The 144,179-nt window shown below is 40.3% G+C and overlaps 1 protein-coding gene across 1 annotated transcript; it reads right to left on the reverse strand.

Moving 5' to 3' along the window:
- Window positions 1-41,110: 41,110 nt before the first annotated feature.
- DUSP10 (dual specificity phosphatase 10) lies at window positions 41,111-78,328 on the reverse strand. The gene is made up of 4 exons (XM_049769516.1): window positions 78,213-78,328; window positions 75,294-76,134; window positions 45,268-45,636; window positions 41,111-41,629 (listed from the first exon to the last, which is right to left on the reverse strand). Exons 2-4 carry the CDS (start codon window positions 76,105-76,107, stop codon window positions 41,364-41,366), a joined length of 1,449 nt encoding a protein of 482 aa, XP_049625473.1. The 5' UTR covers window positions 76,108-76,134; window positions 78,213-78,328; the 3' UTR covers window positions 41,111-41,363.
- Between the last annotated feature and the right edge of the window lie 65,851 nt (window positions 78,329-144,179).

Raw genomic sequence — 144,179 nt, forward strand, 5'->3', positions numbered from 1 at the left:
TTAGAGTGGGCTGGAAATGAATCCCAAACTCACTGCCTGAAGGGGAGGGAGGACTTTCTTTATGACTTCAGTCTCCATCCTCCCAGCCTCAGTGGACCAGAAGTCTGCAAGCCCTCTTAAAGCACCCCATTCGCCCATCCACCTATAACACCAATTGCCTTCTTAGTTCAGCCACCTTGATTCCATCTGTAGATCATAGGATCTCCCCAAACAGGTCAAACAATGTTCAGACTCTCTTTGAAGACATATTCCTGCTGTTGACAGGACTCCTGTCTAGTCAAAAAAATAAGATCTATTATCAACTCTAATAACAACTCTTTTTGAAAAAGCTACTATGCACCCATTTGGTACATCAAGATACCAGATAACAACCCATGTGGATACTGTGGTTTTTGAAGGGCTAAACATTTTCCTCCCTTGTTATTGCTTCTCTGTCCATGCAGGAATGAGCACGATCATTTATTTATTTATTTATTTATTTATTTATTTATTTATTTATTGTTTTTGGGGTCACACATGGTAGCGCTCAGGAGTTACTCCTGGCTCTACACTTAGAAATCGTTCCTAGCAGGCTTGGGGTACCATATGGGATGCTGTGATTTGAACCACTGTCCTTCTGCATGCAAAGCTAACACCCTACCTTCATGCTATCTTTCCAGCCCCAGATCTCTTTTTATAAGAGGTAGATAAGTTGGCCAAAGTATTTCATAATGTGACAGGTTGAAATAAAAGTAATATGTCTTTTATTTTACTCACAATCTTCTAAAGCGTCAATATTAGAATCTCTGAAATAATATGCTATTATTTAGCCGTTACTCTATGAAACAATACTGAACTACTACCTGCCCTATTAGTTATAACTTATAATGCAAAATAAATGTTCTTTGTGTGAACGGTTACCATGATTTGAGTTTTCAGTGGACAATTTCTGCATCCAGATTCTTTAAAACTGACAGCTCCCTGGGTTGGAAGTATAGAAGGTAAGGCATTTTCCATGCACATGGCAGACCTGGGTTTTATCCCCAGTATTTCATATCTGTGCACTACTAGGAGTAATTCCTGGGTACAAAGTCAGAAAAAGCACTGAGCATTACCATATGTGGCCTAAAATATAATAAATAAATAACAATTTAAAAGTTAAATGGATAGTTTCCTATGAGGCACTCATCATCGCATGGCACTAAAGTGGGTTGCTCTAATTATTCTTAGACATGATCCAACAAGAGCTTCAATGTCTACCCTAGCCATAGAGAGCTTGGAAATGCGCTGTTCTAGTCCTTTAAGAGGGTCTAGATTGTTACAATGAGAGTTCCAGGACTATTCTGCCCACCCATCAAGATGTTTATAAAATTGAATTTGGGATTATTTTAGTATTTTTGAGGCCATACCCAGTGGTGTTCAGGTATTACTTCTGGCTCTGTGCTCAAGTAGGGCTTCTCACTGTGCTCAAGATCGGCCATGTGCAAGGCAAGTGCTCTACTCACTGTGTCTTATGGTTCTGAACAGAAATTAACATAAACTAGAACTGTAGAAAATCAAAGGAAAATTGGAAAATATAGAACATGTATGATTTGACTTGAAACCTTTAGTCTACTTTGGAGTGCTGATAAAATTCCACAAAGAAATAATTGAAAAATATCATAGAAGTTTTGGTAAGAACATGACATCAAATTTAGCCAGTAAAAGATGCATAAAAACTTCCAGAATTTTCAGTTCTCTCAGAAAGATCCTGGTTTATTTCTGGAATGGCAGGAATCCAAGACAAGTTTTTCTCTGATTTTAAGGCACTTGTGGTCTATACTCACTTCCCTTAAACTCTATAGAACTCTGAAGGTTACTCACCCTCTGACTTTCTAAGATTTTTCTTCTGAATTTATTGGCATAGTTTAGGTCATGTGATTACAAGAGTGTTTCAACCCTCGAAACTTTATTTAGAGTCAATATTTATGATACTAAGGGCAAACACAGAGGTTAGTAAATGAACAAATGTAAAATTAAACAAAGTTCTAGCCACATAATCTTTAATACATTTAAAAGGAGATTTTCAGTGTGAATTTTTTAACAAGACTGGAACATAAAAATATTATGAATTCCTTTGATAATTCTGTTTATGGGTGATTGCCTTCCCACTGTAATTTCACCTGGTCCTTTCTTTACATCTTTGCCTTCAATAAAATTAAAAAGAAAAAAAGAGAAATATTGTATTTACAAACTAAATGGTCACATACATTTATGCCAACCAGCAAAAATGTTTTAATGTGTCTTCTTTAGCTTATTGAGCTAATTAGCATAGAAAATTATATATGTTAAAAGTGCACATGAATATTTGATACAAGTATACATTTAAAAGTGGTTACTAGAAGTAAAAACACATTTGTGACCTTTTGTTACTTACTTCGTGTGTTCACACATAGAGCATTTAGGCTTTGCTTTTGGAAACCTTTATGTACACAATATCACACTACAGTAAAGATTATGTAAAAATTACAGTGAATATTACATACCCTTTCTTAGGGGAATGTTAAAAAATAACATGAATCCAATGAAACTGGGTACACAGACAAATTAGAGAAAAATTTGCAGGCATGAGCATGGTAGGGCAAGTAGGTAGGTCTAGACTGGAATAGAGGCTATACAGCTCCTTTCTTCTCTCTTTTTCTCTCTCTCTATCTCTCTCTCTGTCTTTTTCTTTCTCTCTCTTTGTCACACACACACACATACACACACACATTTCAGGACTACTTTTTCATTTCTATGGCTGACTTTGCCTCTTCTGTGCATTAATATTGTAATTCTATCAAAAACAACAATAATAAATTTTTTCTAGCATTATTCTTGAATAAAAATATGTTTACAAATTTTAGGCATGCTTTAATTTTTTCAGAGGGATAGACTAACATCAGTAATAACTTTATCAGACACAATGTACAGATGACTCCCAATTCTGCTAATTATCAGTTGTGAGACTTTGTACAAGACCCTAACAAATTATCTCTATTCAGTTGTACAACCTTGTAAGTCAGTGACAAAAATCACTAAAACTTGATTTTCTTAACAATGTCATGGAATACCCTCTTTGACTCATAAAGGCAGTGACATAGTAAATAGAAGATGAAATAAAAAACCCTGTAACATCATAATCACAACAAAGGGGAAATATTATTATCTTTTTTCAGAGTTTCTCTGAGAAACAAAAGAGCATTATATCAAATCGTTTCATTATCTTGTTCCTTTATTTTTATTTTTTATAAAATCTTTATTTAAGCACCATAATTGCAAGTATGATTATAGTTGGGTTTCAGTCACAAACAGAACACCCCCTTTCACCAGCGCAACATTCCCATCACCAATGCCAATCTCCCTCCTTCCCACCAATCTCCCTCTTTCCCCTCCCCTGCCTGTATTTGATACAGGCATTCTACTTCTCTCATTCATTAACATTGTCATTTTATTTTCTATTGACTTTAAATTTTTATGCAAGTCTAAAATATTTTTGAATTAATCACAAAAGAGTCTTAAATACAGTCCCCAAACCATAATAAATTGTGAAGAAAGCAAACATATTAAACAAGCATCAATATTAAGATTGTTTTAAGAACTTCATAAACTTCCATAAGAACAGAAAATGTATTTAGCTAGTTGTTTCAACATAATAGAGTCACCAAAACTTTAACTTATTAAATTGAATTCAGAGTTATTCATCCCCATATCACATGAATTAATCAAATACGTGTATGAGTCAATGATGAATTTTAGGAATATAACTCTATGAGTTTCCTTTTGTTTCATCTCTCTGAATTGGAGCTATCTTCTATGGAGGTACTTGGAGAGCTGAATATGACTAATAGCCAAGAAGATTCAAATATAATTTATTATTTTTATTTTATAGGATGTAGTTACAATTTTTCCACTTTAGACTGTTGAGTCATAACAATGTACTGACCATGCCAGCATTTCCCTACCCTTTCCATCTCTCTACTGAGAATCATTGACATGCAGTGATGTGCTTGCCAATGAATCAAATGTTATCTTGACCCTCTCAAAATGTAGCCTTTTAGAATAACGAATTGGTGCTGCTTTATTCATTTTTGGCTGGATGACATCTTATTCAGTCCGTCTTGAAAGGATCACTGGCAAACTAAAAGGACTCAGTATTCTGCCATATGACAAGCAATTGAAAGAACAAAGTTATTCTGCTTGACTAAAATATATTCAGCATGAGGAGAGGTACTTAATTCTTATCTATCATGATTTGACATTGGCTACACTTGTATGAGAAGAGAAACAATTGTACCCATGACAATTGCTAGATATATTGAGTATATTGAGTTTTATGTTGTGTGTACTCTTCTAAACCACTGGGTTTTATGTCACTCACTCAAATTAATAATTGATGATATACATGTATATTATTAAATTCATTTTATAGAGAAAAAAGTCAAAGTACAATAAATTTTTTGCTCGTGGTTCTACAGAAAGTTGGTGGGAAAAGCACTTAACTCAGAACCTGTGCTCTGTTTGATCCTGCTGAGTGACAAGGCTCAGCATCTGGTGTAAACAACCATTTGATTATTTAAGTAAGAGAATATTGAATCACATAAGAGAAGTAATTTTCGGGGGAATTATGTGAACTAAGTTTGCTGTTTCTCTCTCAGTCTCTCTTCTCTCTGTCTCCTATCTGTCCTCTCTTATCTTTCTTGGCTTCTCTCACGCCCCCCCACATATACACCCCAAACAAGTATGTATGCACGTACACATGTTTTTCTCTGTTAGGCTCCTCTTCCTATAAGGAGAAGTACCAGAATATTTTATTATTAAAAAAAATTTAATTAAACATCATGGTTACAAAGTTGTTTATAATACATATTTTTCATAAAGCTGTTCGTGATTGACTTATAGTCATACAATATTCAACAACCTTCACCAATACAAATTTCCCACAACCAATGTCCCCAGTTTCTCTTTCACCCTTACTAATGCCCTCTTCCCTCCTATCCACCTTCAAGGTGTAAATAAAGGATGTATCATATTTAGCACAAGCTATACCTAAAAGTGAAGGTAGTATGTTCAACAAACAAACAAAATTTCATGGAATGTATCCATAATCTAAAGACAGACAAAACTCACAAGAAGTCACAAATTCAATCAGGGGGAGGGTGGGTTGAAGGGAAGAATGTATCAGGTAGAGTGAGAGAGAAACTATTGACATTGGTAATGGGAAATCTCACTGTTGAAAGTTGTTGTACATTGTGTTGTACATTGTGACTAACTGAATCATGAAAACTTTATCTGTGGGAAAACAAATCTGTATTATGAACAATCTTGTAACCACAGTGTTGAAATAAAAAGAAATGAAAATAAAGAAACCCAGTTGTGAACGACTTTGTAACTGTATCCCACATCGAATAAAAGAAAATATTTGCATATTGAATAAAAGAAAATATTTGCATATTATATTGATATGCAATATCAATAAATTAAAGAAAATATTTGCATATCATCCATATTGAATAAAAGAAAATATTTGCATATCATCTATCTGATATGGCTAATATTTAAGTTCTGAAAACCACTCACAAAATTGACACCTAAAATCTAACAAATATATAAAATAAAAATTGGGGAGGAACTAAACAAATACTTCTTCAGAGAAGAAATACAGGTAACAAAAAAGTATATGAAAAGATATTCATTATCACTGATTATGGAAAAATACACATAGAATAATCATGAGATGTCATCTTGTACCAGAGAGAATGACCTATACCAAGAAGTTTAGAAACCATCAGGACTAACATACTTGCTATGGAGGAGGATCCCTCATTCACTAATTGGGACTGCCAACTGTGTTGCCAAACACCAACCACTGTTGGTGATTTTATTTCTGTGGGAAACATTGTGCATACTGCTCAAAAAATTAAAAATAGAATTATTGTATTGTCCAGAGATTTTATTCCTTGGCATCTCTCCCAAGAATGTAAAATAATTTGGTTGAAAGAATACATATGCATCTATGTTCATTGACACTCTATTTACAATAACCAAGACTTGGAAACCATCCAAATACTAAATGATAGATGAGTGGTTGGAAGCATCTTAGTTTCTGTAGGCAATGGGACAGTACTCAACTATAAGAAAAGATGAATTTGATTCCTTTACAGTAGGTTGGATTGAACAAAAGGAAATCATGTTAAGTAATGTAAGTCAGAGGGAGAAGGATAATTGCCGATGATCTCACTCATGTTGTATGTAAACAAAGCAAAGGAATGAGCAGTATCCAATAAAAACAAATCCTTAGGCTATGACAACATAACGGAAGAGGTTATCAAGTGAATGAAGGGCCCGAGAGGGATCATTTGGACTAGAAGTGGACCAAGGGACAGTGTTGTGGGGGTTTTTGTATTTTGATGGTTGATGGTGGTGCAGAAACTTTGTAAGTCAAAAGCTTAAACATTAACTTTATCTTAAGCCATGTTACTTCAATTAAAAAATATGTTAAGGGCCGGAGAGATAGCATAGCGGTAGGGCATTTGCCTTGCATGCTGAAGGATGGTGGTTCAAATCCTGGCATCCCATATGGTCCCTCGAGCCTGCCGCGGGCGATTTCTGAGCATAGAGCCAGGAGCAGCCCCTGATAGCTGCTGGGTGTGACCCAGAAACAAAAACAAAAAAAAATGTTAAATGAAAATTAAGGTAGAAGAAAAAAATGAAAGCAAATAAACAAATCAATGCAATAAGCCCCAAACTGCCTCTTCTAATTTGACCGAAGTCAAAACTTTCAAGATGAATAGCATACACCCAATAGAGCCCCAATGGATCAGCCTGGAAATTGATGGCTGACTGTGATACCTTCAAATGTCACAAAAAGGCCAGCCAAGTTCTTTAGTTTTTGATTTGCATATTTTCTATCACGTGTCTCTGCCTGTTTGATGTAACTAATCTGTGCATCTTCCTACAAGTATGTCAGTTTCTTCTCAGTGATCTAATTTTTTGACCTATAATTTTCATAGTACTTCCTTAAATGACTTTCATTAGGTAGATAGGAATGTTCCCTCTTAATGGTTTTATTAATATGAATATTTTTATTTTCATATTAGTCTTGCTAAAACATTTTCAATTTTGTGAATTTTTTTTATAAAGTAACAACTTGGGATTTTTTTTTTAGTATCCTCTATTGGTTTCCTATTCTGTATTTATATTTATTCTTGGCACATACTTTCCTTCCTGATTACTTTGATTTTTTTCCTAGTTACTCAAAATGAGGCATTACATCACAATAATTCAATATTTTTTCTTTTTCATGTAAATATTTACAAATATTCCTTGTAAGCATAGCTTTAACTATACCCATACATTTAGATATGTTTTGTATTGTTCTCATTTATTGCTCAGTATCTGTTAGTGTCCCCTACTTACCACCTTGGTAAATGACTTGTTTACTTACACAGTGTTTTGTTTAATTTTCATATGCTTATTGGATGTCAAAGTTTCTTTCTATTATACACATTTAATTTCATACAATGGTGTTTGGAAACACACTTTGTAGATTTCAATAATTTTTAATTCACTGAGACCTTTAAAATATTTTATTATAATACTATGAATTATCTAATTCATAATTATCAAGGGCTTAAAGTCCTTTCAGATATTAAGTGTTCAAACACTAATCTCAGCATGGTATGAAACTGATTTTCAGCTGGACGATGTCCTGCCATAGAGACAGTGGTATATATACTTGAGAGAATGTGAATACTGACAGGTAGAGTACAATATTCTAAGAATGTCTTTTAATATTTAGTTGGCTTGTAGTGTTGCTAAAATCTATTTTCTTATATATGCCTTTCCTAGTTTTTATGATTATTATTATAATCTGAGGCTCACTCTTCAAACACACACCAGAATGGGCTTGATCCCATTCTAGCTTGATCCCAGAAAGGCCACAATATACCATCAAGGCTAATTTCTGAGTAGAGAGCCAGAAGTAACTTCTCAGCACTGCTGGGTAACACACAAAAACAAACCAAAAAATGAATACTACAGTCACTCATAGAAAAATTTGCCTGTTTCCTGAATTTTGCTTTAAAAATACACTTTCAGGGAAAAAAAAAACCCTTGAGCTAGATTGAGCTTTACCTCACCAGGTCCCCCTCCTTTCATGGATAACAATTTCTCACTTCTTATTGTCCAGCCTCTGAACATGTTGTGTTCTTAGCTATTAGTAATCTACTGTCAGTTACTCTATATTGACAGCAAATGGAAGATTGTAGAAAAATAGTCCAATATAAATATTTCATATTTCTGTACACTCAAGCTTTCTGGGAAAATGCAACTGTTCACCTAGATTAAAAGATGATGAGATAGTAAAGCTTCATTATTAATTAGAGACATAAAGTTCTCTGGAAGGATTGAAAATTTATCTCCATAAGAGTAGAGGGGCCAGGAAGGTGGCCCTAGAGTTAAGGTGTCTGCCTTGCAAGCGCTAGCGTAGGACAGACCGTGGTTCGATCCCCTGGTGTCCCACATGGTCCCCCCAAGCCAAGGGCGATTTCTGAGCACATAGCCAGGAGTAACCACTGAGTGTCACTTGGTGTGCCCCCCCCCAAAAGAGTAGAATATCTATATATCTGAACCACAGAATCATTAAGACTAGAAGCATATGATCCAATTCCAACAACCAAACTTTAAAATGTGCCTGTCAAAGAGGCAGGCTGGGGGTGTAGATGTGAGGTGTGAGGGGTCAAGAGGAGGAAAACAGGGAACATGAGAGGAGGCAAGTTGACACTAGTTATAGAATTGCTGTTGGAAGAAATACAACTATGAATAACTTTGTAAATCAATAAGTATTATTTTTAAAGGTACATTACTTTTTTAAAAGAGTAAATTATAAGGAAGTTTTATATTGCAGAATACTCTTCAAAAACATGTAGCTTGATTACTAAATGATGTTCTTTGCATTTAGATCTTTAAATAATGTAAACACTCACCTAGCTAATTATTTCAGTCATTTCAAGTTCCATCTAAGATCAATGATAGTCCTTAACTAATTCCTCTCTATTTATAGTTCCTTAACTATATCTGCTCTATCCCTCTCAGAACATTACAAAAATAAAAATCTTAGGTCGAGGGCTGATGCAATAACACAGCAGGTAGGGCTTTGCATGCAGCTGACTGGGGTTTGATCCCCAGCATTCCTTACTTATAGTGTCCTGAGGCTTCCAGGAGTAATACATGAGTGCAGAGGAGGAGTAACCCCTGAGCACCACTGGGTATGGCCCAAAAACTAAAAGAAAAAAATCTTAGGTCTAATCAAGTGATAGTTATTTTGGATTTCAATGTGGCCAAGTTGATAGTCAAACATATTCTAGGTATTTTTGTAAGAGTAATTTTGGATGAGATGACTATTTAAATGATCTGCCTTTGGGTAAAGCAAGTGGCCCTCACTCAATGCAGATGGACCTCATCCAAGTCACTGACACAGGAATCAATAACAATGGAGATGTGTCAAGTCAGAAAGCATTCTGCCAGGATAATGCTTCAGCCTTAAAACTAGAGTTTCGGGGCCCGGAGAGATAGCACAGCGGCATTTGCCTTGCAAGCAGCTGATCCAGGACCAAAGGTGGTTGGTTCGAATCCTGGTGTCCCATATAGTCCCCCGTGCCTGCCAGGAGCTATTTCTGAGCAGACAGCCAGGAGTAACCCCCAAACACCGCCGGGTGTGGCCCAAAAACCAAAAAAAAAAAAAAAAAAAAAAAAACTAGAGTTTCGGGGCCAGAGAGATAGCATGGAGGCAAGGCATTTGCCTTGCGTGCAGAAGGATGGTGGTTCGAATCCTGGCATCCCATATGGTCCCCTGAGCTTGCCAGGAGCGATTTCTGAGAGTAGAGCCAGGAGTGACCCTTGAGCACTGTCGGGTGTGACCCAAAACCAAAAACCAAAATAAATAAATAAATAAATAACTAGATTTTCATCTCTTCCTTGTCCTCCTGTCCACCAAGCTACCCTGTCAATTTTAGACTTGTATCCCCACAATCACAGAAGTAAGTGGCTTAAAATAAATGCTGCTCCATATTTGCATGCCCACCTCATTTAAACAGGCTCTGTTTATTTGCCTGGACACCTCACTGTGGGCTTTGTTTCCTGGGAGAAGCCTGACTAACACAAAAGGCATGCATTTCTCCCAGAGTTCAGAACCACATTGACATCACCAGATGTTTGGCAAGTCTTATGAAGGACTTTTCTTTCATTTTAGTAGAAGCTGTTGTCACATCTTTGATAACCCATGTTCAAACTCACATGTCACAAATAGATGGTGAAAGATAGACCCACCTCCTGGCTCTCAACCACTTGCAAAGACTCTCTGAGCTATTTCTTCATCCACAAATGATGTGCACATTTTGTGTACCAAAATAATAAGAAAAATTGTGTTTATTGCCCTTATTTATGTGATTATTTTGGTTTCCATTACAGAATGTATAACCAAAGTTACATGTTAAAGACAAGCTTTTCTATTTGACTTAATAATACTGCTATAGATTCTTAGTGCTCACTTGATATAAAAGTATCCTTGAAAATGCTTGAAAACAAGTTTATTTTCATAAAGTTTTAATATTTGAAGATACTTTATCAATATAAAAGGTTGGAGTTTTACATACAAATAACAAGCATAAATATTTTATGACTAGGTTCTCTCTGGTTTCTCTGTTCACAAGCCACTCTCTGACTTTTTATCAATTTATCCAATAATTACATCAGGCTTAAGTAATCAGATAAATAAAGCAAGGTGATATTATTCAGATTAATAACCAGAGATAAATTATTAATTTAATCTTATTTCTTGCTAGAAAAAATGTGCACATCACCCTAAGGCCAATCTTGCATCCTATATGGATAAATATTAGTCATGTGGAAGGACATCCCACACTTAATGGTACTTTCTATGCCAGAACTTAAAAAACAATAATAGATCAATGAACAGTCTAATATCCAACAAAGATCCACATACACTTACCTTACTCAAGAAGATAGACTATACAGAATCTTCATGACTCCAGAAAGACCATCTGCAAAAAGAAATAGACAATATTGTGTTTGTTTGTGAGCTACACTTAGCAGCACTCAGGGATTATTTCTGCCTCTGCTCAAAAATTGCTCCTACCAGGCTTGAGGGACCATATGGAAGCTGAGATTGAACCTGGGTTGGCCACTTGCAAAGCAAACACTCTACCTGCAGTGCTATTAGACAATTGTATTATAAATATTGAGATGAAAAATTGCATGCTATTTCAAAGGGGTATGTTGGGTGGTTTGTCAATAAAGATAATTCAAATAAGTAAAGTTAAAATGAGAGCACAGCAGGCAGGGTGCTTACCTGGGATGTGGTTAAACTATGTTCTATCCCTGGCACCCTAACCGGTCCTTGGAGCCCGCCAGGAGTGGTTCCTGATTTTTGAGCCAGAAATAAACCCTGAGTACAGTCAGCTGTGTCCCCACACACAAAAAAATATATTTTATATATGGAAGTGCTCAAATTCACTTTGTAATTTAGAACTCTATTATTACTTTTCTCTTCCAGGGGACTCTAATTCATCAATCTCTGCTTTTTTCTATCTTCATTTCTTTTCAACAGCCTTATGCAACTGTTAAAAACTACAGGACTTCTCAGAGTGCCTTATGCTGGAGATTCAAACACAGCACATGACAAATTCTGAAATGTAACCAGACCCATCAGGATGTAGATGGAAGGTTATTTGTTTCTTCACCTCCTCTTCTAAAATTTTTTTTAAATTTTGTTGTGGGATTAAAGCTTGTATGAAATATTTTGCCTCTGCCTCTCCAACTTGCACAAAATAAAGGGAGGGATAATAAAAACATCTGAATGAATAAAATGAGAAATAAAAATAAAATCACCAACTATTAAGATATTTTTTGAACTACACTAATTCTCTTTAATTTGAGAGGATTGAGAAGACTAGATTTTGGAAACTTCTTTTTTTTTGGGGGGGGCACACCCGTTTGATGCTCAGGGGTTACTCCTGGCTAAGTGCTCAGAAATTGCCCCTGGCTTGGGGGGACCATATGGGACGCGGGGGGATCAAACCGCGGTCGCAGTCCTTCCTTGGCTAGCGCTTGCAAGGCAGACACCTTACCTCTAGTGCCACCTCACCGGCCCCAGATTTTGGAAACTTCATTCTAACTCTATTGTACACTGTAGAAATCATACAAAAACCTCATTTTTCTTAGATTTTAGTTCAAGCATGGAAAACAGAGGCACTCCTAGGAGAGATGGTGGCAGAGTTAGAGACTGGCTTAAAATTATGCATAAATTTTACAACCAAATATGACCACAAAATAAGAAAACAACAGCACCAGCTCCAAAAACAAATCTCAGAAGCTACATTCAGGCACAGCCTTCTAGAAAATGTCACTGAATTCTGGTCTTTATTTTTTTTTCAATATAGTATATGTAATAGTGGGGATTTAAATAATTCGAATCCTATTCACATAGTCATTTATTTAAGTTTAAGTTTCTTTCTAATGGGGTGTAAATCAATTATAATTCAATTTAGTAGTCACTGCATTCTGCATCTTTATATATCTAGTATATGTGCATATATCTTTCTTTCTATCTATCTATCTATCTATCTATCTATCTATCTATCTATCTATCTATCTATCTATCTATCTGTGTTTTAGAACATGTATCCCAAATATGTTATTTAATTGAATAAGCACTATCAGATGGTGGTTGCCCTAAAGAAGCCAATATTTACTGAACAGTCCAAATAGGACTCAGAACCATTTCTAAACAATCTCTAACTAAGCTGGGGTTGAGGTCATAGGGAGGGTGATATCAGAGAAGTGCATACACTCAACCCAGCTAATCCACAGATTAGGAATTCAAACAGGGTAATTGGCCCCTAAAATTACTTGACTCTTAGAAATAATGAGAGGGCTGAACAGGAAAACTAAGCTACATTATCACCAGTATCTTTATTATTCCAATTATTTCCTTTAATCACATCCCACTCTCCTATTCAAAATATTTTTGAAATATTAAGTTCAGACATGTCAAATATTTATATCATTCATCACTGATATCAAGTCTTTACAGCATCAGCAGCAGCAGAAGCATCATCTCTTCAGAGAGAAACTAAATGAGAACTAAAATATACACATACTTAGGTAAAGTTAGTAATGTTAATGTTATTAGAGTATGATCAGAGAGGATGAAAATACACAATGAATATAGTAAAAAATTAATAATAATTATAATTATTTACATAAACAGTTTGGCATTCACTCAAATTATCATGCATTATAGTGCTTTCTAGGAAAATGTTTAAATGGAATTTTGATTAACGTGTGCTGTTATAAGTGTCTGTGTAAGCTTAGCCTAAGGATGTTTCTTCTTAAGACATTTTGCGGGCAAGTCTAGATGAAACATCTGCTAAGCAGAAAGCTTGCTCATCGGTTGAAGATGAACTCAATGTCATCAAAAAAGCTCATATCCTCAATCTCTACTCCCATCTTTCACTTTTCCATCTTATGATTTCAAATTCTGATTTCAAAAGAAACAGAATCTCAAAACACAGTTTTTTCAAGATGAAAAAATTTCCGCTTAATAGAAATAAGATTGTTTTTTCTCTTTTCACAATTTTGCTCACCGAATAAGTGACTTCTCCTTTAAGATCCAACCCATTTTGTAGGAGGAATGTTTTCAAGTGTAAACTGACATTTAAAGAAAGTTACGCTGTTTGTAGACAGAGTCGGGGAAAAAAAAGAGAGAGAGAGAGAAAATGCCCACAGGACAGTCTCATTTTAAGAATGAAATGTGTGTTGGATGACTTCCCTTGAATAAAGAGTTTATTGAAATGCCACCAGGTCCTCCATCCTAAAGATTCTATGTTTGTAAATGTCATAGTATGTTGCCTCTTTGACATATGTACCTAAGAGGTAGTGATTGATGAAGCTAGAACCCAGAAGCTTTCACTAAGGCAAAATAATTACAGTGCCTATGCTAGGTTGGAAGTCTATTAGCAACTGGCAACAGTGTTGAAAATAAAATATTTCTCAGTCATTCAGTAAATAAGAAAACCATAAGTGGGTTCAGCAAAGAACTAAAAAGGACCGTTGGCTCCTTGCCTTCTTGCTTTCTCCCTTCATTTTCATTCTCCTTTCACAAGAGTGGAGAGGTTTGAGGTGCCTATTAAATAACCAGCAAGTAAAGCCACACCTGGGCCAATAGCAGGTGGCAGGAATGCCAAGTAAGAACTGAAGGGTCTGGAATACAATCTGTGTGAAAGGTGGACAGTCTCTAGTGAGGACAAAGTTATTTCAAAGAGGCAGGACAAGAGCAAGTTAGGTTGTCCCTGGAAAGAGGTGCTTTGAAGTTATTTCAAGGCACTTGACTGATAACACTGCGGGCATTTATTGTTGTGAGAATCAGAAACAGCCTTGTTTTCTAACAACATGCCATATTTTAGTCACACAGCATAGTGACATCTAGATAAAATGACTAAAGACTGTTGTCAGAAGTCAGCCAATACAATATTTTTACTGGAAATAAGTGGTAGTCTATTTTCACAACCCTGTTTAAAGAGCATATATTAGATTTATAATTAAAACTGTGGGTGAGAACAGCCGGCCTGTGAGAGGAGTGACTCATATGTTCTTTTCTTAAAAGACCTCAAACACCTACTAGTCAGGCAATCTTCTCACCACGTAGGAAATGTGATACCTGGCTCCTCGCAGCTTCCTGGGTGGCTGTCAGGGTAAAGTGGCAGAACTTCCAGTCTCTTGTTTCTTCAAGGTCTAAACACCCACTTTGGGTCATCTGTTGTACAGTTACATCTCACCCTCTGTCATCTCTTCAGGCCTATCAACCTTAAATTTTCATGGTCTCAAGTTGACAGAGTACAGTGAGTCTGCTTCTTCTTCACCTTGATTTTTTCCAATGAGGTCACAACTATTAATAGTGATTACCAGCCTGCTCTTTCAGACAACCACAGGCACAGGAAGTGCCTCACAAGGAAGTGAGTGGACATCGTTAAGTCTGAGAAACTATTTCTTACAGGTATAAGTAACAAAAAATGATTCATTTCAGGACAATATAAAGCAATAAAAGGAAAAATTCTATGGTAGGATTTTGAAGCAGTTCAGAAAAGCCAAGAAAAGAGCAAAAAGCTTGTTCTACAAGGAAAAGAATGTTAATCAGTTGAAAAGTCAGAGATATCCAGAAAAATCTCTCCTACCCTTCTCAGTTCAGTTCAATTGGGCTGGTTGTGCTTCAGATTTTCTATCATTCACATGCCATCTCCCAGAATTGCATAGCACATTTCCTTACCCAGAGCAGAACTGACATCTCTTCTTCTGATCCTAAATCTCTTTATGCAATTTGTTTTTTTTTTTTTTTTTTTTTTAATTTTTTTTTTATTTAAACACCTTGATTACATACATGATTGTGTTTGGGTTTCAGTCATAAAAGGAACACCACCCATCACCAGTGCAACATTCCCATCACCCAAGTCCCAAATCACCCTCCTCCCCACCCAACCCCCGCCTGTACCCTAAACAGGCTCTACATTTCCCTCATACATTCTCAATATTAGGACAGTTCAAAATGTAGTTATTTCTCTAACTAAACTCATCACGCTTTGTGGTGAGCTTCCTGAGGTGAGCTGGAACTTCCAGCTCTTTTCTCTTTTGTGTCTGAAAATTATTATTACAAGGGTGTCTTTCATTTTTCTTAAAACCCATAGATGAGTGAGACCATTCTGCGTTTTTCTCTCTCTCTCTGACTTATTTCACTCAGCATAATAGATTCCATGTACATCCATGTATAGGAAAATTTCATGACTTCATCTCTCCTGACAGCTGCATAATATTCCATTGTGTATATGTACCACAGTTTCTTTAGCCATTCGTCTGTTGAAGGGCATCTTGGTTGTTTCCAGAGTCTTGCTATGGTAAATAGAGCTGCAATGAATATAGGTGTAAGAAAGGGGTTTTTGTATTGTATTTTTGTGTTCCTAGGGTATATTCCTAGGAGTGGTATAGCTGGATCGTATGGGAGCTCGATTTCCAGTTTTTGGAGGAATCTCCATATCGCTTTCCATAAAGGTTGAACTAGACAGCATTCCCACCAGCAGTGGATAAGAGTTCCTTTCTCTCCACATCCCCGCCAACACTGTTTATTCTCATTCTTTGTGATGTGTGCCATTCTCTGGGGTGTGAGGTGGTATCTCATCGTTGTTTTGATTTGCATCTCCCTGATGATTAGTGATGTGGAACATTTTTTCATGTGTCTTTTGGCCATGCGTATTTCTTCTTTGTCAAAGTGTCTGTTCATTTCTTCTCCCCATTTTTTGATGGGGTTAGATGTTTTTTTCTTGTAAAGTTCTGTCAGTGCCTTGTATATTTTGGAGATTAGCCCCTTATCTGATGGGTATTGGGTGAATAGTTTCTCCCACTCAGTGGGTGGCTCTTGTATCCTGGGCACTATTTCCTTTGAGGTGCAGAAGCTTCTCAGCTTAATATATTCCCATCTGTTAATCTCTGCTTTCACTTGCTTGGAGAGTGCAGTTTCCTCCTTGAAGATGCCTGTAATGTCCTGTAGTGTTTTGCCTATGTGCTGTTCTATATATCTTATGGTTTTGGGGCTGATATCGAGGTCTTTAATCCATTTGGATTTTACCTTTGTACATGATGTTAGCTGGGGGTCTAAGTTTAATTTTTTGCAAGTGGCTATCCAATTGTGCCAACACCACTTGTTGAAGAGGCTTTCCCTGCTCCATTTAGGATTTCCTGCTCCTTTATCAAAAATTAGATGGTTGTATCTCTGGGGAACATTTTCTGAGTATTCAAGCCTATTCCACTGATCTGAGGACCTATCCTTATTCCAATACCATGCTGTTTTGATAACTGTTGCTTTGTAGTACAGTTTAAAGTTGGGAAAAGTAATTCCTCCCATATTCTTATTCCCAATGATTGCTTTAGATATTCGAGGGTGTTTATTGTTCCAAATGAATTTCAAAAGTGTCTGATCCACTTCTTTGAAGAATGTCATGGGTATCTTTAGAGGGATGGCATTAAATCTGTATAATGCCTTGGGGAGTATTGACATTTTGATGATGTTAATCCTGCCAATCCATGAGCAGGGTATGTGTTTCCATTTCCGTGTGTCCTCTCTTATTTCTTGGAGCAGAGTTTTATAGTTTTCTTTGTATAGGTCCTTCACATATTTAGTCAAGTTGATTCCAAGATATTTGAGTTTGTGTGGTACTATTGTGAATGGGGTTGTTTTCTTAATGTCCATTTCTTCTTTATTACTGTTGGTGTATAGAAAGGCCATTGATTTTTGTGTGTTAATTTTGTAGCCTGCCACCTTGCTATATGAGTCTATTGTTTCTAGAAGCTTTTTGATAGAGTCTTTAGGGTTTTCTAAGTAGAGTATCATGTCATCTGCAAACAGTGAGAGCTTGACTTCTTCCTTTCCTATCTGGATTCCCTTGATATCCTTTTCTTGCCTAATCGCTATAGCAAGTACTTCCAGTGCTATGTTGAATAGGAGTGGTGAGAGAGGACAGCCTTGTCTTGTGCCAGAATTTAGAGGGAAGGCTTTCAGTTTTTCTCCATTGAGGATAATATTTGCCACTGGCTTGTGGTAGATGGCCTTCACTATATTGAGAAAGGTTCCCTCCATTCCCATCTTGCTGAGAGTTTTGATCAAGAATGGGTGTTGGACCTTATCAAATGCTTTCTCTGCATCTATTGATATGATCATGTGGTTTTTATTTTTCTTGTTATTGATGTTGTGTATTATGTTGATAGATTTACGGATGTTAAACCAGCCTTGCATTCCTGGGATGAAACCTACTTGATCGTAGTGGATGATCTTCTTAATGAGGCATTGAATCCTATTTGCCAGGATTTTGTTGAGGATCTTTGCATCTGCATTCATCAGTGATATTGGTCTGTAATTTTCTTTTTTGGTAGCGTCTCTGTCTGGTTTAGGTATCAAGGTGATGTTGGCTTCATAAAAGCTATTTGGGAGTGTTTCTGTTTGTTCAATTTCATGAAAGAGTCTTGCCAAGATTGGCAGTAGTTCCTCTTGGAAAGTTTGATAGAATTCATTAGTGAATCCATCTGGACCTGGGCTTTTGTTTTTCGGCAGACATTTGATTACTGTTTTAATTTCATCAATGGTGATGGGGGTGTTTAGATATGCTACATCCTCTTCCTTCAACCGTGGAAGATTATAAGAGTCCAAGAATTTATCCATTTCTTCCAGGTTCTCATTTTTAGTGGCGTAGAGTTTTTCAAAGTAGTTTCTGATTACCCTTTGAATCTCTGTCATATCAGTAGTGATCTCTCCTTTTTCATTCCTGATACGAGTTATCAAGTTTCTCTCTCTCTCTTTCTTTGTTAGGTTTGCCAGTGGTCTATCAATCTTGTTTATTTTTTCAAAGAACCAACTTCTGCTTTCGTTGATCTTTCGGATTGTTTTTTGAGTTTCCACTTCGTTGATTTCTGCTCTCAGCTTTGTTATTTCCTTCTGTCTTCCTGTTCTTGGGTCCTTTTGTTGAGCATTTTCTAGTTCTATTAGCTGTGTCATTAAGCTACTCAGGTAAGCTCCTTCTTCCTTCCTGATGTGTGCTTGCAAAGCTATAAATTTTCCTCTCAGTACTGCTTTTGCTGTGTCCCATAAGTTCTGAGAGTTTGTGTCTTTATTGTCATTTGTTTCCAGGAACCTTTTGATTTCCTCCTTGATTTCATCTCGGACCCACTGGTTATTGAGCATGAGGCTGTTTAACTTCCAGGTGTTAAAGTGTTTCTTCTGAGTCCCTTTGGAGTTCACAAATAATTTCAGAGCCTTGTGGTCAGCGAAGGTAGTCTGCAAAATTTCTATCCTCTTGATCTTATGGAGGTATGTTTTATGTGCCAGCATGTAGTCTATCCTGGAGAATGTCCCATGTACATTGGAGAAGAATGTGTATCCAGGTTTCTGGGGATGGAGTGTCCTATATATATCCACTAGGCCTCTTTCTTCCATTTCTCTCCTCAGGTCTAGTATATTCTTGTTGGGTTTCAGTCTGGTTGACCTGTCCAGTGTTGACAAAGCCATGTTAAGGTCCCCCACAATTATTGTGTTGTTGTTGATATTATTTTTCAGATTTGTCAACAGTTGTATTAAATATTTTGCTGGCCCCTCATTCGGTGCATATATGTTTAGGAGAGTGAATTCTTCCTGCTCTACGTACCCCTTGATTAATATAAAATGTCCGTCTTTGTCCCTTACAACCTTCCTGAGTATAAAGTTTGCATTATCTGATATTAGTATGGCCACTCCAGCTTTTTTATGGGTGTTGTTTGCTTGGATAACTTTTCTCCAGCCTTTTATTTTGAGTCTATGTTTGTTCTGACTATTCAGGTGCGTTTCTTGTAGGCAGCAGAAGGTTGGATTGAGTTTTTTGATCCATTTAGCCACTCTGTGTCTCTTAACTGGTGCATTTAGTCCATTGACGTTGAGAGAAAGAATTGTCCTGGGATTTAACGCCATCTTTATTTCAAAATTTGGTGTGTCTTTTGGGTCTTTATGCAATTTGAATTCATCTCTTCATCCAATTCTAAATTCCTAGACATACTTATGACTTTAAATATCTCATCTAGCTCCAGAACCTGTTCCCCATCTAGTGAACATGCATGCAAAGTTTCAAAGAGCTACTGGGCTCATAGTATTGAATGGGGATTTGAGAGAGAAAGCTGTGCCCAAAAAAAGTCTATGTGTGTTGTGAGGCACATAGCAAAAGCAGCTAACCAACCCAGTAAGAAACCTCAACTACCTCCAAGCATAAATCGGCTGTAACACAACACAGAAATCTCTGTGAATTAGAATGCAGTCAGAAAGTCACTTATTTTGTTGACCTCAATGAATGTTGTAACCTGAATTTTGAATTAGTGAAGTCCTCATGGACCAATTCTATCTATACAATAATACTACAGAATATTATGTTCTGGGCTTAATCAGGCTACAGAAGGATATGTTGAAAAATAACTAAAAACAAATAATGCTATAAGAATGACTATAGCAAAGAATTTGAGAAATTTTGGAAGCATGCCCCTACCCCACTAAGAGCCCATATAAGCCATCCCAAATAGATGTGTGATATGAGTATAGCTTATCCTTGCTTTGAAAAATCTGCCTCATGTATTCCTGCCATATACTTCCATCCAAATGCCAACACTAAGTCATCCTTATATTTAAATACTAGAGCCCCCTTCTGGGACACATAACTTTATGCAGTCACTTACAAACACAGCCAGATCAAAACCTGTATCCAGACTAAATGAACCACATAAGATTCCATGTCTGGGTACAGCCCCAAGCCCAGTTCCATTAGCATCTGTAGAGGAGAGCACACAGAAAGTTTCAAAAGCAATTCAAAGTAAAACTACTCAGTAAGAGAAACCCTGGTATAGAATAGGCCAGCACGCCATATCTCATACATCTGAGCTCCAAGAATAATGGGAAAATGAAGGAATGCCACCTCAATATCAAAAGATAAAAAAAAGTCCATTAGATCAGCAAACCTTTCTATTTTGCCTGAAAAACACTTTAGGAAAAATTATATTAATGCTTAGTAATCTGAAAAAAAATTTACGAAGTCTGAACACTGAATTAATATGCTTGAATATGTCATTAAAAAATGGAAGAACTGGGGCCGGCAAGGTGGCACTAGAGGTAAGGTCTCTGCCTTGCAAGCGCTAGCCAAGGAAAGACCGAGGTTTGATCCCCCGGCATCCCATATGGTCCCCCCAAGCCAGAGGCAATTTCTGAGCACTTAGCCAGGAGTAACCCCTGAGCATCAAACAGGTGTGGCCTGAAAAAAAAATAGAAGAATTAAATCAAATAGAAGTAAAATTGCTAAAGAACACAATAAGCCTTAGCAGCAGGATGAATGGAGCCAAAAATTGAGTCAATGACCTTGAAGATATGGTGCACAAGAGAAATAAAAACATAAATGAGAATTACAAATGCAAAGAATTTAATAGATATATTATTAATAGTATCCAGAGAAACAACCTGAGACTCATAGAAATTTCAGAAGAAGAAGAAGATATGGAAAGTGAAGACTAGTTTAATTAATACTAGCTTCCCCCATATGAATCTACCATATAAAAATAAAAGTTGGGAGCACTGGTTTAAGAGGCCCCAAATTTAAAAGTCAAAGAAAGTCTGAATAGAGCAATACCAGATCACGAATAATCTAAATGACAAAAACCAAAGACAGAAACAGGCTCTTGAAAGCAGCAAGAGAGAAGAAAACCTCATATACAAATGTATATGTAACCTATAGTATATTTCTCTAATGAAACTCTAAAAGCAACAAGAGAATGGAATGACTTACAGAAAATAGTAAATAATAAAAGATCCTCCAACTAAGAATCCTTTACCTAGCTTAACCTAGCCAGGTTATCACTTAGAGTAAACGGCGAGATTATCACAATGTATCAAACAAACAGAAACTATGAACATTCATAATATGAAGCCAAACTTAATTTAATACCCAAAGCAGACAAACTTATCACTAAAAAGGAAAAATTACAGACCATTATCCTTAATGAACATTGATGCAAGGATCCTTAAAAAACTCTCAGTGAGCTAAATCCAAAAATATATCAAAAAAGCATATGCATCATGGATAAGTGGGAACTCTTCCAAGGAGAAAAAGATGATTTAATATAGGAAAGTCAATTAATGTAATACTCCATATCAACTAAAAACATATCATCATATCAAGAGATGCAGAGAAAACTTTCAACAAGATCAAATAGCCATTTATGGTAAAAAAAAAAATCAATGAAGTATGAATAGATTAAGCATACCTTAAGATAAATAACCATCTACAACTAAATCACAGCCAATATCAGATGCAATGGTAAAAAAAAAAAAAATGAGAGTTTTGGGGCTGGAGAGATAGAACAGTGGTAGGGTGTTTGCCTTGCACGTGGCTGACCCAGGACTGACAATGGTTTTATTCCCAGCATCCCATATAGTCCCCTGAGCCAGCCAGGAGCGATTTCGGAGCCCAGAGCCAGAGTAACCCCTGAGCACAGCCGGATGTGACCCAAAAACAAAACAAAATAAAGTAAAACAAAATAAAACAAAACAAAACAAAACAAATGAGAGCTTTTCCTTTGAGATCAGGCACAAAGCAAAGATGTTCAACAACTCTACTGTTATTCAATCTAGTTTTGGAAGTCCTCATCATAGCAATCAAACAAGAAAATGTCTCTAATATTAGAAAAAAACATTTTCTTTCTAACTTGAATCTCTTTATATGTACATATATATTCAATTGTTAATATGATATGTTTCTATCTATTGCTTCATACATCATTAGATGTTTTGGTATTAATATAGATAGCTTATTATACATATACTTTCTATTACGAGAAGAGAAACTCATTTGATGAACATTAGCCCTCTTCACATCATGCAGAAACATGACTCTGCCTCATGTTTCTATGTCTAGTGGTATCATAGGATATGATTATGATTATAGGATTATAGGATACTATCAGTATCCTATAGGTTCCTATTACTCTTTGGACTAGACTAGTGTGGTTGCGTTTTCTGTATATTCTACTGTGTATTTATTCTTCTTAAAAGTTGGAAGAGCACACAAGCACTGAAAGAATAGATTAGTGCTAATCAATTGATTAACTAGTTAATTCATTAACCAATCACTGTTAGAGGGCTACATCATCTCTATCCCTTCTCTTGTTTAATGTCCAATTTCTCAGTCTCTCTGCAGCTAACCAGTAAATTTGATGCTCCCTATACAAACACTAAATTAAACCAAAAGGGAAAACAAAAGGGGTAAGTTTTTCTTGGGAATATCAAAGCACTTTTTATCATCTTTTCCACAATATTGTCTCATGATCATTTTGGTGAAGGGATTTTTTTATATTTAACTTTTTGCCATGGCTCTATTTTGATCTGGGTTTTTAACTGTGGTTGAAAATATTTTTCTCACTTCCTGTTAGGAATAGGATAACATGCTGTTTTTAAGATAGTTTTCCTGGTACTATAGTCCCTTCTCCTTCTACTCACCGGGAAATCAATGGTATTTTAGAGGTGGATACATGTAATGCATAAAGAAAGAGCTAGATTTACATGCATGGAAAAGATGTTTTGCTTTCAACAAGCTCTCTTAACTTGTCTATCCTAAATTGTAGATCATTGCTCTCTCTCTCTCTCTCTCTCTCTCTCTCTCTCTCTCTCTCTCTCTCTCTCTCTCTCTCTCTCTCTCTCTCTCTCTCTCTCTCTCTCTGTTTAATAAAAGGTGAGTTTGGGGCCAAAGTATAGTTCTGTGGTAGAGCAGACTTTGAGTGTCTAAGGTCCTAAGTTTGATCCTCATCATATTATACACAAACTCAAAAAAAGAACAGTGAGTTTGAGCATCAGTCCTTTGACTTTTTTTGGTAAGAAGTTATTTATCTCCTGGTTTCTGGGGGTTAAAGCCCTTTTGTTGGCAGGATGAGGGTATAAGGGAGTCCAAAGGACTGAAATGACAGCGTCTTTGACTCATTTTTCTTTACAGTTATCATATTTTTTTAAAGAAGTACAACAAGCCCAGCATCCAGCTTGATACCTTGAATGACTCAGCAAATATCTCTCCAGAGACAAAGGCAATTTTGCACTTTTCTTTCTGATGGTTTTATTAACTCCACTTTTGGTCTATAAATGTAAGAGTTCTTTTGAGGACAGTGGGTTCACAGTGCCCCAGAGAACAGAGCTTCAGCCCTTCCCTCTAAGTCACCCCCTGTTATAGATCTACAAGGTCATTCCATCTTCAATTAAAATCTCAGATGTGGCCCGGAGAGATAGCACAGAGGTGTTTGCCTTGCAAGCAGCCGATCCAGGACCAAAGGTGGTTGGTTCGAATCCCGGTGTCCCATATGGTCCCCCGTGCCTGCCAGGAGCTATTTCTGAGCAGACAGCCAGGAGTAACCCCTGAGCAATGCCGGGTGTGGCCCAAAAACCAAAAAGAAAAAAAAAATCTCATATGTGCCATTGCTCTCAAATTTCATATGCTCAAATTAGGATTTCATAGATACTATATGTGAACCTTTTTATGTTTTGCTTTTATGAAAAGATGGAGATAGGGGGAGAAATTAAACATGAGTAGAAGTAATTGAAAACAATAAAATAAAAAGTAGTTTAAGCCAATCACATTCTTCTAAGGTATAGTCTGGTCACTCATACAGAGATTGCTTGGAATGCAGATCTCAGTAAATAAAAATTTGTTAAATAAATGAATAAAATTTCCAATTAATCTAAATTTGAGAGGACAATTTAACTTGGTCATACATTTGATTAAAACTATGGAGAAAAAGCCTGCAGTATAGAAATAAATTTTACCTTCCAAAATACAGGATATGCCATGTGTAAATGTGACTTTTTCATTATTCTGAAGAGATGCATAAAATGGAGGAAGATGCTTTTGGAAATTCAATATTCTTTCAGTACATGTTTACATGTAGGGCTGTTAATTTTTAAATAAAGAAAAAAATAGTCTGATAATAAACTATAAAGGCTAGATTATAACATTATGGAGGGTTGATAGATTAATTATGTTCCTTATTCCAAGGCTCTGAGCCATTGAGGTAGCATTTACACCCACTCTGGGATACAGACCAGTATCTCTCCTTCCTGGAGAAACGTTGATCTAGTGGTCCTGTAGTTCTTTGAGTAAAACAAAACATTGGGTCAACCTTTCACTCTCAGCCACCTTTTTCAGAACTGGAAGATGTGTTAGGGTTATACCATCCCAAAATGCATTGGTCTCTATGGCCAAACCATATATTTTTCCTATACAATTTCAAATAACCTTAACTATTTATACAATTTTTAATCACTCATATGTACTTGGACCAGATTTACTTTTAGTATAGGAATTGCTCTCAAATATTAGCAATCCTTTATTAAAAAGCAAACCTTCTCTGGAACTTTTCAAAGTTTTCTAATTTTCCCTGATATTTCCTATGACACATGCAATTACAATTTTAATGGCTCCTGCTTAATGTTAGAAATTGTTTTTAATTTCCATCTAATATCTCCTTTCAATTACAGAATGCCCACCTGCTGCCTTTGTAAATCATACATGTTGTCATTGTTGCTAGTGTCTCTTCTTGAAATTTCCAGTAGACATTTCTTGGCTTTTTAGTATTTCCTTTAAATTTCTTATTTATTTGATTTTACCAGTAAACTCTAAGTCATTTTTAAATCATAGTAACTTTCAATATTATTTATATTAATCACCAAGTTTACTCTTTGAATCTATGCATTATGTAGTGTTTTAATGATAATATTTTATTTCTGAACATTTTTATTTTCAAATGTGTTTGAAATTCTCAAAGGAGAATTATCAAATTCTCCTTCAGAATTTACTTTTATTTTTTTCTGGAGTTTTTTTTTTCCTTTATATGTGAAGATTGTTTATGTGTTCATTTTAAAGTCCTTTACAGAGTCCAAGAAACTAAATGTTTATCTGACCTGTTTTCTGAATAGTTTCCCACTTTCCCATAGGTGGGGCTATAGCCCTAAAACCATTGCAGGATTGTTTCTGCTAAGGCACTTTTGGCCTCAATAATTTTAAGCCAGTAATATGTTAAAATCTTGTTTTAAAGGGTTGTAGATCTAATCTAAGAATTTCATTTTAAATCAAAACATATGGACTAGGAAGTTTTTATTTAATTTGGGGAGTTTATTTCTATCACCAGCACTCTCTGATAAGTTTGTAGCCTTATCACCAATATAATAATTATAAAATAGGCGGCCAATGGAGCCATTTTGAGCAATAAGTCAATTTCCAATTAGCCAGCACTATTAAATATGTAGATGCATTTAGTTGACTCTTCCCAGGATCAAACCTATTTAAATGTACTTTTTAAACAACCCAATATCCAAGGCTTTTATTAATGCAGGACTTCTTTTACAAAGTGCATGCATATTTTTCTAAAATTCATGAGAAAGGTATGTTTGTGCAAATGTCAAGGTGCAATGACCTTGTTTAGGCCATATTCAAGGAAATAAAAACAGTAAGGTAAACAATGTTTCAGTACTACTTCAAACAATGCTTCAGAGATGCTTCAAATAATGCTTCATTGTTTTTCAGCATGTACCTTAAATTAATATGCCAGATGATCAGGGACCATCAAACCTACTCCCTCTGGGAAATGAATATCTAGAATAGGAAAAGAGTCCATAGGAAAGCCTGGATGGGATTCAGTGCTGAGTGGTCTCAAGTATGCATCTTAAGCGGATCACAAGTGGAAGAATGTCTCCAACAAACCTCTTGTCCTGGATATGCAGCACATATTCAAATGTGTCTTTTCTCCTTCAGAATTTTCTTTTATTTTACATGATAGCATCCTTTCCATTTTCTTGTTTGTTTTTGTTTTGAGCCATACCCAAAGCAGTGCTTGGGGCTTACTCCTGGTTCTGTGCTCAGGGATCACTCTTGGCAAACTCAGGGAATCATATGGGATGCTAGAGACTGAGCCCGGGTCAGCCACATGTAAGATAAGCATCCTACATGCTGTATTCCACCCCTAGCCACTTTAGAATTTTAATAAGAATTCCTGAAAATGAACTTTGTATGTTCCTGAAAATCTTTCCAGGGTATCCTCGATCCAATCACAGTCCAGAGTTTGAGACAAACACACATTTAGGACCCCTGTTGGTCCATATTTTCTAGGACTCTCTTAAAGCATCTTTTGCATGAATTTTGCCCAAATGACCTATCAGTTTATGATCAAATATGTATTCTCAGTGATGAGTCAGAAGAAGAATTAGTAGCAACAACCACAAAACCAACAGAGAAAACGCTATCTTCTAAGTTAGAGCAGTCTAGTCTGATTATTGAATTTATTCGCTGCCTATTTATGGACAGTGTCTTTTATATAGGGAAATGAGGTAAAGACTAGGTAGAACCTTTGACCAAACCTCACATCTTACAATTCACAGGAGGGAAATAGAAGATCTCCAGTTACAATAAAAAGGTGGGGGAGGGAGACTGACCACACCTACTTATTTAGTGTTTAAGAAAACCAAATCTATGTAAAAGTTGGAGACAAGATTTGGGGTGAATAAATTGCAAAAATGATCAGAATCACTGTATTCTAGAACAAGAAGCAGGGGCTCAGTAGGACTCCAGAGAGAGGGGCCTGGAAGACTTTGAGAACTTAATCTTGTAGGAGTCAACAATCACTTAGTCCCTGAAAGTCTGTGGTGATTGGCTGCTTTGATACACATTCTTTAGGTGACTTTGTTTACTTGGAAAAGGATTATTTTTGATTTTCATTAAAATACTTTTCCTTCTTAACACTGAATAACAACTCCAGACAATGAACCATCTTCTTTAAACAAAATATTTTATCCTTTCTAAACTTTGCTTTTGAGATACAAAGAACATCTTGTCATTTATTTTATCCTGAGAAATAAATAAAATTTTAACATAAGGCTATTCTTTTTGAAGGGTGGCCCACACAGTGGTACTCAGGGCTTATTCCTGACTGTGCTTGGAAGACTATATGGAGTGCCAGGAATTGAATCTGTGTCTGATGTGTACCTACTGGACTGTCAATATGGCATGGACACACATGCACATAAATATCTTTAACAGTATCTAGAACTCAGTGACTGCTCAACCAATTTGACTTAGAATCTTGCTCTCCTGTATTCTATTTTCTTTGGACTCTGATAAAGATACAGTGTAAATAGGCAACTGGGATTAATGGGTTTTTCATTTGATGGCAACATCACATTTTGACAACTATATCTCCCATAGAGCCCAGAACATACAAGGGAATATGTGAAGGTTAGGGAGAGAATGGGAAGAAGAAGAGGGGATAAAATAAAAGACAGATCTCCAAATCACTTGAGGAGCCCTTTGCTCTGGGTAGTTTATTCTCTTCTCCCCAAAGAAAGTAGAAATTAGATTAATGTTGAGAATTTCAGGAGTTCACTTCTTACTTGCAGTTGGTTTGGTTGTATTTTCTCTATGTGTGGTCCTTCTGCATGACTAATGACTTACTGTGTCTGATACCATATCCACAGCTTCATCTTATCCATTGCCAAGAGATTCCATGTCTCTAATAAGTAATCCACTATTTCTCAGAACAGTCAAAGAAGAGATCTGTTGTTTTCTCCCAGGTCTATCATTTGCTAACTGTGAGCTCTTGGGAGTGATCCCAAATGGTTATTTACTGAGCCTCTATTATTCCTCTTTTCTTTTCTTTTTTTTTTTTTGTTTATTTTGTTTGTTTGTTTTTGGGTCACACCCGGCAACACTGAGGGGTTACTCCTGGCTCTACACTCAGAAATCGCTCCTGGCAGGTTCACGGGACCATATGGGATGCCAGGATTCGAATCACCGACCTTGTGCATGCAAGGAAAACACCTTACTTCCATACTATCTCTCTGGTTCCATCTACTTCCTCTTTTCACTTGAGGAACTAAAGTTTTGCCATTGCTTTGGGAGTCTCAGCAATAGTTTTCAATCTTTCTCTACCTGAGGACCAGCACCAGTCCATGAAAAGGCAGGTAAAAAGCACTAATATATAGGCTAGGTTGTGTAAAATAAAACATCTTTTGCAAATCACTAAGGTATCAACATATGGAAAACTACATGTAACATAAAATTTTAACTATAAATAAATTAATTAATTAAACAGTCCTACATTTATGTGAAAATATAAATAAGTGATGTTAACTTTTATATGAGTAGAGGGAAGGCTCAACAAGGAGAATGAAAGGAGTCAAATATTCACACGGATGTCAAAGGGCACAAGAGCAAGAGGAGGTTCAGAAAAAGGACATGTTTCAGTACCATCACTTCATCTTTCATTACAATGTAGCATTCCTCATTCTTAGACACCCAACTCAACATCCTTAGATATCGAACCCCTACACTGCTCCTCGCCCTCAATTCCATGCACTCATCCCCAGGAAGGAGGGCCTCCCCTTTCCAAATATGTACAAAACTAACAGACCCAGAGCTGGCAGTGGGCTGGCTGAGCTCAGGGCTATTCTGGGGCAGCCCGTGTGCAGGCTGATAGGGGAGGATTAATGAGACAGTCTGCTCATCCATGGCAATTAGAAACAACACTGGCACTATTCTGGGGCTATTTCTATGCAGGGAACTTGAACTGCTCATCAGCCGTCCCTACTCAGAGACCTGTGGGTAATTAGGGCCATGTTAAATATAGGAGACTCAGCCATGAGCAGCCCCATCTGTGGTGCCTTCGGTGTTGAGGATATGCTGTGCCCTCAGCTACTATTCCAAAAGCAGCAAATAAGGGATTTAGCTTCAACCTGGAGGATTTGGGTGTTGCTTCACTTAAGCTAAAAATGCCCTGGCCTTTTGGGTCCCCGCAGGCTGTCAAACACAAATCAGATGTGAAAAGCACCCTGTGCACCCACAGGAAAGCCTCTTGACATTTCTGGGACCCAAGAAGCCAAACCACAGGGTTGGTACCAGCCAGTTTACAAAGGACAGATCAGTTTAGGATAGAGATGGGGAGGGAGAGCAGTGTTTCTATAAACTGAACAACAAACAACAACTTGAGAAACAAGTGAGCATGCAGAGGTGAGGATGCCATGCATAGCCTTGAAAAGCCATCTCACTGCACAGGGCTGTGTAGACACAGGGTAGTTGAAAGGCAAGTCAGGTTCCTGGTGGAAAGGTCCCCAGGCAGCAGCTAACTGCACTCTGTGTTTGGAAATACTGTGTTTGAAAATTCTTACAGAATTTTCTAATCAGATGGGGGGAGGGTTGCAGAAAAATCATCAATGTAGTTATTTCCAATTCATAGCATTGATTAGAAATTGTGTGGAGAGCAAAGTCAGAGACCAGGAAAATAGGCCTCATGCAGAGTCATCCTGAGCATCTGCATTCCCTATATCTCCAGGGTGTGTAAAAAATGTATCCTTAGAGGCCAGATTCAAGAGTGGCTCTTGGACTAGTTTCTTTGGTGTCATTTATGACAGTCTAGAAACATATCACTTCTGCTTTGTCTTTAACATGGAACCCAAAATAAACCTCTGAGGCTTTCAACCTAAAAAATAAATGCCCTTCTGGAGGGTCACAGCCAAAGTCTTGCAGGGGAGAGGATCAGCTGTCACACTAGCCTAGTAAGTTTAAGGCCTGGAGGTAATGTGTCATTTGTGTGTTTGTCCCATTATTATCCTAGCACCCAATGATCAGAATATTTTAAAACTTCTCAGGTTCCAAGGAACTTAGGTGGGTAAAGGCAGATCATCTGCCAATGAGTCTGGATGCTTCTAATTGTCTACTACTTGATCCCAGGGTATTGCCCCAGGCATGTCTTTTAGATGGGCATTTCTCAATCAGGGGCCACAGATATTCCAAGGGAGCCACAAGTGAAAAATCAAATAAATGGGGCACAGGAAACTAGGGGAGGAACTAATAGGAAGGGGCACAGGAAGAAAAAAGAGCAGAAGTGGACCAGGTTGGAAAAAGTTTGAGAAACACCACATTGATGGGTATGAAGTTGAATTTGGTGGCCAAGTCATGCCTGCCAATGAGGTTTATGAAGGGATAGTAATAAAGTGGTTTTCTGCTGGAAATATTGGGTGGCAAACAGTGTTCATAACTGATTTAAGGTGCCAGTTGTGTTGACTGTGTCATGGAGGTTCATTCTGCAGGCACCTGAAATTCTGAGATTTAGGTTCTGAAGAGCAAGTGGCTGGATGTAGTCCTGTATTCCTTGTTTCCATAGAACCCACTTCCCTCATGGGCCTCTTACATCTTTCCTGGAGAGTCTGTGTGTGTGTGTAGCGGCAGGGAATGCAGCATGCCAAGCTGAGCCACATGTTCCATTCTGGGTGGAAATGTGTCCCAGTAGGAGTCATTGAGAAAGGAAAGGCTTTTCAGGTATGCTGTGGTTTTGAAGGCCAATTTTAGGACTCAAAGAGCTTGAGACCCAAAGCAGGTGTTCATATTAGAAGAGCAGAACTACTGTGTCATGCCGAGTCTCCATAACTGCTCAACAATGTGGGCTAACAGTAAATTCCCGAGTTTTTTTTTCCTATCTCCCAGAATTTAGGCAGACAAAACTCTCTCTTCTCCACTCTAGTAATAGAGTCCCATTTGAGCCAATGCAGAATCTAAATGAAGCTAATGTTTGTTGAATGAACAACTGAATGGATAGGTGTAGGGCACAAGGCTGCCTCCTGATGGGAAAGTATTTGCATAAGAATCCCAGCCTCCTGGAGACAGGAAATGTCTGCCCTGCCCAACAGCCTTTGAGGAAGTAGCATCAATAAGGAAAGAAAGTGGAGAATGAGAGGATGAATACTCCTGCTTCCTTCTCTTCTTTTGGCTTTTGTCCCGGCTTCTAGCTGCTTCATGATTTGGTAGAAGATGAGTCATGTGAAAGATCATCCATGCAATACTTCAGTTATTTAGTGAATCTGAGAAAATGGAATTTAATTTTTCAAGAACTCTCATCTAGGGAATTAACATTTGTCAGTCTCTGATGTGTGATAGTTGTATCTACAGAAATTCTTGGTTTCAGATGCTATGTTCTAAGACTCACAGGCTCCTGCTGAATGCAAAAACAGTCAATAATACTGTTATACTGTTATAGAAATACTTATACTCAGCTCTTCCAACTGTGATAAACTTTGATGGTTAGAATAAGCACAGTAAGAGATTAACAGCAACAAATAGTAAAATATTTACAACTATATGCTACAGCAACCATTTTGTAACTCAGGTCTCTCAATATCTTTCTGTTGAAACATTATTTTTTGTTTTGCTTTTGGGCCACATTCGATGACACTCAGGGGTTACTCCTGGCTATGTGCTCAGAAATAGCTCCCTGGTTTGGGGGATCATATCGAATGCAGGGGGATGGAATCTCAGTCCATGCAAAGCAAAAGCCCTACTTCTTACATCATCGCTCTGACCCCTATATCTTGTTGAAACATTTTAAGTTTAGATATTGGTAGACTTTATTTAACAGAAAAAGAATTAAGTAAAAGCATGCATAAGGGGTGAAACTATTATGTTTATTTTGCCTTTAAATATGCACTTAATCCTCACAATAATGTCAAGTAAGAAACTAAGACTGATTTAGTCAAATTTCAACTCCTAGACCTCAGATTTGTTAGGTTTTTGGTTTGGCTGCTATGGTTGTTATTATTTTAACTACACAAGAGGAATCTTCAGAAAAGACTGTAGTATAATTGATGCTTAATGACACCTGAGTTGGCATTTTCTCTGTCCTAGGAAGAAAATGTTGTGATGGGGGAAAAGATGATTTAGGGAGTCATTTCTCCATTTGAATGTTAGCTTAATCTACTCATAAAATTATTCAAATAATAGATATTGTTTACACACTTCTTCAAGGGTTTACAGAGAGCCCATGTTTGTGGAGAGCTTTGTGGTCTCTTGAGAAAGACCTTGGCCTTATGCTGTACCACACACAACTAACTTTTAGAAAATTCTCTTTAGTCACAGTTCACTTGAGCCATCCCCACAAATATACACCATTCTGAAGAAGCATGTGCAAAATGAAGCAAGTGAACCAGGCCTCTCAAGGGTACAGAATAGCTTATGTGTGATGAAATGAAAGGTATTGACTGGTACAGGGTAATAAAGAAAAATGCAAGATCTATATAGCCTCAGGTCTGATTTTGAATAATCAGTGACTAGATCTTATCTGGAAGTAGACTGAGTAAGTTTAACTCTTATTTTAAAATAATGAGCAATAAAAGACAAGAAGTAAAAGAATGCAGGGTGTGAGTTGAATTGGTTGAATTAGAAAATAAAGTCAATATAAACCAGACAGGAGGCAATAGATCTTCTGGATTTCTACCTGAATGGAGGAAGAAGAGTCCTACTGCTCAGTTATGTCAGGTTTCTCCAGAACTGTGAAGTTGATCAAATGGGCTATGGATCACAAATAATCATTGGTTAGCTCTACCTGCTAAAATGAATTATTCTCACTCTCAAGTGTTCATGCCATGACTCAAATAAATGAATAAATTCTATCTCAATGGATAAATTCCCCAGCACCCATACCCCATGGGATAATGTTGAAATAAGCCTGTTTATCACAGTCATAACTGTTGATCACATATCTCACAGGCTTCTTTACCTACCCTTTCTCAATTTCCTTTCCTTTCCAGTTTTAAAGCTATTGCCACATCAATCTATTCTGGAATTTCTGCCTTCAGGCTTACTTCTGAGTAGACCAGTCTATTTCGAGGACCCCAAAGGAGGCCAATAAGAAGGCAAACACTCTCCACTGGTCACGAATTTGAAAGCTTATGTTGTGTAGAGCCAGATAAGACATTTATTCTCCCAGTGGGAGGCTTAATTCCAAGTTCCAATATCAGGCCAGCATTTGGGTCACTGATTTTATAGACATCATTTGATATAGCACACAGAGATATGATGGATTGCTAGGTTTCTTTTCTTGAGAAACTTTCTGGTTTGTCTATATAATATATCAAACCAAAGGGAGGAAAGGAAGTTCAGAGAATTAGTCATGAGTTATGTAGTATGAAATGCCTCTCAGAATAGTCACTTAAAAAATCTGATCTATTGTAGTTGTCCTGTCTGGATAAAAGAAAAAGATGGGTGGATTGGTTCTGAGAAAATCGACATGCCCACCAGAATAAAAGGATATTCCCATTCCCTATTGTGTGGGCTCTGAGGATGGAAAAGGATAATTATTGGATCAAGAATGATGTTCAAACATTAGGCGAACATTATTTAAGGTAGTTTGTGGAGGGACTAAACACTGTGCTTTTTTCTGTTAATTGCAATACTACTGCTTATTATAAAATAATTTTTCTTATATTGCCTTTATTTTGAAAAGTGAAATGCAGTTGATTGTCTGATCAAAAAAGACTTGTTATTCTTCTCATTGAAAGGTGAATTGTAATACACCCCCTCAATACTTACTGAATTTAGGCTTGGATTATTGAGTCACTTAATGAACAGAATATGGGGTTTCTTAGGCTAGGTAATATAGAAATGTTGCAACATTTTCCTACTTTTCTGGAATATTTGCTTTTGAAAGTAAGCTTACATGTTTTGGAGAAACAAAAGCTTTCTCTGGAAAAGCACCCCAATGAGAGAAACCAAGGTAGGCAGTAAAGAACTCAGGTTGAACTCTTAAGAAATACTTGAGCAAACAAACTTGGAAGTTGATTCTCTAGCCTGAAATGGCATTTTGGATCCTGATGAGAAATTTAGTAAGTTTTCTCTGTTGAACCTGATTGAACTTCACATTGATGAATAAATTATTTTTCATTGTTTTAAGTCACTCTATTTAGAGTGATTTATTTTCAACAATAAGCTATAGGTCAAAATAGTAAGCAAAAAGCAATACAGTGCTCTCAACAGAATTGTGAAAAGTAGTGTCACCAATGGGAACTCAAAAAAAAAGTTAGTATGGAGATTCCTCCAATAGTCCCAGTACTTTCACACAATTGACCAAAGCAGAATGCAGATAAATTTTGAATTATGGTGGGCTTTTCAATATATAAAACAAGAAGTTATACCATTGAAGCTGCTCTTCACAGTTTCCAGTAATAGAATAACTCAATACAACTGATGGTTAGAAAAAAGTAGCATTGATCTGACAGATGATTATTTTCCTGTGTGTTATTAAATGGTCAGATTATAGTCCAACAGTCTAAATTTAGACTCGTTATTTTATTTTATTGGGGGGAGGGGCTTCCAGGTGGTGTTCATGGTAACCAGAGGCCTTTCCTAGCCATACTTATCCATATTATAACTGTTCCAATGCTAGAGTCTGAATCTGCAGGTAGGCTACTCAAACTCTATGGTGCCAAGTCACCATGAGGGTCACCCTGGCAGTGCTCAGGATACCTCCAGAACAAGACCTGGTGATGGTCAGGAGAGCATGTGGTGTGTGAGGCCCATACCAGTGAAAAACATGTTGTACCTCCCTGCCCCAGACTGTTTTAGTTTTAAATTAGAACATATGTACACACACATATATATATATATATATATAACATGTATTTTATATAAATAACTATATATTTCCTCCCTGGCTACCTTTACATGACAACACATGAATCATTATAATGGGCAAGATGCAACATGCAAAACCATTATCTTGGCTATTTACAGTAAGTGTTGGCTGAAGTTTGGTAAAGATCATGTGAGAAAATAAGCTTTCACTGGCAGGATCAGTAATTCTTGTCCACAACCTGAGATATTTAACCTCTATGGCTCCTTGTCTATATGTTCCACAAAAACTGATGTTCTCTTTCTAGTTCAGAGTCTTCATGTAGGGACATTGTGTTCATGATGTCAGGCTGTTTGTTCCTAGATATTGGTACCACTCAAGTGAATTTATTTCTGAGCTCAAAGATTTTTAGGCCAAACTGATACTTAAAAGTTCAGGTTTATTGGACAGATTAAGTAGTGGAGTCCAGGTTCCTTCAACCTCCAGGACTGTTCTTTGACCCATTTATGGCATCATTCATTCTGTCCTCCTTTGGCTGGACCAGAGCTGATGTCCTAATTCTATCCTTATACATACTATCTGTTTTCAATGTGCAGTGGAAGCCTGATCCTCCCACTTTTATTTTCCATGTCTGTGTTTCTGGCAGTTGGAATCTTGTCATCTGTGTCCCCTGATTTGGGTCAGCTGCTCTGTAATCTGTCACTGGGTTTCTCCAGGGCATAATGATCAATTTATATAATTCACCTGGTCCCCGTACATCCACTTGTACAACAAACTGTTGTCAGGAAATTTGTAACTGAAAGTTAGAAATAAAACCTAGAGACTGTGTGGGGCTACCAGTTAAATGTCTATGGAGTTCAGAGATTTGAAACAAGTTAAAAGGTTTTGTGACATAATAAAGGATTTTTTTGTTTTGTTTTTTGGGCCATACCCGGCAATGCTTAGGGGTTACTCCTGGCTCTGTGCTCAGAAATCGCTCCTGGCAAGCTCGGGGGACCATATGGAATGCCGGAAATTGAACCCGGGTCCGTCCTGAGTCAGCCATGTACAAGGCAAACGCTCTACCACTGTGCTCTCTGGCCTCCTAAAGAATAGGTTGCTACTTTCTCTTCTCCCACCAATGAAAAGCAAAGTGTAGAGGGTCATTTTAAATTTCATAGAAAATTTCTTATTGAATGTGCTAGCCCAGTTTATTGCCCAAGTAATGGTTAGACTATTTTTTTGTGAATAAAATCATGGTACTGAAATTTAACTTTATTTCACAGGACACAGAGTTCTTTAAATCCTTATTCTTTATGATAAAGCTCTTCACATATCTTCTGTTATGTTAACACAGGAGCCATATGTTTATTTAGTGTCATACCCAGTGATGCTTAAGAGTTACTCCTTGCTCTCCATTTAGAAGTTACTCTTGGCTGTGCTCTGGGGACCACTGAGGATGCCAGGGAGCAAACCTGGGTCAGCAGCATACAATGCAAACACACTCCCCACTGTCCTATCACTGCAACCCATTGCCATGTGTTTAGAGGGTTGGAAGTTTAAGTTCCATTCTGAATCTGCAAAAAAGGGGAGGTGCTGGAATTGACTTCAATTATTACTGGCTAAATACTTCATCAACCATACTTATTTAATCAAGCTCTCATAAAAAAAATAACAGGGAATTCAAGGAGCTTCTGAGTTGGTGAACAAATGGAGATTTGAGGAGTGTAGTGTACTCAGAGAAGGAATGGAAGCCAATGACCTTTCCTTGTCCTTTGTCTTTTACAGTGCTCTGTCTTGCTATTCTTGAGTCATGTTCTTTGATTAAAAACTGATGTTTCTTAGTTAAAAACTGCATATCTGAATCCTAGAGCTGAACAATTCTAAAACATTAATCAAGGAATATTGTTGGAATACAGGGTAGAATGCAGAGGACACTAGCAAGAATGCAGGGGACAACCTAGCTTGTGACCAACAGCTGAAAGGACACACACAGTTTTGTAGGATTAAGTAATTAATCTCTGGAATATCTCTAATTAGATGGTATCAGCATTGAGTTAAACTCTAAGACTTGTAAGACATGTCTTTGGTGAAGTCTTTGGTGTTAAGAAAACATGCACGTATACACACACACACACACACTGATATTGGGTACAGAAATTTAGATCTGAAACAAAATAAGTTTCTGAAACAGTTCAAGATGTCAGGCATCTGCTCTTACATCGAGATTCAGGGTTCCATAGACCATATGTGTCTGCCTCCACTTTGAGTTGAAAACTAAATATCAACAGATAGGATTCCTGTACAAATTTGTTCATTTCATAGGCAAAGGACAGAATAGTCATTTATAAACAGATAGATTATGACACCTTTTTCAGAAAAAATCCTCAGTAATTTGAAAATAGAAAATGACTCAAGGATCATAAAATACAACCTGAAATGTCTATAGAAGTAAATGTTCTTTGCCTCAAGGTTAATCAAGGTTTAACCTCAAGTTTAAAGAGAGGTTAAGAGCCCTCTATCACTCCATGAAAGAGGAATAAAATAAGGTAAAAGCTTGTTCAAAAATAAATAACTCCAATGCCCATGATCTCTATTCTTGCTTTAATACCTCATGTAACTCATTCTTATACTCTTAAAGAAAGTTTTCTGTGGCCAATTAGAAAAAAAAATCGATGTTTTTCAGTAGAAAGGTTTGCTTGCTGTCCTTGATGTTTGTCATCCACTGGTGAGGTTAACTAATGGCAAATAAATGGGGGCTCTAGTTTCGCCTCCAAATGTCTGTTTCATGCCCATCTCCTATCTTTTCTAACTTCTAGCCCCACTGATCCAGAGATTACAGCACACTGCTGAATAGACACACTCCTATCAATTTATCAGGACCCATAATTAAAAAGTATGGTCAGGATTAGGGTAAAATTTCTAGAATAAGCCCCTCATTCTTTATCGTCCAGTGTTTCTTTACATGTATATTGTAGAAAACACTGGCAAATTTCAGAATAAATTAGGAACTCTGAAAGGTATAAGCATTTAATCTATTTATTCCCAAGTAAAGGAAGACAGGACTGTTAAAGGTAGGACTGAGGGGAGGCCTCCATGTGATTTTCAACATTTCCACCTACCTCTACTTTGCGTTGAAAACTAAACATCAACTTATATTTCCTGGGATTTAATGTTAAAAGTTAGGAAAATAAAATATGCTGTTATGTCATGCTTTGAAAAGCCCACTCACACAGTAGTGGAGGAGTTTTATTAATTTATCTCTAGTTAATTATCTTTCCAAGTTTCTTATCTCCCAGATCTTTTTAGAACAATTTATTTAAATTCTAACTAAGGTCACTGAAGAATGGTTTAGAATTCATGTTCTTTACTCTTGTTAATTTTGACTTTGCCATACATTCCCTTTGTTACTGGTTTCCATCATTTCTTACCCTTTTTGGAGGCCATTTTTTTCCTCACTTATGGCCAATATGCAATGATGTATCAATGTCCCTGCCCCAATTTCTACCCTGTTTGTCCTTCCAAAGTAACTGTCAAACCTTTCATGAAATATGAACTCTAATAATCTACACTCAACATGGAGGTTAATAGTGGAAATTTGTATGTGACTGAAAAAAATATATTAACTGTTGAAATAAATATTGAGGCATTGGAGTTACTTTCTTGGCCACTTATGGTGTCAATGCTTACTGTGTTATTTTAAAATTAATATATTAGAAATGCATTCTAGTAAGTAATTAAATTCACCCAACACTTGCTGGACTCTGAGAACCTGCTTTCTCTGGAAGAAAACAATTTCTAGAGCAACAGCTTACTTAGCTAATTCATTTTATTTTCACTAACTAGCTAACATTCCTCAGGAAGAAAGGAAGAGTGAATCAAAACATATTAACAAAAAGACCTGAGCCTCTTGCAGAATTCTTAGTGTGTTGGTTGGAAGGTGGCCTCTTTGCCCCCCAGAACAGTCTCTAAATATCATTAAATTGAAAAATACAAATCATTACCCTGGAGTTAGAGAGAAACTGGGTTTTCTTCTTTGGATTAAATGAGGATAAAGAAAATATTACTCTTACAAATTCTTACCTTTTCTTAGAAATTTAACATTTTAAATTAGAATACTGAAAATGTCTAACAAATGTATTCTAAATCATCAATTATCAGACTCCTTAAATATGCTCACTCACTGAGTACTCTTAGGTCAGAAGAGTAGAAAACACCATTGGTTCTGTTTAATACTTTTCTATAAACAAAGTCACAAATCTCTTGAATGCAGGCAGGGGATGGGGGAGGAGAAAAATGGGGGCATTGGTGAAGGGAATCTTGCACTGGTGAAGGGGGGTGTTCTTTTTATGACTGAAACCCAACTACAATCATGTTTGTAATCAGTGTTTAAAGATATTTAAAAAAAACCCCACAAATATCTCTTCATTCTGTTCAAGCTAGTCTCTGATTTTCTAATTAAGAGGAATATTTAGGGCCCGGAGAGATAGCACAGCGGCGTTTGCCTTGCAAGCAGCCGATCCAGGACCAAAGGTGGTTGGTTAGAATCCTGGTGTCCCATATGGTCCCCCGTGCCTGCCAAGAGCTATTTCTGAGCAGACAGCCAGGAGTAACCCCTGAGCACCGCCGGGTGTGCCCCCCCCCCCAAAAAAAAAGAAGAGGAACATTTAAAATCTCTAGCAAAAAAACTGTGAAAATGTAAAAAATATTTTTGTGAATACATTTATAAACAAATATTCATAGAAATACTTATGTTGCATGTAAGAGAGACTGGACAGCTCAAATTACTCACCCCAGGCAAATCAGCTTTCTCTGGATCTTCCACTTGGCCCCACTTCTCTAGAAATCTCTTTTCAGTACAAGGCAGGAAATATTTAGATGGTACACTCACCTACCTCATGCCCACTCATCTGTGAATGGGGTTGGAATACCAACTACACATCTGTTGAGCTATGATAGTGAATCTATACAATGGATGGAAGGTGATACAAAGACCCTTAACAGGAATGTTAGCTATTTCTTAACTTGCCAATGGGGAGTTATTCTGAATAGCAAGCTGACTGCCAAGGCTGGTACAGAAGGACTTCATTCCTTTAAGGTGACTTCCTGGGGGTCCTCTCACCTGAGGAAGATCATATTTGCAGAAGTGGTTGATAAGGGGAGTAAGGACCAAGATGATGATGATTGGGCAGAACAATACTACAGCTCTTTGTCTTTCTTGCTAATTCTTTGCTTTTCAGCAAAAACACAAGTTTCCCTCCCTCAATCTTTTATTCCCTCATGTAAAAGCCTCTGTTTATTCCCAATTATGTGGTGTGTTATAAGCCACCAAAGGTAAGAGATGCTTAGACAAGAGTTGAAAGAAAAGATGAGGAAAAAAGACACATCCCAAAGTGAGTTTCATTTATATAATGAAAATAAATTTTTACACAATCAACAGAAACACACCAATTTTTTTGCGAAAAATATTTTTAAATAAATTTTCTTTTTTTACATTCAGATATACATATGTAACAAGGTTTATGGCACTGTAACCAGAATTAAATCCTCCCCCCAAAATTAGTTAAAGGAAAACAGTGGGAAGAAAAATAATTGTATATTTCCTTTCTGCCTTCAAGCTGGCATACTTGCTCTATTTGCCTATTATCCTGTTGCCAGCTCAAACTTTTGTCACACTCAAAACACCATATTATTGCACAAGAAGCCAGTGAAAGCATATGGTAAAATGGTCTGTACCTTGCTATTTCAAAAAAAAAAAAAAATAATCTCTTAAACCCAGAGAGGGAGAAGAAATAATCCAAGTATAAAACACACAAAATCAACAGTATGCTTTGTCTTTAAAGAATGTGGAAGGTTCTTACACCACTTAACTGCCCTGTTCTCCTTGTATTTGGAGAGAGTTGGGTTGGGTTCTGTTTTCAATATGGCCTGCCCAGACAGACTCCAGATCCTCATGATTCAATGTTTCTACATACTTTGGGTTCTTTTTATTGTTTTAAAGTGTATATTCCTTGGTCTATGAACCTGCACAGACTATGTCTCCATAAACTCTAACAATAGCTCAAAAGTAAAAGGGAAAGAAACATGTTTTGCTATGGTTTTATTATTGGCTTAATAATGGCTTCTTTAGCCCCTTCCCTGTTTGATCAGTCCATGGGAGGTAAGTCTCAGTGGCATCAAAAGTTAGCTTCTTCTCACACCTGTTAAAAATAAAACTGGTTTGAAACAAGTTTGTTTCATTCACAAACTTTATCCCCATTAAAAAAAAAAAAAGAAAAAGAAATGAAAAAAAATAACCATCTTCCTTCCTCTTGGTCTAGAAGTCCTTCTAGAACTCGTCACACCACTGTTTCCACGCCCATCAGCTTTGGGGTCAGGATCCGTGGGGTGACACCGTTGTTTAGGTCTTCCTCAAACTCCAGCAACTGCCCCATGAAGTTAAGGTTTGGGGAAATAATTGGTCGTTTGCCTTTGACAAATTTATAAGCATCAGTCATAGTCATCCGTGTGTGCTTCATCAAGTAGGCAATGACGATGGTGGCAGAGCGGGACACGCCAGCCTGGCAATGGATGAGGAGCCCCTTTCCACACTGGTGAGCTTCCTCTGGAAATGAGAGAGGCAAGAGGTGAAGGAAAGGAGAATGAACTGGAAGGAGAGAGAACTGCTCTCCATTTCTAACAAAGCCACTAGGACGAGAGAGAAGCCATGAAAGGGGTTTGAAAGGACTTACTAGCTACATCGGGCTTTTAATGTTTGCTACCTCCAACACCTTGCTCTTGCTATTATGATACTAGCAGGAACAAGAAACTTCTTTACAATTAGAGGGAAGACAGGGTTGAAAGCATCATTCATAGGAAATTCCATTCTGGGTGAGGGCAACTGCTCAAGGTAGAACCTCCACACCATTAACTTTAGTATTGATGGGAAAATATTTAATTACGATTCATACTCAATAAGCTACTGCTTCAGGAGAGCCTTCTGATTAAGGAGGATGTTTATTGCCCTTGTCAGGTTGTGTGACTTTCAACCTTTTTGTACCTGAGGACTGACACTTGTCTGAGTACTAGTTAGAGGGAATAACTGCTGTGGTAGACCAGTATTTGCAACATTTGCAACCCATAGGAGCAATCTGCATAGCAGTGATGGGAACCACTAGGACCTTGACCAAATGAAAATTTCTCTCATCTTCTCTCTCTCTTTCTCTCTTTCTGTCTCTCTCTCTTTCTCTCTCTCTCTGCGTGTGCTTCTCTCTCTGTCTCTCTCTCTGTCTCTTCTCTCAAATTGCTCTACAGAGGAGTATGATGGAAAAAGAGTTACAGCCTGACTCCATTTGGACTGAGAGATGCAACACAACTAGGAAGTAGCCATCACTAGATACCTTAGTAGAAATCCCTATTGTTGCCAAGTTAGCTCATAATCATAACTTGCTCTAGTGAGGTACAATATGCTTTTACATCTTAACCATTCCACACACAGATGCACACACCCCTTCCCCTATGTCTTTCTAGCATGGCTGCAATGCAGACATAAAAGAATTCCAGAACAATTGAAAGCAGAAATACTTGAAATGTATTCAGGTATTTAAAAAGCTCAAAAGAAGAGTCTGTGAGTACTGCTTGAATGGGCGCCTAATGACTCTCAGAGACTAAAAGACATCACAATGATCACACCCTGAAGGAATAGCAATTAGATGAAAAGTCAGTGTGGGGAGTGAGTAAGGATTGTATAGACTGAACTTCTTTCCATTACTTCCACCAGCTACCCACGAAGAGAAGGAACACTGCAAACTTGATCTGAAAACCTAGAGATGAAGCTTCTTCCTCAGAGCTAACTATTTTAAGCAAGCGTCTACTTTTGTGATTTCTCTTCTTCAGCACATGCTACTTATCTACCTCCACACACAAGAGGGCGGGAAATGGTGATTGAAAAGCACTAGCTGGTGCTGCCCACCTGTCCACTCACTACACTCCAGAAGTGATTTCTATGGTTTCTTGGTACTTCCCTCATTCTCTCTGGATCACACTAAGTGAGCATTGAAGTAATAGCAGCTATGTCAAGACCAAGTCAACTGGCACAGGTAAATACTAAACCCAGTCTCAACTTAGTTTATATTAGACTCTCCACAAATGTTATGTCTGTAAAACTTGCTGTGTTTGCCCTAAAACAAGACTCTAAGATTTCAGTTGCTCCAATAATACAACAATTAAAATAACTTTGAGCCTATGCAGCCTTTGATGCTGTGTTGTTTTCAGGTTACAGGGTATTTACAATCTGTTCAATTTTCCTTCTTAAAAAGTAAGTATGCCTGAATAAACTACAAGGAATGTGGGTGCTTTTATTGAAATCCTCTTAGAATAAGTTTGTCTTAAGCTACTCATTAAATGGAAAACAATTTCTTAACTTCCCCAACTAGGATTAAGTCAGATAAACGTGCAGTCATAACATCAAGGATAAAGCAGGAAGTTTCTCCTCAGTATGAAGGCAAATAGTTCTTCCTTGGGGCTCAAGGCATGGGTTAGATTAAAAGAATCTAAAGGCTCTTTACAGATCCACAAGTTGCCAGTCAGGAGTCATAAGAGCAAGACAAGCACTATACTTGTCTAGTGTGTTAGAGAGTTAAGAGTCCCTGGTTCTGGTCCTGTCTCTAACATTACAATTCCTAAGATCTCGGCAAAGTCATCTTTTTTGAAATAAGGAACCATTCCAAATTTCCATGGTCTGATAATGGAGGCACTATAAGCAAGCCAGATAACTGGGCAAAGTGACAAGTACAGCCAATTCAAAGAAAAACCCAACAGACTCAATGACTGCTAAACCCAAGATAGTTACATTTGCTTGTGACAAAGAAGCAATAAATATGAGAATATTTTTCCTGGAACAAGCTAGTCAGAGTCAGTTGCAATAGCTCAGAAAAGTTGAATCAAAATAGCAATGAGTAGGGTACTTGCCTTGCATAAGACTGACCCAGGTTCAATACCTGCCAGCCCCTATATTTCCCCAGGGCCTTCATGAGTGATCACAGAGCCAGGAGTAAGTCCTAAGTACACTGGCTTTTTCAAAAAAAAAAAAAAAAGTTAACAAAAAGTACTGGATCTCTAGATTATCATAATCAAAGCTGGAATCACTTGATAATAAAATTTGTGGAGAGTTGGCTAGATACCAAAATTATCCAAGAAAATTTATACTTCAAGGCAGTAGACATAGTAACATTTTTAAGATTAGGCTGCTAGTTGGTCTCTTCAAGTACATGTATTTTTGCTGGAATTTTCCATTGGGAACCACTTGGGCAACATGACCTGATCCTTCCTACTTGAGTGTAGAGCAAATTCTCTAAAACAATTGAGTTCTTCCTCTGCAGTACTCACATTTATACCCCCCACCCCCATTTTGCCAACCATGGCTTACAATTGGGCAAGTAAGCAGATAGTAAGTCATACCCCTCTACTGACTTGCTGTGGAAAGACATGAATTTTGTTTTGTTTTGTTTTGTTTTTTGTTTTATTTTTGGGCCACATCCGGTGACACTCAGGGGTTACTCCTGGCTATGCACTCAGAAATCGCTCCTGGCTTAATGGACCAGATGGGATGCCTGGCTAGCATGGGCAAGGCAGATGCCTTACTGCTTGTGCTACCACTCCAGCCCCAGACAAGCATTATTTTATTTTCAAAAATAAAAAATTTCTTCAGAAGCCACTCTTTAGCAAAGCCACCTTTGCCATAACATTTCATCAAGAGTCATGCCAACTACAAAATAAATGAACTCAAGACAAAGTAATGAAATGCTGGATAAGACAGTTTGCAATGTAATCAGGAGGTCTGAGAGACTTGAGGATCCAGGGGTCATATTAACTATTTGTATTTCCTGCAATAAGTCGAGGGTGTTAGTAGACCAGCCATCTCTAATCTGAGATTTCTACTTTTCACCCATTCTTCCAAAATGAGCTCTCAGTGGTTAGTTAGTCAATCACTCTCTTTTCCCTTGAGCACTCGAAGCAGGACATTTAGGGAGATGAAGCCCCACCGGAATGAATGACTGATCTTCTTGAAAATCCATTCTGATGGTTTTAAAAAAGCACTGTACCAGATGAACTCACACTTAGGAGGAAATTTTGTGTCAGGAGGCAGAGCCCAGACCACATCTAGAGGCAGCATTTCTGCCACCTTTGCAAAAGCCCTGGTCTGGCTAGCAAAGCCTAAACTGCAAGGGAAAGGAAGGGAGAAGAGTCAGGGGAGATAGTTACCGATGAACTCAAAGGCCTCTTCAAAGTACTGCCGCAGATTCTGCTTATTGCTGTCAGTGGCTGGCAGGCGCTTATAGTTGAAGAGGCCTCTCTCATAGTGGTACAGAGGCAGGTGTGTGGTGACGTTGATGACATAGCCAATGTTCAGTCGCTGCATTGTGTCCACATCCTGAGCATCCTGCTCGTTGCCCAGAAACAGGAAGGGCAAGATGGGGGTCAGCTCTGCGTTCTCGATGTCCGGGGTGGTGGGGATGGACTGAGGTAGCAAGCTGGAGGCTGCAGATGTGCCCCCCGCCTCCCTGCACTCCTGCAGCTGGAGGGAGTTGTCACAGAGGTTTTCATGGTTCTGCTTAAAACTGCTAAGTCCACCTGGAACCAAAGCACAGAGAGTGAGCATGACTATCTCTGGAACTGCAGAGCTGGTAGCAGTGGTCACCCTAGGAAACCAGGGGCCTCATGAAGGAGCAAAGCCATTAGTGCCCCAAATCCAAACACAACTGGCAGGTCCATTTGGAGAATACTCTGGCTATGCATGAAAGGCTGTGACTTCATTTGAGAGACTGGGCAAGTGCTCTTGACATGAACTGGGACAGGTTTCCTGGGAAACAGTTCCAGGCAGCATCCAGCTATTATAGCAACAGCAAATTTGATCTGCCTCACAGAACCCTCTGCGCAGTGACTTATAGACAACCTTGCCTTGGAGGAGCTGAGGAGGTGGGGGGGGGTGGTTTGCCATCCTCTGTGAGAAGTTTCTGCTAGACTCTAGGTACCGCTGACCTGTGTCATGCATCCTCATCAGCTCATCCCATCTGCTCTGACATCTGCTCCCCATCCAGCAAACTGATGATGAACAGAGAGATCTTGGAAAATATAGGGGATCTTGACTATTATACTGGTGACACTGCTTTCTGGATCTGTGGCTTAGGCAAGAGAATGTGTCTCTGTGTGTTTCAGTTTCCCCAGCTGGAAAATGAGGATAACAGCATATACCTCTTAGTGACTTTAGATTGAGACTTTAGAAAGATCACACACATAGGAAGTACCTGGCATCCAGCGTGGCATCCAAAAATCACTCAGCAAGAATGAGGTCTTTTCATTTAGCTTGTTTATGCCATTGGCCATGGGCAAAGAAACAGAGAAGTGTTTTGCTAAGACACAATCCAGACATGATAAGGTAAGATGGCTTCTGATTTCTCCCCAGATAGTTTTATCTGAGGGGCCTCATGTTACCTGTCCTCTCTTCTACTAAACAAAATTTACTTCCTGGAACTCTCTGAAACTGTGAGTTCAAAAACACACCAGGAAGTCTCTAATGGACTCTGAATACATTCCTTTGAATCAAAAGTTCTGTTCTGCCTCCTTCCATTAACAGACTAGTGTAAAAAGCTACAGTGGTGCCAGTTTCCACATCTTAAATGCAAGTCTCCGCTTTCAACAACTGCAGCATTGACCTAAGAAAATGTAGATCAAGAAAATTACTAGCAAAAGATATTTCACTATAACTTGATTTATTGTCTAGAAAAGGCCAAGTCATAAATAAAGCCAAAATGCTCTACGTGAGTAAAGTTGTTCTATCCTCCAGTGGAATACCGGTCGCCGTTAAAAGTAGTGGAAAAAATAAAACAAAAATAGTGCTTTGTGTTAAGTATTAATTGGTTGGTGAAGGTGTGGGCAGATTGTTCAACAAAATCATAAAAGCTATCACAACTGTGATCATAACTTCTCAAATACAATAAGGTAATAAAAATGTATGTTGAATAGAAAATCCACATTAAAAACATTTGCCACATAGGTGGCCAAGAGCTAAAGGATTATGCTAAAAGGGAATTAAGTTGAGATAAAACAGATCCTATAGTATTGTTTCATCATTTTCCTTTTGTACTTTTTAGCTGAATCACCCACAAATAAAGAGGATTCTTATGAGATTCTTATTATACAATATCCATGTAAAAACAACAAAAGCTGAATTGCCGTTATTATCCCCAAATGCTCTCTAACTTTAATCAGTCATCTGCACTGACTCTGGACTGGCCTTTGCAAAGTGAATGGAGGTATCTAAACCCAAAGCCACTAAAACCCAACATGTACCCCCTTGACATGGAAGGCTTTCATCTATCTTGACAGTAATGGGATGCACTGTGGAAACAGGACATGTCTGTACTGGACCAGTACATGGTACATAGAGCTTATATGTCCAAGAGCTCTGAACTTGACATTCTTCCTCCCCATTGCCAGTCTCATCACTGGCAGCCACAGTGGGAAGATTCAGGTTGTGACCTAGACCAGCTCTGCAGTCTGTTCACAGCCTCTGCACACGGAATGAATTGCCTAAACCTGTGAGTCTTGTTTTCCTGCAGCCTCCTCCCCACTTCCCCAATGATCCAAAGAATGTTCAAAAAGTGGGGGAGGGGATGATATCAGTGACTTCTTGAAAGCATCCAAACCTACTTGCTTTTGGAAAAGAAAATTAGACTTCTCATTGATTCCTAAAATGACCCTCTGCCTTTCTTCTGCTATGAAAACATGATAATCACATCGGTCAGGCCCAAGGCAATCATTTTTAAAAGAAATGGAAAGCTGGAAAAACTTCATTAGTAAGTATTTAAAAGAGTTTCTAAATCACCCACTGTTGGCATCACAAACTCCTGAGTTATTTTAGAATCTGATCAGCCTCTATAGGGCCACACTGATTCTATAAAGGGAACCGAATCAACTTGTTTTTTTTGTTTGTCCCCTAAGAAGAAGGTAGTTGTTACACTTTTCCATACAAGCTGGGAGTAAAGAACAACAAAATAAAGTCTCTAAGGAATGAAGGAACAAACAAACAAACAAATAAATACAACCACCCTTTCTCTGTTCTTATTTAGGGTACTCATGCTGTAATTTGTCTTCAAAGCGGCTAGTTATTTAAAAAAAAAAAAGTATGCCAGAAGCAGCCCCCCCCCCAGAAAACAGCTTTTTAAAATTCTGTCTCTACACCTACTTTCCCAGTGACATCAGCGAGAGGCTCCCCACCTGCCCTGTTGCCATAGCAGTCACACAAAGACACACAATGACATCAGTTGGCATGATGTCAGCTCTTTGAGTGCAAACAATACAAGAACCACTTTGTTTAAGACCTTGCTTGCAACTGTGTTCTGGGGATCCAATGACGTAATGCTAACAGGTGGCATGGGCCTTCCATTTGCCTAACAGGGGGGGAAGAAAAACCCATGGGGGTTGGGAGAGAGTCTGAGACAGACCCCAAATGTTCTGACTCATAGGGGGTGCTCCTGTGCAAAATTCTGGGTACATGGTTTGGGGGAAAGCTCGTCTTGTCTGGTGGAATCTTTGTCCAAGGAAAGGTTGAGACAGGGTGATTAGCAAAGGGCATTTCATTTAACCCTGAAAGCAGAGAGAGGAAACCGTCTTGGAAGGGCAAAGGAGAAACAGCCTTTGAAGGCTCAGTGGAGGCCTAAGGGTTTGTGCCTTTATACTTCTTTTACTACAGCCATGGATATCTCTGTGGGGATCCCTGGCCCCAAAATATCAGCAAGTGGTAGAATCGGGGATTCCTAGAGTCATGTCTACAGTAGTAGCTCATGCTACTGGGGGGATATATTCCCTAAATCAGAGCTGGAAGTTGGGGCAGGGAGAAAGAAAGGAGTTGGGGTGTTTGGGGGTATTTTGTTTTCCCTTAACTATCATGTGCCCTGAAGAGTAAGTGCTGGGTCACTGCATATTTGATTATTTCACAATTCTGATTGCTTGCTGAGGACACTATGACAGAGTTTTTAGATCACTAGAGCAGAGCAGGAGGAGAGAAAGGCTGGCTTGTGAGAGAAAAATGTGAGGGGCTTTCAAATGCAATCTATCAACTTTCTGGATGTATCTCAAGGTTAGGAATAGCACAGGTGTCCTTACATGCAGCCCACCCCACTTCAATCCTTGCCACCATATATGGTCCTCTGAGCACTGCTAGCTGGGACCCCCACTCCCTACCATCAATAGTGCTTAACAGTAAGAGTTTCAATGAGAAACTAATTTTCAGAGCTTTGTTTGTTTGATTTGAATTTAGGCTGCACTGGGTTTACGCCTGGCTCTGCACCCAAGAATCACAGCTGGAGGTACTGAGGGGAGCATATGGGATGCCAAAAAATCAAGCCATAGTTGGACAAGCACCTTCAGAGCTTTTAACCTGTCCACATGTTAGGTAAAAATGTAGGAATCAAATGTGAGTCTTCAAATTAAAGAATAAACATTGATCATAAGGAAAATAACAGCCTCTGTGCTTACTAGATCAGTCTGATGGCAGGAGTCTCCCTCATTTCCCCCCCCCCCAAAAAAAAAACTGCCTCCATTCCAACAGCTGGCCTTTCCAGGGGACTGAGCACTTTAAATAAAGATAGAGCAGTGGGTAGGTTGCTTGTCTTGCATGCTGCTGATCTTAGTTCCATCACCACATATAGTTTTCCTGATCCCTGCCAGGAGTGATCCCTGAGTACAGAGCCAGAGCCAGGAGTAAACCCTGAGTACAACCTGGTCTGTCCCCTAAAACAAACAACCAACAATCACTCACACACACACACACACACACACACACACACACACACACACACACACACACACACACACACACACACACCTCTCTTCCTCCTTTGCCCTCCACACACACACACACAGCTCTCTTCCTCCTTTGCCCTCCCCCAGAGTCACACTGACTAATTTTCATCAGAAAGCAACTGCCCAGGACTCCATGCAAATACTTTTCCAGATGAAAGCAACAATGGCAGTGGCAACCCCCCTGAGTATGGTCAGCAGGTTGATTCTGAATGACAACACCCCAGAAGAAAAATAAACAGAAACTACTCCCCATTGTCTTACAGTAGGCAAAGACCATTTTAGGAGACTCTCACAGGGCACCAGATTGAGAGGGAAACCTCTCCCCATGGGGGTGATTTTGTGTATCATCTTTGGCTATTGCTGACCACTGCCAGGGAAGATACCACACTCTAGATGCATCTCCCAGCCAGCATCTTTGTATTTAAAGACAGGCACCACATTTACATGCAAGCTCAGGAGGTTCAGGCTCAGGCAGAAAGTGAGCAGTTTGCAGAAAAGTAAGGAAAATGCTTACAGAAGGTCAGTCAAAGGAAGGAATGGGTAAAAAAGGTGGAGAAGGGACCAAACTGGGCTCCCCACAAGCTAAGTCCAAGAAGACTCAACACACCCCCTCTTTTTTTTTTTTTTTTGCCTGGGTTTTCTTACACAGTGACTCATCTTTGAAAGTAAAATGATACTTTGGAGAACAAGGACTCCAGAGGCAGAGTTTAAAATCCTGGCTCTTAGCTCTCCGCAGCTCCCTTAGCGAGCTAGTTCCTCCAGCTGGAATATGGAGTTAATCTCAGCATTCATCTCCCAGGGCTCTAAGAGGAGATCAAGTGGTACAGTCAGAGCTTATTCTAATAATGGAGCAGTAGTGATTAAAAATGAAGCTCTAATGAAGCTAGGTGGAGGGTCCTGAGGCAACTGCAGCAAGTCAAGGCGAGAGCTCCAAATTCTCTTCACCTAAGCAAAGATCTGATGACTAGTAGCGGATCAGGCTTCTAGAACTGGAAGAGCCCAAATGTGCTTCAAGGCACTTCTTCCTCCTCTGCAGGTCATAAAAGCGCCCACTAGGTTAGGAGAAAGACTTGGGACATGGGCAGAAGCTTCACAGATGACTCCGACCCTTGTTTTCATGAAATAGACTGACTTCCAGTCCAAAAGTACTTTACCTTACTGGGAGGCAGGGGGCTGAGTCATACCTGGTGGTACAAGGTAAATACCTGTTCCACTGTATTAAGTAGAAAAGGCTCCATCTCCCACAAATTGGTGGATTTAACTTCAAAAATAGGTGGTTTGGGGCTGGAGTGAGAGCACAGTGGGAGGGCATTTGCCTTGCATGTGGCTAACCCAGGACAGACCTGGGTCAGGAGCTATTTCTGAGTGCATAGCCAGGAGTGAAAAAAAAAGGTAGCTATGATCCTCTTGTTTCTCAATCCCCCCCCTCGTTTTTGCATTTCTTTTTTAATTATGATCTGGGTTAAAGGTTCTATTAAGGACAATAAAGGTGTCTGCGAGAAAGAGACAGAAAGACATAGAGATAGAAATAGACAGAGAGACAAACAGAGATAGAAACAGACAGTGAGAAAGTGAGAACTAAGAATGAAGGATCCTGGAACAAAGGAGTAGTTTTATTATCCAGAAAGACAGAAATTGTATGGGATAAGGGGGTACCTGAGTTCTGTATACTGAGTTCAGTATAGCACAGTGGCCATTTCATTCTACATGTGAAAAGATAAAAGAACTCAGGAGATAAAGTCAAAAAGCAAAGAGAAAAGAAAACAAACCAATCCTGGGTTTCTTGATTGTTTGGCTCAATATTGTGCCCCAGAAAGCATACATACATATTATATTAATATATAAACATATTACAAATATTTGAATTTGATATCTGTTAGTTTTTTTGCCATGTGCAGTTTTTCCTGTCTGGTTCCCTGGTAGGAGGCACATTATTATAGGTCTATTTTATTTAATTATTTTTGGTTGGGGGAGGGGCAGTCCTGGTGATAAGGGCTTACTCCTAGCTCGGTGCTCAGGGATCACTTATGCAGCGTTGAGGGGGCCATATGTGGCACCAGTGTCATGCAAATCACTCTATCTCTTTGGCCCTATAGATCTTTTTAAAAGCTCATTGTGGAAGGTGGTCTGTAATATAAAAGGCAGCAGGGAGAGAACTTTATATCTTGGATTCCCAATAATGGCCATGCCACACATCTGTCCACTAATGTGATTTAGGGATGACTGGTATCTGTAAGACTTTTCAACCTTGTAGTGACTTGGACCAGACTTGTCCATGGGACAGCAATAAGAGCAAGAGCTCTGAGTTTCTCCAGCAATCTTGAAGGATGGCACAGTTGATTCAGAGATGCAGGGATCATCAGATCTAAAAAAGGGAAAAGATGCAGAAACAGAAGCCCCAGCACTGCCCTTGTTCTCTAGGCCTGGCTTCCCCTCCACAAATGCAGAGAAAGTGGCCAGTATGTCTTAGAAATCTCATTCTACTCAGCTATGTACATCCAAAGGTTTCAACAGAACTAAAGAAATATAGTTTTTAGACTTGTTGAATAGTCAGAACTATATCTCAGCAATTTTTCAAAATATTACCACCTATTTTAGAAACATGAAAAATTATATTGAATATAGACATAATGTATTTTTATCTTAAAAATCAATATGTATATGTAACTTTTCTTTTGAGTTTTAGGTAATGCCCAGCAGTACTGAGAGCTTACTCCTTGCTCTAGCTCTATATTCAGGGCTCACTCTTAGTGGTTCTTGGTGGACCAAATGAGGTAACTAGGAACTGAACCTGGACCAACCTGATGCAAAGTGAGCGCTCTATTTGCTGTACATATGTCTAGGCCAACTTTTCATTATTTTGAATTGTACAATTGAAGTGCTCCAAATTTCTCTCTTAAATTTGAGTTTATGGTAAGTTTCACTGTGGCCTTCCTGTACAATGAAAATGGTGCTATTAATATGAATTAATTTGCTCCTAGTTTCTCCTCTCAACCTATCAATTTTGCTAGATTTTTCTAGCGCTTCAGTTATCAGGAGTTTTACAGAAATCTCTGTAAACAGGATTGAGATGTGAGTCACAGGCAAACAGATGACTTGTTGAGAAGTTTGACACCAAGAAAAGCTATAGAGGAAAGGCATTGAGATAACCAAACCATCTCTTTATGGAAATGATTTTATAGAAATTATGAAATTCTTATAACATTTTTTTTTGTAAAAATGAAAGCAAAACATAAAAGAATCTTTCAGATGTCCACTTTGTGGCAAATAAATAGAAATTACTTCAAGAAATAACCTCACCAAACTATTTTCACAATAGGTTAATGGTGACATACAAAATAGTGATGCATAATATTAATTAATCTAAGTTATAATATTTACTAGGAAAAGAAAATTTCCTAAAATGCCTAAGATAGTTTCCTAAAACACTACAATTTCTTGAATTGGGGTTAATGATATAGTCTTTTTTATCGACTTTTCTCTTGATCAGAAACCATAATTTAGAACTCTGATTCTTATGTAATGGAAATTGGAGGTAAACTCAGCTTAACATCGTATCATAATTCATTGTTTCTCTTCTACCACAAGTTGGTATTTATAAAGTGTAGCATACTAGAAGTAAGGTATACAATAGTTGAAATATTTGACTTTACAATATGCAAAAACCTTAAATACTATTTTTAATAAATGATACTTTATTTTTTTGGTTTTTGGGTCACACTCGGCAGCGCTAAGGGGTTACTCCTGGCTCTATGCTTAGAAATTGCTCCTGGCAGGCTCAGGGGACCATATGAGATGCCTGGATTCCGAACCACCGTCCTTCTGCATGCAAGGCAAACAAACGCATTACCTCCATGCGATCTCTCCAGCCCCAATAAATGATACTTTTTATTAAAAACTGTCCTTTACCACAGAAGTGGTTTCAGTTAACATGCTGGACTATTTCCTACAGTTATTTCCAAATATTAATTTATTTGAGAAAAGTTTATGTGACATATTTTGAAATACATGGTTTCCTTGAGAAAAATCTTTGTACAACCCCTTCTCCACTACCATAGAAGGAATTTTCCTAAATTCCTGTCTTAAAAATTACCCCAGAAAAAAAATGAACTGAGTCAGAGTGACAGGACATAGGAACTAGAGTGACTGAAATGGAAAATAAAATTTTCATTATATGTCTTCTGAGAATCCCAGATCTCAGCATGCGTTTATCTAAGTTTAAAAGGGGACTTTTTAACTTGAGAGGAGGGGGTTCAAACAATAGTACAGCAGAGAGGCACTTGCCTTGCATGTGGCCAACCCAGGTTCAACTGCAAGCATCCCAGATTCCCCCAGCACAGCCAGAAGTGATCCCTGAACACAGAACCAGAATAAGCCCTGAACACCAGCAGTTGTGGCTCCAAAACCTACATAAATAAATTAAAGATCACCATGGAGCCCCATAAGAACCCAGAGTCCTAGTTCAAAAGTTGCCAGGTGTCTCTCCTCTCTACTCTCTTTCCCACCCCACCTTCCTAATTCAAACATTGGCAGGTCTCTGTTTCTCTGTTTCAGTCTCTCTTGGTCTCTCTCTGTGTCTCTCTCTGTCTCTCTGTTTCTGTCTCTGTCTCTGTCTCTCTCTCTCTCACACACACACACACACACACACACACACACACAATAGGCTTTAAGGAGGTTAGGATACCACTGGTTGAATACTGGTGTGCTGGCTAAAACAAGCAGACTGAGACAATCTTCACAAGGAAGTAAATACAGCCTGTTCCTTTAAATCTATTCCCTCCTTTATTTACATTGGAACAGAAAGCACAGCCAGAAGCAACAGCTGAAGACGGGTCGTGTAATTTTCCACAAAGACAACAATTAAACAGCTTTGGGTGCCTTTAAGCTGTAGATGACTTTACACTGAGCAATTCAAAGGGTGAGGCGGGAGTCCCCAACTCCCCTGGGCTACTGTCAAACTGCCCAGTGGAGGAAGAAGGTGCAATTTTTTTGAGTTCTCCTCCCACCTCTGCAGTCTCCAGCCCCTCCCTCTCTTGAGGCCCACTGGAGTCCTACAGGAAAAAGGCTTCTCTTCGCCTGGATTTCCAATTAATCCTCAGAGAACCACAGCATTCTACCCCTCTCCCCATTCTCTCTCTCATAAGTATCCCTGTTACAGGCAGGAAAAGTGGGGGTGAGGGGCTTGGTTATATATATTGGAAAAAACTGCCCAGAAACCTAACCCAGCCAGAAAGACATTAAGTCCTCTGACACGAAAAAACCCATCTCAGGAGCCAGAAAAGCCACTGAGATGCTGAGTTTCAGGCCAGGGGAAAGACCACATCCTGAGGGGGGTGTGTTGGGCTCCCTCCATGGAACAAAGGCCAGGCAGAGGCTATCCAGAAAGACCTGCAACTGTTCCCAGCAATGCCCCTGGCAACCACCCTAGCAACAGGCTGCACAAATTGAGAAACTGTATCAGCTAGCCTGAGAGAAAGAGGGGTACAAGGGCTGCCCTCATCTTCCCTCTTGAAAGATGAACTTTCACACTTGAACCCACACTTCCCTGTTCTGGGGGGAATGACCTCACAGCTTGTTTGGGAGCTACTCAGGCTCTCTCCTTTCTGGAAAAGCCAGAGTTCTCTGAGTTTTCTCTGAGCCTACCTTTCTCCTGCCTACCCTTGATAGTTGACTTCTCTCTGCATTTGCTCCAGAGATTACTTCCTTTGAGGGAACAGGATGGACCAAAAAGCCCGGCTAGCTTTTAGGACTGACTTTCTTTTCCTCAAAGAGCAATTCCTGGCTCCAGCCTGAGTCAATGGCTCCCTAAGAAACTGGATGGTGAGGATCCTTACCCAAGTAAGGCAGAATGAGTGGACATCTGGCACAGATTTATGGCTGCCTCGTGGGACTATTGGGACAAGGATGTCTGCGTAGATTCTCACCAGGCCCAAATTTCCAAGGCTTATCCCCTGGTTGATGGGTGGGGAAAGAGAAAATCACCTCACTATCTCCTCCTTCACATGGGGTTCCCAGAGGGCCATCTTCCTCAGCTGGTGGGAGTGAGTCTAACACCACCACAGAACCACCTGGGAGGTCGATATTGACTGAATTAGCTCTTTCAGGGAAGTGAGAGTCTGAGGCTCCATCTATTCCAGCCATCTCCCAAGAGCCACCTGCCAGAAACCATGTTCAAATAACCACGGGAGTTGAGCAATGCACATCTGAAAGGGAAAGGAACAAAGAGATAGAGGGAAAGAGGAATAGGATCATTATTTACCAAATCACATCATTTGGGGCCAGTGTAATAGTACAGTAGGGAGGGCATTTGCCTTACACACAACCAACCCTGATTTAATTCCAGGCATCCCATGTGGTCCCCCAAACCCAACAGAAGTGATTCCTTTAAGTGCAGAGCAAGGAGTAACCTCTGAGCACTGATGGGTGTGAATAAACAAAACAAAAACTCAAATAACATCATTTATCTAAAGTCTCAAACCTGAGCAGAACACAGCACCTTCCAGAAATGAATTTTGGGGATTTGCTATGGACTGATTTGAGCCTCCACCAAAATGCATGCCAAAAATCTTAGCTTGGTCTTTCACTCCAGATGATGATATTTAGAAATGAGGCCTCTGAGAGACAGTCAGGTTTAGTGAGATCACAAATGGGAAGTCCCTGGCCCTTAAAAAATGTATACCCCAGAATACTTGCCATCTGTCTGTCCCTCAAGTACACAGAAGTATGAAGCCCATCTCCATGCCAGGAGGTACCCTTTTACCAGCATCCAACCACACTGCCACCCTGAGGGTGTCCTGGAAGCTTCTGGAGCTCTGAGAAATGTTTATGGTTGAAACCATCCGATCTGCAGCATCCTTAGGTGATGTGCACATGGCCTGGGAGAAGCCATGGTACCACAGACTTTGAATAGTCATAATTAAAGTCCTCAGAAGAATCATGCCAAATACTGACCTGCCTGGGAGCCTGGCTTCTAGGCACCTAGCCAAGATTCTCTTCTAGAGGGTAGAGTCTCTCCAATGGTGCTTAGAAGACCTGGAGGCCTCAAGAGTCTAGGATGATACCTGTTAATGTTTGGGGCACCTTGTAGAGCCAGATATCAGAGCCATGTCAGAACAGACCTATCATGCACCCAGACTGTGGGAAATCGACTCCCTAAAATCTCAGAATGGGGATAGTGCCCTGAGTAAAGCAGTTTAAGTCTTCTCAAATATATATATATATATATATATATATATATATATAAAGCATGCAACAGTAGTCTAGAATACTTCTGAACCAGACAAATGCCCAGGAGAGAATAGAATAATTTAGAGAGTTTCTGAGATCCAGGAGACAACATAGAATAGGAAATTAGCAACTATTTACTCTGTACTAATGTTGGGCCTACAAACTAGTCCAGCCTCTACTCTTGGTGTACCCATTGAATGCTAAGGTGCTCCCCAACTATCCTCTCATGGGTTGAGAGCCAGGGTGAATGATATTGGATTGAATAAATGGGCAGCCTGGGAGCTCATTCATAGCTGCTTAGCCAACCCAAAAAACTTTGTGTGTTGTCTTAATTGCTGAGTTGGAAGGTGCCAATGGAGTTGATTGTGTTGTAAACTGCCTCACCTGGGTGCCAGGTGATCTCCTGGCAATCCCAAGCAAGTGATGGTTAAAGCCATGGCCTTGCATAGCTCCATCCAAGAAGCAACCAGAATCTCAGTCCCACTAATCAGCCACCAACAGATAAACCCACCCCTTTGCACAAGACATGCCTCATCTTCCTCTTTGTGACCCCCCCCCCCAAAAAAAAAGCTCTCCCCTACTAGATCTGCTGATAATTCGTGCCCTCCCTGAAGTCTCTGAGAATAGAGGGCATTTCTGCCAATGTTTCCTGTGCCTTGGGAAGAAAATCTCTTTTCCTCAACCTTCTAAACTTATGTTTAAAATGTCTGAAATGAGTGCTATCCATCAAGAAAGATTAAAAAAAAGGGGGGGGGGGTGTCCAAGATCAAACTACAAGGTAGTGGCAAGAAGAATGTGGACTGGAGGGAAAGTGGAGTGAAACAAACTTTTCCTATGGATTCAACCTGATACGTCATTATTGTTGTCTCAGATGAGCAGGCAAACATGCTTTGCTGTGCAATGCCGAAGAAGCTGCAATCATGAATCATGGCTAAACAGATCAACAGGAAAGCTCTGAAAAGCTCATAATGGAACAAGTGTACCCTACAAAAGAAAAACACTTAACAATCTAACCTCCCCCTACATTTCTTTTGGAACCCAAATTAAACATATCACAACTTCATGGCAAAAGTATGCTTCCCAATTAAATAAATCTCTAGAAATACCAAAAACAAGCCTCAAGGGAGAACATATTTCTACTGTGAAACATTCTCCTTGGAAATTACATTCACCAAAGGTCATCTAGAAACATCCATGTCAGAAGTGGGAGGCAGGAAAGTAGGCAGACAGCAAGACAAGAGCCTGGGTGTGACCTGTCACTCCAAGGGTCTATTTGATGCCAAATGGTGAATGCAACTCACTGACTTTGAAGAGAGCCTCCGTATCTAAACCAGCAGCCTGTAGAAGTAAGCTGTGTTTTCACATAGCGCTGAGGTCAAAGAGCTGTGTGACTAAGGGAATTTGGGAAGTGGTCAGGAGAGGAGCAAGTGTGCATGTCTTAATTTTCGCTTCACAAAAGTTCTGGCAACCACTTCTCCAAGTCACTGAGCCAAATTCTGCATTGAACACAAATAGGGAGTAATATTGAATGTGAAGGAGCAACTGAGAACACCAGAAGCTCCTTCTAATGCTTGGATCCAGCCAGCCAGCTCTGTCCCACAGGCAGGGACAGACCACTTCAAGGGCTGGCCAGGGTAGGAAGCATCAATCTGAAACTTTCTATGTATGACAGCACTCAGAGACCCATATGCCTCTGAGGAGGAAACAAAGACTTAAGGTGACCCTGAGGCTCAGTGGTCTGTTCAACCCCGGGCATGAGGTGTGAAGACACCCTTTGAGCTCTTCCACAGCAAATACCACCAGGCTTGCCAGCCATAGCCCATGGAAGTTTTGCCAGCCATTGGTCAGAGAAGCAGCAGGACTAAGAGGGAGATAGGCAGATGGAAGGACAGCAGAGACTTGATGACAGCCTCCCTGATGGACATTCCACCCTACCTTGGTGACCTCTGTTGTTATTTGGAGATAGCAGACATGGATCCTCTTTCTGTTCTCCCTGTTATAGTTCTTGCCAAGCCCAACACAACTCCAGCAGATGGGATTTTAATGAGCAGGGATAGGGGTATAGGAGCACCCCTTCCCTACTCTTTTTTTTTTTTACTGGAAACTCTGCCTGGGTCCCTTATGGACCCTTTCCCATCCAGCATCTTTCCTCACCTGCCAATTGTAGCTAAATGCCCTTCCCACCTCTGCTTTGGTTATTTCCCTCCTTCAAAAGAGTGTGAGGTAGTATTCCAAGCATCCATTATGATCTAAAAGGGTGTTTGGTACAGAGTCACACCCAGTGCTGCTCAGGGCTTACTTCTGACTCTGTGTTCAGAGATCATTCCTGGTGGTACTGGAGCACCAAATGCGGAGCCATAAATCAAGTCCAGTTGGAAAATGTGATTACCCCCTAGCTCTTGTGGCAGTGCTTAACATAGTGGGAAATGCTCTGCTGGAACAATGTGGGTGGATGTCAGTAGCCCCAAGTGCAGTTTGGGGTGCTTTCTGTTTGCTTAAAAAGGTTGAATATTAAGGGTCACTAGTGATTTTTTTTCTGGAAAAGTTGCATGGGCCAAATATATGTAGTAAGTTCTTTCTTAGAAGTGGACAAAGTATAATGCATGTGGGACTAAGGGGGGTCAGATGGTCCCTCACTCATCAGCAGTGGCTCCTTGAGCAAAGAGAAAAAAGAGAGAAAAGAAGGAAAAGAAAGCAAGAGAAAAAAGAAAGCAAGAGGGAGGGAGAGAGGAAGACGCCATCTTGGACATTTGGAGAAGCTTCTTTGGCAATAAAATTTTTTGTTGTTTTGTTCAACATTTGAAAATGTTTTCATTTTCATAGCTTTAACTACAGAGTTTAAACATGTCTTTTCTTAGAAATTGTCTTTACAAGGGCCCCACGATGTCCTTAGAAACACATACTTTCTAGGAGCTGGTGACCTAAGCATGCCTGCACAAATAAGTACAGAGAAATGGTTAGCAGGACCACAGGCAAGACAGAATCTATTTTGAGCCAAAAAGGAGAAACCAAACAAATAAAAGAGGGAAAAGGAAGAAAGGAAAACACATGGGATCCTGGGTTACAAAATCCAAACAAAAGCCTTCACAGACCAACTGGTATGAGGAAAACGAGGGACCAACTGATGTGAAAACCAGGCTCATTAAATGAAATAGTCCACAGTCCTGGAAAGCCCAGCTCTAGACAATGCAAACAAGTTTTAAAATAAAGTTCCACAGAAGAGTCCCTATTCACCATCCTCAAGCAGAGCAGCTTCTGATAGGATATGCATCCCTACAACAATATAAGAGTTGAAGGCATTGAAGTACCTATGTCAGCACATAGGTGAGTTAAAGAGTCCTCAAACAACTTTGTCTGGGAAATGATGGAGTCAATGGAATCCTAGAATTTGTCAGCCAGAGGGCCCTGGACATGGTGGTATACAATTTCTGCTTACAAAACCAGTGGATGAAAGCACTGGTCAACAATAAGGCCATTTTCCCAAGTCTATAATGAAGCCAGACATTGTTACCTAGGAGATGAAGCTTGAGACACAAGTTTTGTCACAGTTTTCAGTTTCTTCATCACTATGCCTCTGATACCCACAGCCTTCCTCATATGAAAGAAGATGCTTTCTAGAAAATGGCAGAGGATCAGCTGTGGTTCGAACAATAGAGACTTGGTACCGACTTGACAAATTTAGGCCACAGACACTCACAGACCTGCCCTTCTCTCAGTTGTCAGCCTCATGACCATGAGTTCTCAGGACACCCACACTTCTGACCTAGATGCCAAAATTTCTGAGACTCCATTTTCATGTTTCATAATGCACTAGAATGACTCTCAGAACTCAGGATAAAAGGGCTACCAAATAGTATGGTTTTAATTATAAGGATATAAATCAGGACAAAGAAAAGTATATGGGGTGGAGGCTTAGGGGTTCCTGGAGGAAGCATCCCCATCTGGCACATGACTCTCCTTCACCTCTGCACTTGCTAATTAGCAAGCTCGGTGGAGTTTTTGAGGTCCCCTCTGCAGGCATGACAGATAAAACTGTTGACCATGTGATTGGACTTTGAGCTGTCAGATTCAGCTTTCTGAATGCAAGTGCATTTACATGAAGGCCACACCTTCCAATTGCATGGGTGTCCATAAGAGCAAAAGCAAAGGTGGACTTGAGGTTGTCTTCCAGGAACTAAGGATACAAGCAACAGAAATTCGGCACCAGGCAGCATATCTGTTTGGACACAGAGCACTAGCCCTGAACCAATCATCTCCAATCTTCCCTTTAAGTGGTATGACTCTGAGCCATTTTCTTAGGTGGGACAACAAAATATTACCTTCAATAGAATAACAACTTTGGAGGAGACTGTTATAACTGATCCTATCAAACCACTTTCTTTTAGAGTCAGGAAACAAATACTTTTCCAGGAGGCCAGAGATCACATAGCAGTTAAGGTCATTGCCTTGCATGTGGCAGATGCTTTTTTCATCTTAAACACCATCAGAACTTGCTCCTGAGCATCACTGGGTGAGGCTCAAATCCGCCCCCATCCAACAATAATCTGTCAATGCCAAAGAGAGACAGCACCATTCAATATAAATGCAAAGCAAGGTACTCTATAACAAGATGTTTTTCTAGCTGCTTCATTTAATAGTAAAAACAAATCGGATAAAATTTACATCAGTGATATAATTTACTTTCCATTTCCCAAAATGGTATCATTACAGCATAGAATCAATATTAAAACTATTATTCATGAAAATATTTACAATGCTTTTTTTTTTTTGAGGCAAATCTCTGTAAAATCCAGCATGCATTTTTCCCATATAGTATAGGCCAGTTGGGGGCAGCTTCTGCCGAGCACAGAAGCTCAGCAACCACTGAAGCAGGTGACTGCCACACTAGACAGTCATATCAGAAATGATAACAATTATCTCCTTAAGGGCAATAGAAATAGTACAGCAGGTAAGAAGATCTTGCATGTACCTTGCATGCAACCTACCTGAACCCTGACAGGAGAGATCTTCTGAGTGCAGAGCCAGGAATAAGCCCTGAGAAAAGGGATTAAGCCCTAAATCCTGAGACTGGGTATATTTTAATCTCTCCCAAAGTTTTTATTCTATAAAAGAGGTAGCAGTAGCATCCATATCTCCATGTTAGAAATGTGTACACATGAATCTGTGCACACATACACACACACAGAGGCAGTGATGGATGACTCAGTTTTAAGTGATGGTAAACCTTCAAAACAGCTGCTGTCTGCTCAGGCAGAGAAACTTTGCTCGGAATAGAGACTCTGGGGTCAATGATTGGCCATGTACTCTCTTGTTTCACATCCCCCTCTTCTCAACACAAGTAATATCAAAACTGGAGCTTGCAGTGGGCAAAGGTGACTTAAGAGCATGGAGCAGCCAGATGAGGAGGGACAAAAAGAAGAATTTCAGGAAAGGGTTTTGACTTGTGGGTAAAGGAAGCAGCCCCTCCTCTTTACAAACCACCCCAGAGTCACTGTCCAATGACCAGCTAAATGTGCATTCAATGAAGAGCTTTTTCAGTCATTCCAGGTTGTCTGCTTTATACTTCCACATGAACATCACTTATGGGAGATTGGCCCAGCACATTCCCGTGATCTTCTTCAAAGGAGCAGATACTACGATGAAAGTTTAGGCTCTTTTCCTAGTGGTTCCCATGTGGAGCTGTTCCCAGCTTTGATAAGGGGAGCCACTCACAACCCATTCAACTCATTCATTTCCACTAGAAAAGAACTGGGCTTCCCAATCCCCTCTCAAGGTAGAAAGAAAAAGATTCACCTAATAGAGGCAGACAATGCATTTCTACAGAATATGCAAGGATAATTATAACAAATTCAATCCAATTCACATACTTTATCAAGGAAGACAAGCTAATTATCTGTCCAAGAATTAGCTCCTATTTAAGGGGCATTTTACTTTATTTTGGCAGAATGGACTCATTGGAATTGGCTTTCCACTATCCATGTATTCTTTTGACGGCCTCAGCTTAGGATCTGGAAGCAATGAGAAGTGGCAGGAAAAGACCAGCTTGTAAGAAGATGACAGGGATAGAAAATACAAACACTGCTTACTCAGCATCTCTCAGCATCTAGCTCTGGGTGCTGCTGTGGTCAAAAACAAACAAAAATAAACCCTGTCAAAATATCTTATCAACATGATAGTGAGACTCTCACTAGATCATTCACTTTCACAATGGACTCTGATCTCTTTTGGCATTGAATGGGGCATCCAAGCTCACTTCTTCTATTCCAGGGTAGTAGTCCAAGAACATGACTTACAAACAAGTAAATGTGTGAAATCAAATCACAGACCTGTGATATCAAAGACAAAGACTTCTCTGAAAAAACCACATCTTTGATAAGCCATTGACTTATGTTCTGAAGAGTCCAAAGAAATAAAGAAATAGAAAATGAAGTGGGGCAATAAAAACCAATATGCCTGATGGTCCCCACATGTGATGCAGAGTGGAGAGGATTTCCTCAAGAACTGCCTCTTAAACTATCAAAATCATGTCCATAAAAATCATGTCCGTGTCTGTGAGTGTAACTTCCTTCAAAGGTCACTCTGAGATGTAAGATGATATGCCCAATGATCAGATACCGCAACATCAAAGAAGAAAATCAGTCGTGAGCATACAGGAAGTAAAAGTCCCTGCTATGTAAAGTGAAAATGAATTTCAGTTTCTGTATGAGAAATTAAGCAAGATGTGCACATATATGGTTAAAAATGACAAGAATACGTAAACATGAAAGTAGGAGGATTAGTTTATCTTTCTGAAATTTTCTTAATATTCCACCTTGGGTCTTCGCTACCATTTCATTATATAGGATTTCCTTACACAGAAATGAAATGCTCTCTTCTATGGTGCAATGATTCAGAAGGAAAGTACTGAGGTAGTCATCTAGGCAGCTCACTAGAAATTTGGGCCTTTCCCAACTCGAGATCTGCATTGAGACCTGCCACATGTCAAAGAGCAGACACCCTTACATTGAATCAGTCATAAGATCAATTATTGAACCAAATTTTGTCACTCTATTCATTGGGTATAAGTAGATGATGATCAGTTGTTATTGGAACTCTTGGAGAATAAAATTACTGTCAATTTAAATATGGGAAGTGGGTTAAGCCATTCAAAGCATTCTACACATCTTATCTGATTTAATGTTCTATTAGTTCGCTGATAAAAAGCATCATAGCCTATCCATTTTAAGGGTAAGGACATTGAGGCTTTAAAAGTTAATCTGCTCATGGGCCGGAGTGATGGAGTAAAAGGTAGGGTGTTTGCCTTGCACGCGCTAACCTAGGCCAGACCTCGGTTCGATCCCCTGGTGTCCCATATGGTCCCCCAAGCCAGGAGGGATTTCTGAGCGCATAGCCAGGAGTAACCCCTGAGTGTCACAGGGTGTGGCCAAAATAAACAAAAAAGTTAATGTGTTCAAGCTTATGCTTCTAGTGACTTGCAAATACAGGATTCAAACTCTGCTGTCTGCATCTCACATCTGTGCCAACCTCCATTCTCTACTCCCTCCGCTAGACGATATATTCCCAAGAGGAACAAGTCCAAAATAGTTAGACCAGAGCCTTGAGAAGTCATGGCATAAGCTCATTACAAAGGAAAGGATTTATTTATTTAATAACAACTCTGATAGGGGCCAGAAAGATAATACAGCAGGTAGGGTGTTTGCCTCACACATGGCTGACCTGTGCTTGATCTCTGGCATCTAAGCACTGTGGTCCTCCAAGCACTATCAAAAGTGATTCCTGAATGCAGAGCCATGAGGAACCCCTGTGCATCATCAGGTGATTCAAAAATAAACCAAAAAATTTAATAACATGATACACACCCAAAGATTATATACCCACTGAAATTAGGAAAAGAAAAAAGAACACACCAAACTTGGGAGTTAGGGAGCAAGAATCATTTTCCCAGCTTTGCTACCAGCTACATATATGCTCTGGGTGAACAATCATTTTCCTGTCTGTAAAGTGGGACAGATGGAACCAATGTACATTCATTCTGGAATGAAGGCTACTTCCAATAGGAGGTCTCTCCTGAAACAACATTAAAGAGAAATCCCTTTTCTCTAGGGTTTGTCCTTGCCATAGTTTCAGCATCCCTGAGCTCTCTTTTTCAAGAAGACTGAGTTATACTATTGAAGGGAAGAAGAGAATTCAAGAGAGAAAAAGAGAAAACACATAGTAAATGGCTGGGTTGCCAACTCCACCCACTTAACTCCACTCACTTTTTTCCCATAGATCTAACTTTTGGGAAGGAAGAGTGATGACAACCTATTGATATTTTCTTTACACATTGGAGGGGGGTAAATCCTCAATGAATAGTTAGCACTTAAATGGAAGGGGAATGAATATAAGACATGAACAAACATTGTTGGCACTGGTCTTTAGAACTCAATTATGCAGTACCATCATATATTCCTTTTTATGCAACCATCCAGGTCCCATATTGCTTCTCAGATCTTCTTGCCATTCTAGAAAGTAGGTGAGTGCATCGGCAGTGCAAAAGAAGTAGCTTGCACCTATGGGCACAGTAGTCAGGAAAATTGCTTTGCTAAGGTACTCCACAAGTGAAGATTCTGAGCAGAAATCCAAAAGCCCCAAACCAGAAAACCAGCTGACACTAGTGAAGTGGCCTTGGTAAGCAAATGCCCAGCCTCATGGGTCTTCAGCCACTCTCAACCTGAGCAATCGCAGGTTCTAAGCAACTCAGAGTCGGCCATGGCCGAGACCTGGACATGGGCTCCAACAGATTCTGGATTCTTGATACTCCTTAAACTCCTCTGCCATGTAGAAAGAGAGCACAGGGAAAGATAGGCACAGGTCAGGTGTATGGAGCAGACTACTCTTCTCAGCCTTGGGAGGTCAGTTGGAAGATGAGAGATGGGCAGATGGGGTGCAGAGAGGAGTAGGGATTATCTTTTACTTGGAGAACCTTAGAGATGCAGCCCAGTTACCAAAGAAGAGATGGCATTAAGAGCTGACCTACAAACAGGCAAGGGGTCACTGGCCTGGGTGAAAAGTTTGAGAGCTTAAGATTGGGATTCCGGTTAATAGCAGGGGAGAACATTTGGATGAACTCCGCACCTCCCACCTTATAAAAACTGGGAAGAGAAAATCACTCTCAAGAAGATATACTGAGAACTAAGGAATAAACACAGCAGGTGGAGCACCCAGCACGTGAAAGAATTTTCTTGTTTCAGGGATGATGGGCTAGTCAGGCGGTGAGTAATTCTGTTATTAAATGCAGATTCACTGTCAAAGGAATTTATTGCTTCATGAGAACCAGATCTTTTTGTTTATAAAATCTTATCAGAAAATTCTGCTAATTTAAGAAGATTAGGAATATAGGACCCATGCAAATGTTTCTCCCTCTTCAGGGAAGTCCCTCTTCCAAGTCTGTCAGGCCTAATTACATTTAAGGGGGAAGCAGACACTTAAATGACAGCTTAAATGACAACTCAACCTGGTGAATATGGGACTCCACTGACTATCCTCAGTTTATTCCCCTCTCCTTTTGCTGCCCACTTAAGTTTTTCTTCCCTCTTATTAATAGCAGCAGCTGGTAGTCAACTGTAAAACCATGATTCAAAGAATTTAGGGTAATTCCTAATCTAGAAGGCACCTAGATATCATGGGGGGGGGGGGAGATGAGATTACCAGGCTAGGCAGGGATACCTTCTTCCTTGGCCTTCCAAGATCATACAGATTTTGGAAGAATAGGAGATCAAACAGAAGCCCACGTTCTAACAGGTGGGCAGAGGGGCTGGTCTGCCTCCCCCTCCAGACCATGCAAGTTTTTGTCTTTATTTTAAGAACAGGGTAACAGTGGCTGGCAAGGGAACTTGTGGTGGGAAGATGAAGAAAAGAAAACCCTTTGTTGGGGCACACGGGGAGAACATGCTTTGTTTGATTTTCCAGGAATTTCAGGTCTTAGAGGGCAAAAAAAGAGAAAACCTTCACCAGTCTAAAATATTAAGTCCAAACAGATCCTTTGGTGAATCGTTAAGCCCTTTGCTCCCTTTAGTGAGCTGCCACTCTTCAAAGACTCTTTTTCTGCTATCAGAGTCCCAGTCAGCTCACTCACATCCTTTAGCCTTTAAGTTATATTAAATGTGAGTCTTAAAATGTGGGTCTTCGGACCAGAGAAATAGATTGTATACAGAGGGTATGTCATTTGCCTTGCATTAGATAGTGCATAGAAGGTAGGGCATTGGTCTGGCGTGGCTGATCCGAACACCATATGGTCCCTGAGCACAGCCAGGAGAGATTCCTGAGTGCAGAGCCAGGAGTAGCCCTTGAATATGACCAAGTGTGATCCCTCCTCCAATCCCCCCCCCCAAACAAAACAAAACAAAATAAAAACAAAAACAGTGGCCTGACATGGGGTAATGAAACTTATATTTTTCTATATTCCAAAATCTGTGCTCATATACTTAATTTTGTCTATCTTTCCATTTTTTTGACTTGGTAATATTCTAAAATAATAACTGTATAATGTACTACAACATACAGAGAAATTTTGTCCAAGAGAGACCAGATGAGTTAGAAGTAAGGCAGGTGTTGGAATTCTAGAGATTTGCATATTCAGCACTATTTAAAAAAATTGTACTTGCAAATTTTTTTCTAAGTAGACCAAGACCTTGTCTTTGAAATATTATTTACAATGCTTGTTTGCTTAACATGCCCTATTTTCATAGAGAGCATACAAGAAAAAATAAACACAGGCCTTGTTCCTACCAGCAACATGACCACAGTAGAGGGATTCAAATTACAACGTTCCACTTGAACACACAGAGGAGAACCGTCAGTTTTTAACTTAAGATGCACAAAGAGAAAATATTCCCTTTTCCAGTAAAAACCAAACAACTGCCACAATATATCACATGTGTGGGATCAACAAATTAGAAAGAAATTCTACTGGACCACAAAGAATTTGCTTAGGAAGGTCCAACTTTTTTGAAAGGGAAAAAGAAAAGAAAGAATAGCAAAGCCCAACTTACATGTCCCAGAAGGGCGGCACTTCTGGAGTAGAAACCCAGTCCCCCAACAGACCTGCCTGGTTGAAGGCAATAAAAAATACAAGCAAGTGGCCACTTGCCTTGTACAGGGCTTATCAGGGTTCAATTCTTGGCATCTCAGATGGTATTCTAGCCCTTTAGGAGTGATTCCTAAGTACAGAGCCAGAAATAATGCCCGAGTACCACTGAATGTGGCCCCAAAACAAAACAAAAAATCAAAAAAGTTCCTAATGGTCAGGGTGGAAAAGATTTGAAATATACCCAGGCATTTTCTTCTTCCAACATTTTGGATTACAAACAAAATTGAGCTTGCAGGGCACCCTCTACAGATGAAGGCCTGGTATACAGAGATATCAAAGCATTCATATCTTCTAAGTGGATGGGGAATTTTTTTGACTCTCAAAATTGGACATCCCTGGAGACCAGCCTATCAAAAAGTTTCCCCAAACTAAAATACCTGGGTCCAGAGGTACATCTTATCATTTTCCAACTCTTACTCAAACCAGTAAATAATTTCGGAGCTATGATTCAATCAATATTAATACTTGTCTCTAGTTTTAGAACCCAGTATCAGAAACATGAGTTGCTTGATTTCAAAGATCTTAGATGGTTGCTTATAGTTCTGGACTGAATCTCAAAGTTGACTTTAAAAGGCATCAAGTTCCATAGTGCTTAATAATAATTATATATATATAAATAAATATAACTTATCTTGTATGGGATTGTCATAAATAACACACATTTGATTGACCGGGCAAGATGCACTTGAGCACTCAGGACTAAGATTCTAAGATTAATCATGCAGTTAAACTGGTTTAAGCAATAAACCTGCTCCCCAGCTTCCAGAACTGCAGAAGACAAGCCTGTTTCAATGATCCTCACCCCTTGCTTGAGCTTTTAAAACCTTCTATGTGCAGGTTGTACCCTGGACCACTGTGATCACCACCCCCAGAGGAAGAGACTTAATCCCAATGGCAATTGTTACCAATGAACATCAACCGGGAAGAGGCTATCTCTGAAAAGGGGCACCTCTGAGGCTTTTTCCTAGTATAAACCCTGAGATTCTCAAGTTCCAGAAAGGTGAAGGGACCTTTCCTGGGATATGAATTTCCATCCAACTGTTGTGTATACCTCCTTGAATTGGGGTGTGCCCAAAGGTTGTACCACAATCCCGAGGCAGGGATTGTGGACTGTAGACTGAGATAGGGTCCTTCTTGCAGACACATACTGTGTATCTGGGAGCTATTTAGGGCCTGTGTGCTCCTGGGATACATCAATAGTCCTCATGGGTTTTCCCAGAGATCTGAGGAAAAATATGCACCTGCCTTCTTTGTCACATATGCATTTTTAAACCGAATTAGGCATCTACTTGCTAGGAAATTCCCTTCCCCTACCTATGTTGTTAGTTTGTTCCTAATTGAAAATCTTCAGCCACTAAAACTGATCAGACCTGGTAAAGACAAATGGTTCCTATTAACAACGGTTTCCTTGCAATGACTTTCCACACTTCTCCCCAGTATAATGTTAAATCTTCTGAAAAGAAATCAGGTGTGGGGTTGTGATGGGGATCCAGGAATGTAATTGATGGAGAGGTGCTCCTGCTGGGCCCCTCTTTTCATTACCTTGGATTATTCTGCAAGGTTCAAATCAGCATGCAGCTGAAGCTTCTGGAGGTGATACAGGCACCTGAAACCACTTGTTCAGTGGAAAACTCTGAATTTGAACTGCTTGCTTCCAAACAGAGCAAACCAGCAGCAGCAGCAGATGGAGCCAGAGTGGGAAAGAGGAGTTGACATAGAGCCTCACACTTATATTTTAATTAGGAAGCACTACTGTGTATTCGAAACTCAGAGAAAATATAATTGTAAACCAGTTTGGGAAAAAGGCTCTGGACTCAAAAATAAATAAATAAATAAATAAATAAATAAATAAATAAATAAAACAGACCTTTCACAAAGCATCCAGAACTTCTCAAAATGAGGCACACGCCCCCCCTCCTCCTTCCACCCACCCTTTTATAGTCAGACTGTAATCCGGATTCCAAAAATAAATCAGGCTGATGAGCAGCCAGAAAAAGCCAAGCTTCAGAGTTTTACCCTTGCATGATTGTTATGGGACATTAGCTGGATAGATTTCTCATCACATTTTTACAAATTTCCCTCTAAATAATTTGAGGACACACCCAAATCACTCTGGCCTTGTGACCCAACATGTTTTTGGAATTACGGGGCCCTCCTGCTGTATGCCACTTAAGATAACATTCACAGAGTTATTTTTAGACCACACACACACACACACACACAAAATCACACATAAGAGTCAGAGATACCTAGTTATTAATGCTCCTTTAGAAAAGGAAAAAGAATTGCCTTTCTACTGGTCCTCTCATTTCTGTACAACAATAGTAATAATTATAAGATATATTTATAGTTTTTTGCACTATACTATACACACTCTGTGTGAACAATTCCTTTAATTCCTAAATAAACCCTGAGAAGTACCCACTGTAACTCCAGTAGATCCTTGTAGGGAGCAAATGAGAGGAGTGAAGGAGGAAGCAGTGCATCCAAGAGTTCAAACTTAGTAAGGGAAGTCTGGGGTTCGGATATGTGGGAACTCTCACACCTGACAGTCTGAATCTAAGTTCTCCACTATTTGCTACAGGACATGTGTGAGTGTGGCTCTCACCTGCGGATCCCCAATGTCTTCATCCTGGTCTCACAAAATTCTCAAAATGTCTATCTTTGAGTGTGAGGGGGAGCTGTCCCATTGTTGCCCCGTGAAACACAGATGGAATGTTTGCACCCCAGCCAGCCACACCTCGCCCAGCCCAGCACTGCCTAAAGAGCTGATTTCAAAGTCCTTTCCTGAGGATAGAAAAAGAAAAGATGGGGCACATATTGGTGCATCATGGGACTTACTTCTCATATAAGGTATACAATTCTAATTCATCTTTTGATTGAATCTTCCTTCTCTCCCTGCTCCCCAGTAGATGACACAGAGGCAGGCCCTTCTGGATCAGAACAAAAGCACCAAATTTTTTGATTATCCACAGCAGAGTAGCCTCCTCCAGAGGTGCCTCCTCCTAGAAGCCTTGGCCCCAGCAACCCCTAACACATGCCTGAAGCACCCCAATACAGTTCCCCTAAAGGAATTATTGGGTGTCTGCACAAACCTGAATGGCCCTGGTCACAGAGGAATCCTACATTTGAAAAACTAACCGCAAAGGGCACACAGGATGCAGAGAGTTGCAGTGACTGTGTTCTTTCCTGCAGCACATCCCTTGGCTCTCATTCCCCACAGCACATACAGTGGACTTCAAGCATCATTTGTATCATAAAAGAGCCTCCCAACCAATCTAGGAATATGGGGAAACCACCAAGAAAAATGCCAACAATTCTTTCATCTGGAACAGACAGATATGGGGGACTTGTTACTTTTTTTTTCTCCTTTTAGTTTAGAAAATCTTCATGAGAAAATGTTTAAAGATCCAGAACAGTATTTTTCCCCAAGTAAGCAACACCACCCCCAGAGGGTGCTGTAACAATTGGGTAGCTGTAGTAGCTTTGGATGCATTGGGGAGCACCTACTTTATTTGTTTTAAAGAAGATAAGTTTCCAGAGGACGGGAGACACTGGGTAAGTTTGCTTTTCTGCAAAGGAAATGAGGTCCCAGATAAATTTGGGACCAGAGAAGTTTGGCCTGGATTGTCTTTCAGGAGACAGTAGTAGAAAAGCCTTTCCTTCTTAAGACGAATGATCTCCCTGAATCCGGTCTTGCTGCAAAGGGAACCTTTCAAGTTGTGCGTCCAATATGGCAACCCCGAATGCAGAAGAGCTGGAGTGCCCAGACTGGGGAGGCAGACCCAGGTACACTCACTTTATTCAGTTTGTGGAAACTTTATCAAAACTCAACCTGGAGAAAAAGGAATGGTGATCCCTTGGAAAACTCCTAAGGGATCATTGGACTCAGTCCATTGGGGTCAGAGTTTGTCTGTGTGCTTTTCTTAAGATTAGATTGAGTAGATGCACCAGTCTCAGGAAGATGAGGATGAAAAGTGCCTCCAGACACAGGTCAACATAGTGCGGACTGGATATTAGAGCAGACACTTAATCCCAGGAGCCTGTGGGCCTCCGATGAGCCTCTTCCCGACCTGACACAGCATTACGAAAATGGCAACTGTGCAGCCGGCCAGCCCCACAGCAGTACCAAAAATGGAGACGATGGCATTGAAACAGGGGGGAAGCAAAGTCAGGCCAGGAGGGGACGGTAGCAACCAGTGTTTACAAACAGAAACCAGAGAAGCCCAAGAGGCAGCCAGGAATCACCCAAGATTGGACCAAGATCTCGGAGTCTGTATTCAGGAAGCCTTCAAGTTCCCACCTGGCTCTCTATAGAGCTGCTCACCCCCCCCCCCCCCAACCACCCAAGTTCTGCAAAAAAAAAACATTCCCAAAGGGTCTCAGGACCATTACTGCTGCAGGAAAATATAGCAGCACACTCTGGGAGAGGGTAATCCTAATAAACTCCAGGGCAGTGCTTAGCCCACTGGAGAAGGTCAGAGAAACCACTGGCCAGTCACCCCCAACCCGAGAGATGCGCACCACCTCCCTTATCTCTGGCGCACTGGTCCAAGTATTGGTATGACCCAACGAAAGGAGAACTGGGCTGTTCAGATTCCATGTATTTCTCTCTTCCCCATTTTGTTTCTGACCTGGGGCCATTTCCCGCAAAGAAAAGGGATACTAAGGACGATCCTAAAGAATAAAGTATTATACAAGACCCTTTGCTCCTGAGCTCCCTCTTCTCAATCCCATTCCCAGAGATTTGAAGAAAAAGCCCAAAGGACTACAAAAAAAAAAAAAAATCCAACCTCTATTACCAGCGATCGTCCAAGTCAGCAGCGGCTGCGTCTCACCAACCCTGAGTGAGGAGAGTGCGCAGTGGCCGCCTGGTGAGGTCAGCAGCGTGGCCAGCTCCGCCCCACTGGGGCAATTCTCACTGACACTCTGGAGCAAGCCCAGGCTGCCCGCCTCTCAGCTGCATCCGCTGGAAAGTTGGGGAAGAACCCCACTTTGATCAGAAGCCCTCCTCACCATGAGACTCCTTTTTTCAGTAATTAGTGGATCACCCCCATAGGTAACAATACCCACCACAAACAAAGGGTAGCCCATAGCTCGCTCCAACACCTCCATGTCCAGGGTAGGGACCATCTCCATTGGTTTCCCGATGCCAGCCTCAGATTCTGCACACCATTCCCAACATCTCCTTTGCCCAAGGAGAGAGTGCCGAGAGTGATTGCTCATCAAGACCCTTGGCCATCCCTCTTTTTGCTCTCCCAGATGGGAAATGTGTAGGAGGTCTTTTCTTAGCTAGAAAAAACATTAAGTAGAAATCACCCAAAGTCAACCAGTTGCGAATATGTTGGGTGGAAAAAGAATTGACTGCAGATAAATACAGAGCAAATAACAACATGGTATCCCAAGAAAAAGCAATGATCATGATTAACAAACAAGATGCCTCAACATGGCTGGAATTTATCAGAGGTGCCTCCCTGTCTTTTTCTATCCTCCTTTCATTGCCAGCTGGCTGTACAGAAAGTTGCACCTTTTTAGTAGTGGAGGCCAGTTAGAGCAAACTTGAAGGCAATGGAAGGTGGAGAAGAGAAAAAAGTTATATATATATATGTAAGTATGTGTGTGTATGTATATACATGGACACACATATTTATGCAGCCAAACTTGGTTTTATCCTAGGCATTTTATACAGTCCCTGAATCACTCCACCACTTCAATCCCCCTTATTTCCCAAAGAGACTTAGCAAAAGGCAAAAAATATCATTGGGAAGTCGAGGAAGAGGAGAACAGAGCTGTCTCAATGACAGAACTACCACCTGGCCCACCCAATGGTCTGTTCCAATGTATATGCCCATAGTGTTCATAAAAACACCCTTGGCCCACAGACTGAAGGACAGAGACTATGTTCCTTGGCTCAAAAATAAGAAGTAAAATGACTAATGGTCCCCATCACCAGGTAAATATCCCAGAAGAAGAATGAAGTTGCCCTCAGAACGGTCTCTGAGGGGAGGCATAAATAGCATGGACCTAGATTAGGAGCTCCTGTTATTCTTATGATATAGTCATCCCTGGCCAAGTTCAGCAAAACAGACCTCAGTTACTCAGTTACAATGAGTGTCCTGGAGAAAGTGACCCACTATGCTGGAAGTCTAGGATGTCAACCATTGCCAGGCATAGCCAGAGAGCCCAATGGTTTGGAAGAAGTCCTAAGCACAACCGCATCCCCAGGAAGGGATGAATGTCTGGGGTCAACATCTGCTTTCTGTTGAAGCTTATACTGAGCTTCTCTGTCCCTTTAGATATTCATTGACAAACCACATAAAAACATGCATGGATCAGAGAGGTAAAAGAGGAAGACTTTCCCACATTAAAGAACCAATGTTCATTGATTTACTTGACGTTCACCCTACCTCTGCTGCTGTGTTCATCAACACTGCTTCAAGACTGAATAACAAGCCCTTTCCAGCTATCAGGCTGGATCAGGCAGGACCTGTGATGCCATGAATCAGGCAAGACCTGTGATACCGTAGTTGGTTTAGAAGCCCCTTTTAGAAAGATGAAGAAGGAAACAGTTGCAAAAAGCAAAATAACTCCTCAAACAGCTACTAGAAGTGGAATCAAGAAGTCAACCCCAGTTTCCAGGCCATACTATGGGAAGTTTCTCACCTTTCCAGTATGATGGGAAAAGGAAAGGGGAAGAGAAAGAGAAGAGGAAAGAGAAAGGAAGGGGAAGTTAAGGGGAAGGGAAGGGGAAGGAAGGGGAAGGGAAGGAAAGGGGAAGGGGAAGAAAGTGACAGGGAAGGGAAAGGGAAGGGAGGGAAGGGGAGGGGAGGGAGGGGAGAGGAGGGAAGGGTTAGGGAAGGGAAGGGAAGGGTTAGGGAAGGGAAGGGAAGGGAAGGGAAGGGAAGGGAAGGGAAGGGAAGGGAAGGGAAGGGAAGGGAAGGGAAGGGAAGGGTGCCCAGGCTTTTGGAATCTGGGAGGAGAAAGTGTATCACTTTTCAGCCTAAGTCCTAAGAGGACTCAGCCTGCAAGGGACCTTGGGTGAGTGCAGGGAGAGCTCAGACTTTACCTTTCAACACCAGAGGTTCTTTGCCTTCTCTCTTCAGGGACTCTAGGACAATGTGGAGGGGCTGTGATGGCATCACTCGGCTGGGCTCATTGGTATTCTCATCATAAACGATAATTTCTTTGGAAAAGATCCGTTTGAAAGAGTCCTTGCCTTCCCGACAGGAAATCAAGTCTAAGACGGTGATCTTGCCCTGCTGCAGTCTGCGGCGGCTGATCTTGTCTGCACAGTTGATGTGGACAGCTCCTTGGATGTGGCTCTTATTGTACTCCAGGAAGGGCCTGCAGTCGATGATGACAGGGCCCTGGCTTGGCAGCTGACTCTTGCTGCCTTTGGTCATTTTCTTTGCCAGATCATGGGGGTAGATGATTTTGATGCTGGTGAGCTGTTTGGGGGTCCCGGACACAGGGCTGCCACTCACCCCACCTGCTGGACTCAGCGGGCCGGCATTCTCATTGTTGTTGACCATTGGGTTGGCAGGGCAGGGTGGGATGGCTCCGAGGGCACCAGAGGCAGGGCCGGGGGGCAGAGCTGGGCTGGGGGCTTGACTATCCTTGTCGTAGGTTGCCACAGTGCAGCAGCTTGTACTGCTGCAGCCACAATTCAGGGAGCGGGCAGAGCCGCTGGATGAGGGCATATACGTAGGATTGGCAGCCTTGAGGGACAGGGTGGTGGCAGCAAGGAGCTGAGGGTGGCTGTGGCTGCCCAGGGCGGCAGAAGCCAGGTAGCTGGAGTCCAAACTGAGGTTGAGATCCTGAGGTCGGACGGGCCTTGACAGTGTCACTACTACCCTGTTGTCTAAAGGAGACGGAGGCATGAGGAGGCTCCAGAAGAACTCACGGATCTGTCAAGGGAGGGAGGGAGAGAGAGTGCATCACGTCCGGAGCCCCAAAAAGTAGTCTCAAGCCCTCCCCTTGCATCCCACAAAGTCTCCCAACCAAGTGCCTCTTAAGGTGCTGCACACAAAACCGGAAATGCATTTTGACAGATTATAAGGGGATATGAGGCCAAGTGCCGGTCCCCTTCCCCATCTATCTGGACTGCTAGAAAAGTGCAAATGCTGGGGAGTAAAAGCTTTCAGGGACCTCCAGTGGACAGGAAAGCTCCTAGGAGGAATCTATCTAGGGTCTCTGACCCCAGGCAGAAGGAACGGCACCATTTTCGTAAGATTCGTCTGGGCTTGAATCCTTTCCAATAATGCATCCTCTACTGAAAAGGTAAAGGGCTCACCAGGAGCGTTTGCCTGCCAGCCAGCCAGAAACACAGCAGCAAAACCGGCATCCAGGGTGGACATCCACTTTCTGCAAATAGCCATGCCACTATCCCCAAGCGAACCTCTCTCCTAAGGAACTATTCTTGCTTTCTAATGGGTCAAGTCCTTTGAAAAGGCACAGCCGAGAAAACTTCCCATCCAGGTGCCTGCCTTTCATCTGTTATTGCAAACTCCTGTCCTACAAGGAAGCATTGGGTCCAAGGAGCAGGGTCTTGACAACCCAACTCTGGCAGGTAAGTTGCTCTTGGCTTGCTCCATCTTGAACCCTCCTCCCCCACATTCCCCCCAGTGGCATCAGTTATGCACCCCAGCTTCCCTGGATGTGAAGCAGCCAGGAATGCACCGGATTTCACTCCCCCCAAGGAGGACACCCCCGCCCCCAGCCCCTTCAAGAGAAAAAAACTGGAGTAAGCGCACTTTTTCAGAAGCCAACTCTTCTCAAGAGCCAGTGAAACGTCGCTCTTGCTCTTTCCCCCAGGGGCCCTCCGCAAAAGAACCAGCTTTTGCCTCTGCTACAACCAGGGCGCTCAACAGCCTGCCGGCAAGCTCCTAACGCAGTCGAGAAGCCCAACCCCATGCAAAAGCTACTCACCAAAAGGAACTTGAAGCAATTTCTAGAAAAATATCACCCAGCGACCGTTTACCCCCGACCATCAGTGTTCTCTGACACGGAGCCAGAGTGTCACACACGGGCTGAATGCGCGCACACACACGCACACACACACACACACACACACACACACACACACACACACACACACACACACAAACGCTTCCAGCAGAGCTGCAGAACCCCGGGACTCAGGTTTCTCTCACCCCGCTAAGGATGGAAGCGGGAGGATCCAATCCCTTCTCTCCCTCCCGCCCTGCCTCCTCCCTCCCTCCTTCCCTCCCTTGCGTAGTATTTTTTGAAGAGCAAGTACTATTCCAGAAGCGCCGTTTCCCAGCCGGCTCCAGCGGGGGGCGAATGGGGGGGGGGGGGAGGAAGTCTTTCTGCCTTTACCTGTTAGGTTCATCGCAGAATCCTAGCATCAGGGGGTGTGGGGGGGTAGCTTTACACACACACACACACACACACACACACACACACACACACACACGGAGTGTTCTACGGAGATCTGCATCCCTGCAGCAGAGGTTCGGGCGCACAGAAAAACATACAACCAGGAAGCTACCCCCCCCCCCCAAGAAGCTAAGCTTCATTCACCCCTTCCGACCCTCCCCAGACCTTCCCACCCGGGGCTAAGGAAGAGCTGCTAAAGAAAATCCAGCAGCTGGAGAAGAAACGTTGCTTGCCTTCTTCCAGGCACCTAACAAACACTCCCCCTTCGCCACGCAGCGCCCTGGGAAGCCTTGAGCGTTCTAAACTGCCATAAACCATCCCAACAAACCTCATCTATATTTTTGCGGGGGTTTCCGCCCCCCCATTAGAGTAAGTCTGCAGAGTACACGCACGGGGCGCGGGAGCCAACAGAGAACCCTAAATCTTCACCTGCTGTAGCTCCCGAGTGAGCATCACATTACACACACACACACACACACACACGCACGCACACACACACACACACACACACACACACACACACACACACACAGAGTCGCTAAGCCTCCTTGAGTTCTCCGGAGGAGACGGGATGCCTCCCACTTACTTCATCAAGAAGTGCAGCCCTCCACCCTCCGGCGCTCGGCTGGCCTTAGGAGGAATCGGCGCAGGCAGGCAGCCCCCATTCAGCGGGCTTCATTGATCTCCAGTAGCAGCAGCAACATAGTTACTTTCTCTTTTGCTACACTGTAAATGTAAGGTTCCGACGGGGCGGGCCCGACGCCGACCGACGGCCGCCCCGGCCAATGGGAAGAGCACGGACGCAAACCGCTACCTCACGGCGGCCCGCGGCCAATGGGCGGCCGCTGCGGGAGGGCTAGGGGGCGGGGCCTCGGCTTCTTAAGGCGGGCTTGAGCGGCCGCCGTCCCAGGGCCCCGGCGAGGTCCTGGCCGGGCGGTGATGTCATTGGCGGCCAATCACAGCCCTCGAGGGGCCCGCCCAGGCCCGCGCCGAGCCAGCTGCTTCTATTTACATGGAAACTCGAACCGGCTGCCACTCGCTTCATTAACCCTTCCTGGGACTGAATTGTCAATGGTCTCTCGAGTCCCAGCGTTTTTCAATCGCTGTGCCGCCGTGTGATATTGTCTGCTGTGTGTGCCGTGGGAAGAATTCCCATTTCATCTGTCACAGGCGGCTTCAGGTCACAAAGAGACCGATCACTCGATTCTTTCCTAATAAAGTAATCATAAAATCATTTCTTGGTGTTTATTTGATGCCTCTTCAAGAGAATCACTTTATAAGATAGTCCATATAGGCAAAGAGTTCAACTTTGTTTTAACGTTTTCTAATGGTGTGCGTCGTGATTTTGTTTTCAAGAAAAAAGTGTGCCTTTACAACAAAATAAAAGGTTGAAAAACCTGCAAACGTGCTGGTGCGCTGAGTTGGGAGTCCCCTTCGCCCCCCTGCAGTGCCACCCTCTCCGTTTGCACTCATCCACCTCTGAACTCAGATCCAAAGTATCGAAGGAACTTTCTTAAGGCAGAAAGAAGCAACAGTCGCCGTACCCGCTGGGCTAATGGGGTTTTCTGAGTGTCTAGAGCAGCCCTGCCCCAGCCTAGAGTTAAAATTCACCGGTTGCTTGCACCAAGAGGCCGGAGGGCCCAAAGTGCGCCTTCGGGAGTTTTGGGGGGGTCTCTCTACTCGGATTCCAGCATTGGGGCTTATTGGAGATCTGGGGAGGGTCCCTGTTAGCGCTGCCCGCTCGGCGGCCCGCAGGTGTCGCTGCCCCTCCGGCTGCCCGAGCTGCTCCCCGGCGCGGGCCCGGTCTGCTGCGCCCGGGTCACGCCCCCCGCCGCCATCCTCCTGGGCTAGACCTTGACCTCTCCCAGGCCCACCCGCTAGCCACTGCTCCCAGGCACAGGCCAGAGCTCAGACTCGAGGCTCTAAGGAGCGCTTTGCAAACTACGGTTTGCAGTACCCGCGCCCCCCATCCCGAGCTCTACGTTGCTGGGGCCCGTCACGCCCACATCTCCAATTCGGGGCGCTGGACCCGTGGCCCGGCCACCCCGCAATGCCCCTGGCGCACCAGCACCGCCTCCAAGCGCTTCTCGAACCGCCGCACCAGGAGGAAAAGGAGCCAGAGTGCGGCATCTTGCACCAAATGCTGGATGGTTCCAGAGCCCGTCCCAGCGACTTCTCCTCCCGGGTCTCCCACATTGCCTCGCCCCCGAAGCTTTCGGGCCCCGGCGCGAATCCTAAGGTTTGGGCAAACGGCCAACCCGCTGCCTCTAGGCATGAAAATGCTTCCAGAACGGAGCGCAAATCGGTTAAGTGACTGCTGAAAGAAATGGAAAGGGGAGGATCTGCATGCGCCCCAGTCCCTTGAAGATCTGGGGGATGTTTCACTGTCTCCCTCTCCTGTAAGAGAAATAAGAACAGCGGAGCTATTGAATATTCTTGTTCCTGCCTTAGAATATGCCCTATGAGCCGTGTCTCTTATTTAGAGATGTGTCTGAAGACAAGAGTTCAAATCCTTAGGCCCAACAGTTAAGTTGCAGAGACACAATCGTGGTCTAAAAGCACCTCTAAAATCTGAAGGCGCCTCCCAGTAAGGCTCCGGATTAGCTGCTGCGTTGAGCCTCTTAAAAGAAATCCCCTTGAGCATCGCTGGAAATTTTCTTTTAACGTTTACTAGATATATATTATATGTTACATGGCAGTAGGGAATGTGTCTGTTCGTATATATACACGTCCAAATTTCACAACGATGTTTCAACTCGCAGGAAAAGATTAAAAAAGAATCTTAAACTGAAAAAAAAAAAAAAAAGACTCTTCCTCACAAACATACCAACAGGCTTTGGTGTTTACCCGGATGATAGCTAATGAGTGGTTAGGTCGCAACACCTGGTCCTTAATCTCAGTGCGGAGCAAGTCCTAGACAGGTAAAATGAGTTGTGGGCAATTCCCCTGAAAATCAAAAGACTAGATTGGAAAAACAAGGGTCTGTTCGACTTGAAATGTGTCTTTCCCTAACTATAGATACTTACTGAGCAAAGTTCACGAACTCAGGATTGGATTGTGCCCCCATTTCATTCCTTATTCTTCCTCTGGGCCGTTTATCTGTTCATCTGAGGCCAAGTGTCAGCGCCATGCTAATACCCCCAGCTGAGAAAGGCTGGAAAGTCCCCACGCTCCTGTTCAAGGACTGAGGGAGCAAGAAGGAATATCTGCTGATAAAAGCATCCCGTTAAAAAGCATCATCTTGGCTTCAGGGTATGGGGCGCTGGTATTTGAAAGTATTTATAGTCTATAAATTATTAATTCATGGCTAATGCTTTGTTATCTATTCCCCCAACAAAAGAGGGATTTACACAATTGTTAGAAGAATTCTTTCCTGTCGTTCCCATGAGATCAGAGGGGGAAAAAAAACAACTTCAAAAAGAAACGTTAATGAGATGATTATTTTATTATAGTTGAAAGCGGGTAGATTATTATAATTTAAGTGACTAAGAATCTAAGCCACCCAGGCTGGAGAAAAAGTATGATAGATAGCAAAATTACTCGTCATTGATCAAACCTCAAAACTGGAGTGAAAAATAGAAGTATGGAGTAAAAGAAACAAGTCAAATTAGAGATGGATGTATTTTCAGTCACTGCTCTTCTCAGCTTCTTTTGTACAAAAGAGATGGGGTTTTTTTGGTTTGTTTGTTTGTTTGTTTTGGTTTTTGGGCCACACCCGGCGGTGCTCAGGGGTTACTCCTGGCTGTCTGCTCAGAAATAGCTCCTGGCAGGCACGGGGGACCATATGGGACACCGGGATTCGAACCAACCACCTTTGGTCCTGGATCGGCTGCTTGCAAGGCAAACACTGCTGTGCTATCTCTCCGGGCCCTGTTTGTTTTTTTAATACTATTTGAGATACTGCTCCTAGACTTGACTGTAATACCAGGCAGTCAGCAGTTACCACCCAATCTTTAGAGCAGTGACCAGTAAGACTGCAATTTTCCAAGATCTTGATCAGATCTAAATACTGCAAAATTGTATGGAGTTGAGTGGAGCAAACCAGTCTCCTTCCTGACAAAAGGCAGTTCTAAACAAAGCCCCCAAATAGAGCTAAATTATGGAACATGCATGATGAGATATCTGATAAAACAGGATACAAGTGAGTAAATGTGTTCCTTGTTATAACTGGGGAACCCTGGCTGTATTCAGAGTGGCTTATGGTCCTGTCTAGAGTAAAGGGAGGGAAGAGGTGGAGTGGGGAGGAGGGAGACTTGGGACACTGGTGATGGGAATGTTGCATTGGTGAAGAGGGGTGTTCTTTACATGACTGAAACCCAACTACAATCATATTTGCAATCGAGGCGTTTAAATAAAGATATCAAAAAAAGAAAAAAGGAATCACCTTTGTTGCTAAGAGAACAGGTTAAAAAAAAGTTGCTCCTCCCTCCTCCTTTTCCTCCTCCTCCTCTTCCTCCCTCCTCTTTCTCCTTTTCCTCCTCTTCCTCCTCCTTTTCCTCTTTCTCCTCCACTTCCTCCTCCCTCCTCCTTTTCCTCTTTCTCCTCCACCTCCTCTTCCTTTTCCCTCCTCTTCCTCCTCAAAAAGTAAAAAAAAAGAAAAAAAGAGAAAAAAGAAAGTTTACGGGGAAAATCTGAATAGGTTTATAAAAGTATGTTTTATCCTAAAAAAGGGAATATTGGCCTTATGTCAGAAAATATAGATATTGTTTAATGTATTATTAATAATAAAAACTTTTAATTATAATAAAATTTGTAATAAAAATCTCTATGGATATTAAGTAAATTGCTGATGAGACAAACCTAGAATATTCAATAAAAGTGAAATTTTAATTTGTATTGAAAATGTGTAAAATCCTCTAAAAAAAAAACAACCCCAAAATCAAAATGGCTTCTGGTTTCAGGGTGGGGTCTATGCTACTGTGCTGGGGACCCTGCGGTGCCAAGGATCACTGGGGTCCCATGAGCCACTACTGGGAGGCCTCTGGAGCTATCTCTGGTGATTATTTTGGGACTCTGCAGTGCTGCAGACTGAACTACATTGGATATATGGAGCTCATGCCCAACTTCTCTCCTATGCCCCCCCCCCCACACTCATAGATCTATCAGTTAAATATGTCCCGAGAGTGGTAGGGGACAAATATGGAAATACAGAGTATACTTTTCTCAGAGATTCTAGAATTAAGCCAGGATATAGGGGATGATAAATTCAGCAAAGTGTAGTGCTGGCTAAACTTCTTCGAGAGCAATTGGATAGATGCTGAGAGATTTTGCAGATCTAGAGAAGGTGAAGTGAGAAGATCCTCCCAAGAGGAGAAGCCGTATGTGTAGGGATGGCAGCCCAAGGAGGTCCATGGGCTTGTATCACTCTCCATGACATCAGAGCAGGTCCACTTCCACTGAAGTCAGAGAAAGAGGATGGAAAGTTAGGAAGAGTTAAGGGGCTTGTCAAGCACATGGTTGACCCCGGTTGAACCCCCAGTACCACATGGTCACTAAAGACAATGAAGAACCCCCCAAGCACCAATGACCAATGCATGTGATCCAAATGCCCCTCCCCCCAAATAAAAATAATGATGGGAAGATGAGAGGATGCCTCTGACTTGTGAAAATCTCTGAGCAACCATCTCTGCCCTTTCCGCAGAAAGGAAATCAAACCATATGACTACAGAACTATAGAAATATGCTGTGTATTTAAATATGCCTAGTTCGGCCAGAGAGAGTCCAGCTGTGCATGTGAAAGCCCTGGATGCGATCTCCAGCACCATTTCATGATCCCCTAAAGCCACCCAGAGAGACCCACCCACTCACCCCTGAATATAGAACTGCAAGTAGCCCCCTCCTCTGCATCACTAGGTATGGCCCCAAAACTGAAAATTAAGGGAAAAAAATCTAAATTTTTACAACTGTAGATAAAAGTGGAAACTATTTCAATTATTTTTCAATGGATCATCTATCAAGATGTTTCTATTTTGCACATTTTGAGTGAAATGATATATGTCTGGAATGAAATGTACCTGTTTTATCTGACTTCTTCCGCTATGGTTGCTAGAAAATCTGAAATGACTTTACAGTTCACATCTTTTCTTTGGGCAGGACTATTCTAGAACCCATAATTGCTCCTTGGTTTTGAAGTCATTTTGGTGCCAGGGGCACTGGAACCATGGTCAGTTAGGCCTGGAGGGACCTTCAGAGTTTATCTAGGCCAGTAGTTTTCAAAGTGCATTAGAAAGAGCCAGAGCTAGAAGGGATGGGGAGCAAAGGGGGTGGGGAGGAGGTGATTGAATGAAGTGGAAATAGCCATCTCTGTATGGGTAGAAAAAAATACTAAATGGTTTGAGAGATCCATTGTGTTTTAATTCCTAACCATTATTCTGCTTGTAAAGTAATTTGAGGCCCAGAGATTGGGGATTTGCTAAAGCAGGGGTTGAACTCAGGATTTGACCTCACACCTCATTTCCTCTTCCAGCCTGATCTAAATTGACCACAGAACAGCAGGAGGTAACTGAATGTCTAAGGGATGCAGTAAGGATCCCTGACTCAAAGGAGGTGAGCAGACCTCCTCTCTCCCACTTCCAAAGCCAAGGCTTTGTCTGAAGAAAATGTGGCTTCATCCAGGCATATAGTGCATGGGCCATAATCTTATTTTCTGTTTAAAAATGACCAGCTAGAGATTTGTGACCATTGGTTCTCCACAGGGTTTCCTCTGTGCTAGTCACTCATTATTATAATCAGTGGTTGTACCACGTCCATCACATAATATCCTCAATAGGCCTGAGCAATCTTGCAGAAATGCAGCCTGGCCCACAATCTTTCCCTCCATTCCAGCAACAGAGAGTCTCACAAAGAAATTACCCACATGTATCTCAGACACCAGAAAGTTTACCTAAAGCCCAGATCTCCTAACCCCCCCCCCACACAACTTATTTCGGTTCTGACATTAATAAATTAGTCTCCAAACATCTCCTGACTGTGTGACTTCTAATCACATTTACATTTGTCTTTAACTTACCAAGGATACCTTTATCTGTACAATGGAGAATGACCTAAAAATTGGAAAATAATAACACCAGATAATTGAATGTTTTTGCTTTGGACTGAGTACAGTGGCATTCTTCAAGCTTCCCACCTGCATTGTTTGCAGTGGTTAAAGAATACTGTTCTAGTGAACACATTTCAATCATCCCCAACATATCTATGAATACGTAGGTAGTTTTACTGCCTTAAAATAAAAAATGAGGAAACAAAAATAAAGATAGGTTTAGTGATTTCCCTTGGGTCACAATAAGAAAAAACTAGAGGCAACAGTAGAACTCAGATGATCTTGAGGTAACAATGGAGCCCAGACATCTCCTGTCAGAGTGCTGCCATTTATTTCTTTGTGGCACTATAAACTTCTATCCTGTTCTCAGCCTCCAGACAGCCCTGCTATTTTAATTGTCTTGTTATAAGTTTTCCTTTTTTAACTCTGCTCTCCTCTGAGCTTCTCAGAGCCCATTATATCCTCATGTGTTCAACTCTCTGCTGTGCTTGCCACATTGGAGGTAGGATCAAAACTCACTTCTTGTCAGTGCTGGTTTCTCTCTACAAGCGGCATTTCTGACTCAGTGACTGACCAGGCCAGCATACTCCTGAGAGGAGAGAAATGAGTCTGCTCTTAGGGACTCTGGGTTTAAGCACAAAGTTGTTCTGCTTAAATCGAGAGCCCAGACCCATAGTATATTGAGCAGATGGTATCTCTAACTCCTGATCTCACAGCTTCTTCCTGTGAATCTCACCCCCATGATCTCCACACATGATGGTCAAATTCATGTGACAGCTTGGTTCAGTTTGGACACCTAAGAAACTAGTGGTTCCCTTCTCTGATGGTTTCTGTGAAGTTGTTCAATTTTAGGTGAGCCCAATGGTTCAATGGTGGATTTCAAGTGAGGCAGACAGTCCTATGTCATTGTGAGTGTCTCATCCAGTCATGCAAAGGGCTTTGTGGGACCAAGGCTGATCAACCCCAAGCAAAACAGAATTACACCAGCAAATGACCTTTGGATTTGAGGTGCCACATTTTAAAGCATTTGTTAGGTCTCCAGCCTGGCAGACAAGTCTGATTATCCTTGTCTGTTTCCAAAATCGAATGCACCAATTCCTGAAAATAAATATTCCTCAACAAGATCATTCAATGTGTTCCACTCCTCTGGAGAATCCTGCCTGTCCTGGTCTATCTCTCTTTGCCTTATGGACAGAATGGAGAGAATGTGGGGAGATGACCACTGGCTTATGTCAAAGCTTCCTGCTTCCTCAGCCCTACCCCTGAAGTCACACTGAGTTAAGCATGTATCTTCATCTTAAATGCTTTATTTCCCAAAAGTAAACACTCTTAAAAGGGTGATGAGGATGCACTTCATAAATCTCAGATACAACAGTTTTTAATTTAAAAAAGGAAAACCAACATAGGAGTATTGGTAAAAAGGAAGACTCATTCCCATGTGCCCTATAATTTATTAGGATAAAATCAATAATCCAAGAGGTTTCTGGCCCTGCATTTGAAAAGGAATCTGGTGATTGGCAAGATAAAAATAAGGCTGAGACATAATTCTGAGCCCCCAAGTTGTGGCCACTGAGTTTGAAGTAAGAAAGATATTAAATAAATATGTGATCTTTATCTAAACATACCAAGATTTGAGTTTATATGGGCTCGGAGTCACTACAGATTATTTTTCCAATTTTATGTTATCTGTTGTGAAACTCCTTTTAAATCTTCAAATTGATGTTGACACCTTGTTGCAATTATTTATGTCCTATTACTGTTGCTTTTCTAAGCTAATCATTCTACAGTGAAATTATTATAAAAATCTCAGCAAAAAGTTTAAGCACTGAATTTGGTAAAATGAAGAAGCCATATCAGAAGCCAAAATGGCTCCATTTTTATAGCTAGCTGACGATTTCTCTTCCTTTGCTTCTAAGAAGGAGCCATGCTTAAGTGACAACATCCAAACATCAATTCCCTGCATCCTTCTCAATGCTTTTCAGGGGATTGAATGATCCCAGCCTGTTACCTACGAGAATGGGGTCTCATTCCAAGTGCACACAGATTACCAGGTGTCTTGTGGCAAGAGAAGGTGTTGTGTGGATGTGGGTGGGGGGAAAATAGGAGGACAAAATGAGCCTTGGTCTGCTCCCTGAGCATGTCAGTGACTCTTTGTTTCCAGGTTTTTCTGGTAGCTTTAGTTTTCAGTGTGAACATCACTGTTCTCCTAATCATTTGCAACTGAACTTCCGCCTAACTCCTGTTCATAACTTGAACCCTCTTTACTATTCTCTCTCTCTCTGTCTCTCTCTGTCTCTCTCTGTCTCTCTCTGTCTCTCTCTCTGTCTCTGTCTCTGTCTCTGTCTCTGTCTCTGTCTCTGTCTCTCTCTCTCTCTCTCTCTCTCTCTGTCTCTCTCCTCCCTCGTTCCCTCCCTCCCCCCAATCCTGTAACACACATTCCTAGCAGAACCTGTAAGACACAATGTTTGGCAAAACAACCCTAATTCTACCATCTGCCCTGGGTTCTCAGGCTCCCCTGCGGGACACTGTCCCTTGGCACCACCGGAATAAAAGGAGAGACAGAGAACAGGTGGGGCCAGTGCCAGCACCCAGAATCAAAGATGAGATTGGGGATGGAAACTCTGTCTGAAGTTGCTGTGAGGGCCACAGCTATATTTAGCTGGCCCCTGATTGACATAATTATTCTTGCCAGAAAGTAATTTTAGAAAGAATTTAAAAGCAGGACAGGGGTGATTAAAGTTCTAATAATAACGTTTCTTCAAAGTCTGGGTTAATGAATCTGTAACTCAGGTAAAAGGAAAGAGGCTCAGTGGTCAGGGATTCATGCTGAAGCAGAACTAACAAAATAATATTCTGTTGGGGGAGACAAGTAGGGCAGGGATTGAGTACATACACCCAAGAAATCCTAGGGAAATAGGAGGAGGGGTCACTCACATTCCTTGACCAGTGCTGCTAGATGTTTTGTGAATAAAGTGAAGTTTCACCAAACATATAACATTTTCAGACAATTCTCGAAGCAGCTCTTATGTATCAGGCACTGGATTAGCCTCTCTGGAAGGTTCCAGAAAGAACCATGTGACCACTAGCGTTAGCATCTGCTTATCAAATGTTTCTTCAAGCTGATGGGCTGGTTAGCTTCCTGTGGAGAACACTTTTGAAAGTCACCTTGAGAGAGAAAACAAACTGTCCTAAAATAGCTTGCTCAATTAAAGGGCAATATTCACCTCCCAATAAAGACCATGCAATGCTCTGTCATAATTATGACTTCGATTCCATTTGGCTTTGTCCTTTACAGAATACTTGTATGCACTTGATCACCCCCTGCGATTTACAACAGCCTTAGTGTGCCCACCCAGATTCCCTTTGCAAGTCTGAATGCCTGAAGTTAGAAAAGGGAAATTCCTGGTTTACAGAGTGGGAACTCATCCTGGCTTCACAATACCTGACTTTCCTTTCAGGGCTGCAGGGTTAATCACGGTGCTCACAGTTCTTTTATCTCAAGCAAGAAGTTCACCAGAGCAAGTAATACTCTGAATCAAGCCTGAATTTCGAAATAAAGCTCTTCACACCCAGCTAGTTCATGAAGTTCAGAATTCTTTGAAGCAGTATTTTCCCAAGAGTTAAAGAGAAAACTTTATTTTCAGAGTCTAAGGAAGCTCAGAATATTGACCTTGGAAATAGAGCACCACCAAGTCCTCAATCAGGCAACTGTGTAAAACAAAGATGCAACAAAGGGGCCGGAGAGATAGCACAGCCACGTTTGCCTTGCAAGCACCCGACCTAGAACCTAAGGTGGTTGGTTCGAATCCCAGCATCCTATATGGTCCCCTGTGCCTGCCAGGAGCTATTTCTGAGCAGACAGCCAGGAGTAACCCTTGAGCACCGCCGGGTGTGGCAAAAACCAAAGAAAAAAAAAGATGCAACAACAATAACAACAACAACAACAAAAAACACAAAAAGTCAGAGCATGAGAGAGTAGATAGTAAAGGGAAGACCCAAACCAGATAAGCCAAGGAAGATATACAAACACAGGTAAAATGTTCTCCAAGATTTAAAAAAAAAAGAAAAGTGCTCAGTTTGATCTCCTGCCCTGTAAATGTTTACCCAAACACTACCAAGAGTGATCCCTGAGCAGAGAATCAGGAGTCAGTCCTGAGCATCACTGGTTGTTGCCCACCCCCCTCCAAAATACTACAAATGAAAAAAGAGCTAAATTACCTGCGACCTGAAACACTCTCAAACTAGCCAGTAACTCCAGTAGTTCAGCACAGAGTCAGCATTGGTGGTACTCAGTCATATTCCCCTTCCCCTCCAAAAAAAAAACAAAAACAAAAACAAAAACAAAAAACCAGGGGTGGTGCTCAGTAGAGGCAGGAGAGCAAGTTTCTGCAGTAGTTCTACATAAAATAAAAATCCTAAATAAAATCATTTTCTGGAAATTCTCTCTTATGAAGAGCTACAGTCTACAGTGAGCTACAGTACAGGCAACAGATTGAAAAACACCTCAAATCTTTACATATGATGTGTGATCAGTGACAACATTGCCTACACTGAATAGTACCTGAGTCTGCCTGACCCAATACTAGTTCCCTTGGGAACTTTTGATTCAGTATTTGACATTCATTGTAGCCATGTTCTATCTATACTACTAAGACCCTGGCAGAAGTGCTATGCCAGGATAAAGAGGGACCCTATTAAGTGTGTAAGGCACAGACGAACCTGAGAAAGGATTTCAGGCATCTGCTTTATTTTTTCCTGGGAAATATGCATGAAAAGTATAAAGAAAAATGATTTACTTAAGATTATAAGAGAGCATTACCCTTAGAAACATTGACTTCTGATTACTGTTCTAGGACATCCGTTCATTTGCATGAACATGAGGTCAGAAATAGTTATCCAATAGGTATTCCTCTATTTCACAAAAATGAGGCCACCTTATTAGATGCTTTTCTTTAGCACATCCTGATCTCTCTAGCAAGATGATTTCAGAGAAGTTGGGCAGAAATACACTTGTGATGATTGAGGTTCTGTGACACACATTCTCCAGGATTTCTCCCTGGTACATCTTTGGAAGGACTTTATAACAAACTTTCCCTGGTAATCAAAAAAGCTTGATCTCTTCACTCAGACGAGGCTAAGTCTCTCAGATTATAAGAACGTTCACACCAACTTCAAAGCAAGTCTCACAGGTAAGATGTTTGCTTTGTATGAGGCTAACCCTGGTTCAATCCCCAGGAATGATCACTAGGCACAGAGCTGGAACCCTGAGCACTTTGGGGTATGGCCCCAAACCAAATAAAAAAGGAGACAAAACAAGCCAACAAATAAATAACAGAAAGTTTTTGAAAAAAAGGTGTGGAAAGGATGCTACCAAGCAGTGGTCAAGAAGCCTAAAAATGGGGATATCAGCAATTCTCTACCAACAGTGAAGACAGGTCAGAGCATGGGCCTGAGCCTGCAGTGTTAGGGATACTTGGGCATTCACATGTTTTGGAGAGTCTTCAAGAATGCATCCACAAAACTTGGGGGACCATGTGGTGGCAGGATTCAAACTTGGGCCATTTGCTTGCTAAGCATGTGCCCTAACCACTTAACTATCTCTGGGCACCTAACATTCTTTCTAACAAAATTTTCTTGAAGGAACATTGCATTGTAGTGTTAGTCAAGTTTTGGGGGTGCATCATTACAACACAGCACTTCTCTATTATAATTCACAATTAAAAGTCTAATTTCTCTCCTTCATTGTGCAGTTTATCCAGTTTTCGGCTTTGTCTTCCATCTTCTAGTGATCATTAATTTGATCTTAGAGTCCAAGAGTTTATATTTGGTGCTTTTCTTGGTTTATTCATTTTGGGGGCTTCTTTATACCACATATGAGTTAAATCATATGGTGCTTGTCTTTCTGCATTTGACATACTTTAAATTTAATAAGTTCATCCCTGTGATTGCAAATTATAGGATTTCATCTTTGTTATAGTGCTGAAGTAGAATATTAGTTTACAGGATTCTGCCAGTTATCTGCAGATTACTGCAGTTATCTGCAGAGCTGCACGGCTGCAGAGGCTCAAGGCTGCAAGGGCCGGGTGCTGCAAGGCTCGCAAGAGCCCTGAAGCCTGGCTGCTGGGTGAGGCCAGGTGCCCACCCAGGGAAACCAATTTGTAGCAATCAAGGAGGGGTGGATAAAGAGAGAGAGAGAGAGAGAGAGAGAGAGAGCAAGAGGGAGAGGAGAGAGAGAGGGAGAAATGCAGGGAGAGGGAGAGAGGGAGGGAAAGGAAGAGAGGGAGGGAGAGGGAGTAAGGACGGGAGAGGGAAAAGAAGAGGTAGAGATAGGGAGAGGAAGAGAGAGAGAGAAAGAGAGAGAGAGAGACCAACCAAGTGTCTTTTTACTTTCTCCTGTAGTCTGAAGCCTGCTACTGTACTGCCTGGGGGATTTCTAAGAGATATAGAAATTCACCAGCCAGAAATCCAAATTGGAGAGAGAGAGAGTAATAGATACAGAACAGGCAGCATCATGCCAGTACTTTATTTCGGCCCCTTATGGACTGGCCTGCACTGCTCTGGTCACTATCCTGGTTCCCCTGAGTTAAAGAAAGAATAGAATATGAAGGGTAGGTACAGAGCAGGCAGCATCTTGCTGATGCGTTATTTCTGGACCCCTGCAAACTAGCAGACACTACTCTGGTCACTATCACAGGCCCTGCTCCAACTGTCCGAGTTTTCCTTTTTATACCTGGCTTGATATGGGGCATGTTGAAGGGTCATGTCCAGGGGCATTACTGTCCAGATCCAACTGTCATTACATCAACGATAGTTTACCATGTATTGCATTTATACATATGTGTGTACATCTATATAAATACACATATGAACAAAACTTCTGTTCAAAAGGAACACATTAAAAAAAAGAAGACTGTTCTCTGCACAATTTTATTTAGTGGAATAGAATTCTACCCTCAGCCATATTTGTACGTTATTTTTTTTCATCTTCCTTAAATAACATAAAAAGCAAAAATAAATAGACATTTTTAAAAACAAATAGAATATGGTTTCATGTAGTTTCTGAACATCTGACTGCTCGTCATGAGGCCAATTTCCTTTTGAAGATGTGAATGATGATTTGATATTGTCTTTATTCTTCATGGTGAATATTCTTTAAGATATCCCCATATGAATAAAAACTCTTGTGCTTTTAGGCACATGATCTCCAGATGTTGACACCCAGCTTTACATTTACAGATGTGAAAATAATTTATTTTTAGATAGTATTTCTCTGTAACCTTCTTTGATTTCATTTGGTTGGATGTGTGTGTGTGTGTGTGTATGTGTATTTGTAGTGTTTTAGAAAGAAAAGTCTATTTTCTTTTGTCTGCTCTGTTCACTAGGTTAAAATATAAGTAAAATTCTCTTGAGAAATTAACATGAAACTTTTCTTTCTTTTTTTTTAATATCCTTATTTAAGCTCTATGATTACAAACATGTTTGTGGTTGAGTTTTAATTACAAAAAAGAACATCCACTTCACCAGTACAACATCCCCACCACCAATGCCTTCCAACTACCTCCTCCCCACCCCTTGCCTGCATTCAAGACAGCATGAACCTTTTCTAAGGTAAAATGGCATGCTGTTGTTTGTTTTGGTTCCTATTCTTTCAGGTGTAAACGTTTGTTGCAAACTTTGAACTTAATCATATGTGAAAATGTGCTAAAAGGCTAAATTTTTTATTTCAATTATTTTATGTCTCAGTTAAAATTTTCATCTGGTTCTATTTTATAGATTCTTCCCCATATGTTACTATTTTCTACCTATTTGCTTACTGAGAGCATGTTTCCTATTAATTCTTGAGTATGTTTTTACTAAGTAATTTTAAGTATTTGATTAACCCAATATCTGGGCCATTTTTTTATTCACTGCTTTTGATCATAAATTCCATTTTCCTATGGACTGTTTTGTTTAGTTCCAACTGCATGCCTTATGTTGATTATTTGTCACAGAGGCTCTCTGGAATCAGTTCCGTTTTCTGAAGATTACCTCACTTTGCTCAAGCAGGTATTCAACAACTGCCTAATTGCTTTCTTAGGAAAGATCTATAATTACCACCTATGTTTCAACAGGCTTTTGGGGGGGATTCTGTTTTCTGAAATTTATTCTGGGGACAGATGCTTTCAAACTACTAATCTGATCTGATCTTGACAAAGTCAGTATGCTCATGTAGCACCACAGACTAGGTCTTAGTCTAAGCATGTTCCTCTCCTTTGCTAGGTGGCCTCCTTAGTGTCTCACCTAGGTATCTGGGGAGTTAGTAATCCCTAAATTTGGGACTATGGAAATGAGCGAAGAGAGATGGTTTGGTTGTTCTACCATTCCCAAAAGGTGTTGAATTAATTAATTAACGATGGGGCTGGATGGCGGTGGATGGAGGCCTTTGTGCTTAGGCCCCAGCCACGTGGCTTCATCCCCCATCCAGCTGGCAAGTTCCAGGCCCAGGTAGTCGGCGTAATCAAGACTCACTCACACGCAGGCTTCAGGAAGAATCATCTTTATTTATGCCCTAGCCACCACAGGTGTGTGGCCTATGTCAACCTTTTAAGCATTCGCCCTGCATCTTATCTCCTGTTAGCCATCTTCCCTTTGGGCTCCATGCGGCCCAAAGATCCAAAAGCCAGGAAGCCAAGCCGGGCCAAGAGAGAAACGGCCAAAGGGGCCAAAAGGCAAAAGGCCCGAATCCCTTTCGTCCCAGGCTTATCTAACTTTTTCCCGACCCCTCCCAGGAATGGGAGGTCTTGCAGGTAGGGTCACACCTATTATCCGGTTAAGACCCCTCCCAGAAATGGGTGGGTCTTAGGGTACACCACAAAAGGGAATTGGAAGTCCCATATCCCTTATCCCAAATCACACTATAAGCAGTTCACCAACAAGCCAGTTGCTCCACACAAGAAACCCCAAGCCTACAGGAAAAAAACAACAACAACAACAAAAAAAAACCTCTTCCCCTCTCAGCTTTCCTGCCTCCTCTTTATTCAGCTCCAAACAGAACACCACCACCCCCTAACCCCTGCAGGGGAAGGGAAAAAAAGCAGGCAATGAGAACAGATACAAATGAGAACTATTACAAAGACCTCTATTTACCTCACACTTCCCCCTTTTTAAGTCTTAAAAAAATTAATGAAAACAGCATGGAAAATAAGAAATAGACCTGGAAAAAACAAGGTAAAAACTAAACTAAACAAAAAACAGCAATTTGTATAGGCCCATCAAAAGGAAACATGTAAAGAAAAAACTTTTAGGCCTAAAAACAAGGTGTCCTCATCCAGAAACATGAGTCAGGGAACCAACTCAAGCTCCAGAGATTATTTCACAATTCGCAAAGTACACACTGAAAGGTTCTCTAAAACTCTTCCTTTGTAGACCAGATGACAAAGTCAGAATTCAGAGATCAGAGATCTGATAGATTACGAAGTTCTTACGAAGCCATTGGAGAGTCACACGGTAATCCATAGACAAAGATATCTATGAAAATCCACCTTGAAGGCAAGGTGAAGTTTATTTTTGAGTCATAACCCGGATGGTAAGAAGGCCCATTTTGGGGACAGAGTTTTGAGTCTGTTCTTGGTTGACGGTAGATGCACTCCAATGTCACTGGGGAAAAACCTGCTGAAACACGCTGATGGTCAGCAGGGCTTTTTGCAAGCTCTTCTTTCTTAGGTAGAGTCCATACAGAAGTTCCCCTCAAATGAGCACAATCCGAAGCAAGTACCTCCACTCTGGTTAAGTCTCAGCTTGTCTCTTTCTGTGAAATGCATTTCTTCCTTACCTTAAGAATTCTCAACAGTGAGAAGAGCCTCTTCACTGTTGCTCTTTTTCTCCCAATATCCTGCCCCTCAGAATTTTACTCTTTCATAGCTTCTCTTTAGCTGAGACTCTTTTATGTTCAGAATTATTTTTCTGGCCCTGGAGTAGCCAGATTTTCCATAAGTAGAGAGCTAAGCAAGTGTGACTTGAACCTGGTGATTTTTTTTTTTTTTTTGCTCAGGCTTTTTTCCCAATGTTCTGCTGATCAATCACTGAAAACTGATTTTTGTACTTCATCTAATTATATTAATTGATGGCAGAAAGATTAGTAGTTTATTCATTGAACTAATGTTTAGTTCATTGAGCTCAAGGCAGATGTTTCTGTTAAGCTAGAACTCTTGTCCATCAGAAACCAGAATTAGTTATGTCAGCTAATATACTATTCTGAGACTCAGTAAAAGAAAAAAACTCAAACCTATATTATGAAGTTGTGGGGCTATGTCGAGTATATGATTAAAAGGTAGACAGGGAATGTTGTCTAAGATGTTTAGATAGATAGAATGGAAAGAAGCTAATTTTTTAAGTATCTAATAGTAACACAAATCTTTTGAACATCCAGTATATTTGGAGTTATCGTGGGCTGTTATTCATTCTCACAATAAATCTATAATCTGCCCTGGTCCTAGACCAATAATATATTATATGTTGTTTTTCCAGTGTGGCTAATGAAGAACTCCAGAAGCAAGAGCAGCTGAATAAAAGCCCATCTGTTTAGTGAGCTAGTTAGTGAAAGAACAAAAATGCCTCAAATCTAAGCTTCTGTGACCTTCTATGACCTAGAAAGGTCAAAGCGGTCCTGTGAGAGGCAATGTCAAGGACTTGTGACATCATCAAGAGGGGTGTTCTGGTTATGACTGAAACCCAACTACAATCATGTTTGTAATCATGGCGATCAAATAAAGATATTATATATATATATATATATATATATATATATATATATATATATATATATATATATATATATATATATATATAAAGGGAGAGCATCTTGGTCAACAGGTGCTGTGAACCTCAGCACAGCTTCTCTGACCAAAGTCACAAGTTCTTGCCCCCAAAGGGAAGGTAACATTACACAGTAATCCCTCCCTCAAAGGTGTGCTGGGGCCCCAGTGCATATACCACAAAGTCAATGAAGGCATCTTTCAAACTTCCCAATGGTCCCTCATTCACTCCCTGTTCCCCCCTTCTCCATGGACCCTGCAGATAAATATAAAGAACGATGTAATAAATAACTGCAGGACACTTTGCAAAGACCACACATGACAGAAAGAATTACTCAGAGCTCATCATCCTGACAGGGAATTTATATCCTACATTCAGCACACATGTCCTGGAAGGAATTTACCTAGTGCATATGCAGACATGCTTGTTCCATAATGAATTCTTGCCTCACCTTCTCAAGGTGAGAATTAGTTTTGCAAATTTGGAATGGAATTTATTATGGTTGAGTTTAAAAAAAAAAAAAGAAAAGAACAGAAATGAAACCACTTTGTTCAGAATCCCTGCTGGAAATGCTTGTTAACCTTTATCAGCAAAGGCCCTGATGACTTCGCTATTATTTTATCATTTATATTATTATTTTATTAAAAAGTCATATATTTTCTGTCCAGAGTCTATCTGTGATCTGACTTATCATGTCGATGAAGATAACAGGAATTAGGAGATTGCCATTGACTCTGTTGAAAAATTCAAAAGCTGTTAAAAGGCAGATGTAAGGATGGAGCAGAGACTGGGCACTGCCTTGGCATCTAACCCAGTATGTTGGCGATGGCATTTCCATACTTCTAGCTCTTCAACTACTGAGCAATCAGGGCACAGACCGAAAAGCAGTGGTCAGAAAAAAAGCTGACCTGTGAGTTCTTTCTTCTCATGGAATACTTCATAGTAGGACTCAAACTTGCTACGGGAGATGACATCCAAAGCGAAGAATAGTAAAAGGTAGTCTTTTGTCTGAACAGATTCATAGAGGATGCCTCTGAGAAGAATCCAGATGCCATATATGAAGGATCTCTGAGACAAGTCCATGTCATGACTCCTTCCGGTTAATAGCCAATGGGTGTGCAGGTGAAGCTGGAGGTTGCCAGATGAGGCACACACACACACACACACACACACACACACACACACACACACACCATCATTATCATCATCACTCACATCCTGGCAGGTTGGATGTGAGACACAGTTCTGAGTGTCTGCTCTTGGGTCTATCCCTGGGATAGAATTAGAATAAGTATCTTAGTCTTCGAGACAAAGCAATGAGGAAAAGCCAGCACATTTATAAAACAGGACAAAGGGAACTTTGAATCTTGATGAGACTTGAATTTGAATTTGAAAAGGTTGGACCATGTGCCACTTTCTTCAGTGGCTCAGAACTCAGTCATATGCTCATTTAAAAGCCTCAATGAAAGATCCTAGAACAAGCTCCCAGGTATCACCTCTTTCTTGCCTTTTTAGCAAATCCTGAATCTATGAGAGTCTTATTTTAGCTTATAAGATACTCCATGATTTTTAATCTTTTCTTCTCCAAGAGAAGAATCTAAGAAAAAAACTGGAGACTTTTCTTTTTCAAGCAGGTAAGAATCTTTTTCTCAGTGCCAAGGTAGGGCACTTGTCTTGCATGTGGCCAAGCCAGGTTCAGTCTCCAGTACCCCATATCTGCCCAAACTCTTTCAAAAGTGGTACCTAAGCATGAAGGAGGGATTAAGTCATGAACACCCCCAGATGCCAACTGTAGCCCAAATATAAAATGAAAAAGTAATAAAGAAATTTATTTTTCCTTACTTTCTCCTTACAGGGAGTGACATGCACGCTTAGCCAGAGTGGAGGTCTTTGCTTCCCCTATGAGGAGTGTGGTGCCCCAAAATTGGGGACTCTGCCTTCAGAGAAGAGAGAAGAGATGATGAATGTGGGATGGGAGGTCTTTGCTGCTCCCCTCCCCAGCTCTGTTCCCTAAGGTGAAGGCTGTCTTTCCGCTGGCCCTGCTCACTTTGCAGGAAACGTGTGTGGTGTGTGGTTACAACCAACAGCCTGGGTGAAAGAACCATCTCCTAGGTTCTGCAGACTAAACACCAGAGCATTCATGAAATTTAATTTGGGCCCTGGAGGCCACTAAGAGAACCTCGGAGGTTACCTAAGTGGGCAGGACGTCAGGCTGAAAGCAGACAGAGTTCCTTTTTCCAACCGCATGACATCACCCCACCACAAGGGGTCTAGTCTTGGACCACCCAGGGGTGCTGAGCCTGAATCAACATGCTTCCTTCAGGCTCCCTGGCCACCTCCCCAGGGGACCCGCCCTCTCCTGCCCTGTCTAGGCCTAAGAGCCACAGGGCTGAGCAGGTTTATTTTCCAAAACATGCTTTGACTTTGTGAGGGAGGTCCTCACATTTGAAGACTCAGAGTCTTCAAGGGAAGAAGAAAGAACCAGAGTCAGAGGTGTGTGTGAGGGGGTACAGGGGACCCTCATGGTTGAGAGCAGTGCCCCTCAGCTCTAGTGCAAATATCTGGAAGGGTTCCTTATCTGACTGGCACCCCCAGGGATAATTTTCCTCCTAGCTGGAAGCAAATATGAAGGCCCAGCTATGCTTAGGGCAGGGACAGGGAAACAGCCAAGTAACCACCAACTCTCCTGGTCCTCCTAAGTGTTCCCAAATCCCTATGACTCCAAACTTCAAGTCACATTGTAAAATAAGCAATGCATGCTTAGGGTCTGAGATAGTCCAGCGGGGAAGGCGTTCGTCTTGCATCCCCCCAACCCAGGTTCTATACCCAGCATCCCAGATGATCTCTTGAGCCTATCAGGAGTAACCTCTGAGCATCACCAGGTATAGTCTGAAAATCCCTAACAAAACCAGAACACAGAAATACACACACCCCTCTGAATCTCCACAGGGCTGTAGAGCAGCGCTGGGCAAAGAGCTAACCTCAGAATCCAGTGGAATTGCTTAATGCAGTTGGTCTAGAGTTATAGATGGCCCCTGCAGGACATTCTGGGGGCCACCTTCCAAGACCCTCTGATCATGGAGCCAGTGACCAGGTATGATTACCTGCAGTATGTACTCTCAGGGATGACTGGTGAAATGCCCTGAAACACTGGAAAATGCACATCTGGGACCAGAGTGAATGGAATAGTGGTATATACAGCAGCACCATGTGGCCCCTTCAAGAAATTCAGGATTAACCCCTAAATACAGAACCAGGATGAACCCCCAAGCATTACATGACCTGTTGCTAATGCACACCTTTACTTGCAATAGTCAGAAGTCTCTTTTTATTTGGGTTAGAAGATGGGATCTTCTTTTCAGGGGCATTGCATAGCCATAGAGGCACCAGACACTAACTTCCTATGTGGGGAAACAGACCCAGGGGAGGCATCTCTAGCTTCTGCTGGGGTCTCAGAGTTCTAGTTCCTGAGGTTCGTTCTCAGGAACTAAAGTCCCAGAAGGACGTCAGAAGGTTGAGCTGGAGGTGGCAATGTCAGGGGCACATTTGGAGACTGATGCCTTATTCCAGCACAGTAAGATGTTGAATCCATATAAGACAGCCTGGGCATTTCTTTCAACTTAGTGACTTCATACACATTGGCTCAGGTTCCCCGCACTCACCTAAGGACAATTTTAGGAATGACCTTTTCCCTCCCACAGGTAAACCCAGGAAAAAAGTTACACCTGCCCAGAGCTGCCAGAGGACTCTAGCCAGCACATGCTTTCCCAGTGCTCAGATGGCTTCTCTGTACATGGGGTGCTCATGGAGGGTTTTACAGTATCCAGCGTGAATAAGTAACCCCACAGTCTCACTTGGTTCCCTAAGACCATAAGGACCCTCTCTCTCTATTAACCCCTCTTACTTCATGGAAAATATGGGGCTCTGAGTCCTTGCCTCAGCTAGATGTTAGGGAGTCTCTCTCCTTGCCAAATAGATGTGTCTCTGCTCCTCTGCAAATGCAAAGACCTACTTTGTGGTATGAGATGCCCACAAAACAAAATCCCTACTCCAGGACCCCCACTTTTGCTTAAGGAGAACTGGGAACATTGCATTTAGGAGCGCCCTCAGCCCTGTGTTCTGGACTGGAACACAAGCCCCAGAGGCTTGCTTGTGCCCAGTAAGGGGGCTGGTCCCCACTGCATCCAAGCCGGAGCCTCCTGTAACTTTTGCCCTCAAGACACTTGCCCCAGTTTTTGTAGGGAAACAGTAATGTGAAAGTGCATGATGTCACTTAGCAGCTGCCTGTCCTTCAGGGTGGCAGAGTCCCAGGGGCACTGTCACTCAGATGCACTCAGACCTCAGGGACAGAGCAGGGCTGGGGGAAAGGCCAACACGTCAGAGAGCTTGGGCCCGGGGCTTGGCTGCCCAGCAGAATAAAGAAACTTGTAGAACGATGCAGGCTCATGGGGATGTTATGGAGCATCAGATCCCTCATTCCTTCTCTTGCCAGCAACCAAAAGGATTTCTGAAGCTGCAGATGAGCTCGAATTAGCTTTAGTGTCAAAGGGTTTGCTCATTTCTCCATCTCTGTTCAAGAGCCCCATAGCTGACTCTGTTCTGCAGAAGTCAGAGGCAGGAAGCTACTCCCTGTCACCTGGTATTGCTCAAAGTGTGGCACATCAGAGAGGTAAAGGGGTGAGATGTCTCTCCATGTGGAAGGTTCTGGAGAGGTTTGTATGTCTATGTGTGTATGTGTCTGAGAGGAAGTGAGCATATGCCTGTGTCTATGTGTGTGTATGTATATGTGTATCCATATATGTGAATACGTGCATGTGTATTCATGTGATTGTTTGCATGCGTTTATGTGGACATGTATGTTTTCTCTATGTTTCTGTGTGTCTATCCATGAACACATGTTTGTGCACAAATATGTGTTTCTGCAATATTGTATATTTATGTGTTTATAAGTGGAAGAAGTAGGTTTTATTCCCAAAGGGAAGAGAGAGGAAAAAGTCAGGGAGCACAGTAGGTGAATCCTTGGCCTGTTATCTCTGTGCACAGATATGCTCCAAAACTTTCTTATATTGCATTGGTTTGGCAGGAGAAAGAGGCTATTCTGTGAGTCCATAGGGTGGAACCCCCAGGAAAAACATCACTTTGACTTGTCATTAGCAGCAGCTCCTGGTCTTAACATGATGTTAAATCAGAAGACCAGTGGGATAGTGAGGAAGAGTCTGGGATCCTCTCTAAGGGGGTCAGCTGGGTTTATGGCCTGCTCCAGCATGTCTTGGCCACCCCCATCACACTGAATCAGCAGCACATTTGTGTCACCCACTTCTTAAATACCCACTTGATGCTCTTGAGGGAGCACACCCAGAACTCAGCATTCTGTTGCCATTGTAGAAACGGCATTAGAATAAGAGCTGCCATTTATTGAGCCAGGCTTGTATAGGTGCTGTTTAAGGTGATTCACAAAGCTTCTCATTTCCTCCTTCCTACACAGCTATGAGGAGAGGAAGGAAAACTAAAATCCACATTACTGAAGAAGCCAGCCTGACCTAGGCCACTCAGCAAAAGTGGTGTCCAGAATCTATGACCCGCTCATGAGATCAGCTCTTAAATCTTGGACTAGATCTACCAGAGTACATTCCAAATCTCACTGGAATGAGGGCCATACTCACCAGATCCACCAGCACTCACTGGATCTCACTGGATCTAGGACTATGCTCACTAGATCCAGCAGCAAACTGACCAAATATTACTATACTAAGGACTATGCTCACCAGACCCAAAAATGCACTCAGTGAATCTCACTAGATTAAGGACCATGCTCACCAGATCCAGCAGTGCACTCACCAGATCTCACTGGATCCAGGCTGGTGCTTACCAGATCTAGCAGAGAATTCATTGGATCAAGGACTGTGTTCACCTAACCCAACAGCATGTTAATGGATCACACTGAATCAAGAACCATGCTCACCAGACCCAGCAGTGGCCTCACCAGAGTTCATTGGATACACCATGACTTGCCATATCCAGCTGTGCATCAGTGGAATCTCATCAGATCAAGCAGCACACTACATATATGTTAGATTCCTATTCCAGGAAACTATCACAATGCAACACAGCTACAGAGTGAGCAACAAGCCCAAAGTGAGCTCAGGATTGTCCCTGTGAAAGAAAGGGAGTGGTCAGTCACCCTGATGCTGTGGAGGCTCTGCCCTATGGCTTTGTCTGGTGATTGTTTTGTATTTGTTTACTTTTCAAACTGTGTTTTCCTTTCCCTCATTCTTTTATTGAGAGTAGACTCTTTTATTGAGAGTAGACTTTCTATATCCTCCTTCTGAAACTGGGCTAGATTTTGCTAGAGCCACACATCTGGTGAAATAAATTTATTTTTTGCCTTCTTGTTCTAGACACTTGGAGGAAGAGAGGCCATATTAGAGAGAGTTGCAGAACCTTGGGCAATAGCTAACACTCAGAGCAGACACACCAAGGAGGCATCATTGGATAATCCAACTCTAGTCAAGTGGCTGGTTTAAAGTAGAGACACATTAATGCCCCAGATGGAACTGTGCAGGACAGAGGAACTGCCCAACAAAGTCAATCCAACCCACAGAATCATAAGATCAATTATTCTCCTTTGAAGCCTCTGTGCTTGGAAAGTTTATGTAGTCACAAATAGGCAGTAATAGTTAGGCACAAATAGAGAGAAGCTTCGCATGCAAGATTAGCCCTATACACAGATGATGAAGTACGTGCCATGGCACCTGTGTGAAGGAAGGCTCAGAAAAGCAGAACATTCTCCAGGGCTTGGAGCCACCATTAATGTGATGTCATCATCAGGAACTGTTCTCATTGGCCAATCCATCTTTTCTCTCATGTCTTTAAAAAATAAATGTAACTCATATGTATGTAGTAATCAGAGTGGAATTTAAAAGTCCAAACTAAGAACCTTTACTCTAAAATTATAGTAATTGAAAAGCAGAGAACATTTTTAATGTGAAATATGACACTTGCTTAGATGTCAGGATACAAAGAGAAATTCTCAAATGAAAAATTTAGAAAAGAGTGAAAAGTAGGGAAGTGATTGTTTCTTAGGAAGACAGGTTTCCCCCCCCCACAAATATTTACTTCATATCTGAAGAGAGGAAACATGATAAAAAGCATCTCTCATTTTCTGAGACTGCCAAGAATCATTGAGACCCCAACATCCTGCTGGTATATCACCTTTCAGAAATTCAGATTTTCCATCTAATAGCCTGATAAAATGTTGAGAACAAGGTGAGACCACCGGTTGGTGTGAATCATCCATGACCTTTTCCAACAGGACAATTCTTTGAATTTGGAAACCACTTAGCAACATCTTATAGTTCTCAAATCTAATTTTAGAGAATAATGGCCGAAGTGAAATTTTGTCCTTAAATGAAATGCAAAAAAAAAAAAAAAAAAAAAAAACTAATGGGAAAAGTGAATTTCTATAAAAATATTTCTCAAAGTAGGCACGAAACGCTAGTCCTCCAACTTTGCAAAAGGGTTGCTTTGTGGACTACTGCTGAGAAAGAATCATTGTCTCTTTCGATCTAGGCCCCTCACAGAGTTGTAGTGCATATCAGCCCATCAAAGCTCTGAGCTGGTCTAGAACTAACATTACTTGTCTATATTTGGGCTAGTGTGAAAGTACAGTAATGAGCATAGGAGTGCAAATGTGTTTTTTTTTTGTTTGTTTGTTTGGTTTTTTGTTTTTTGTTTTTGTTTTTGTTCCTGATTGGAATTTGGGTGCCCTAGATTCTAAGAAGTGGAATTGCTGGTTATTACTGAATTTCAACTCCTAATTTTGAGAAGTGTCCATATTATTTTACAAACAAACTAAATCAGACATCTCAGCTTCAATCAAGCCAGGGTTGGCCAGATTTCTCTAACCATGGAATTACTTTTCCCTTATCTGACTTGCATCTTCAATTGAAAAGGCAACAAAATCTCTTAGTGGGGTTAAATGTCATCTTTGTTCTGTCAGACTTAGTTCTGAATATGGACATTCACCAAAAAAACTAGAATTCCCATATGACCCAGCAATTTCACTCATGGGAACATACCTCAATAGCCCAAAAGCACAATGCAGAAGACATAATGCTCCTATGTTCATTGCAACACTGTTTGCAATAATCCAAATATAAAAATAACCCAAATATCAAAGAGCAGATAAATTGCTAAAAAAAATCTGGTACATTTTCACAATGGAATACTACTCAGTCATATACTAGATAAATCCATAGAATTTGCTGCTACGTGGATTGATCTGGAGAGTATTTGGTTGAGATAAATCAGTCAGGGCTCCCTGTGTGTGACACCAGGCGGGGAAAATCCGCGAAAGTACACCGGCCCAGTGGGGCTCAGCTGTGAAAGACTGTGAGTGTGGCCTGTCTATGTCTGTCTACTGTCCTCTTGCGTGAAACTCTTGCGAGTGGGGCAAAAAGAGCCTCCAGAAACCTCGCTCGCCCAGACGCCATTTTCAGGGAGGGACTTCAGAGCATAAAAACCGGCTAACCTTTGCAAAAGCTGGCTCCCTGTGTGTGACACCAGGCGGGGAAAATTCGCGAAAGTACACCGGCCCAGTGGGGCTCAGCTGTGAAAGACTGTGAGTGTGACCTGTCTATGTCTGTCTACTGTCCTCTTGCGTGAAACTCTTGCGCTACGCGGCCGTGCACTCTTTCTAAGGAAAGAACTCCATTGCAACAAGAAGGAAAAATCACACTAAGAACGGCGCTATATCACAGAAGCAAACATTTCTCTCTGGACTGTCTTCTCTGTTGCATGCTCGGGCCTAAGATTTGACCCAGTGTGAGGCTTCATCCACGGAGGACTCCCCTCCCTTAGAGGCAAGTCAGCCCATCCAGAAAGGGAGGAGCCAGAGGAGTGTGCTGCCTACATCATATAGACAATGAATACCACTACAACACGTAGAAAAACCCACAATACAAGTGTGACAATGGGGAAACAACGCAGGCCAGCATCAGACATAGAGAATGAAGATGACAATTCTGAGGACCAGATAATGACTGAACAACTAATCAACCTCTCAGATAAGGACTTTAGACTAGCAATATGGAAGGTGCTCAACAGACTCCAAGAAACCATGGATCGAGTTGAACAGAACACTAATAAGAACCAAGAAAATATGAAGGCAGAAATGACAAAACTCCAAACTGAAATAACATGTCAACTAACAGGACTGAAAAAGTCAGTAAACGAAGTGAATGACAAAATGGATAAGCTCTGGGACAGGGTATCAGAAGCTGAGAATAGACTTGGTGCTGTGGAAGATGAGATACATAACAATTCCATACAGCAGGAGAGATTGGACAAAAAACTTAAAGCAAATGAGCAGACAATGGAAAAATTAGTCAAAGAATGGGAACAGACGAAAATAGAAGTCTATGATAAGATCAACAGAAACAACTTAAGAATCATTGGAGTCCCAGAGACCCAGGAAGAAAATTTCCAGGAAGAATCAATGGTCAAGAACATCATTAAAGAGAAACTCCCAGAGCTAAAGAATATATGTGATCAAATCCTGCATGCCCGAAGAGTACCAACCAAAAGAGACCCCAGAAAAACCACCCCAAGACACATCCTAGTCACAATGACAAATCCCACAGATAGAGACAAAATTCTGAAAACAGCAAGATCAAAAGGGGAAATCACATTCAAGCAAGCTTCCCTGAGATTTACAGCAGACCTGTCACCAGAAACGCTCAATGCCAGAAAGCAGTGGTGGGATATTGTGACAAGACTGAATGAAATGAATGCTTCACCCAGAATACTATACCCAGCAAAACTCACTTTCCGGTTTGATGGAAGAATACATGGTTTCACAGACAAAAAACAGCTCAGAAACTTCACAGACACAAAACCAGTCTTAAGAGAAAAACTGAAAGACCTAATCTAAGACAAGACTACCCAAAAGACACACCAAATTTTGAAATAAAGATGGCGTTAAATCCCAGGACAATTCTTTCTCTCAACGTCAATGGACTAAATGCACCAGTTAAGAGACACAGAGTGGCTAAATGGATCAAAAAACTCAATCCAACCTTCTGCTGCCTACAAGAAACGCACCTGAATAGTCAGAACAAACATAGACTCAAAATAAAAGGCTGGAGAAAAGTTATCCAAGCAAACAACACCCATAAAAAAGCTGGAGTGGCCATACTAATATCAGATAATGCAAACTTTATACTCAGGAAGGTGGTAAGGGACAAAGACGGACATTTTATATTAATCAAGGGGTACGTAGAGCAGGAAGAATTCACTCTCCTAAACATATATGCACCAAATGAGGGGCCAGCAAAATATTTAATACAACTGTTGACAAATCTGAAAAATAATATCAACAACAACACAATAATTGTGGGGGACCTTAACACGGCTTTGTCAACACTGGACAGGTCAACCAGACTGAAACCCAACAAGAATATACTAGACCTGAGGAGAGAAATGGAAGAAAGAGGCCTAGTGGATATATATAGGACACTCCATCCCCAGAAACCTGGATACACATTCTTCTCCAATGTACATGGGACATGCTCCAGGATAGACTACATGCTGGCACATAAAACATACCTCCATAAGATCAAGAGGATAGAAATTTTGCAGACTACCTTCGCTGACCACAAGGCTCTGAAATTATTTGTGAACTCCAAAGGGACTCAGAAGGAACACTTTAACACCTGGAAGTTAAACAGCCTCATGCTCAATAACCAGTGGGTCCGAGATGAAATCAAGGAGGAAATAAAAAGGTTCCTGGAAACAAATGACAATAAAGACACAAACTATCAGAACTTATGGGACACAGCAAAAGCAGTACTGAGAGGAAAATTTATAGCTTTGCAAGCACACATCAGGAAGGAAGAAGGAGCTTACCTGAGTAGCTTAATGACACAGCTAATAGAACTAGAAAGTACTCAATAAAAGGACCCAAAAATAGGAAGACAGAAGGAAATAACAAAGCTGAGAGCAGAAATCAACGAAGTGGAAACTCAAAAAACAATCCGAAAGATCAACGAAAGCAGAAGTTGGTTCTTTGAAAAAAATAAACAAGATTGATAGACCACTGGCAAACCTAACAAAGAAAGAGAGAGAGAGAAACTTGATAACTCGTATCAGGAATGAAAAAGGAGAGATCACTACTGATATGACAGAGATTCAAAGGGTAATCAGAAACTACTTTGAAAAACTCTACGCCACTAAAAATGAGAACCTGGAAGAAATGGATAAATTCTTGGACTCTTATAATCTTCCACGGTTGAAGGAAGAGGATGTAGCATATCTAAACACCCCCATCACCATTGATGAAATTAAAACAGTAATCAAATGTCTGCCGAAAAACAAAAGCCCAGGTCCAGATGGATTCAGTAATGAATTCTATCAAACTTTCCAAGAGGAACTACTGCCAATCTTGGCAAGACTCTTTCATGAAATTGAACAAACAGAAACACTTCCAAATAGCTTTTATGAAGCCAACATCACCTTGATACCTAAACCAGACAGAGACGCTACCAAAAAAGAAAATTACAGACCAATATCACTGATGAATGCAGATGCAAAGATCCTCAACAAAATCCTGGCAAATAGGATTCAATGCCTCGTTAAGAAGATCATCCACTACGATCAAGTAGGTTTCATCCCAGGAATGCAAGGCTGGTTTAACATCCGTAAATCTATCAACATAATACACAACATCAATAACAAGAAAAATAAAAACCACATGATCATATCAATAGATGCAGAGAAAGCATTTGATAAGGTCCAACACCCATTCTTGATCAAAACTCTCAGCAAGATGGGAATGGAGGGAACCTTTCTCAATATAGTGAAGGCCATCTACCACAAGCCAGTGGCAAATATTATCCTCAATGGAGAAAAACTGAAAGCCTTCCCTCTAAATTCTGGCACAAGACAAGGCTGTCCTCTCTCACCACTCCTATTCAACATAGCACTGGAAGTACTTGCTATAGCGATTAGGCAAGAAAAGGATATCAAGGGAATCCAGATAGGAAAGGAAGAAGTCAAGCTCTCACTGTTTGCAGATGACATGATACTCTACTTAGAAAACCCTAAAGACTCTATCAAAAAGCTTCTAGAAACAATAGACTCATATAGCAAGGTGGCAGGCTACAAAATTAACACACAAAAATCAATGGCCTTTCTATATACCAATAGTAATAAGGATGAAATGGACATTAAGAAAACAACCCCATTCACAATAGTACCACACAAACTCAAATATCTTGGAATCAACTTGACTAAATATGTGAAGGACCTATACAAAGAAAACTATAAAACTCTGCTCCAAGAAATAAGAGAGGACACACGGAAATGGAAACACATACCCTGCTCATGGATTGGCAGGATTAACATCATCAAAATGTCAATACTCCCCAAGGCATTATACAGATTTAATGCCATCCCTCTAAAGATACCCATGACATTCTTCAAAGAAGTGGATCAGACACTTTTGAAATTCATTTGGAACAATAAACACCCTCGAATAGCTAAAGCAATCATTGGGAAAAAAAATATGGGAGGAATTACTTTTCCCAACTTTAAACTGTACTACAAAGCAACAGTTATCAAAACAGCATGGTATTGGAATAAGGATAGGTCCTCAGATCAGTGGAATAGGCTTGAATACTCAGAAAATGTTCCCCAGAGATACAACCATCTAATTTTTGATAAAGGAGCAGGAAATCCTAAATGGAGCAGGGAAAGCCTCTTCAACAAGTGGTGTTGGCACAATTGGATAGCCACTTGCAAAAAATTAAACTTAGACCCCCAGCTAACATCATGTACAAAGGTAAAATCCAAATGGATTAAAGACCTCGATATCAGCCCCAAAACCATAAGATATATAGAACAGCACATAGGCAAAACACTACAGGACATTACAGGCAACTTCAAGGAGGAAACTGCACTCTCCAAGCAAGTGAAAGCAGAGATTAACAGATGGGAATATATTAAGCTGAGAAGCTTCTGCACCTCAAAGGAAATAGTGCCCAGGATACAAGAGCCACCCACTGAGTGGGAGAAACTATTCACCCAATACCCATCAGATAAGGGGCTAATCTCCAAAATATACAAGGCACTGACAGAAATTTACAAGAAAAAAACATCTAACCCCATCAAAAAATGGGGAGAAGAAATGAACAGACACTTTGACAAAGAAGAAATACGCATGGCCAAAAGACACATGAAAAAATGTTCCACATCACTAATCATCAGGGAGATGCAAATCAAAACAACGATGAGATACCACCTCACACCCCAGAGAATGGCACACATCACAAAGAATGAGAATAAACAGTGTTGGCGGGGATGTGGAGAGAAAGGAACTCTTATCCACTGCTGGTGGGAATGCTGTCTAGTTCAACCTTTATGGAAAGCGATATGGAGATTCCTCCAAAAACTGGAAATCGAGCTCCCATATGATCCAGCTATACCACTCCTAGGAATATACCCTAGGAACACAAAAATACAATACAAAAACCCCTTCCTTACACCTATATTCATTGCAGCTCTATTTACCATAGCAAGACTTTGGAAACAACCAAGATGCCCTTCATCAGACGAATGGCTAAAGAAACTGTGGTACATATACACAATGGAATATTATGCAGCTGTCAGGAGAGATGAAGTCATGAAATTTTCCTATACATGGATGTACATGGAATCTATTATGCTGAGTGAAATAAGTCAGAGAGTGAGAGAAAAACGCAGAATGGTCTCACTCATCTATGGGTTTTAAGAAAAATGAAAGACACCCTTGTAATAATAATTTTCAGACACAAAAGAGAAAAGAGCTGGAAGTTCCAGCTCACCTCAGGAAGCTCACCACAAAGAGTGATGAGTTTAGTTAGAGAAATAACTACATTTTGATCTGTCCTAATATTGAGAATGTATGAGGGAAATGTAGAGCCTGTTTAGGGTACAGGCGGGGGTTGGGTGGGGAGGAGGGAGATTTGGGACTTGGGTGATGGGAATGTTGCACTGGTGATGGGTGGTGTTCCTTTTATGACTGAAACCCAAACACAATCATGTATGTAATCAAGGTGTTTAAATAAAAAAAAATTATGCATTAAAAAAAAAAGAGAGAGATAAATCAGTCAGGATGAGAAAAGACTTGGAATAATCTGTATCAGGACCAGGGAAATAGTACAGTAGGTACCTTACATGGTACTGACCTACATTCAATTCTTGCTACTTCATGTAGCCCCCGAACTCAATGAGAGTGATCCCTGAGCACAGATCCAGGACTAATTCCCAAGCACTGCTGGGTGTGGCCCCAAAACAAACAAAAAATGATTTCTCTCATATGTGGAATATAAAGACTCTTTCTAGAACAATTTTAAATGCCAACAGGCAAGAGAAACCATAAGCAGGTGAACTTAGTAGAAATCTTGCCAAGAGGCAGTCACGAGGAGTCTGGTAGTTAGGGAAGGGAACACTAGGACGATTGCGGGGGGGAAAGGATCTGCTACAGAGGCAGGCTGAGGTACAGAAGGGAAACTGAGGACACTGATAGAGAATAGTGGACACTGGTGAGGAGATTGGTATTGAATTATTATAGAGAATAGTGGACACTAGTGAGGAGATTGGTATTGGATTATTATAGAGAATAGTGGACACTGGTGAGGAGATTGATATTGGATTATTGTACACCTGAAACTCAATCTCAAATATCTTTTTAATATTGTGATTTGTAGTCATTCAATATAAAATATTTTTAAAAGTCTCTATCATGAAAGGGATCAATCTTAGACAACAGTCCTCTGCCTTTCTGAAAACAGTGATGACCATCTCCCTCCATCCAGCTGCACAGCTTGTACAGGCAAGATTATAAAAGCTAATAAAGAAGATTGTACAAATGTAGCACTCAGCTGTACACATGTAGGCCAGTCTCTTATTGGGACCTTCATCGAGATAGATCAATATTTCACTGGCATTATTTCCTCTTCTTGGCAGAATAGTCCTGAAGATAAGAAAGCATCTTCCTGACATAATAACCCATCCAGGTACATTGATAAGAAATCCCAGGTATGCCAATGTTATCTGTGCTGCTGACAAAAGCCTTTTTCTCTCTTCCTATTTCTTTCATTATTTTCTGAACAAAGGGACCTACACTATGACTCTTGCCCTATAAAAAGATAGTATTTGTCCCTTAGTGCACTGACAATTGTGCTCAGCCCATTTAATTACTTCTAGTGAAGGCATCCACTTTATTGAGAGAGTAGGTATTGGCAGGAGTCCTGTCGGTTTCAAGAATGGGGGTTTACTGACTCATTCATAATAAGCTAAGCACACACATGAAGAGTACAGAGCAAGTGTACTTATTCTTTTGTAGATGCATCTAGAAATCAAGAGTAGTGTATGCAATAGCCTCTAAAACTTAGGTCAATAAATAGCAACAACAAAATGGAAATAGTGGTGAAATGGGCTCTTTGGGCAATTGGGCACATGGAGAACATCACCAACTCCCCCAGCCTTAGAAGGAGAGTCTGCATTGGAGCTCAACCTCCAGTCCAACCTCTCTCTGAGTAACAGTGACTTTGTCTCTACTCAGAACAGAGGGTTACTACTGTGAACATGTTTATATGAGAGAGGATATTTATGTCATTGATTGACTCTGTCTACACCTTCCTGCAGCTTCCCACCCCCAGCTGTCCCCAACCAGGAACTCAGTCTTCACTACCAGATGGTTTTAGGGCTGCCCTGACTATGCAAACATATTTATATTTAAGGCATTGCCTTGGTAGTCTCTGGAAAAACTCAAGGCATCTTATTCTTCATGAAGGGGCTTCAGCACAGCAAGAAGCATCATCTGGGGTCCATTCATCTTAGGAACTTAAGTCTGTCCATGCCACTTCACATGTAGTGAAGCCACTCACAGTGGAAAGGAGGAAAAAGGCATCTTGGGGTGTGTTAAATCCATGCATGATTTTCAGGTTATTCAACAAAAGGTAAATGTTTTAAAATAGATGCTGGAGCTGAGGAAAATTACAATCGTTTTGTTTGCATTTATTTTTTAAGTTGAAATACCTTCCTCATACAGTAATCTATTTCTTCCCATATGGGAACTTTCAAGAGAGAAGATCAAATAGTTCTGAGGCTGGAAAGACATGCAAAACTGTTCAGAGCTCATCCAAATTGCATCTGATGATCTAATCGTAAAACCAAACAAAGGGGCCTCCTGAGGGCAGAGCCCCAGACTCTTCCAGATGCAAAGGTTTGTTTGCCTACATGAGAGTTCTTCACCCAATTGATGTCATGTCAGAGAATCAGAGGAAAGTGATTTCTTTCCATTCCATTTAGCCTTTCTCTCAATGCATAGAATAGAAGAAGAACAAATGGTGTTGGGTACTAGAATATTACTCCCTGGCATGAGGACATGTAGAGACAGAGAACTGTTATGGCTCTACTCTGACCTGCCTTTAGGTTCACTGAGGCTAGAGTTGAGTGTTTGATCTTCAGATGGATCTCCCAGAGATCCTACTACTGAGGAGATGTTGGTGAAGAGAGGAAGTCTAAGGAGGAATGGGCAAGAGTGATTCACATTCATATTTGGAATATTAAAAATATGATAATAATATCCAGAGACAAAGATGAAGGCCAGGAGGACCATTACGTAATAGGAAACTTGACACATATAACAGGGGAGAGCAGTTAGGACAGAGAAGGGACAATTATGACAATGAGAGTTGGAAATGATCACTCTGGACAAAAACTAGTTACTGAAAGGAGAAAAAGTGATTTGCATGATATCAGAAACAATAGTAAAAAACACAATGGCAAAAAGGAAAATAGTGGGGAGAAAAAGAAGTGTGAGAGAGAAAAGAAAAAAGATAAAGAGAGAGAAGTAAAATATATGTCCCAGAGGCAGGCAGGGGGAGGGCAGAAGGGAAACTGGTGACATTGGGAGTGAGAAATGTGCACTAGTGAGGGGTGTTTTATATTGTCTTACTGAAAATCAACTTTTACAGTTACAACTTTGTAACTGTGTGCAAACCAATTAGATTATGAACAACCTTGTAACCATGATGTTAAAACAAATTAAAAAAGGCAGAAAAAAAATTAAAGCCACAAATGAGGGTGTTTTAAATAAAGCCCACATAGATTTATTCTACCAAAGAAATAATTAAGTAAATACTGTGATAGATATAGATATATCAAAGTTTTTGCATGTTGAGGGTAGTCTATAGCTAGGATTTAGACAGGCCAATTGAAAATGCCATCCAAAATCTTCTGCAAATATAACTGCATCTGCCTAATGGGGAAATGAATGAAGATAAGTGTTCAGTGTACTCCTGCCTGAATTTGAATTCTGAGGTACCAGGATGAGTAATGGCACAGCAATCCTTTTTCCCAATGTTTCAACCTCATTTTCACTTTTGTAGAAATGCAGGAATTGAATATTATTGGATATTAAATGATGGAACCTATGGAAATTTTCTGGCTTCCAGACAACCACAACCATATGGGTTTAAAAAACTAAGCAATAACTCTCTGTAATCTTCTATGATTTCCAAGAGAAGCCACCCCCTGTTGTCTCTCTGGTCTCTCTCCAACTGGGAGTCAATAGTGCGGATTACTCATGTTTATTGTGTGACTTCCTAGAAGCTGGATTCTGTGCTACATGCTTTCCCAAAATCCTGCCATTTTGGCAGCACAGGAGGAAGATTGGGGATAAACAGACAAAACAGATAGATGATCATAGGAAGAATGAAATCAGGGTAGCTGAATCATGTAAAGAAGGTCAATGTGGAATGATGGAGGAAACCAGACTTTTGGCCATGATCATGATGGAGTTCACATTGGCATCAAATTAGTGTTATAAGTCAGATACTGAATGTGGCATTCTAAATTAAGATACCTTAATATCCACATTGTTTCCAAAATCTTCAGTCTAGGACTGGAGAGATAGCTCCGCAGTTAAGACACTTCCCGTGCATGCAGTTTATGCCAGTTCAACTCCTGGAACCAGCTGGTCCCCCAACCACAGCCAGGAGTGAAACCACCCCTCAATTATAACTTACCAATGAAGCAACAGAAAGCTTAAGATATGAAAGCACTTCCCTTAGTTTATATTGGATCCAACCTAGGTCTCTATTTTAGGAACCAATGCTAACATCTCATGTCTCCCTAATCTTGTGCTATCATCTTGGTTTTTCTAATCCTATCATCTTCAACTGTCACTTTGAGTCCTTCTGACTCAGGAACTTGCGCTATGTCAGTCTGTGAGTTCTTTTGCTTGTCTAAAGTGTCAACCTCAGGAGTAACAGATCTTAGATGCCAGAAGAGAACAGATGAAAGGGCACTAGGCAAAGACTGGGGTTAGTCAAGATATGGTATGGAAGTTTTGATGGATTTGCTGCAGCAGTGAAAAGCCAGAACTAAGGTAGTTGGAAACCTAGTCCATGTTGGTATCTTGACTCCTACTTTCTCTACAAATGTGTGAAAATCCTGAAGATCAAATAAAGTTTTTTTTAAAAAAAAAGTTTTTATAAAACAGGATTCTGAGTAAATTTCATTTAAAATTATCCCCTCAGAAGCTAAGTCACTGAGTTAGCTTTCACTCTCTTCTTCATCAGCACAGATTGACATTAACATGGGTTCTTTCTATGTGCACAGCAGTTGATGGTTTCATTGTGTATTGGTATGTTCAGGATCTTCTGGAATGAATTACTGGCCCCTTCTCAGCACTCTGTGTCATAGCCATGGAATAGCGATCACACCTATCCATATGCTCCTCTGGCCCTGGGGGAAGAGGGTTGTGTGGAAGAAAAGAGCACAGTCTCTCATTCTGAGCATGAGGTTGCCATTGTCACACACAAAGAGAAGCTCTTCTATGTTTTAGTGCTCCACTTAGGAAAGAGCTTCCCAATCTATAGCCCCCAGAATCAATCCCCCCCCCAAACTGCCAAGCTATTGTGGCAATGTACTGCCTTCGCTGCTTCAGCTCGAACAGCAGAGCCATATACCTATGACCAAGATGTAAACTGTTCACCATCTAACCCTTGGACAGTTGCAATGGTGGAATCCTGATATAACTCAGCTCTGTCCACTTCCACATCTCACTGCTTAGACTGTTCTTATAACACAGTATAACTATGCCTTGATCTCGGTTTCTGATCCTGAGCTCTGAAAACTCAGACAACTTCCTAAGTGAGAGGAACATTTTTTTTGCTCTAATTAGATAATTTAAAATTAGTGTCTGCATATGTGGCAGGTCACCAAAAAGATCAAGCCATCATTACAAGCTTGGAACATTGAGTCCCAGCCACATGTCCAGTAAGAAAAGAGTAGCTGATGATTGAAGTCTACAGGACAATAGAGCTCCAAGGAAATACCTAAATTGAGAGCTATTTTGGAAGGTGACTGCATCTATCAAATGGAAGGGTGGACCCCTTATTTCTAGGAATGAGGCCCTTCCAGATTTTACCCTATGGACCACTTCATCCTTCTGCTCCATTTTTTAAAAAATAATTTTTATTGTGACCAAAGTGAATTACAAATCTTTTACAGTAAAATAGTGATAATGAATTAGGGCCATTCCCACCACCAGTGTTGTCTTCCCTCAACCCCTGTTCCCAGCATGCACCCATACCACCCCCTTTGCCCCTTGTTCTGTTAGTGTAATAGGTCCCCTTTGTGTATAGCTTGTTGTTGATTGGACATCAATCTGTTGTCATTGACTTTGGGTTTGGTGTTTAGATCTGATCCTTTTTTATTTTCACTCAGTGTTCATACTACTGTTTGCTCCTTCTACTCCATTTAAGAAATATTCATGGTAAGAAATGGGAAGTTTAAACAGGTGTTTCTCCAGAAACGTTAACCATTCTAGAAAATGGTTAGAATTGAGTAGAGGAGGAACCCTGCATTATGGAAGCAAGTCAGACACATGCACAGATTATTACTTATGCCTAATATTCTAGGTGAAGACAGGAATGGGGAACTAGACCCTAACACCTGTGTATTCTGCTGTCAATTCATGTTAGTGACTGAATGGAATTAAATACTATGAGAGCTGCTCACTGTTGAGAGTTGGAAAATAGGTTGGTGTAGAGTTGGAAAATAGGTTGGGAAAATTCTCTTGTTGCCTGATTCTAATTAATTTTTTTCTTCTCTAATATTCCACCATGGTGTTTCACTAATCAAATTTAAACCCAGAAAGGGTCTTGTGCTTCAAGAGAAAAGGGTCTTTACATAGTGGAAACCATGCCTGAAAACACTAGAACACTAAATTTGGTCCTGGCACTTTGAGTTCTGCACCTGGAAATTTCCCCCCACCCTCTCTCCACATGCACACCCACACACCACACACCCACACACCACACACCCACACAGACACACACACACAAACCTTCAGCTTCAGAAAGATTGGACCCTCTCATTGCATATATTTCAGCTCCTGGCTCTGGGGAATAATGCCAAGACTAAGGGGGGGGGTTAGCATGACTTCTCTATGGGTAATTCTAAATGACCATAATCAAATTCAGAGTTGTCTGACGTCATGCTAGTGGCAGAAGAACAACCCATATGCCGGAGGCTAACCATGTTACATCAAGTTTTTATTACATATAATTCTATTTGTGGAGGAGGGGGTTGGCTCAACTTGGAGTCCCAAAATTAATAACAAGCCAGGGCTATTGGGTCATTTTCTGGAGAACTCAATGATGCTATGGTCTGGAGGATGCAAACACATGTTCTGAAAATCACATTATTGGTCAAGTCCTGTGGGCTCATCTCAGTGATGTCTGCAATGATCCTTCCTTTTGATTTCACTCTGTGTCATTGCTAGTGTTTCTGGCTCAGTTTCCATGACCTCAATACTAGACTATTTTTAAAGCCCTCCACATGGTTGTCAGCCATTATGGGCCTTCATTTATTGACCATAAGAGTTGTCTGGGGTGGATTATCATAAAGAACATTCCAGTCACATCACCATATAATTCCTCCACTCATCTCAAAGAGCTGTTTCTCTTCCTTCTGGTGTTCACGGATCTCTGCCCATCATTCCAGATGTTTCCCACTAATCCCACACAGATTTGATGTATTTTAGCTATATAGTGTCTTTTGTGATCTCTGGAAGTGTCTTGTGTTGAATTATCATTGTGACTTCTTAGAAAATTCATCTGTGGTGCCTGTTAGTCCTGTCTCCCTCATCTCTCTGGTCCACTGCCAATTTCTTTGCTTCTGAAGTTTCTCTCTGAGTAATATTTAAAAAATGATATCACCATTCTTCCACCACTGACTGTATGCATAGTGGTACATACTTTTTTTTCCTTAAAAGATATATTTTATTTAGACATTGCTATTTACAATCATACATGTAGTAGAGTTTCAGACATCCAGTGCTCCAACATCAATCTCATAACTGTCAAGTTTTCTCTGCTATAGTCCCCAGATCTTTTCTCAGTCATGATCTTTCTTACTTAATGGGCACATTTTTATGTTTAATTATTATGATTGGATCTCCTGTTGATAATATTGATAGTTCTGGTTTAGATATGTACATATACCATGCTTCCATCTTACCAATGAATACAAAATCCTTGACCTTGTACTTGTTACCACCTGTCTACCTCTTCTTACTTCCCCCTCCATCTCTCTCATTGCTTGAAGTTTCCTTTTTCTAATTTAGAGTCAAGAGTTTGCCCACTTTTGGTACCTTACATTCCCTCATCATGCTATTCTATATACCAATGTCTCAATGAAAATGAAGATCATTTATACTTGCCTCTTGTTTCCCCAGTCTACTGAATAGAGTGAAAACCGAAAACACATCATTCTTTATGTTGAACAAGGCACCACAGTTGCCTTCAGAATTCATCCATTACACTGGCTGACAAGGAAATAAAACACAGTGACAGGAGAAATGTGTACATTATATATACAACTCAACTCTGACCTGTGCTTTCAGAAAATAAAGTAGTGCTAGGAAGTTGTTAGAAGTTTCTAGATGAAACCAAGAGGGAGAGAGAATAAAGACAGTATTGAGGATATCGTTCTTCATTTTGACTCTCAAAATAAAAAGGAAACTTTGTCTAATGTGCTTAGTGCTGCTGTCACTATCATACGGGGGTAGTTTTAACACTCTTGACCACCTGTGACACTCAGAATGAAAGCCCCAGCCACCCCCAGACCAGAATGATGCCGCAAACTCAGGCTCCTAAGACTAGGTGCCTTTAGGATAATCTGTTCCCACTGGCAGGACCAGGAGCAGTCCTGATGCTCTACTCAGGTGGGTATACTCAGGAGAGTGATGAGAAAGAGTAGCAAGGAGAGCAGAGAAAACATTGGGGACCTGGAACTGAGCACTGGATGACAGCACCTGAATCTAGGAAAACCAGTAGAAAGAGAAGGAGTGAGTTTCTGTAGGTGAGTAATTGTGTTCAACCCTGATGTCACCCCAATGTCGTTTTGGGGTAATCCATCACTCCAAACAGTAGTGAAGATTTGTAGCTCAGAGGATGCTCCTGCTCACTAGATTCTGTATACATTTGGATCAAGGCCACTGTTGCTGAACAGGAACTTCACAACCGACAGGCAGTACTTCACTGAAAACTGGAGCTGAAATGTTGGGGAGCAGTGAGATCCCAAGCAGTCTTTCATTCCTCACTGCTGCTCAGGAGTCACTTACTGGGTGAAATTTGGGAAGACTCATTTGTTCCGTGTGCCATTGGAGCAAATCAGATAGCAAAGTATGATGGTTAAGAAATCACTTAATTTGGGGCCGGAGAGATAGCATGGAGATAAGGCATTTGCCTTTCATGCAGAAGGTCATTGGTTCAAATCCCGGTGTCCCATATGGTCCCCCGAGCCTGCCAGGAGCCATTTCTGAGCGTGGAGCCAAAAGTATCCCCTGAGCACTGTCGGGTGTGGGCCAAAAACCAAGCCAAAAAAAAAAAAAAAAGAAATCACTTAATTTGTTGTAAATAAATAGGTCTGCTGCCTAATTACTACATTTTTCCCTCATCTACTTATCAAGTGAATCTGTTATCTGGCATTAGATACTGAAGGAACTTCCCCTTCAATGGCTACTAGTATGCTGCTCTTTTCACTACCTGTCTCCTCAGCCAAAATGTACTTACTATATATTAGAGTATTACAGTTTTGTTGGAGTGAGTGTTAATACTACAGTGGGTACTATTCATAAAGCACCTCTCGGTGCCAGAAAGACTTCTCAGGATTTTGCACCTTAACCTGCTAATACTCATAAAGCCTTGCCTAAAGGTGCTCTCAGACTTACTCTGAGCCCTCTTCCAAGTGCTCTTGTTCATGATAGCTTGATCAGAGAAATTTCTTCACCCTCTATTGGGCTCTCTGGAAAGTCCATTGATGTCTGTTAAATAAATGCTATTTTCATTCTTATACATATCTTGTTTGCAGAAGAAAGGCATTCATCTTACTAGCTGCATGCTAAATCAATCAATCAATCAATGCAGTACCCCCAATAGGGGTGGGGGATAAATTAATATTCCCAGAATAAAAATTGAGAGTTTATCAACAACACAGTTTATTTTTAATTAAGTAACCAGCAACTGTTAATTCATGATGAAAGCATATGGACAGATTTAATAGCTGATCTCATATCCTACAAACATTGCTGGTGTATTGCCCATGTACTCCTAGGAAGAGAGGTTAGCACAGCCATAGTGACCTTGAATTGACATTGCAGGAAGCACTTCAATTATTTATCAGAAAATAGAAATATGGAAGAGATTTCAGTGCAAGATGCCTCATACCCAGTTCAGTACCCAGCTTTCCTCTCTCTCAATGTCTTATGTCTGAGGCTGGAGTTGCTTTCAAGATCAAAACATGATATTTGATTAGCCCATACCACCTCATCTTTTATGTAGGATGTCTGGTAGAGCAGAGCTGCTCTCATTGTCACAGAAGTAAGGAGAATGGGAGAAATACAATTTCAGAATCAAGTAGCATTGATCATACTTTTTAATTCCTTGAACTTCTTGAAGGAAAAAAATTCTCACTTCATACTTTACCCTTTGCCTTTTCAAAATATTATGAGGATACTCTGCCCAGCCCCAACCCCATCCACCATGCTCATGTTCCTTGCCTTCCTTCCCTCCTCTGATGGAACCAGCTGTCTAAATATCGGTTCTTCTGATCCCTATGTCCTTATTCTTACCTGCATAGAATCGGATTGGGTTCTTTTTGCTTTTGTTTTTTGTCCACACGTAGTGTTGCTCAAGGATTACTACTGGCTCTAAGATCATGAATCACTCATGGAAAACTCAGGGGACCATATGGGATGGTCAAACCCAAGTCGGCAGCATGAAAAGCAAATGACCTACCTGCTGTTCTATCATTTCAGCCCCATGCTGCTGTGTTCTTAAAGAACAAACGAACAGATAAGTATAATAAAATTACATAAGTAATATATACAGGAGATTACATAATATATATTTTATACTACATAATATACTACTATATTAATATAGGAAACACCTGATAAATAACATATCTATTTTGTATTTATATTATAGCTTATATTATGTATCAAGATAAACAATTCTTCACATTTTACTGACTCTTACCTTGTTTCCTTTGTGTGTCCTCCCTGATCTACCAATTGGCCCCCTCATCTCTTACCATAATCCCCCATTAATGTGTTTTTTTAATCTGTGATTCCCTCTAAATATCCTAGGGGCCTTTAGGGGACCCCAGTTAAGAAATACTGTCCTATATTGTTTTGTATACACTTCTCTTGCTAGTATACACAGTATATTAGTATATCACAGAAATATGCCAGATGCATATATCTAATTATTTATATGTGCAAGAAACCATCACCATTTTTTGTTGTAGACACCTTGGCTACCCAAGGACCCCAGAATAAACTGTCAAGAAATGCTAAGACCCTGCAATGACATTGCACTTGTTTTTCTACAAGCATATTGCTGTGCTTTTTTTGTGCTAAAGGTGGTTGCCTTTTCTGGCACAGTAAGCTGTGATAAATGGCTGTTTGCTAGTGAAGGGAAGGGAAATGGGGAGGGAGAATGGAGGAAGACAGTTAGATCCTGGAGTGTGCTTTCAGGAAACAACTCTGACTTTCAACACAGACACTGTCATATTTGTGTTCTAGAGCTTCTATTCTCTTCCAAATCCATAGAGAAGGACCCAGTGGCCAAAGGACAGCTGTACCATGTAGAAAAACCATTCACTGAGCATTTTGCTTAGGAATTCTCCCCAACAGTCATTGGATAAATAGCTGAATGTCAGTCCACTGGCTTAAGACTCATGCCCAAACTCAAGTTAATTTTACAAAGTTAAGAACCTGATTTTGTTTCATGAGACTAATAAATGGTATGGAAAGACTTGGTAGAAACTTTTGCTTAGATTCAAATACTAAAACATATCAAAGCAATATCAAGTAAAAAAATTTCCTGGAGGCTTTGATTTTTAAAAGATGCATAAGGATAAAGTAGAGAGAACATGGGTCCATAGTAAATGCAACATCATCCCAGCCTCCTTTCACACTTCTCCAAGACAAAGATCACAGTAAGGTAAAAAAAAACAAAAACAAAAAAACCTTACTGAGACTCCTATGTAAGAGAGAGAGAGAGAGAGAGAGAGAGAGAGAGAGAGAGAGAGAGAGAGAGAGAGAGAGAGAGAGAGAGAACACTAGGTATAGAAACAAAAGATGCGATTCGGAAGCTACCCAGCGAGCCAGTGAGTGAGTGAGAAATGGCTGCATGTGGGGGTTTCCAGGCAGAGTGCTGATTGCTCTACGTGCAGAGTCTCCACCCGGCTGTGCTTCTTCTGAGGAAACTGAGCACCGGAAGGGAGCCCTGTCCTACCCTTCTCTGTCTTTCCTGAACTCTGGAAGCTCTCCTCAGAGCCCTGGGAAGCGAACCCCAAAGAAACTACATTCGGGGGCTACCCAGCGAGCCAGTGAGTGAGTGAGAAATGGCTGCATGTGGGGGTTTCCAGGCAGAGTGCTGATTGCTCTACCTGCAGAGTCTCCACCCAGCTGTGCTTCTTCTGAGGAATCTGAGCACTGGAAGGGAGCCCTGTCCTACCCTTCTCTGTCTTTCCTGAACTCTGGAAGCTCTCCTCAGAGCCCTGGGAAGCGAACCCCAAAGAAACTACATTTGGAAGCTACCCAGCGAACCAGAAACTGAGCACCTGAAGGGAGCCCTCTCCTACTCTTCTCTGTCTTTCCTGAACTCTGGAAGCTCTCCTCAGAGCCCTGGGAAGCGAACCGCAAAGAAACTACATTCGGGAGCTACCCAGCGAGCCAGTGAGTGAGTGAGAAATGGCTGCATGTGGGGGTTTCCAGGCAGAGTGCTGATTGCTCTACCTGCAGAGTCTCCACCGGGCTGTGCTTCTTCTGAGGAATTGAGCACCGGAAGGGAGCCCTGTCCTACTCTTCTCTGTCTTTCCTGAACTCTGGAAGCTCTCCTCAGAGCCCTGGGAAGCGAACCCCAAAGAAACTACATTCGGAAGCTACCCAGCGAGCCAGTGACTCTCCTCAGAGTCCTGGGAAGTGAACCCCAAAAATACAGCATTCTGAAGCTGCCCAGCGAGTGAGTGAAAACTATGCCTGACCAGTGGGGCCCAACTGTGAAAAACTGTGAGTGCTGCCTGTGTGTGTCTCTCTGCTATCCTGTTGCGTGAACCTTGTGAGAGTGGGCTGAAAAGAGGCTCCAGAAGGCACTTAGCACCACTTCGCTACGCAGCCGTGCGCTCTTTCTAAAAAAAGAACACCATCACAAGAAGAAAAAAATCACACTAAGAACTGTGCTGGATCACAGAAGCAAAAATTTCTCTCCAGACTGTCTTCTCTGCTGCGTGCTTGGGCCTAAGATTTGATCCTGTGTGAGGCTTCATCCACGGAGGACTCCCCTATCTTGAAGGCAAGTCGGCCCATCCAGAAAGGGCGGAGCCAGAGAAGTGTGTTGCCTGCATCATATAACCAATGAATACCACCACAACACGTAGAAAAACCCACAATACAAGTGTGACAATGGGGAAAAAAACGCAGGCCAGCATCAGACATAGAGAATGAAGATGACAACTCTGATGACCAGTTAACGACCAACCAACTAATCAATCTCTCAGATAAGGACTTTAGAGTAGCAATATGGAATATACTCAAAGAACTCAAAGAAACCATGAATAGAATAGAACAGAACACTAATAAGAATCAAGAAAATATGAAGACAGAAATCACAAAACTCCAAAATGAAATAACATGTCAACTAACAGGCCTGAAAAAATCAGTAAACGAAGTGAATGACAAAATGGATAAGCTCTGGGACAGGGTATCAGAAGCTGAGAATAGACTTGGTGCTGTGGAAGATGAGATACATAACAATTCCATACAACAGGAGAGATTGGAAAAAAAACTTAAAACAAATGAACAGACAATGGAAAAATTAGTCAAAGAATGGGAACAGATGAAAATAGAAGTCTATGATAAGATCAACAGAAACAACTTAAGAATCATTGGAGTCCCAGAGACCCAGGAAGAAAATTTCCAGGAAGAATCAACGGTCAAGAACATCATTAAAGAGAAACTCCCAGAGCTAAAGAATATATGTGATCAAATCCTGCATGCTCGAAGAGTACCAACCAAAAGAGACCCAAGAAAAACCACCCCAAGACACATCCTAGTCACAATGACAAATCCCACAGATAGAGACAGAATTCTGAAAACAGCAAGATCAAAAGGGGAAATTACATTCAAGCAAGCATCCTTGAGATTTACAGCAGACCTGTCACCAGAAACACTAAATGCCAGAAAGCAGTGGTGGGATATTGTGACAAGACTGAATGAAATGAATGCTTCACCTAGAATACTGTACCCAGCAAAACTCACTTTCCGGTTTGACAGAAGAATACATAGTTTCACAGACAAAAAACAGCTCAGAAACTTTATAGACTCAAAACCAGTCTTAAGAGAAAAACTGAAAGACCTAATCTAAGACAAGACTGACCAAAAGACACACCAAATTTCGATATAAAGATGGCATTAAATCCCAGGACAATTCTTTCTCTCAACGTCAATGGACTAAATGCACCAGTTAAGAGACACAGAGTGGCTAAATGGATCAAAAAACTCAATCCAATCTTCTGCTGCCTACAAGAAACGCACCTGAATAGTCAGAACAAACATAGACTCAAAATAAAAGGCTGGAGAAAAGTTATCCAAGCAAACAACACCCATAAAAAAGCTGGAGTGGCCATACTAATATCAGATAATGCAAACTTTATACTCAGGAAGGTTGTAAGGGACAAAGATGGACATTTTATATTAATCAAGGGGTATGTAGAGCAGGAAGAAATAACTCTCCTAAACATATATGCACCGAATGAGGGGCCAGCAAAATATTTAAAACAACTGTTGACAAATCTGAAAAACAATATCAATAACAACACAATAATTGTGGGGGACCTCAACACTGCTTTGTCAACACTGAATAGGTCAACCAGACTGAAACCCAACAAGAATATACTAGACCTGAGGAGAGAAATGGAAGAAAGAGGCCTAGTGGATATATATAGGACACTCCATCCCCAGAAACCTGGATACACATTCTTCTCCAATGTACATGGGACATGCTCCAGGATAGACTACATGCTGGCACATAAAACATACCTCCATAAGATCAAGAGGATAGAAATTTTGCAGACTACCTTCGCTGACCACAAGGCTCTGAAATTATTTGTGAATTCCAAAGGGACTCAGAAGAAAAACTTTAACACATGGAAGTTAAACAGCCTCATACTCAATAACCAGTGGGTCCGAGATGAAATCAAGAAGGAAATCAAAAGGTTCCTGGAAACAAATGACAATAAAGACACAAACTATCAGAACTTATGGGACACAGCAAAAGCAGTACTGAGAGGAAAATTTATAGCTTTGCAAGCACACATCAGGAAGGAAGAAGGAGCTTACCTGAGTAGCTTAATGACACAGCTAATAGAACTAGAAAGTACTCAACAAAAGGACCCAAAAATAGGAAGACAGAAGGAAATAACAAAGCTGAGAGCAGAAATCAACGAAGTGGAAACCCAAAAAACAATCCGAAAGATCAACGAAAGCAGAAGTTGGTTCTTTGAAAAAATAAACAAGATTGATAGACCACTGGCAAACCTAACAAAGAAAGAGAGAGAGAGAAACTTGATAACTCGTATTAGGAATGAAAAAGGAGAGATCACTACTGATATGACAGAGATTCAAAGGGTAATCAGAAACTACTTTGAAAAACTCTATGCCACTAAAAATGAGAACCTGGAAGAAATGGATAAATTCTTGGACTCTTATAATCTTCCACGGTTGAAAGAAGAGGATGTAGCATATCTAAACACCCCCATCACCATTGATGAAATAAAAATGGTAATCAAAAGTCTGCCCAAAAACAAAAGCCCTGGCCCAGATGGATTCACTAATAAATTCTATCAAACTTTCCAAGAGGAACTACTACCAATCCTGGCAAGACTCTTTCATGAAATTGAACAAGTGGAAACACTCCCAAATAGCTTTTATGAAGCCAACATCACCCTAATACCTAAACCAGACAGAGATGCTACGAAAAAAGAAAATTACAGACCAATATCGCTGATGAACGCAGATGCAAAGATCCTCAACAAAATCCTGGCAAATAGGATTCAATACCTCATTAAGAAGATCATCCACTACGATCAAGTAGGTTTCATCCCAGGAATGCAAGGATGGTTTAACATCCATAAGTCTATCAACATAATACACAACATCAACAACAAGAAAAATAAAAACCACATGATTATATCAATAGATGCAGAGAAAGCATTTGACAAGGTCCAACACCCATTCTTGATCAAAACTCTCAGCAAGATGGGAATGGAAGGAACCTTTCTCAATATAGTTAAGGCCATCTACCACAAGCCAGTGGCAAATATTATCCTCAATGGAGAAAAACTAAAAGCCTTCCCTCTAAATTCTGGCACAAGACAAGGCTGTCCTCTCTCACCACTCCTATTCAATATAGCACTGGAAGTACTTGCTATAGCGATTAGGCAAGAAAAATATATCAAGGGAATCCAGATAGGAAAGGAAGAAGTCAAGCTCTCACTGTTTGCAGATGACATGATGCTCTACTTAGAAAACCCTAAAGACTCTACCAAAAAGCTTCTAGAAACAATAGACTCATATAGCAAGGTGGCAGGCTACAAAATTAACACACAAAAATCAATGGCCTTTCTATACACCAATAGTAATAAGGAAGAAATAGACATTAAGAAAACAACCCCATTCACAATAGTGCCACACAAACTCAAATATCTTGGAATCAACTTGACTAAAAATGTGAAAGACCTATACAAAGAAAACTATAAAACTCTGCTCCAAGAAATAAGAGAGGACACGCGGAAATGGAATCACATACCCTGCTCATGGATTGGCAGGATTAACATCATCAAAATGGCAATACTCCCCAAGGCGTTATACAGATTCAACGCTATCCCTCTAAAGATACCTATGACATTCTTCAAAGAGGTAGATCAGGCACTTTTGAAATTTGTTTGGAACAATAAACACCCTAGAATAGCTAAAGCAATCATTGGGAAAAAATATATGGGAGGAATTACTTTCCCCAACTTTAAACTGTACTACAAAGCAATAATTATCAAAACAGCATGGTATTGGAATAAGGACAGACCCTCAGATCAGTGGAATAGGCTTGAATACTCAGAAAATGTTCCCCAGACATACAATCACCTAATTTTTGATAAAGGAGCAGGAAATCCTAAATGGAGCAAGGAAAGCCTCTTCAACAAGTGGTGTTGGCACAACTGGCTAGCCACTTGCAAAAAATTGAACTTAGACCCCCAGCTAAGTTCATGTACGAAGGTAAAATCCAAATGGATTAAAGACCTCGATATCCGACCCCAAACCATAAGATATATAGAACAACACATAGGCAAAACTCTCCAGGACATTGAGACTTCAGGCATCTTCAAGGAGGAAACTGCACTCTCCAAGCAAGTGAAAACAGAGATTAACAGATGGGAATATATTAAGTTGAGAAGCTTCTGCACCTCAAAGGAAATAGTGCCCAGGATACAAGAGCCACCCACTGAGTGGGAGAATCTATTCACCCAATACCCATCAGACAAAGGGCTAATCTCCAAAATATACAAGGCACTGACAGAAATTTACAAGAAAAAAACATCTAATCCCATCAAAAAATGGGGAGAAGAAATGAACAGACACTTTGACAAAGAAGAAATACAAATGGCCAAAAGACACATGAAGAAATGCTCCACATCACTAATCATCAGAGAGATGCAAATCAAAACAACAATGAGATACCACCTCACACCACAGAGAATGGCACACATCACAAAGAATGAGAACAAACAGTGTTGGCGGGGATGTGGAGAGAAAGGAACCCTTATCCACTGCTGGTGGGAATGCTGTCTAGTTCAACCTTTATGGAAAGCAATATGGAGATTCCTCCAAAAACTGGAAATCGAGCTCCCATACGATCCAGCTATACCACTCCTAGGAATATACCCTAAGAACACAAAAATACAATACAAAAATCCCTTCCTTACACCTATATTCATTGCAGCACTATTTACCATAGCAAGACTCTGGAAACAACCAAGATGCCCTTCAACAGACGAATGGAGGTCTCAGCCCACAAGGCGGTGCCATCTCCAGCCTGCTGCCTTTATAAAGCCTCCTCATCCCTCCATTTTGGACTTCTGGTCCTTGCAGAGGACTGCTGAGAGAGACCCCAGAAAACTTAATCAACTTAATCCCGTCAAGGTTCAACGACTAGGCAGGAGGAGCACTGCTTCTCTGCTCGCAGCTGCGCATCTCCCAGCCCATGACCCCATCACAACACGCAGTAAAAGTCACACTACTGTGGTACATATACACAATGGAATATTATGCAGCTGTCAGGAGAGATGAAGTCATGAAATTTTCCTATACATGGATGTACATGGAATCTATTATGCTGAGTGAAATAAGTCAGAGAGAGAGAGAAAAACGCAGAATGGTCTCACTCATCTATGGGTTTTAAGAAAAATGAAAGACACCCTGGTAATAATAATTTTCAGACACAAAAGAGAAAAGAGCTGGAAGTTCCAGCTCACCTCAGGAAGCTCACCACAAAGAGTGATGAGTTTAGTTAGAGAAATAACTACATTTTGAACTGTCCTAATATTGAGAATGTATGAGGGAAATGTAGAGCCTGTTTAGGGTACAGGCAGGGGTTGGGTGGGGAGGAGGGAGATTTGGGACTTGGGTGATGGGAATGTTGCACTGGTGATGGGTGGTGTTCCTTTTATGACTGAAACCCAAACACAATCATGTATGTAATCAAGGTGTTTAAATAAAAAAAAATAAAAATGCAAGTACTACAGTCTGTAACTTTAATCGATGTTACTTGTAATATTCTTTAAAATAGTATGATTTGAAAAAAAAAAAAAGAAACAAAAGATGCCATAGACTTGAGACAGATCATTACAAAGTGGATGACAGGCATGTGGTAGGAATGTGAAGTAAATGGCTTTGGGGCCCAGAGACTTAAATGACACCCAGGCATTGGTTATTCCAGAATTCTCCAACTAGAGACCAGACATGGAATGTCTCCAGCCATTTCTTCACATGAGGAGAATTGGCTCTAAATCTATCATCATGATGATGCTTCTCAATATTGATATTCTAAGATAATCATCTGTCTTGTTTCAAAATGTTTTGTGTAACCTGCCCAGCTGTGAGTCCCAGAATTCAGCAATGTTTCTAACGCTAATTGGAATCCACTGGTCTGCATTTTAAGCTAATTTCTTTAGTCCTTGGCAAAGTTATGAAGTTCCTCATAAGTGACTTGAAGAATCATGGCTTGCTTTTAAACAACTTTACTCTACTCCTTTTATTAAAGTAGTTCATGCTAATCCTGCAAACACTTGGAAAGAGAAGTCAAGGTGATTCTTTATGTAGATTAAGATGACTTCTTCATCTCACACTCAGAGATAATCAGTGCTTATATGAATTTTCAGTCATTGTTTTTTGTGCCAAATATAGATTGTTCCCCCAATATATATACTTTATATATTTTTAAATATAATATATTTAAATATATAGCATATAAATATATATTTAAATATATGTATTTTATATTATATATAAAAAGCCTTTATAAAGGATTTAATCACTTTCAAGTGATTTTAGTTAAAAAAGCTCATGATTTTTATTTTGTTCAAATTTAACTTATTAAAGGTTAATTTTATTTTATTAAAATCTTACCACATCTATTATTGGACTTTGATACTTATTTTTGTGACTTCCAATTACTGGAAACTAATTTGAGTTTTTAACACTGATGAAAATGCAGACATAACTATTCAAAGGGTAAATATTAAACTCTAATTTTTTTCTTATGTCAAACTCCACTCACACTAAACCCCCTGCCCAGTGACAGACCTTTTTAACCCATGGGTTCTGCCTTTATGAAATTACCACCAAGCTCCAAACTATGCACATCTATTATCACTTCTAGTATAACAGACTTTTTTTTTTTTTATCCCACCAGCTTCCTCCATGTCTCATCCCCATTCTCTTTGAATAAAATCAAATTTGGGGTTAACTAAAGAGTCAGTATGGAAATTATTACAATTGCAAAAACATTTTTTTCTGCTGAGACAGAGTATGCCATGATTAAATTTAATTTAATCTTTGAAAGTGCAACATTTTCTTTTTTTTTTTTTTTTACTTTTTGACATGCTGGCCCATGTTTATTTTATTTGGGGGAGGCACACTCTGCAGTGTTCATGGGAGCCACATAATTCAGGGGACCAGGTCCACTCCAAGCCTTATTTGGGGAAAGTATGCATTCTGTTTCTTAAACTTAAAACATTTGACTTTTATGTGATTTAAATTAAGTAGATGCTTTTGTTGTTTTCACCATATTCTATGTATATATGATATTTCTTTTATGAATTTGCCAGCAACTTCTTACCCATCTAATGACATCGAATAATCTGAGCTTTGTTTTTTTTCCCTAAAGATATTCTGCTTCAAGTCCTTTATTTCGCTATTTTAATTTCATTGATTGCCGTATCAGTTAGGTGCTTACCTGCTGTCCACAAGTTATCACTGGAAACATCCTAGAACTTTCTCTTTTTATGTTTTTATGTGTCTCCTATTTTTCATATCTTATACCTTTACAATTTTCCACTTCAGTGATATAAACCCTATTCTGAACCAGCATCATTTTCAGGTGGATAAGAAGTATATTGTAAGCCTTGGAACCTTGGAATATCTATTTTTCTATTACCATCACCATTCATGGATAGCTTGTCTGAGAAGAGCATTTTTAGGTTGAAAATCCTACCCAACCTCAGAGACTGCTTCTAGTACTGCTTTCAAGCAGTCCAACAACATTCCAATTCCAGAATTTTTAGGAAATCTTTGAAAAGTTATTTAGAATATTTTAAAGTCTTGTAATGATCTGCCTTAGAAGTGTAATTGATTGAATAACTCATTCATTCATTTGGTGAGGCATATAGTGGGTCTTTTTCGTTCATGTTCTTGAATCATGTGTGGGATCTAATGTATTATCACTGATAATTTTCTGCTGCTTTAAAAAAGACTTACTTTAATAATGACTACTTTACTTTCTTTGGGTAGCTAATAAGCTTGTCATTTTAAAGTCTACTGCTGGCTTTATTATACAGATATCAATATGCATGAATTCACTTTATACACTTTCTGGAAAATACACATCTATACATAGTGAACAATACACGAATGTTTTACCTCTGCTGAAATTCTACTCTCTCCATAGGAAAGCATGGCTAAGAGTGGGTTGGGTCCCTTCCAATTATCTTTGACCATGAATGCCAGTGCACTTTTGCATAGGCATACTTATGCAGTCTATTTTAAGAGATGTATTTAAAGTATATTCATAGAAAATACTGAATCTACTGTGTGACTAATTTTTTCACCTACCAGTGAGTCCTGAATAATTTTCTAGATCTATGTATACACATTTCCTGGACACCCCACAGATATAGTCCGTCATCTATTACAAAATGTTCATCCTCTTTAGTGAAGTTTAGAAGTTGTTACATATTCCGGACATTAACCTTCTAAAGGCATATTTGTCAGAAGGAGTCATTCTTTGGTGACATTTGTTATATTGCCCCAAAGTTGCCTGTAGTTCTGGATCATGAATCAAATCCATGGACTCGGCTACAGCTGAGAGAGAATAATCAAAAATGGGGAAGAAAAAAAGGTGAAAAAGCTCCTGTTTCATGAAGCTCAGACTCTTCAAAAAATTGTGCTGCAGGGACTGAAGAGATCAGTACAGCAGAGAATGCATATCTTGCATGTGACTAACTCAAGTTTTGATTCCCAACACTTGGTTCCCTGAGCATTGCCAGGAGTAACCCCTGAATGCATAGCCAAGAATAACCCCTGAGCATTGCAAAGTGTGGTTCCCCCCAAAAAGAAATTGTGCTATATCTTGGGCTGGTGACTGCTATTGAGAAAGAAGTTTGCCTAGTCTTTTTTTTTTAAACACCTTGATTACATACATGATTGTGTTTGGGTTTCAGTCATGTAGCCTAGTCTTAACCATCTGTTTTGAGACTCTGATTTATTTATTTATTTATTTATTTATTTATTTATTTATTTATTTTTGTTTTTGGGGACATGCCCGGTGATGCTCAGGAGTTACTCCTGGCTATGCACTCAGAAATTGCTCCTGGCTTGGGGGACCATATGGAATGCCAGGGGATTGAAACACAGTCTGTCCTAGATTAGCACATGCAAGGCAAATGCCCTACCGTTTGTGCCACTGCTCAGGCCCCCGAGACTCTTATTTTGGAGATATTTGATGTTGTGTGCAGACTCATAGTGAGCAAAGGGATAATAAGTAGAATCCTTGCAGTGAAAATAAGCTTTGGATAGAACTTTGGGGCCACAAAGATAGCACAGCAGTAGGGCATTTGCCTTGCATGAGGCCAACCCAGGAAGGATCCAGGTCTAATTCTTGGCATCCCATGTGGTTCCCTGAGCCTGCCAGAAACGATTTCTGAGCCTAGAGCCAGGAGTAACCCTGAGCATCACTGGGTGTGCCCCCCCCCCCAAACAAAGAACTTTATAGTCACACAATCCTTTCACATGCATTGCCTCATTTTCTGTCTAAGATACATTATAATAACCCAATAGTGTCTTCATTATTCTCATCATCAACCTCTCAATAATCAGTGTTTGGGATCATTCTTCTAACATGCTGCTAACTGAGGCAAATCTGGATGATCAAATTCTTCCTTCCTGCTAGCCTGTGACTTTGAGCTACGTTATTACAAGTGAGCTACCTGATCTATAGTAAATATTCTAACAGAGAAGGTTCTAGCACTGCCCCACACATTTATAGCATACAATAATTTAGAACTCTGTTTTCCCTCTTTTCCAATTAGAATCTCTGGAGGAAGAAGGTCCTATTTCTTTTTCTTTTCTTTTTCTTTTCTTTTCTTTCTTTCTTTTTTCTTTTCTTTTCTTTTCTTTTCTTTTCTTTTCTTTTCTTTTCTTTCTTTCTTTCTTTCTTTCTTTCTTTCTTTTTCTTTCTTTCTTTCTTTCTTTCTATCTTTCTCTTTCTTTCTTTCTTTCTTTCTCTTTTTCTTTATTTCTTTCTTTCTTTCTTTCTTTCTTTCTTTCTTTCTTTCTTTCTTTCTTTCTTTCTTTCTTTCTTTCTTTCTTTCTTTCTTTCTTTCTTTCTTTCTTTCTTTCTTTCTTTCTTTCTTTCTTTTTTTTTTTTGGTCAATTTGGGAAACTACTTTCTTAAAATAATGCTAGTGTGACTTTAGAAGTTGAGGCTCTTTCTACCAGGTCACATGAGGAGCAGAAGAAAGAATATAGTGTCAATATAGTGATGGAGGAGATATAGTATTGGCATAAATAAAAATTGACTCGGGCCCATTTGAATGCAGAGCACATAGTGTTCAGGTAATAAAGCTGCCGATATCAAAACAGACAGCAACTGATGAACACTAAGATGTACTGAATTTGTGTACAAAAAGCTTTGATTACAAATCACCTGTAATTAAGGATTCAGATAACCCAGGTTTCCAGGTAGTCTAATTTGGTAGCTAGCTGGCTATAAACAATCTTGATGCCGTGGCTAGGTAACTACCTAGCCTCTTCCCAACAGGGAGAAATGATTCAGAAGAGATGACTCACATAGGTAATTTGTACCAACAACCACAAATGGCTTGCTTGGAATGTTCCCTCTACCCCATCCTATTAAGGCTTTTCTGTGTTCTCTGCTTTCTTTCAGGCAATTACAGGATTTAAATCCATGTGGGGGAAAGGCAATAAATAATCAAGACGATGTCTCTGAAACAACCCACTAGTGCACAAGGAATGAAATAGTGATTGGCAGGATATGGTCATCTCTGGAAACATCCTTGTTGCTGGGAGCTATTCTTTAACTCTGATGATGCTGATTGAGGAGGATTTACAGCTGGCATTTCAAGTGTCACATCTAATTATGGTTTGGCTAACAAGGCCATAAAAAAAAAAGACCTTGTTGGTCTATAGTGATAAAGACCAAATGTTCACACCAGTGGTTTATAATGATCTATTTGATATATTGGGAAGAAGATCCAGTGGTCGTTCTACTTAGCCCTTTAAATTCAAAAACGATCAGAAATATATACTAAGTTTTACTGATTTTTAGACGTGAAGGGTGAAATTTTCTTCCTGATTTTCTGCTGCTCACTCTAGAAAATTGTCATTTTTGAAATCAACTTTCAAAAAAGAGTTTTCATTAGGTGGTATACAATGATTAAATGAGTTAATAAATTACAGTGATTAGGGGTTTACATTTTTCAAAGGAAATCACAGAGTTGATAAGACTTCATTAAATAAATCCATTTACAATCTGTTAGTTCACAGACTTGAAAATAAATACCTTTTTGGAAAATGGACATAAAATGTAGTACAAGGCAGTTCTTGTTATTTTGACATCCAAACTATGTTTGCTTACTCTTTTAAATTAAAGTATAAGGTCAGGACTATATAACTTACCTAGATACTCTTTATTTTGAATAAAAAAGATGATTATTAATCTTTAAAAAAATCACTTATTTCTCTATTTTTTCAACCATTCTCCTATCTTCAAGGGTATTTGCCTGTAACATAAAAACATTTGGTAAAGTAATACTGAATAAAATAAAAGAAAGAAGATAAGAAAAATTAATGATCTATTCCAGTGTGGCCCTGATCTTAATTCTGATGACCTTATGTTTCCTTATGACTATAAGAAGTAGAATGGGTAAAGAAGGGGCTCAAAACAGAAACAGGGTGCAAGAGCATATATGAAATATTTGGTATGGCCACTGAAAGAAGATGCCATTCCTCTGTCTCCTCAACTCCAGACACTTATATTCACACTCTATATGTAAAATAGACTAAGAGACTTTCTCCCCTGAAAAGATATCACTTAGCCACGAGTCAGTCATAGGGACGAAAGATGACGTGTATATCTCAGTGTGTGTTGCTGTGGGTTACACACATATTTGAGTCCCTAGAGCACTCCCAAGCTCATCTCATTTTGGTCTTCTGTTTATTTAGCTTGACTTTGTCCACCTTCACTCTGAAAACTATGTTATTTAATTTGTATATGTGTTTTCAACTACTTTTTTTTCTATTCTGGTTTGTGTCATATTTTGTGAATATTATTTTTTAACTTATTCACTGAATATGTAGGGGTTTTATTTATTTTTTCCATGAGGGCCACACCTGGCTATGCTCAAAGGTTACTCAGAAATTACTTCTGGTAGTGTAAGGGGGGCGATAAGTGCCTTGCCCTCTGTACTATCACTTCAGTAATAAATATGTAATTGGTTGGGTTTTTTTAGTTTAGCTTTTAGGGTATTCTTAATTTTTAATAGCATCTCCCCTTTTTCATATTTTTATCATGTTTCTTTAGCTCTGAAATTCTTATAACTTCATCAAATTCTTTCTCTACCTAAATTTTTTTCTGATTTCTTTATCTGTTTATTTTGGTATCTGCGTCCTGTATTTATATGTCCAATGGTACTTTATTCTGTTCCTATAAATGCAAACATTAACTAAGATCAAAACCACAAAGAAATAAATTCTAAAATAGAGAAAATACTTTGAATAATGGTCAATTTTCAAATTCCTTAAAGGTATAGCCAAATCAATAAGTATTTCAGTAAAAAATGGAAGAATTTTGTAACAAATATGCAAAATATAATCAGATAATATTAAAAATGTTTAACCAAAATCAAGTATGAGTTAAAATAATATGATACCATTTTAGCAGCAAGTTATCATGTCTTTAGCTATAATTCACAATGTTACAAAGAATGTGGAAAAGCCATTCAGATATTGCTAATAGGGATATAAAATGGTAATTCTATAAATAGTGATCCCACATTAAATAATCATAAGAAAGTGGTCATAAGAAAATAATCATAAAAGTTTTAAAAAATCTATCATCATTGTATAATTTATTATCTGAACAACTAGGCATAATACAAAAATTAAATGTAGCCAAACAGGGAAAATTATTCTCATACTCATCTGAGGATTACTAATTAGCTTTAAAATTAATGTAATTTTGATTGAAAGGTAAAGATATTAATAGCAAATAGCAGAAGAAAATATATGTAAAAATTTAGAGTATATTATATAAAATGAAGTTATACTAAACTAATATTATTTATTAAATATACATACACAGAAAAGGCCTACATCAGCCATAATTAATAATATTAACCTTATATCATTTGAATTTTTATCCTTACTTTTTAGATATTTTCCTGACTATGTTCATTGAATATAATAGTTGATATATAATAAAAATTTATTTTAAAGGAGAAAGAGACCAAAAGGTGATTAGGAACCCCTGAAACATTTGTGTGGAGAATCAAAAGCTCATTATTTCTTCAGTTGACATTTTCATGGAATGAAAATATGGGCAGTCATTTACTGGATACCTATGAACCCCAATTCCTAACCCTTTTCCAGATTTCTGAAAATTAAACAGACTCAATTCTTGCACATCTTTCAAAATTATTTCTAATTCTATTAAATGAGTTACTACTTAGCCATTTTATTTTAGATTTTCAACTCTTGTTGACATTTTCTATTTGGTGAGATCAGTCTTTGCTGCTCTCTGTCTCTGTGTTGACTTGTACTTTTCTTTTAACACTTCTCAAATTTTAATACCATTTTAGAAGGAGCAGAAATAAGCATTCACATTCAATCTATTACATTTAACAGGAAGCCCCATAGATATTTATATGTGTGCTCCTATTCATAAATAGCATCAGGCCAGATGTCTCTAAGAAGAAACCTCTAGGGCATAGCCAGTGACTTAATAGTAACTTGGTGAAGAGGAGACATGTGATGTCACTGAGATTCACCTGACCTCGCTAGGAACTAGGACATGATGGTCCTTTTCCTTCCCTGATGAGTGTAGTCCTGGCTGGGGACAGGCAAGAGGCAAACAGTATGCCAATTTCTCTATAATAAAATGTTGTGCTTGAGAAGGAAGAAAACAGCAGCTGTTCAGTACAGATGGCAAAGAGCTGACTGCCTGTTAACAAGATACAATGAACTATCTAAAGTGATAGACACTCCAAGAAATAGACTTAGGTTTCTGCTTCCCATTGAAAAATCCCTGAATATTTAGCATTTGCTTAGAAATTTTTTAAAATATGAATTACTTCTCCCAACTCACTGACCAAATCGAGAATTTCCAAAGTGCAATTTGTTAAATACTGTATCCTCAAATGCAGTAGGACTTGACATAAATGAAACTTTCAGGCATCATTTTTGTACTACCTATTTCAATGCATTTGTAAACATGTAAATGGGGAAATGAATATAGAAGATAATCTGTGTATAGGTGTGTTTGTCTATATGAATGTGAGCACATGACTTTGCTCCTATTCTGTATATTTGCTTTACTCCAGTTTATCTGTTAGCCATATGGTCAGATTCAAGAAATATCAGTTTACTGAAGAATGTTGTTAAAAGGGGGTGTACTCCAGCCACACCAAGAGTACAAGAGACTCTGCCATGACATACATGAGATTAATTAGTAAACTGATTGTCAAGAATTGTCAGAAAATGAATAACTGAATAAATAAATAACCCAAAATTAAGTAAATAAAAATAAACAAATGAGTTACCAAAAGTCCCCTATGACATGATACCACTTACTGATTCAGATTCATAAAAAGACAAGAAGTAAACCAAGAGTTGATAAAAGCTGAGAGAAAATGGGACTGGAAGTTGGTGCTCAAGGGATACAGAAATTCAGCTGGGAGGCAGCGAAATAGTACAGCAGGTAGAGCATTTGGTTTACATGAAGCCGACCCAAATTTTATTTCGTCTCTCATCTGGTCCACAAAGCCAGTAAGGAGTGATCCCTGAGTGCAGAGCCAAGAATAAATCTTGTGCACTACTGAGTATGTCCAAAAAAGGAAAGAAAGTTGGTTGGAGAGATTTACAGCTACTTAACAAGATAAGTGCTATCTACAGACATATAACTTCATATTTGATAAAGATTATATGGTAAACTTTGTGTTATGCACCCTTTACCACCCAAAAGACCTAAGCATTTTCTGTTATGGTACCAAAGACTTAGAGGTTTCTTTCAGCCAGGAATGGCCAGAATCCTGAAAAGTTTTCCTGGTTTAACAGCTGACATCAGTGCTATGAAGTGCGAGTTCATTGGAACAGATTTTCTGGGATAAAATAAAGGAAAATTGATTATTGAATGAGACACAATAGAAATGTATTTCTACAGCTACTTCCCTCTGTCCAATGTTACAGCATCATTTTACTCCTGTAGGGTGGGTGGGAGATAAAATTCCCAAGGGATAATACCAGTTTAGAAAACTACCATTGGTAGAGTTTTCTAGTAAGCTTTTAAAAAAATCTCAGAGTTATTTGTACAATTTATATTTATACTGGCCTGGCAGCAAGAATGGAGTTAGTATGGAGAAACTTGCATTCCCAGAGAATATTGTTTGCCAATGAGTCAAGACATATTCCTCTTTTTCTAATACCTCCTTTGGAAACTTGTAGACTTTTAGTTTTGGCAAGAAGGGGGAAGATTTGTTGGGGTATTTGTTGGGGTAACAAATAGCAGAGTCTATGTCTTACTCCTAACTCTAAACTCAGGAATTACACTTGAAATTGCACAGGAACCATATTTGATGCTAGGAATTGAACTGGCATTGGCTGCATGCAATGAACATACCTTAACCTCTGTCCTATCTATCTCTCCAGAGCCTGGAAATTTTTAGAATAGTGTGATCCAACATATATACAATGGAATACTATAGAACTGTAAGGAATGGTGTAAACATGAAATTTTATGCAACAAAGATAAAAGATATTATGTTAAATGAAGTAAGCCAGAGAAAGCATAAATACATGATGCTATTATTTATATGTGGTATTTAGAATAATAGCATGAATGCAATAGTTCATATGGATTTGTCAAGAACACTCTTGACCCTAGAGAATAGTGAACAGAAGGAAAGAAATTGAGTGGAGGAGAAATATGTGAAATAATGGAGGGTCAAGAGGACTCAGATAAATTGTTGGTGTTAAAAAGAACAGACTGATGGATAGGAACCTCTAGTACCGTAAAGACTCTATCCTAGACCCTGTCCTATGACCTGAGCAAATATGAAGATCGCTAGCTACAGTAGCTTGATTTTCTCACCCACAACTGAGAGGAAAGTTTCCTGGCACCACAAAAAAAGCCTTTGGGATGGGGTAATGAGTATATATGGAGCCAGGGGTTGATCCCATGATGGTATGTTTCAAGGTTGGAGAAACCCTGAATCTCTTAGGCCATGGGAATTCCCTTTCTTTCCCAATGCTTACTGTGCCTATGCAAAAAAAAAAAAAAAAGTGGGGGGAACACCAAACCCTGCCACTCCAGCACCCCTTCTTTTTCTTGTTTTGTTTTGGTTTATTAGTTTTTTACTTTATTTTCCTTCTATTTGTTCTTCCACTTTTCTCTTTCTTTTCCAGGTCAATTTTTTTCTTCCATTTTTTCTCTTCTTTCTTTCTTTGGTAGTTTTTACCAAATTTTTTTTCTTCCTTTTTTCTTATCCTTTTTTTATCTCCAACGACGGTGGAATGTATGCTCAATCTACAACAAGCTGTAAAGTGGAGACCAGTTACACTAGCATTCTGGGGGGGTAAAGGAGGGAGATATGGGATACATGCTTGGAACAGGGGTGGAGGGAGGACAGCACTGGAATGAGGAATGCCCCTCATTCATTGTCACTATGTACCATAAATGATGCAGTGAAAGATTTGTAATGCTCTTTGGTCACAATAAAAAAATTTTTTTTAAAAAAAGGACAAAACTGAATATCTAAGCCACAGAGTCAACAACAATAAAATCAAGAGACCAAAACTTAAACAACAAAAATTAAAACTCTATCTGTTAGGGTAGGATAGGGTTGCTGGCATAGATGGACTCTTGGAATATTGGTGGAGGAAGAATGACACTAGTGGTGGGATTGGGACTGAAACTCAACGAAGAATAACTTTGTAAATTACAATGTTTTAAATAAAAAATGTTTTTTTTTTAATGTGATCCATTCAAGATTACGAACCCAAGCTAATTCAAATATTTTCAGAGTTGCTATGCTTGGGAAAAATAGTCAGAGGGGCCCTCCCAGTGTCATGAAGTTCTGAAAGTATTTTCCAGCTTGGTTTTGCTAAATCATGCACAAAATAGAATTGTTTAAGCATCAATTGGGAAACTCTCCTCATGGGGGCTTTTATTAGGGTGATTATTTCAGAGGCTCAAAAGCACTGTTGGATTGAGTATCACATAGGCTCTATAGGGAACCCAGTTGTGTAGAGGTTGTAAACAGATCTTCTTAATTAGCGTACTCCAACCAGGCAGCTGGAGGTGAGCTGGAGTCCAATGTGGCATGAGGGGACAAAGGCTCACCATTGCTTTTTGGGTTAGGGGTGATGGAAGTAAGATATCAGGTCAAGAATAGATAGCAGGGGCCGAAGAGATAGCATGGAGATAAGACATCTGCCTTCCATGTAGATGTAGAAGGATGGTGGTTTGAATCCTGTCATCCCATATGGTCCCCCGAGCCTGCCAGGAGTGATTTCTGAGCATAGAGCCAAGAGTAACCCCTGAGTGCTGCCAGGTGTGACCCAAAAACCAAAAAAAAAAAAAGAACAGACAGCCAGCATAGTACAGAGCAAAGGACAGTGGAGGCCATTTACAAATACTTCAAGTCCAGGGAAATCCTGAACATTAATGTAAAGAAGAAAGGTCTCAATAATGACCTGTTAATGAGATGTAACTGTGTGATGTGGTATCTCTTACCCATGTAAAAACAACCAAGTCATTCAGTGAAATGACCATGTTCCCTCTCAGGATCCAGAAACACTAAGAGCCCATGATAAAGAGAGAGAAAGGAACAGAAATTTCACTTTTGTCACTTTCTCTGTTTTATTGGGGTGATTCTTATCTTTGTAATTGACTTAAGGTCACTTCTTGCATTATAGCATCTCCCCAAATTCCCTTCAGTGGCTAAATTCTGCTCAAACTAATCCTCATAAAAAAAACCCCATATTCTTGCATCATTGCTTCCCTGAGTTATCTGTTCTTAGCACAGTGCTTCTCAATTATTTTCTGTCATGCCCCCCTAGGAAGAAGAAAACATTTTTGTGTCCTCCTGCATGACTGTAACTAGTATCTTTATTAAAAAAAAACTTTAACCTACAAAACAAAAATATATAAAATAATTTGAGCTGATATTTTAATCAGAGGTGATGTCTGAATTAATGGCTACATTGAACACATTTTGCAATGCATAGCTTTTCAAAGCAGTGTTTGAAGCAGGACACAGCAGCTCTCAGCTCCAGAAACATACAGAGCCATAAACATGGGGCTTAGCTTGTTATGACAGTGTTTGTCGAGGTCAAACATGCCACCCTTTATGGAGCCTCGCTCCCTCCGGTGGGCGCGCCCCACTATTTGAGAAGCACTGCCTTAGTGCATCTCCTAAAGCTTCCTTATTATGGCCTTAACTTTCTGAGAACCAGGCTTAAGAGCCTTTTATGCAGTCAAAAAACACCCCCTTTCAGTGGGAGGAAAGGGACCTTGGAAGAATAGAAGACACATTCAAAAATAATAAACAAACAGGAAGTCCTTTCTGAAATGTTTGGGACTGAAAATTTTAGCTAAAGGTGAAAGGCCTCCAATTCCTTATTTTTCATCATTCTTTGAGGTTCGTTTGGAGCTGGAGAAGGGGCAAAATTATATAAAGAATATCTAATTTGGTGAATCTCATTTTAAACTTCAAATCTCAAATATTCCCTGGAGCAGTGAATGGTGAAGGCAGTATAGTGATAAAAACTTAATGAAAGGCCCAGAAAGATCATAGATCACAGTGTCCCATCAGCTATCTGGGCCAGAGAAAACCAATGTCTTTATTCTAATATTTGGGCTGTTATTGGCTTTGTTTGTTTGGCTTCTGCAATATTGCTTTCTCACTGCATTCTTTAGTAAGATCTCATTCACAGTTTCCATAGTCATTTCTGTCACTTTTTTTTCTTCTGACTTTACTTGTAAAAAGTCTATTTATTCCCCCAATCTGCCCCAATCTGTGCCTGCTGGAATATTCATATCATGGTCCTACTCTTTCCCATTCTAGGATCCCAGACCCTACCCTGGTTTTTGCTGCTGTTGGCATCTCAAATCTGTAAGATTTGATTCACATTCATGGCTTTATGCTGTTCTCTAAATTGTTCTTTCTCTTGTTTCTTGTCAGCAGGAGCAGCATACAAATCCCCTTATTTTTCTAGTCTACTGTAAATTTTTGGGATAATTACTACTATTTAGTGGCAGGGAATTATGTCTGGGATATGCTCTTTTCTCCCTGACTACTCAAAGATCTACTTGATCAGAAATGCCTCCTTTTTGAACTTGCTTCTCTTTTATAGGGACTCCTATAGAATCTTATAAGATCGTAAAAGCTCAATTCATGTAAAGTGAAGGAAAGACAGAAGGAGAGAAGGATAGAAGGATATCTGAATTATAGTTCTGAAGAAACCACATGCTATATTCAAGGAGGCCAAGGTTATATTGTTGGCTGCAGTTTACTCAATTACTTGATATAGACATATTTTGTCTACTCTCAAAAACTTCCAGCAAGCATCCGAGAGATTTGTTCAATTTTGCTTTCTCACTTAGTTGTTTTCCTTTTCAAAAGTAGTTTAATCTACAAGATCTCATATAAGGAATTAAAATGTATATGGAAAGAAATTCTACATGTGTGTACATTGCATTATTCTTATGTACATATTTATACATATTTATGGCAGTACATCTAGTGCTTTGTAGATATATATTACAATGACCCCGTTCCCCTTTTCTGGTTGGGGATTTCCCTAAAAGAGAACTGAATAGATCCCCATTTTAGTTTCCTACATATCCTGAGTCAGGACTAGTTTAGAGTCAGGATAAATATATAGGATGCCAAGAATTGAACCCTGGGCTTGCAGCATGCAAAGCAAAAATGGACTCTGATCATTTATACTATCTCTTCAGCATCAAGGACTTTTGTTTTCTTGTTCCCTTATCCTGAAGTGAGTTCAAGAAACCACAACTTGATTGGTTAGTCACTGAAGCCTGAATCTCACAGATTTCCTCCAAATAGCTCTAGTTCTGTCTGTCTCAAGGGAAGAATCTTGAGACTCCTAGAGTATTGAGGGATGGGGTGTCTCTTTGTCTCTACCTTCCACTAGCAACTTCTCATCTGAAGTTGCTAAGAGATGACGCCCAGGATTACTCCTAGTCCTAATTTTGAGTTGCACTCTTGCTCCCTTGAATGCCCAGAATTCTAACAACAGGCTTCTAAATCCATCTGCTCAGCTGCACTCTGGTTATAGACATTCCCCATATTCTACCTTACCTGCCTTCCTCAGATCCAGTTTACTGCACAACTATTTCTCCTGGAGTAACATGAAAAAAAAAAAAACGCAAAGAAGATGAGCAGCATAAAATTAAGAGCCTCACTTTTCTACAAACATAATCCTGCATCCTAGCACTATTCCATTTGACCCTGTCTACAGCTAACCTAACCCATACCCAAAGAAAGCTGAGCAAAAACAGAAGACTTAATGTGGGCCCATATATTCTCTTCCCTGCTCACTCTCCTCACACAGAAAAAAAACCCTCCAGTGTGATAATGAATTGGCCCCCTCAATAAGATGGTGAAAGGATTAAATATGGATGTCTTCATCTCACCTCTTCTCCAAAAGAAAAAGTGATTTTCTTACAGTCCTTTCAAAAGATTAATTTCACAGGATGGCCTATTGTCTTTTGACCTTGTTTCCCAAAGCAGGCTAGTTGGAAATTATAGGACACTGTGGCCCAGAGCCAGGGAATCAGGGCCCTTTGGTTTTATTACTATGCTTGTTGGCAGTTTGGTCATCACTTTGATCCTGTGACAATCTGCTTCTTGTGCAACTCTGTTCCCATCTTTGGCAGCTCATCTCAGGGAAATGTCCCCAGGGAGAACATTTCTTTCTAAAGAGTTCTCAGTGTAGTGATCCAGTTGTCCCAATACCCATTCCCTCCCGTTCCACAAACTCATTGTCTTCTGTCCTCTTTATCATAAACACCTCTTTAACAGAAACTCCTACCACTCAAATTTCCTCTTCTACCTGTATGTACAGACAATATCTGCTTGTCCTCATTTTTCAAAATAAAACTCATAATATACTATTTTATTGGCAGTGTCTCTTGGGGTTCCCTGGCTGGTCTGCAGGTGGAAAGGGGGCTGCAATGAGTCCTTTATAAGCTTCCTCACAACAAGAGTTTTCAGGTAGATAAAGCTGACCTGCTTAGTCACAGTTTATTTTTTATTTCAGTGTTCTTTTTTCTTTTTTTCAGGAGAGGAGAAAATATTTTATTTTTGTTTTTATTTTTCCTTTATTTAAGCACCAAGATTACATACATGATTGCAGTTGGGATTCAGTCATAAAAAGAAACCCCCCTTCAGCAGTGCAACTTTTTTATTTTGGTTTTTGGGTCACACACGGCAGCACTCAGGGGTTACTCCTGGCTCTATGCTCAGAAATTGTTCCTAGCAGATTTGGGGGACCATATGGGATGCCGGGATTTGAACCACCATCCTTCTGCATCTAAGGCAAAGGCCTTACTGCTGTGCTATCTTTCTGGCCCCATCCAGCCAGTGCAACCTTTTACCACCAATGACCCCATCTTCCTCCTTTCCCACCCCCTGTATTTGAGACATTCTATTTTCTCACTCATTAACATTGTCATGATAGTTAGTATGGTCATCTCTCTAAACCAGGGGTCCTCAAACTAGGCCGGTGGGCCACATGCGGCCCGCAGAGAAGTCTGATCTGGCCCGCCAGCAGTGAGCGCTGTTTGGTTGCCTGCCAGCATATACACTCATTGTATATCCAAATATCAGGAACCATGCACTCAAAATGGTAACCATCTTTGGTAGCACTTATGCCTGTGAACAGACTTTTTCAAGAATGAAACATCTGAAATCTCCAACCAGATCAAGATTAACTGATGCCCACTTGCATCATTAGTTACAGCTGGCAGTGACAAATCTGGAACCAGACATTGACCATCTCTT

Source organism: Suncus etruscus, chromosome 3 (genome assembly GCF_024139225.1).
Source record: "Suncus etruscus isolate mSunEtr1 chromosome 3, mSunEtr1.pri.cur, whole genome shotgun sequence".
Taxonomy (NCBI): Eukaryota; Metazoa; Chordata; class Mammalia; order Eulipotyphla; family Soricidae; genus Suncus; species Suncus etruscus.

Coding starts and splice junctions, on each gene's coding strand:
- DUSP10 (XM_049769516.1), bottom strand. CDS start 76,107: ATGCCTCCGTCTCCTTTAGACAACAGGGTAGTAGTGACACTGTCAAGG. Junction 45,637..75,293: donor AGAACCTCTGGTGTTGAAAG/GTAAAGTCTGAG, acceptor CTTTGGTTCCAG/GTGGACTTAGCAGTTTTAAG. Junction 41,630..45,267: donor AGAGGCCTTTGAGTTCATCG/GTAACTATCTCC, acceptor TCTCATTTCCAG/AGGAAGCTCACCAGTGTGGA.